Genomic DNA, 144,179 nt, shown 5'->3' with positions numbered 1-144,179 from the left:
TTTGCACCCCCACCAGAGTGTAAGAGGGTTCCTTCTTCTCTACATACTCACCAGCACTTGTTGTTTCTGGTTTTTTTTAATTTGTGCCACTTTCATTGTGGTTTTGATTTACATTTCCCTCATAATAAGTGATGCTGAACATTTTTTCCTATGCCTATTGGCCATTTGGATTTCTTCTTTGGAAAAGTGTCTTTTTAGCCCACAAAAAAAAAAAAAAAAACAACCTAAATCTCAAAAGGGGAAAGAGAGGGATCTCACTGACTCTTCAGGGGGAGTAGAAACTGGGTTGGTGGAAAAGTCAGAAATAGGGGAGAGAGCTGAGATTTGAGGGAAATGAGAAAAAGTTCATTTAGTATGTTAGTAAGGATATGTCTAAGAGCAATTTAATAAAATTCAGCAAGGCTTACTAACCTGGGGATCAGCCTCAGGTCGGTGTTACTAGGTCAACCTTCTTTTTTTTGAGTCTTCTTTGCTTAAAAGCAAAAAAAAAAACCAAACAAACAAACAAACACACACAAGCCTAGGCTACTGTGGATGGGTCTGAAAATCCTCTTCACTGGAGAGATTACAGAATCATGGCAAGCAGACAGCAAGTTCAGTAAGTCTGCAAATGGACCTGATTGAGGTTTTTCAAACTTTAGTCATTCATAAACTCCTGTTAATGAATATAAATGAGACTGTGATAGACTTTTCAGCAATTAACCAAGGTTTTGTCCCTGGAAGATTAAGAGAGAATTGAAAGGGAGTAACCCTGTGTTAGCTAAATGCCGCCTATGTTGGGTCTGTGAGCCATCAAAAAAAAAAAAAAAAGAATCTACTGGACTGTGTGTGTCTCCTGCCTCGGGAAACAACACATACCTGCTTACAGGAGTCAAGCACAAAAAAGTCACTACGCTAAAAGCTTTATGCTCAAAACAACTCTATTAGATAGAAATTAGCATCTCTAGTGTAGACCATCTCCAGACAAGCAAAATGACACACAAAGAAGTTAAGACCTTTCTCTTGGCTGGGCTGGGTTTCAAATCCAGTCGACCAAACTCCAGAGGCCATCCTATGATGGTGATGGAAACAGAATGATCAGCATTCTCCATGCCTCCCCCAGGCCCTCTGCGTCAGGACAACCGAGGGACCCTCCTGGCAGACATCAAGCATTCACTCTGCAAACATTGTGCCAGACTGTTCCAGGCACTTTGACAAGGGCCCTAGTAATCCTTAGACACACTGAAGTCTGAGCACCTCTGGACTGTGGCAAAGGGGATCTGCCTACAAAGAAGAGAAAAGACCCCAAAGCAAAATGGATCCTACATGAAAATCAATTTTATATTTTCACGCCCCTTAAAAGTGCTGTGTTACTTGCATAGTTTCAAGTCACACTAAAGTTTTGGATCATGAAAGCAACCTCTAAACCTCACAAAAAATAAAACCCAACTCTTTCACCTGAAAAGTAAGGAAAGTGAAGCACAGGATGGTTAAGAATTTTACTTAAGGTGAAATAGTTTCAATAAGAAAATTTCATAAACCAAAAGAAATAATTGAAAACCAAACTAATCAGCTTTGACCTCAGAAAACAAGTCTACTCACCAGCCATGAGTATTACCCGTGAGAAAACACACCCTAAGAAACCTTTAACCCTGATGGTACAATTGATAGCCCTAAAGCTACAGATGTGGTTTTATTTTATTATACACTATATAGTCTTTTATTATTGTATATACATACATGTACACACACGATATATTCTTTTAACATTTGAGTTCACTAGAATTTAGGGGATTTCACATGAAAATTCATATATTTGTTTTCTCCTTAAAAATTAGAAGAGCTAACTGTTTGGAGTCCATATTCCCAGCTGAGAACTGGCTCCTCTGAGAAGCAGTTGCCAAGCCCCTGGCCCTGCCCTACCTCCCACGGTAGGCTCTGCAGTTTACTACAATCCCCACCACTCCTTACTGTCTCCTAGAATTTCAGACTCACAGTCAATGATGATTTATCACCATACTTGAAATAGTCTTTCTTACTAGAAAGAAAGATTTCTCATAACTACATGTCAATCAAAAGTAAAGAAACAAATATAGTCCAATGAAGCTATGTGAGTTCTCAGACCTTCCCATTTCATTCATTTTTATTGCCTGCCTGGCCCCGGGGGACGTTCTGCCACTCTCACCTTAAGAGGAGGATCCAGCAGCCTTTCAGTCCTAACAGGCTTGCAGCACATGGCCTGTCTCCAGTTGAAGGGCGCCCCCACCTGGTCACCTACACAACAGCACCCTGGAGTGCTCGCTATTTGTACAGCCTGGCAAGCACTGCCGGTTCCAGGGCTTCTCTGTACAGGATACCACGGCGCTGTGTGTTTGAGGTAATTAGTTTGGCTCTAAAATTAGCAGTTAAATAAATGCTAATGAACAGCTGTTCCCAATAAACAGGATAAATTGAAATTAATAATTGCCATATTCATTTAACAAATGAATTACCCACTTTTTAAATACACTGACATAACACATGTGTGATCTCCTGCCAAGGCGGGCCAGCCTAAGAAAATTTATTTAGTGACAAAATAGGGCAAGCTGGGAGCTGGGCAGGGCAGATGCTGAGCCACCCACTCAGATGATACCAAGAAATCGTGTAATTGCTTCCCTCGCTTCCACTTTAAAGGATAAAAACAGCTGATTGGCTACACCCCAAACCCCAGGGAAAAGGGAGTGCAGAAATTTCATTTTATTGAGGGTGGGGTAAAGTTGGGCCTAGTGTTTCCTGAAAGGATTTGGCCTGATGACACCCTCACCGACCCCACCCCATTCTCTTCATATAGGTACCTGCCATGCATTCCTGGATTTAAAGTTTGAAACTGTGTGGCATCCAAGGGGGGAGGAAACTGCTGCAGAAGTTGAGTTCCAGGACCATGGAAAGGGCATGAACTTTGGAGGGACAGACCCAAGTCCTGACTATGCCAATGACCTCGGTTTCCCCATCTGTACAAAGGAACAGTTCTGCATGGGATTATGGCAAGATTCACATGAGATCAGGTAGGTCAAGTTCACAATCTTTGCCACATTAACAGCTGCCTATTACATAATACATGATCATGCACAAGTCAAAAAGGAAAAAGCAGGTCCCAAGGAAGCAGCTTAGAAGTAAACAAGCCGTGAGGCCTCCCTGGTGGCACAAGGGGTTAAGCACAGCACTGTGAAGCTGTCTGCAACCACTGAAACATGAGTTTGATCTCCGACCAGGGAGCTACCCACATGGCACAGCAGACCACTCCTGTCTCGAGTGCTTTTCCCAACAGCAGTGTATTTCAGTCAGTCTGCCTGTTCTGCTCCCCACTCTGTCTCTGGTGAGTCTTCTCACCCCCCTCTGGCCTGTACCCCAGTTCTTGTATGCGTAAATAAATAAATCTTAAAAAAAGAAAAGGAAACAAGTCTGGACCCACCAGAGTCCCCTCCTCCATCATTCATTCTGCAAACACTGTGCCAGACTGTTCCAGGCAACGTGGACAGACAAGGGGTCTGCTTGGTGGAGCCCACGCTCGGTGTCCTTGTGGGGAAGACATAACAGATACATTTGTGATGTGAGAACTTCCAGGTGACTGCAAGGGAGACTGCAGGACAACAGGGGAGTGGCCGGGGAACCAGAAGGGGAACATTGAGGGACACCTCCCTGAGGACTTGGAGCCGCCACCAAGAGTACATGAAACCTGCCATGAGCACAGCATTCTCGAGAAAGAGTGAATGTGAACACATTAAAGGGAGAACAGGTTCTGGTATGTTCCAACAAGAAAATCAGTATACTCAGAGGATAGTACTTCATCTGATTTTCATTTTTAAAAGATCATTCTGTGTCCTGAGCGGGACAAAGGCAGGAGGAGGGGGATAAGATAGGAGGCACTTGCAGATGGCAGCTTCAGCTAGAGTTCTCCATAAATCGCCCCAACCCACCTCTCCCCCCAGAGGGGTCCCCTACTGCACACTGTGTTCATTACGAAACACACAGCATCCTTGCCAGGGGTATTGTGGCTGGTACCAGGGCCACACATACTCTCTCTCCAGCTCAGAGTTGGGCCTTGAAAACAATGACTGGGTTGTACATGAGATCTTATTAGCCTCTGTGTTTGCTCTTCTATTCCTCTCTCTACACCCACAGCTAATATACATCTCACTATACAAGTCTCTGTCTTTGTAAAGTCTCTGTCTTTGTAATGCTTTGTGTCTATAACATTAACTACCACTGGCACATGCTGTACTGCATCATGAACAGAGACTTGAATCAGCCTGATCCCAGTCCCAGCTCTACCAATTCCTGTGTGTGCAACCCTGGCCGAGTTAACTGCCATCAGTCTCCCCACCTGTGGAAGTGGGGTGGCTCACACCTAGCTATTGAGGTCAACGCTAGTAATGGGAAGATCTTTGGACATAGTGTGTCCAGCATGAAATAGGTGCTCAGAAATGATCAATGCTTAGTAGCTGACATGAGCTACAGGTCCTCGGTTTCCAAAGATCTCTGACACAGACCCTGCTCTGCTCATGACCCCAATGTGGCGCTAGAGCAGTAGACATCTAAAGTAGATGCATTGAAAGTAGACATCTAAAGTGGAAAATTACTGGGCCTCCCCGGTGAGCACTGGGTTGCGAAGCTGCCCGCAGCCTCTGCAGCGCAGGTTTGCAGCACCAGTTTGATCCCCGGCTGCCGCATAAGGATCCCACACAGCGCACAGACCTCTCCTGCCGCCCGCTGCTCCCCTCAGCAGTGTACTTCAGTCCTTCTGCCTGCTCTGCTCCCTGCTCTGGCTCTGGTGAATTCTCTCACCCTCCCGCGCTTCTGACTGTACCCAGTGCATGTATAAACAAACAAAACAAAAACAAACAAACAAACAAATAAACAAATAATACATGCCTCTTAAAAAAAAAAACTAACTTCTGGCAGCAAGCTCTTGAGTCTCAGCAAGCATTTCTCAGCAAGCCATAAGGTGTTGGGAACTTCACAGGAGCATAACATGAAGTTCAGGCAAAGTTAGGTGAGACAGAACTCTCTTGTACACTGATGATGGGGGCTAAAACAGCATCACCAGATTTGAGTCAAATTTGGACAGATCTGATACATTTGAATATGAATAAGCTTCAATTACCAATTTCACTTCTTAGTACCTGTTCTGGATGTGATACCTCTATGGACTGAATGCGTGTGTCCCCCCAAATTCACACCACAGAATCCTAATGCCTGCTGTGATGGTGTCAGGTGGTGGAGCCTTAGGGAAGTAATAAAGTCACCAGGGTGGAGCCCATTAGGATCAGTGCTCTTGTAAGAGATCCCATAGCACTCCCCAGCCCCTTCTTCTGGGAGGAGACAGTAGGAAGTCAGCAGCCTACAAGCTGGGACGGAGCCCTCTTCAATCAGAACCTGAATGCGCTGGTACCCTGATCAGACTTTCAGTTTCCAGAACTGTGAGAAAACAATGTCTGTTGTTTATAAGCCACCCAGTCTATGATACTTTGCTATAACAGCCCAAATAGAGTAAGTCAACACCCAAGTGTGCCCAAGGATTTGCTGAGCAAGGGTGTTTATTACAATACCATTTGTAATAGTGAAAAGGTAGAAGTAACCTAAATGACTACTCATGGAGAAATAGCTAAACAAATTACAATATTTGCACAGTGTGAAATACTATGCAACCATGAGTGAAATGTGGCAGAATTATATATACTAGCCCACTAAAATGGAAAAATAACATTGCAAAATTACATGTGTGGTGTAATACATAAAAACAATGCTATGTAATTTTATACAGAGAATGGTAGGTTCCTTCTCTCCTGCTATTTAATAATGGAACCATGATTTTATTTGTTTCAACAATGAATTCAGCTGAAAGACTACAGCTCCCAGCATCTCTTGCAGCTAGCCATAGCATTCTGACTACATCCTGGGCAATGATACATAATAATAAGTGAATGCAAACAATACCTTCCTTTCTTCTATGACTGGCCTGAAGTGATAACACATGGCAGAATTTTGGCCACCATACTGGATCAGGAGGTGACCTGGAAGATAAAAACGATGACAAAGAAAGGCAGGCTAGTACCTGGATCCCTGACAACATCAAAGGGCCACCAAGCCAGCCCTAGACCTCTGCGTCCAGACTTTCCTATGTGGAAAGAAACTTCTGACTTACTTAAATTATTTTCACTTGAGGTTTGACTATCACATGCATGCAAGTCTAATCCCAAGTGAAAGACTGAATAGCCAACAGTCTGCAAAGACACAAAACTAATTTCAGTTTGTGTCTCTGGGGAAATGAAGTGAGGTGTGCCATTACAGAGAGCAGGCCAAGGAAAACACCAGCTCTCACTTTCGTATTTAATTTTTAGAAGAACCCATGCATATATTTGTATATCTAAAAATTGACATTCAAATTAAGGAGAGATTTTCAATTATCTCCTTGTAGATATTTTCATTGGAATAGTAATAACTGAATGTAAGGGTTTTAAAGAAAGCATTATACTTATAACAATTATTACGAATGATGTTCATGAAGTTGTAACTTAAGGTTTAGACAAAAAGTCCAAAATTCCAACTATGTTTCATGAGGTAGTGACTTTATGACGCAGGGCTAAGAATGTGTCATTCTTTACTTAGCTTAAAATTTTTATCTGGAAAAAAAAGGGGGGGGGCATTGCATACTTTCTACAAAATCACAAGATGAAGAGGAGAAGAGCCATGTTAGAGAGTGTCATGCAGCTGTGGGCAGGGATCCTGCCTCAGCCACCTCAAAACTGCTCTTGACTACGTTGGCTGCTGCAACCACATGACAGCTGGCCTTTTCATGGGCCACACCCTCAGGAAACTGTCCCCTGGACTGTCACTGGGTGCTGCCATCAGAGAGGCTAAGCCCTGGACTTCCTGGCCAGGACACGGCCGCAGGCAGTAAGCAAGGTGCCTCCAGACAAAAAGATCCCCAGCTGAGATATTTACAGGACTTTGTGGTCATTGAGTCATTAGTTCGCAAAGGTGAAAGGGCCTATTACTTTCCCTGTCAGAGAACTCTTTTCTCTTTTGACCATCACTGTTTCTACATCAGGAGGGAGGCGTGCAGACATGACTGAGATGACGCTGCGTCATATTCTCTTGTGTGGTGAGTGACGTCATAGAGTTCCACTCAGCGTCCACCCAGGGCACAGACGAAAGCCTGGCTCTCGCTGATGCTGGTCTTCGGGAATCTTCCCAGACAACAGAGGCATGGGAAGCTCGTTAGCCAGTTGGAGGAAGATATGGAGTGTTGCAATTAAGATTTGAAGCCCACATTCCACTCATTCACCAGCTTCAGATTAGCAAGACCAGCAAGAAGCCCCAGATGTATTGACATTGGGGCCAAAATGGAGGGCAGCCTTTCCTGATTTCATGATGCCTGCTCCCAGATTTGGCAAAACCCCAACTCTGAATAGCCCCATCATCAACTTCCTCTATGCTGCACCTGTAACATCTGGCCTGGGCAGGATGACATCATTATAAATCAACACCCTCAACCCCAAATAAGCATCCAGCCAGACCCAGAATTTCTGCTGCATCAGAAGAACATCTTCCTTTGTGCTCTCTCCTCAAACCTTCCACCCTCGACCCCCTGCTACATGATGGCTTCACTCAGTTAACAGGAGCCAGACAGGAGCTCCCACATCTTGTACCTCCAAAAGGGGAACAAATGGGTGTCTGCACCTGCCTGCCCTTTCTGCCCTCTTACCACAGCCAATCTCCCATCCGGGATCACACCCTTAGACTCCTCACCTGTTAAAGTGCTTGCCACCCGTTGGGCGACCACTTCATCTCTGGCAGAATCAAGCTTTCCTTTGCCTCTGACCACCCTCCAACACACAGCTGCTCTTAGGAAGATGGACATGCCTATTAATAGGACATTTGATCTCCTCACGAATACCAGGGAAGGTTTCCCAGGGCAACAGTGCCTGAACAAGTAGTACCTGAGGAATGTGTTAGCTTGGGAAAGAATAACATTCCATGGAGTGGGCTGGGACCCTCTGCGTTCATGGGTCATATGGAAAACCAGTGGTACCTAGAAAGTCTGTCTGTTAGGCTCACTCATATATTTTTACTTGCAAAAGCAAATTCCATAGGAGGAAAATCTTTCAAATACTTTTTTTTTAGATTTATTTTATTTATTTATACAAGCACTGGGTACAGTCAGAAGCACGGGAGAGTGAGAGAATTCACCAGAGCAGAGCAGGGAGCACAGCGGGCAGAAGGACCGAAGTACACTGCTGAGGGGAGCAGCGGGCGGCAGGAGAGGTCTGCGCGCCATGTGGGACCCTCCTCCGGTGGCCGGGGAGCAGCCGGGGATAGAACCGGCGCTGCAGGGGCTGCGGGCAGCTTCGCAACCCAGCGCTCAACCGCTGCACCACTGGGGAGGCCCCAGATACTTTCTTAACCAAGAAATCCACATCTGGTTGTTGCTTAGTCCATTCAGAATGCTATGGCAAAACACTGCAGATGGGAAGCTTTTAACAATAGAAATGGATTTCTCAAAGGTGTGGAAGTCTGAGAGCAGGGTACAAGCAAGGCCAGGCAAAGGTCCTTCTTCAGGGTGACAAACTTCTTGTTTTTTCTTCACATGTTAAAGGGGCGAGGGAGCTCTGTGCGGTCTCCTTTATTTGGGCACTAATTATAAGGGCACTAATTCCACTCATGAGGGCCTAGCCCTCCCCAAAAGTTCCACTTCCTAATACCATCACCTTGGGGGTTAGAATTTCAATACATAAATGTGGAGGTGACACAAACATTTGGATCATAGCAGTAGCCAAGAGCCACATGTGGCTATTTTAATTAAAATTAAATAAAATGAACTATTCAGTTCATCAAATGCACTAGCCACATTGCATATCTGACAGCCCAAATACAGAACATTTCCATTCTCATAAAAAGTGCTATTGGATATTACCGAGCTAAATCACTGGGAGCAGGAGGGTGGATGAGATTCACAATAATTTGGTGCTTGATTTTATTTTGAAATATTTTGTTGGATTAATTACAAATCAATCTGTAAGCTAATGATCTTGGGGTTAATCTCTCAAATTTGGTGATCAATGTCCTTCAACAGCATGTTAAATTCTATTTTCTGTACAAATAGCTCCACAATCTTGAAAGGTAACTCCTTAAATGTGACCACTGAATATTACTGGAAAGATCTTTGCTCTTATGAAATGAACACTTAGCAATTCAGCTTTATATTGATAAGTGGTTCCAATGTAACTCAAATTTTAGTTTCTAGTTTGTCAACAGTCTATCATTTTCCCTTATGTTTCTAAGTAAAGGATAAAGAATAAGTTTAGCTCAAAAATCTGTGTCAACATCACTTTTACTCAACATTTCCCATCACATGTTGCCTGTGGTTTCTACTGTCACTTTAACCAAGGCTCTGGGGTTTTAAACTGTTTTATTTCAAAGCTCTGAGATAAAGAAACCAGAGTAAATACATGGCCATGCAGCTGGAGTAAGGGGGGGGGGGAGATAGTTAAAGTAAATCAAATGAGACAGGCATAAGCCAAGCTATAGAGAATTCTAGCTTTAACCTAATGAGCAAGAAGCAGCCATGGAAGGATTTTAACAGAAAAGAGCAAAGAAGACATATAGATGGCCAAGAAGCACATGAAAATATGCTCACATAACTAATCATCAGGGAAGTGAAGCCAAAGCCACAGTGAGATACTACCTTATACCTATTAAGATGGTTACTATCAAAAAGATGAGAAATAACAAGTGTTGGAGAAGATAGAAAAAGACACTGTTGGGGCCTCCCTGGTGGCACAGGCAGTTGAGCACCATGCTGTGAAGCTGTCCACAGCCTCTGCAGTGCCGGTTCCATCCCCGCCGGCCTTGGAGCAACCCACATGGCGCAGCAGACCTCTCCTGTCTCCCCTGCAGCTCCCCTCAGTAGCGCATTTCGTCAGTCTGCCTGTTCTGTTCCCCACTCTGTCTCTGGTGAATCCTCTCACCCTCCCATGCATCTGGCCTGTACCCCAGTTCTTGTATAAATAAAATAAATCTTTAAAAAAAGAAAAAGAAAAAGACACTGTTGTTGGGTATGTAAATTGGTGCAGCCACTATGAAAAAACAGTATGGATTTTCCTCATCAAAAGTAGAAGAAAACAAAACAGTAGAAGAAAACAAAATATTTTCCTGAAGAAAACAAAAACAGTAACTCAAAAAAGTATCTGCACCCTGTATTCATTGCAGTATCACTTACAATAGGCAGGATATGGAAACAACCTAAGTGTCCACTGATGGTTAAAAAAAAAAATGTGTCCTATGTATATATAATGGGATATTATTCAGCCATTAAAAAAGAAAAAGTGAAATCCAGCCATTTGCAATATCATGGATGGAACTCCGGGGCATTTGCTAAATGAAATAAGTCAGACAGAAAGACAAAAACCACATGATCTCATGTCTATATGAAATCTTAAACAAAAGACAGAAAAACCCTCAAAGATGTAGAGAAGAGGGCCTCCCCGGTGGCGCAGCGGTTGAGCCCTGGGCTGCGAAGCTGCCCACAGCCTCTGCAGCGCCGGTTCGATCCTCAGCCAGCGGTGAGGGTCCCACATGGCGCGCAGACCTCTCCTGCCGCCCGCTGCACCCCTCAGCAGTGTCCTTCGGTCCTTCTGCCTGCTCTGCTCCCCGCTCTGGCTCTGGTGAATTCTCTCACCCTCCCGTGTTCCTGACTGTAACCAGTGCTTGTATAAATAAATCAATCTTTAAAAAAAAAAAAAAATGTAGAGATGATATTTGGTTGTTGCATGGGGGTAGGAAAAATGGGTCAAAGAGGTCAAAAGGTATAAAATAATTTATAGGGTGATAATTTATATACTCCCACATGTAAAATACATAACTCCCAGTTACAAAATAAATAAGTCCTGTATTGTATATTTGAAAGTTGCTAAGAGTAGAGTTTAAAAGTGCTTATCACAAGAAAAAAACTTACAGCTATATATTGATAAGTGTTAACTATACTTACCGTAATCATTTCACTATACAAATAGCAAATCATTATGCAGCAGACCTAAAACTAATGTTATGTGGATTATACCCAAATATTTTTTTAATGGAAAAATAAGTAAAGGGCATCTGGGGAAAGTTGATTAAATTTGAGTTTGGAAAGGACTCTGCTGTGCAGGAAAATAAAAACAAAGAACAGTCTGAAAAGAAGCCAGAGGCCAGAGGGAAGGCAGACAGAACTCTTCTGAGGCTGCTTCTGTATGTGAGGGCAGCTCAGGGTCACCACCAGAGGTCGCTACATTTCCCAAATCAAAGTCAATAAACCCTACCGACTGACCAGCACGGAAGTAGTTACAAGGAATGTATGACGTTCCGAAGTCAAACAATCTCACAAAACCGGGAGTATGTGGTCATTCCCATAACAGTAGGCGCAGGGATGGACTTTTAATAAATACTCAAAAAGTAACTTGTTGGGGCCTCCCCGGTGGCGCAAGGGGTAAGTCTTCAGCACTATGAAGCTATCCACAGCTTCTGCAAGATGAGTTCGATCCCTGGCCAGGGAGCTACACACATGGTGTAACAGACCTTTCCTGTCTGGCCTGCTGCTCCCCTCAGCAGTGTATTTCAGTAGATCTGCCTGTTCTGTGCCCCAATCTGTCTCTGGTGAATCCTCTCACCCCCCTACACCTCTGGCCTACACCCCAGCTCTTGTATGCATAAATAAATCTTTAAAAAAAAAAAGTAACTTCTCAAAATCACAATGAGATACCACCTTACACACATGAGAACAGCCCGCATCAAAAAAGCCAGAAAAACAAATATTAGTGAAGGTGTGAGGAGAAAGCAGCCCTTGTGCACTGTTGATGGGAAGGAAGGCCAGCCGAGCCTCTGTGGAAAGCAATATCGAGGCTCCTTTTAAAATATTAAAAGTAAAATACAAAACACAACAAAACAAAAACAGACAATTATAAATCAGAGACATCCTGCAGGGAAGGAGGAGGGAGAGGGACCAGTGGGAGGGAGAGAGGAGCACAGGGGCCTGAGGTGATGGTGCACGGGTGCATTGGGGAAGGAAACTCTATGGGGACTGCACCTGAGCAGGGAGGGGGGAAACAAACATTGTTTAAAAGTGAACAATGACCTGGAGAGACTGGTTTGCTTTCCAATGGGACCCTGAGAAAAATTTTCATCTGAGAATGTACCCCAACATCCACACATTTGATCTTCATCACCATGGAAATGGTGGCAAAAAGTGAAAGGGGGGGAATTGTTAGGGGAAAAGGATGTCCTGAGCTAATTCCATACAGGCTTTGTGGATGCCACCCCCACTCCATCAAGACACCGGGAACTACAAATCCCAGGATCCCCAAAGGCGGAGTTAAGCAGCTATTTTCTCTGTTTGTAAATAAAAACCGGCCATGTTAGTGGGGTCAGGCAAAAAAAAAAATAAAAATAAAAATGAACAATGATGTAAAAAAATAAATAAAACAAGAAGCAAACATTTACGAAAGCAAACATTTAGGAAGGAATAAAAAATATATTAAAAGTAGATGTATAATCCCAAAATTGGACTCCTGGGTATTTATCCAAAGAATGCAATAAATCTCATTCAAAAATAAATGCACTCCTATGTTCAGTGCAGCACCATCACAGCCAAGTTCTGGAAACAACCCAAGTGCCCAACAACAGCTGCATGGATAAAGAAGATGTAGATATACACCATGGAATACAACTGAGCTGTAAAAAGAAATGAATTCTTTCCATTTGCAACAACATGCAGGAACTGGAGGGGGTTATGCTAAGTAAAATGTCAGGAGAAAGGAAATACCAGATGATTTCACTCACCTGTGGAATATAGAGAAACAAAGTAATAGACAAAAACCCTAGAATTACAACAGCAGAACTGAGGAGACTAGAGGGGCCGGGTAGCAGTGGGAACAAAAGGTCAAGGGACCCAGTGCTTTATGGTAAAGGATTACAGGTAATTTGTTGGTGGGCGTGGTGTGGTAACTTAGATCTGAAGAGGTAGGAGCCTATTCCCCTAAATCACATTCAGGCTTGTAAACCAGTAATATCTGAATAATTAAAGTTATGTGTTTCTTGAAGGAAAGTTCTTAACAGGCAGGTCAACTCCTACTTCAGGATTCCAAAGCAACATGTATAATTATCTTGAAATTTCAATCTCAACAGAGACTGCCTGACTTTCCTCTGAAATGTGAAAGCATCTCTATCTTTGTTTCTACTCTCCTTTCTTTAAAAAAGAATACTACGGAAATATCCTATTGTATTAAGGACAGGTCTCATTATGTAATAAGCCATTCATAATTTATAATTCTAGGATTCTATAGGTCTTACCAGATCACAGGTCAAATTTAACTCACTAATGAGGCTCCTATTATTTTGATCTGAATGATGCTTTAAAACAAATTAAACAATATCTTAGAAAATTGTTTAAATTCACAGAGATGAGTTTACAGAGAAATCTAAAAGGGTCTCTTGAAAAATCAGAAGACCTGGCAATATTGGGGCTTTCCTCCCATAATGCTACCATCAGCCAGAGCCAAGCGCAAGAGGGCCTTTCAGACCTGGAAGCCACCTCCAATTCCAGAAGTTCACACCCTCAGGCATCTGAATTCACCCAGGTTACCCAAGCCTGGGTGTTTTCTTCAGCGAGATGCTGTACTCTCTCGCCCTCTGCTGGCAAATCTAAGCAACTGCAGAATACTACCAAGTTATTTCCTCCTGTTGATCATCACCTATAAATTGGTCAGTCTCTCAAAAACCAAATTTGCTTTACCTATATTCCTGACCTATTAACATTATCAGACAATATGTATTCAAGAAACGCAAACTGATGATGACTTTAACAGACCACCATTTGAAAATGAACAGGAAATCCACACTGAACACAAATTTCTCCTATTGTAACTTTATTTTTGATTTATTTGAAAATAGAATTCAGAATTTCTTGATTTACATAAAAAACTCTTAACTTTCCTCCAAAATATAATTTCCCACCTATACCCCTAAACATGATGAAAACAGGTCATGCCTTAATTATTAAAGTAATTCAACCCTGAGCATAGTCATCCCAAAGATTGTGAGTCAGAAATTTTTGTCGCAACACAGCGCCAACAGCAGCCACCACAGGGACCAAAACAAGAGGTTTTCTATCACCAAGCTAAGAAAATGGCAGTCCTCCAAGCAGAGGGAACCCACAACCTTACAGGGCATTCCAATCTGCATGAAAAGATTTTATATCCCACTCCCACTTAACAGTTTGACAGCTGTATTTTGAAAGCTATATATTCAATTAGAGAGATTTCTGCTCTGCTTTTCACCACCATTCTCCTCTCTCCAGAAGATAAAATATGACATGAAAGCCAAACAGTGTTCTGATCGCAGCCTGCAAGTTAATCACCACATTCCCAAGAAGCAGCAGGAATGGCCACAGAGAGCAAAATGCCAAATTTTTTCCACTGAGCTGGAATTCTAAAGGTTAATTGCTAGGTATGCCTCATCAAAGCCTCCTATGGAAGTAAAATAGAATCCAGTCCAAATCCGCAAAAACTGAGAAATTGTTTCATTCATTTCAACAACTTGGGTTCCCAGCGAGCACTGCGCCATTCAGCAATTAATGTAAAGGAATAATGTGTCTTTTACTATATTTTTTTTCTCACAATGAACGAGCTTTCACCTTTTAAACCAGATTTCTGGGATCCCCGAGATCCTTTCAGGGGGTTTACAGAATCAAAACTGCTTTCTACTAGTATTAAGTTGTTATTTGCCTTTTGCATTCTCATGCTCTTAAAAGTGAACCATGGAATTTTCTAGATACTACATGACAAGCTCTAGTTCAAAGATTGAATGCAGAAATAGAATAATCCTACACTGTCTGTGGAGCCAGGCATGAAAGTGACTTCAAAAACATAAAACCACACACCACTCTTCTCACAAAATTTTTGTTTTAGAAAATGTTTGTTTAGAAAATATTTGTTTTAGAAAATGTTTTAGAAAATTTCTCATAAGCATATTAATCATGTTAATGATAATGGGTTGATTGCTGTTATTTTTTAATAAATTAGTATTTTAAATCTCAGTTTTAGATTCTAACAAGGTGAATTATAACCCATGCAAACAAATGCTCTTTGGTAGCCTCAAAAATTTTCAGAGTGTAAATGGGTCCAAAGACCAAAAAGTTAGAGAACCACCATTTTAAGCAGTTTTCCTGCTGTTTAGTAGGGTAAGCAAGCTCTCTGAAAGTGAGTTTTAGTTTAAATAACTTTATTTGCATTACAAGTGAATAGAGCAGATCAAGGTTCAGAACCCAGCCCTCAAGGATCCCAGCAGGCCTCAAATACCCCACCTCCACCTGCCAAGCCTCAGGCTTCCTTCTCCAGGGAGGCACCCACTCCATCCTATTTGCCATGCTGAACAGGGATCATAATAACCACAGGCATCATTTTTTCCATTGATATGCATTTGCCAGTTGCCAGCATGATGTTTCATTGCCCCATTCATCAATTAATAAAGTGCTTGGGACAGTGCCTGGAATGTGGGATGTGTTCATTAAATATTAGTGGTGAATGAGAATTAGTATTCATTAAATACTAGAGGTGATGATTATCCTGTGTTTTTAGTGATATACTGGTATTATTGTTTGCAAATGAGGAAACTGAGGCACAGAGGTGCTACTTGCTCCAATCACACAGCCAGTAAGTGGCAGAGCCAGGAGCCCAACCCAATCCCAAGTCTCCAGTCCTGAGCCCCAGACTCTCCCCTACTCTACACCACGAGTCTCACACTCTGCTGACATATGAACCACGTGAAGTTCTTGTTAAATGCAGATTCTGATTCCGGGGTCTGGGGTGGGGCCTGGGTTCTGCATTTCTAGCCAGTTCCCAAGTCGGGCTGATGCTTTCAGTCTTCAATCCATACTGAAAATTGTACACCTGCCCTCGCGAACATTTTAAACTATTTTCAATCCTTGCATTCATTTTCCTCTGTCTATACTCAAACATCCTAACCTTAAAGTATTTTTCACCCCTGTCCCACCCAAAGCTTGTCCCCAACCTCCACTCACTCTGGTGGTTACATGTCAGGGACTGACCCTCACACTCCCTGTGACCACCACATCCCTTCTCTCGCGTCATCTGAACCGGCGTCTTGAACAGTCACACGGGGGCGCTGCCTGCTCAGCAACGGTTTAGGCCCAGACGCCGGGTCCTCTTAGCAGAGCAGTGCAATTGGCTATTGCTTTGAACAGTGTTAAAGTGGGTGAGACTGGAAAATAAAATGACTGGCGGTGACAGGGGTATAGGCCTCAGCACATCACACTTGAAATGACAACAGACGTGACTCAGCTGTCCCCAGTGAAAATCATTTGTCCTTAGTGGAGGCTTTCTGGCAGGGAGCTGGGTTTATGAATGACAAAAAAACAGATTCCAAGAAATAGATCAAATATTCAGTCTACAAACAAGTGATTACTGGGTATTTTAGGATTTTTTTTAAAGATTTATTTATTTATACATACAAGAGCTGGGGTACAGGCCAGAGACACAGAGCAGGGAGTACAACAGGCAGACTGATCGGAAACACTGCTGAGGGGAGCAGAGGGCGAGACAGGAGAGGTCCGTCACTCCTGTGGGTCTCTCCCTGACCAGCTGGGAATCAAACCCGCACTGTAGAGTCTGTGGACAGCTTCACAGCGCTGCGCTCAACCCGCTACGCCACCAGGGAGGCCCGTTTTTAGGATACTTTCTAATTGTACTTTGAAAGGATTCTCCCTCATCTTCCGTACAGGTCACTGTGTTACATACACTGCAACAACAGGAAAGTTGAGTTAAAAGTTAAAAGTTGAGGGGGCCTCCCCTGGTGGCACAAGCGGTTGAGCACTGCGCTTTGAAGCTGTCCGCAGCCTCTGAAGCGCTGGTTCAATCCCGGCCAGCAGCGAGGGTCCCACATGGCGCGGCAGACCTCTCCTGTCTCGCCCGCTGCTCCCCTCAGCAGTGTCTTCGGTCCGTCTGCCTTCTCTGCTCCTCGCTGTCTCTGGTGAATCCTCTCACCCTCCCGCACCTCTGACCTGTACCCCAGTTCTTGTGTAAATAAATAAATCTTTAAAAAAAAAAAAGGCAAAGCAGCACAATGTCTAGCACACAAGTCCCTCCCACTCATCAGGGGCGGGCCCATACCTGCTTTTAATAACTCATTACTTAGCTCTACAGTTGATGGAAAGAAAACCTTTTTGGGAGACAGCTTAATAGTCGAGTCCGCAAGGCCAGACACTGGGGTTCCAATTTCAAGCCCCTTATTTACTAACCACGTGACCTTGAAATAGCTGCTTTGTGTGATGGACGACTCAAGACTGGGTGGGGAAAGACCTTGGAGCTGATGGGAGCAACTCAAGGGCTCTGTCTATCTATCCAGTAATCCCTGTGCCCACATAGCAGGAGTACGGGAGGCTGGAACCAGATGTGCAGCTACTTCAAAGATTTCCACTGTCACCCGCGTTTGTGAAGAATGGCACTTCCTGAAAAATCATTGCCAGTTTTGAGAATACGGAATACCTTTGAGAAAAGAATGTAGCCAGGGCCTCCCTAGTGGCACAAGGGGTTAAGACACAACCTATGAAGCTGTCAGCAGCCTGGCCAGTTAGATCCCTGGCCAGGGAGCTACGAGCAGACCTCTCCTGTCTCGCCCGCTGCTCCCCTCAGCAGTGTACTTCGGTCAGTCTGCCTGTTCTGTTCCCCACTCTGTCTCTGCTGAGTCCTTTCACCACCACCCCCGCCACACACACCTCTGGCCTGTACCCCAGTTCTTGTCTGCATAAATAAATCTTTAAAAAAAAAAAAAAAGAATACAGCCAAGGTTGACAGGCAGGCATTATTAATGTGCAAAAATGAAATAAAAAGTTAAGTGACATGAGAGAACCCAGAGTCCCCAACCCAGACCCTGCCCCACAGAACGTAAAAAAAAAAAATTCAACTGCCATTTTAAAGCTGTAGATCTAACGACAAGTTACTTGTGTCATAATATGAAGAAATAAATCTACAGTGGTATCTGGCAGGATCCTTTCAGCTGATACAACACAACTACCTCCTTAAGTTCTCACCCTCCTGTTACTTTTCAAAGGGTCATCACACTTAGGGCCAAAATTTACCCTCCATGACGTCAAAATAGAAGCTGTTAACTCAGGGGAAACTCCGGTTTTCCAGGTGCACTGGAGGAAACAGCAAGACAGGGCGAAGAGCAAAAAGCCACCAACCTGGCAACAGATTCCCGGATCCCGGCTCATGACCTGCCCCCAAGGAGCCCGTGACCAGGCGGAAGTCCCACTTTCTGTGCCTGTCTTCACATCTGGAAAATGAAGGTTTGACCCAGGTGATCCAAAAGGGCCCTTTTGAGATCTAACAGACTCCTTCTCAAGGGGCAGGGTTTAGTGCTGCCCACTCCCGGTCTTGGTGGGGGTGAAAATCTACAGGCTGCCTGTGAAGTCTGGAGACAGATGCAAATACAGAACCAGAGGCCTGACATTATTAGCTACCAGGACAAAAATGATGAGCTGTGGCAGCAGACTTGCTGACCACCTTCTAAGGATGGGCTTCCTCTATGACTTCCCTAGCGGGGCGGGGTGGGGGGCTTAGGAACCACCTAACCAACAGCAGAAGCAGGGTAGGGGTGACTGGTGGAGTGGGTAATGGGGGTGGGGGAGAGGCTGCCTGGCACGGGTGCCCACTAAATGAGGAAGCTAGGAAACGGGTACAGGTAGTCGGTGAGGCACAGGGTGCCCAAAGCCCATTTATCAATTTAAGCAATGAGTGGGAACCAGGAGGGCACCCCCCCCACTCAGTTGAAAATGGAATGTTCAGAACACCCACAAAATAGCACACTAGCAATGGGCCAATGATGGTTCCAGAAGGCAGGCCAGGTAACTCGGGAGGAGCCGATGGGCCTCTGGAGACCCCCTGGGCCCAGCCGGTCAGCAGAGACACCAAACGGCCAAACCCCCACTCCTTATCCACTGTACCCATAAAGCACCTACTTCTTCCCCCTCAGTGGCTACCCACTGGGGACCCCACTCCACTCAGAAAGCTTTTCTGTCCTTCCCCTTACAATAAACCTCTTGCATTTCTGTAAGGTTGGTCTCAAGGTTGAATGCTTTCCTTTCTGAAGACAAGAACAGAGAAAGAGCCTGCCTGGGGTCCTCAGACTCCCGGCTACCTCCCCAAAACCCCAACTCACCACCTGCCCAACACTTACGGAAGAGATGGCGTGTCACTCAGCTGACACTGCAGCCTGGAGCCACACTCCAAGATGCCAGACGCTCAGCAATGGCGCACGCCACTCAGGAGAGCCCCCCGCCGAACACGGCACAGAAAACAAGGGGGCTGTTCCAGGCGGGGGCTGGAGACAAGGCGTGAGCAAAGGAAGCACCAGCCCTACTTCTAGATTCTCCGTCAACAGCAGGGTGGGAGCAGGGTAAAGACGTGAGGACACCACACCCCCAGGCTGGCTCCTGCGGTGGCCACGCACAGGGCACATGCTCAACAGGCTGAACACCTGCAGCTGGTTCGAGTCCTCCAGGGGCTTCACCTGCAAAGCCCAAAGCCTGATGCCCTGTAGGCTGGGGTGCTTGATTCTCAAGAGGCATTGCTAACTACTCTGATAAAAAGCAGCTGTTGCTGGTGCATTTAATTCAGGGGACTGAATGAGCTCCAGTGGTAGGTGAGTGCATAACAGAGGGTCTAGCTGAGATTCCTCTTCTGCAGGAAAAGCCTCTCTTTCCCCCACCAACTCATGGTTTGCCCCAGGTGCACCTTCTCCAGGCATCCACGTGGTCAGAACCTGTGACTCTGTTGTTGAAATCCCCAGTCTGTCCATGTCTGCATGCAGCTTGTAGCTCCTCAAGACAAGGGATGCTTCTGCCAAGCTGGCTTCCAGGGATTAAATCTCTAGCTTCATGCTTAGCACAGAGGAGAAAGTGGTTGGCGCATTTTCACTGCAAGTTCTATATTCCCATGGTGTAGTGGCAGGAATGGGCACAGAGCAGGATCTCTATGACCCGAGCAGACAGGGGTAAAAGAGGAGAGAGTCCTAGAGCCCTCCGTGGCTTTTCAGGCTTTTATTGGGACTTACCAGGTACGTGGCTGGCAAGGGGTGCCGGGGGGCCGGGAAGCTGGCAGGCCCCTCAGCCCCCAGCAAGTCTTCACTCTTTCTGGGCTCTCCCACATTCTCTGGTGGTCTCTGCTGCTCTGCTCTCTGCTCCTCGTGGTTCTGCTGGCGTCCCCATGACGCCACCCTTATAAGCCCAGTCTCAGCCCAGGTGAATCCCATCTACCTATGCCCACACCCTACTCCAGGTGCCCCCCAGGACTGGAGGGTTCCGTCATCTATCCTAATGGCGGGAGGACAGAAAAGCCTGATACTTTTTACCTACCCTACACATGGCCAAAGCGTTCACTAATAGCTGCTGAACTGAACGAAGCCAATTTCACAGTTGCGTTGGTTAAGCACTGTAAGTATTCCACGATACTTTTGTGGGGCAAGAGAGCTTATTGCTACAAACACCCACCTGGGAACCCCAGCTCTGGGGCAGACCCGAGGTACTCCTTACCCTAACTCTATCAGTCATGTGGACCCTCTCTGCCTCAGCTCCATCACCTGCTGTGAGCACAGGGGTTTCCACTTAGGGATCATTCAGTAAGTGACCATTCATTGTTAGTCCTTCTGGAACTGAGCAAGAGGATAAACATTGCCCAATCCTGGTAAGAATCACATTTAGCTGCGCTTTTATCAGAAGCCACTTAAAATTTGGCCACCCATTTGCTTTATCAGGGTTCTTTTGAAGTTTAAACCAACTGAGATCTCTCACAGCTTAGCTATCAAGCAAAACTTAAAAAAATATCTACTGCTTGGCTTTTCCTGTTGTGTGGCTGCTTCCGAATGTCCAGGGCATATCACTATGGCAGTGTCCCTACCACGAGAAGCAACGCAGGGCCCCGCTGAAGCATCTGGGGGTGCACCATTGCTGGGGTCTGAGCATGGGTAGAGGGAGAAGGCTATGCTGGAGGGCTTCCCTGGTGGCGCAAGGGGGTAAGCACTGTACTGTGAAGCTCTCTGCAGCCTCTACAGCACGAGTTCGATCCCTAGCCGGCCAGGGAGCTACCCACATGGCACAGCAGACCTCTCTTGACTCACCCGCTGCTCCCCTCAGCAATGCACTTCGGTCAATCTGCCTGTTCTGTTCCCCACTCTATCTGTAGTGAATCCTCTCACTGCCCCCCGCACCTACAGCCTGTGTACCCCAGTTCTTATATGCACCCCAGTTCTTATATGCACCAATAAATAAATCTTAAAAAAGAAAAGGTGATGCTGGAGGCCCACTTCCAATGAGGGCAACCAGGCATCAGAGGCAGCAAATTCGGAGTCCTGCTTTCTGGGTGTCCCTTCCTCCCACTCCCCCATATCCTCATTTCCCACCCACGGCTGTTCTTTGGCTTGATCCTTCCAGGTCACAATCTCTCCCTTGCTCCATTAAAAACTTTTTTTTTTTTTTAAATCATAGTCTCAGAACAGAATCTCCCCTCTACCAGAAGCTACTCAGCTTTCAAAGAGCAGGGAAATCCACCTTTCCTCCACCCCAAATAGCTCTTTTTTTAAATAGCTTTATTGGGGTATAGTTCACATAACCTGAAATTCACTCATTTTAACTGTACAATTCAAGGTTTTTGGTGCAGTTACAGAGTTGTCTAACCACCCCCACAACCCAAGTTCAGAACATTTCTATCACCCCAAAGCATTCTTGGTGCCCAGCTCAGTTGCTCTCCTTTCCCTCCCCCAGTGCCAGGATAGGGCTATTCTACCTCCCACCTCTATAGAGAAGTCTTTTCTGATCATTTTATTAAAAAGGAGTCTTACAATACGAGGTCTTTGTGTGTGCTTGCTTTCACTTAGCAGAGTATTTTTAAGGTTCAATTATGTTGTAGCATTTATCACCCCTTGACATTGCTGAATAGCATCCACAGTGAATAGAGTCACTTGTTCATCCATTTACCAATGAATGGACATTTAGAACTTGAGGGAAGTTTTCAGTTTTCCTCCCAAGTAGCTCTCAATCATGTTTCTGTACAGTTCTCTTCCACCTCACCCCATCACTTCTCCGCAGAGTCCCTTGTGTCAAGCAGGAAAGGGGATCAAATACTAAGTGACTCCCCCAAAATAAATAAAAGCAAGAAAACCTGACAAATGCCCACTGTGCAGTTTCATCTACATTTTAAATGAATATGCTAGACACAAAAATCAAAATAACAACTTATAACATAAATTTTAAAAATGCATATGATCTTATTCCTACAGATTTATCAGCTTTTATTTATTCTTTTTTTTTTCTTTCTTTCTTTCCTTTCTTTCCTCTCCAAAGATTTATCTATCTGTGCACACAAGAACTGGGGCACAGGCTAGATATACAGGGGGTGAGAAGACTCACCAGAGACAGAGCGGGGAACAGAACAGGCAGACTGACTGCAATACACTGCTGAGGGGAGCAGCGGGCAAGTCAGGAGAGGTCTGCTGCGCCATGTGGGTTGCTCCCTGGCCGGCTTGTGTCCGGAGCCGTCCGGAGTATGTGCCGTGTTGCATATGCGTGCCATGAGTTCGCTTTACCGTTTCGCCTTCGGAGAACCACAGGTTTTTCCTGTAAAGCACATGAGACTGGGAGGTCCGGGGGGAGGAGCTACGAGGGTATAAGAGGAGAACGAGAAGAAAAAGAGATTTAAGAGGAGAACCACGAGAGAGGAGAGTACCGCGAGAGGAGCAGAGAGAAGGCCAGGGAAGTAAGAAAGACAGGGAAAAGAAAGACATGGAAAAGTAAAAGAAAAGGATAAAGGAAAAATAAAGAAGCAAACGCTAGCGGCAAGTTGTCAAGCCCCTCATTTCAATCCTCAGCCCTTCTCTTTTCGTGCCTCCGAATCCCGCGGGTCGGGACAGGCTGGGAACCAAACTCGCGCTGCAGAGGCCTCGGACTGCTCCACAGCGCGAAGCTCAACCCCCTGTGCCACCTGGGAGGCCCTTGTTTATTCTTTAAATCAAACTGTTTGATTGAATCAAAAGTGGGTAAAAGCTACGTTATAGTTGTCAAATACCTAAAGGTACATGTGCAAATACCTAGATGTACAAAAGGCAAACTGAAATGTGATTTGAGTGATGAGGCTTGTCAAAGGAGAAAGTTCCTTTGGGAACATGTACATAATAATCCTTTTGATTATTATAGCTAATGATGACCCAGGAAGAAAACTCAAACTCATTTGCACTTCTCAAGTGGTTCCATAAATAATGCATGTATGTGTAAATGTGTGTGTGTGTGTGTGTGTGTGTGTGTGTGTGTGTGGAGAGAACACAAATATGGCCGATGTTAATAACTGGTGAATCGGCATGAAGTGCTAAAGCGCGTAGGTAACTCTCTACTATAATTGCAAGTTTTCCGTAAGTTTGCAATTCTTTCCAAATAAAGTTAAAATACATTTCCTTTAAGAGTACAGAAAATTCCGTCTTCCAGTCCTTCAGGTCAAACACTCTTGCTAGGGCAAGAGTGGAGCGCCAGGCACTCTTGCTCACATATCAGTCAGTGTGGGGGGAACCACACAAAAGTCTTTCATTTCCCCCAATCGCTCCTTACGAGTCAGACTTCCAGACTGTTAAAGCTTTCTTGACCTCATGTAGCCATCTGTCTTAGTACCTTCAAAAGGCCTGAGCGTCATAAGCTTATAAGCCACGACATAAGGTGTCATTGTTTTCTGGTCCTTGACTGATCTCTTCCATAGACATCAGGTAGAACTTTCTGCAAAACCTTCATTTGCTCTAAGTAGCATGCAAGGGATTTCTCTACACACACACACACACACACACACACACACACTGTCCTCCCCAGAGGACACTCTTCACCCCCAAATGTGGCACTCTTTACCCCCAAATGCGGTGCTGGCAAGGCTTACAGGTAAGTCACCGTCCACAGCACCAGTGGGGGGGCTGCTGTGCACTGCCGGGACAAGTTTCTGTTTCATAGACTCAGCTCTTCTCTCGGGGGAAGCAAACAGAACCTACAAAAACAACTATCCCAATATTCAGTACCTGCTGGTTGAGTTGGTTGTTAGTGCCCCTTAGTTTCCAGAGAAGACCTGGTGAAAGCATAGTTAGCACCAGCAGCCACGGGTTAGACTCCAGACCAGCACACCCTCCACAGTGCGAATATTCCAGATTCAAGACTACTGAGAGGACACACCCTCGTGACAAACTTACAATTCAGTTTCTCTCATCTCCAGAATACCAAGACCCGTTCTAGTCATTTTATCCAAGCATTTTTTCTTTCCCAACTTTAAAAGGTCATCTTTACAATCTCTTTAATGCTTTCCACATAGAAAGTGTTTTATTTCCCTAGTCTCAGTAAATCCTAGTGAAAGAAACCTGATTCATCATCTGGCTGCCTAAGCCACCATCACCGGCTGAAAAGTCCTTTTAGTACTAAGCCCGTTCTAATTCAGAGCTCTAAAATCATCTCTGAAAAATTCACGGTAGTTACACTAAGCCTAGTTATCTGGAATTACATGTTTTATTAAACAGGACTTCTTTGCATCCTGCTCTCATTTTCCAGCTCTGTGATCTCAGCCAGCTGCGGATGGGGCTGAAGTGCAGACGAAGAAGGGGGAAAGGAAGAGGGAAAGGCAGCATTGCTTTTGTTTTAAAAACGTAGTTCCCCAAACTGTGGTAGCAGCTTTCCCTGAGAACTCTTGGGTTTACGCCAGACCTACCGGATCAAGCCAACCAAGTGATTCTGGCGCACACGACTCGGATGTCGTGTTCATGGAATTACTGGTCGAAAGTCAAGATTTCAGAACCAGCTTGGTTGAAAATAATTGTCATCACTGGCTTCAGAGACCCCCCAGGAATAGGGTCCACTTACATGTGTGTCCTCATTCATCATTTATGGGCATACTGGCTTTTTTACTCCACAGGCTGCCATCTGAGATTATACTTGCTAATGAGCAGCGACCTTGTGCTCTTCCTGCGGTTCTGCGCCATCACGGTCCATCGCGTGCAGCAGAGAAGCGCTTAGCCGCGAACCTCCTTCCAGTCTGCTCTCAGGAAATAAGCAAGGGGAGGGTCCAGGGGTGTCACTTGACACTGACGACAGCCTACTCATCTGCGCAAGAGAGCTGGGAGAGACAAAAAGCAGCCAGCTTCTGGCGGGGATGGAAGAGGTGATGCCGACGGCCACCTTTGCAGACTCCAACTCCAGCACCATGAACGAGTCCCTCGCTCACCTCCACTTCGCCGGAGGGTACCTGCCCTCTGATTCCAAGGACTGGAGGACCTTAGTGCCAGCTCTCTTGGTGGTGGTCTGCCTGGTGGGCTTCGTGGGCAACCTGTGTGTGATTGGTATCCTCCTCCACGGTGCCCGGAAAGGAAAGCCATCCATGATCCACTCCCTGATTCTGAACGTCAGCCTGACCGACCTCTCTCTCCTCCTGTTCTCTGCACCCATCCGGGCCACGGCGTACTCGAAAGGTGCTTGGGACCTAGGCTGGTTTGTCTGCAAGTCCTCCGACTGGTTCGTCCATACGTGCATGGCAGCCAAGAGTCTGACAATCGTGGCAGTGGCCAAAGTGTGCTTCATGTATGCAAGTGACCCTGCGAAGCCTGTAAGTATCCACGACTGCACTGCCTGGTTAGTGCTGGGGGGCATCTGGGCTCTGGCGAGCCTGCTCCCCCTCCCGGAATGGTTCTTCAGTACCACCAGGCACCACGCCGGTGTGGAAATGTGCCTCATGGATGTACCAGTTGTGGCTAAAGAGTTCATGTCGATGTTTGGGAAGCTCTACCCTCTCCTGGTGTTCTGCCTTCCGTTACTCTTGGCCGGCTTTTACTTGTGGAGAGCTTATGGCCAGTGTAAAAAACAAGGGACTAAAACTCAGCACCTTAGAAACCAGAGGCGCTCAAAGCAACTCACAGTGATGCTGCTGAGCATGGCCATGACCTCTGCTGCTCTGGGGCTCCCCGAAAGGATAGCATGGTTGTGGATGTGGCATCTGAAGGCTGGGGGCCCGGCCCCACCACAGGGTTTCATTGCCCTGTCTCAAGTCCTCATGTTTTCCGCCTCTTCAGCAAACGCTCTCATTTTCCTAGTGATGTCAGAGGAGTTCAAGGCAGGTGTGAAAGGCGTATGGAAATGGATGATCATCAAAAGACATCCGACTGCCTCGGAATCTCTGGAAACACCAGCTGGCAACTCAGTGGTCCTTCCAGACAATGTCCCATCTCCAGGATCCCCAACATCCATACCAGAGAGAGAGGAAACTGGCTCGCCCTCCTCCGGCAAAGAGAAAGCTGACAAGGCAGAGATCCCCATCCTTCCCATCCTCCCTGACGTAGAGCAGTTCTGGCACGAGAGGGACACGGTTCCTTGCGTACAAGACAATGACCCTACCCCCTGGGAACGTGAGGATCAAGAGACAGGAGACTGTGCTAAGTAGGTTAAGTTTCAAAGCAAAACTAATTAAGATTGTTGCCTTTACTTGTACCACTGCTTATCAGTATTGCTGACTTTACCATATAAATCTAAAATTGCTACCATTAGAAATTACAAAACTGCTTCGGTCTGCATTGTCTGAATGTGCATTTTGGTAAGTAAAACACCAAGCTAGGATTAATAATTGTTTCAGAATTATCACTTGGCTGTTCAAAGAACTGTGTTGTATGAAGATGTCCTAAGTGGTTAGAAAACACAGATAATTGTTATTTGTTCACAGTGGCTGTGTTGGTGGAGAATCCTTAGGGCCAGCCCTGTGCAAATTGATGCCAAAGGCTGAACTTGTCTCCCTTCAGTTCCTTCCTGCTAGCTCTCAGTGAACCTATCAAGCTTTATTTCACATAACCAGAGCTCAAAATCAGCGTCCACCTGAGATTTCTAACACATTTTAACGCACTATCTTCCTGGCTTAAGTTAAACTACTTGATGAAAACCCATAAGGAATTTTCATGAGGGAAGGCTGCAGTGAGGAACATGACCTGCTTCCCCTGCAACTGGACTGATTTTAAACCATGGCTATGTGGGAGCTAAATCGAAGAAAATTCACACTACACCTTATAACCGGCATTGATGTTTTTAAAACCACCTCAGTTGAGCTGGTTTCTAAGTCTGAGGATTTTATCAGCTTATCATGACATTGTATGTTCTGAAAACAAAGAACGTCACAACTACCCTTCCTTTTCATGTACTCATGCAAAATGCAGAGGACAGTTCTCTTCCGTAAAGCCAAAATCAATGTTTTCCCTTATATCTCCTTTCTAGCAACATAAACTATAGGTTTTAACTCACTACAGAAGGCAACCCTCCAACATGAAAGGGGAATAGAGACGTAATCTTTCTTATTAAATAGTATTAAACTTGAACTCTGGCCACCTTTTAAAAAACCTCAGGGTTTTTAAAAGTTAAAAAGATGATCAAGAGTAACAAGAGAAAGAAAAGATTAGTAACCAAAGAGGAAATTCAATAGACACAAGACAAAGAATTTGGCTGATAATATAAAGCAAAAAGCACAAAGGCAAAGCAAAAGGAAAACCACGATTTTGTTTCCTAAGTGTCACTTGACGAGGCACTAACTGTCCCCTTAACAGCAAGGTAAAGCATACCCAATAAAACAGAACAATGATGTGACATTTCTTCTCTAATAATAAGGACATTTACCCATGATCCGATTACTCTGCAGTGGAACTCAGGGATATTTTCACTGAGGGGTTAGGTTGCTTCAGAACAAAATGCATTTTAGGGCAAGTAATGGAGAATTTCAAACATGTAAAAAAAAAAAAAAAGTGCTCTGGAAAGATTTTGTTTTTTAAATAATGTTCAGTCTGTGGGGTTTTTTTGCTTTTTCTGTTTTTACCAGTGATCATGGTTTGCTTTTTTGCCACAGAAGTTAAAATGTTTTCACTTGATTTATTACAAATTTTATTTTAAAGCTCACAAGATCACATAGTACAACTTAATCCAAGTATCCAAAATACTGTTTTGTGAAATGACTGGTATACAAAGTAATTACCTTTAAAATTGTCTCTGTGAACTATTTGAATTAAAGTTTTCATGTTCATTATATAATAAATGTAAACTGTAAATCTCCAGTGTTTGACATTTTAACTTGTAAGCAAATAAAAACAATTATGTTTACTTCAGATAGGTTGGAAACTTAATGCTTTGTCTTGAATGCTCCTTTCAAAATCATCACTTGGATGCTGAGGGCTTGCTTTATGAGAAAGTCAGCCCTTCATACCAGCACAGACTTCAGGGCAAGAGAACTCTATTTTTAAGAATTTGCTGACAATCACTAAATCGAGACCCTTTCTTAAGTACCCAACACACAAAGTCCTGATATGATCTCTTGAAGAAATCTGCATAGGGAAGCTTGATTTGCCCTCATATGAAAAACCTTAAATAATTTACGACGCAAGTCAGAAATGAGAACTATCACCAAACCATTGTCTTCATACTTTTCCACCGTGAGGAACAAAAATAAACAAACAATACTATGCGGAATTCAGTTTAATAAAATAAAGCATTCTAGAAATTTCAACTAAGTAGCACAGTCATATTTCTGTAATAGTTGTATTTCTTTTGGTAAACACTTCAGTTTCATTCCTCATGGGCCTTAAACATCACTCAATGAATGTATAAAAATAAACTTCAACAAGACAAAAAAAGGGAGAGGAAAGAAGAAAAATCCTGCTGCTAGTTATCAATTTTACAGGTTAAGACCTTAGTCAAGTCCAGGTTTCTACAGAGTTCACACAGCCTGGCACTCGATGTGTTTCAGCTGAGTTCTAAGTGCCACAGGTAAAGAAGTTGGACTGTGTGACTGTGTGCACCACACAAACACAGCTCTGTTAGCATTCCCTCTTTTTAGGGCTTGCTGCAATCACAGTAGGTGTGAATAATAGGGAAAATAAATTATCCTATTAACACAAAGTAGCTTAAATATTTTATTTATGTGGTAGTCTGAAACTACATCTATGAAGGAACGAAACAGAGAGGCCTCCTTCAACTGGAGAGGTAAAGAGCAATGGGAATCAAGGATAAGTTTCCTGTGTCTTGCACACTGAAGGGCTCCCAAAAGGGAATGAACCATCAATATGTTAGTATAAGACAAAACAAGGAAACAAAAAATAAGCATCTTCTTCTATGAAGCATTAAGATATTGCTAAGAGACTGAGCACCAAAATGGTTCTTTATAAATTCCCTCTCTTTTATACTGCAAGTTATTGTAATATTCAAGCCTTTAAAAACTATGTAATATTCAAGATCTAAAGTCAACTTTCTTTGAGCCAAATTACATAGGCTGCTGCTTTTAAGAACAGGCTTAAAAGAAGCTTTTATAAATTATGTAACAATAATCATATACAATCCACATATATAAAAAGGGTTGGTTTATTGTAGTTCAAATACATAAACTGAACATTCAAACATCTTAAAATTAAACTTTAGAAACAAATGTTTCCCATTCAAACAGCAATATAGTTTACAGAGAATACCCAGAAAGGTAATTTGTTGTCTAATCCAGAATATTGATAAAGATCATTTGATGGAGGATAATCGTGTTTTTACCAGCCGTCCTATTTGAGCCAACATGTTAGTTATGACCGTGGTTCCATACCTGAGAAGAAATTACTAAATAAATCTTCTCTTAGGCTAAACAAGACTTGGCCTGTAATTCAGAGGGGATAATCAAAGCACGTAAGTGAACAAATAAAACTAAAGTGTTCTTTAGAGACAAAGGTAAAAAGTATGTCCATTATAATAATCTCAGCCTCTGGAAGATATGAATTCAATTTTCAGTGTTTTCTCTTTTACCCGCTTTAAAAAACAAAATCAAAACAAAACAAACCCCAATTTAGGTTTTCTTGGAGTCTGTGGTATCTGCATCTTGCAAGTTCAAACCACAAATGCTCTTACGTCTTGCATGTGTAACACTGCTAGAAAAACTTCACCAAAGTCACTGACTTCCACACCTCATAAAAGGATGATTTTTAGCTTCAAGATTTTAGATTTACTAGACAGCCTATATTTGAGTATGTATGTCAGTCATGCCACACAAAGAAAAGCATAAATATTTCCAAAATGTTCTCTGTTCAAAAACTGTTCACAAATGTGTCTCCTTCTGCTCGTCAGATGGTTTTGCAATAGTTTGACTAATGCACGTACATGTAAAAACCTGAAAATTGGCTCATGCAAGCGTTTTGAATTAAGATACCCCATGGAAGAGTATTCAGAATTATTTTGTCGATCGTCTTGTGGGCTCTGAAGCTGTGGGGGGTGGGGGTGGACCCCGGCGATCCAGGTCATCCACATATGCCACGATCAATTTACGCCTCTCCTCTGGCACACAGTCTAGTACTAAATACCGTTTGTCGTTCTGCAAGATTTTTTCTACGTCTTTGAGGTGCTGATCAGATTCCTGGATTAGCTTTTTGGATCTGAAATAAGAAAAGAAGTCCAAGAATTACTGACTGCTGTTCATAGGTCTTTCAGAAATGAGCTGGAAATGTCCATCTAGTTCCTAATTGTGTTTCCATTTTTATTTTTATTTTTTTTTTAAGAAAAATTTCCCTGCAGTGGTCACCTTTGTAAGTCGCCTCAGCAAAGACTCCAAGGAGTGAAAGGGCCTCAGAAGCTGAATTACCCTCCCACCCCTACTGGTGGTCCCTCCAGATCAGGGCTGAGGGTGGGTGGGTAAATCTTGCCCGTGCTGTACCTGTTCTGTGGATGAACAGAGGACTTCAGTCTGCGGGGCTGCCAATCCCAGCATCTTTCACAAGCTTTCACTTTCACATCTTTCACTAAATTAACTATAAAAATGTAGAAAGAAGTCTTACTTCACATCTAATTTAAAAGCCCAAGCTGATGCAAAACATTACGGATCCTGACCAAAAATCCAATGACAAAATACCTAAAAACCACACCCTCAGCACTATCTATCCTCCCGTGCACATACCCTTCATTAATTGTTTCAAATTTCTCTCTTAAAGGAAGAAAAGCTGGAGCATGAAACAAAAATGGTTTCCTGCATACTGATTTGCTAAGCAATGTAAAATTATTTTCCTGATGATAAACTGTTGGTGGGTATGTTACATAGCAATCTTTTGCTATTGATCATTTAAAAATTAAAAGTATCTGGCAAACTGCTCTCCCCTGGGGGAAAAAATGTTTTTGCTGAGCTTAAGATGATTTCAAACTTTAGACTGGTGCAACAAGATACAGTCATCAGAGGAGGCAAAAATATTCGATAGCAAGGGATTATTTTTAGTAGTCTCTTCATGAAACACAATTCTTATATAATTGGGAATAAGCCTAAAAAAAGCAGTGAAGTAAAAACAAAAGTATGTTTAAAAATCTGGATGGGTGGGTAACACAAAATAAGAATTGACATCTGGGCCCTTTCTTTAAAAAAAAAAAAAAAGGTAGATATGGGATATGGGCTGTATTGGCCTTTGATAAGTTGGCTCTTCTTATTCCTAAAAATTAATAATGTCAACATGTGTGTGAATGGAAGTATGCTTTGGCCATTAGAGTAAGGACTAGTAGAACAATGACTGTCAATATAAAACATTTCATTGCACGTACCTATATGTTATAAATTTGGTCTCTTTCAAAAGCGTCCTGAAGTCAGCTTTGGCTGTGATGTATTTATCTCTGATGTATTCTTCAAACTCTCTTTGTTTTTTCTGCAAAAAGACAGTAGGATCAGAAAAATAAAACCACTAATCCCCAAATTACTATCAATTATTAAGTAAGCCAATAATTTGTAAGTCACAATATAAAAACTTCAAATGAAAAAGGCAATGATAGGGTATCATTTTAGGGTATCATAAAATTCATTGAAACAAAATCTGCAATGCACATTTTCAAGATGAAAAGAAAAAATGAGAAACCATGTAACGATAGCTAAAAGTTGACTTCCTATGTGCCACACTATGTTAAGGTTTTCATGAGGCTATCTTCCTTAATCTTAACAATCTCAAGCCAGGACACGCTCTTAAAAATAAGGAAATTAAAGGGCCTCCCCTGGTGGCGCAGGCGGTTGAGCGCAGTGCTGTGAAGCTGTCTGCAGCCTCTGCAGTGCCAGTTCGATCCTGGCCGGCCAGTAAGGGTCCCACATGGCATGGCAGACTTCTCCTGTCCCACCTGCTGCTCCCCTCAGCAGTGTATTTCGGTTGTCTGCCTGTTCTGCTCCCTGCTCCGTCTCTGGAGAATCCTCTCACCCTCCCGCACATCTGGCCTATACCCCGGTTCTTGTATAAATAAATAAATAAAATCTTCGGGGGGGAAAAAAATAATGAAATTAAGACTTAATTGTGCATTTCCTGTGACTGTATTTATGCACAAAGACACAAAATGTGGTATAATAATTAAGGATACACCAACCATAAGATAACACTTAAAACTTAAGTAAGTCATACTCAGCATGTAGCTTTTCTAGTAAATGAATAGTAATGACAGGTATATATGCTTTGGGCTTAAAAAAAAAAAAAAAACTTATCAATGCTGTACAATCAGAAAAATCAGAAACTGAGACTGGATTTCTTAGCTATAAGTCTTCCATCCCTTCACAGTCAAGTATAGTTCGCAGTCCACATGTCCTGAACTCCAACTTAACAGAACAGAGGAAGAATATTAGATCTATGGGTTTTTGAACTTGAGAGCTACAAAAACCAACCAGGAAACGAGACTGATTGGAAGAGACAACAAATGAAAGTTTACAGGATAAATGGACTTTCCTTGACAACATTCACTTTTCAAAACCTATAGGACTGTTTCCTACAAAGGAGTCAGAGTGCACCAGAAGAGTAGTTTGCCTACTCCAAAGTGCCTGGAGCATATAAGAACGAGAGCAGGGCCTCCCTGGTGGTACAAGGGGTTAAGCACCACACTATGAAGCAATCCACAGCCCCTGCAATACGAGTTCGATCCCCGGCCGGCCAGGGAGCAACCCACATGGCAGAGCAGACCTCTCCTGTCTCACCCGCTGCTCCCCTCAACAGTGTATTTCGGTCAGTCTGCCTGGTCTGTTCCCCGCTCTGTCTCTGGTGAGTCCTCTCACCCCCTACTTCTCTGGCCTATACCCCAGCTCTTATATGCGTAAATACATACATTTTTATTGAAAAAAAAAAAAAGAAGAAGAAGAAAAAAGAACAAGAGCAAACATGGCCTAACTGCCAGGCGCTTTGACAGCCTGGTACTGAATCTAACTGCCAGCCTGAATATATCTATCTAGTGGAATCTGATTACACAATAAATTAAAAACTACAGCACCATTAAATTTCTAGGATCCCAAAACACAGGCTTACCCCCAAGGATTATATTTTTAATATTTCTATTGTGCTGTCTTAATATGTCATGCAAAAAAGAAACTGTGAACTTAAAAAGTTTGAAATTCAGATTTAATTACTCACATTCTTAAAAAAAAGGGTCCTTCACTAAAACCGTCCTCTTCATTTTGGTTAAGGTACTAGTGCTACTGATCACACACCCAATTAAAATTTATGAACTGACAGTAAGTCTCAGAAAAAATCCTCTTACCCTGTCACTGGAGGAGAACTTAATGCACCGAGGATCTTCCTTAATGATTTTTTTTACTTCTTTCCACGTGGATGTTAAGGTAATCTTTGAAAAGACAAGTGAATAAAAATCATAAATATGAATCACTTTTATCACAAGGGTCAAACTGCAGCACACACAATATATAATTTCAGTATTTACACATTGACCTTCAATCTCTTGTAATGCCCGAGAACAACTGGACTAGGTGAGCACAGGGATGCAGCTTTAATGCAATTTTTGGTGGCCTGCCTCAAGTTATTTTCATGGCCATGCTTTCAAGGTGGCTCATGATAATCACTTGCAAATGCTGTACTTTCCACAGGTAACATTATAAATGCTGAAGAAGCCACCACTGAAACCAAAGCAGATAAGCAGGAGCAAAACCTGAACAGCACAGCGTACAAACTGCCAAACACAGGGATCATGGCACCAAATTGAAAATGGAGCAAATGAAAGACTATTAAGTCTATCCTGAGCAGGGATCAATGACGCACAGCCAAGGATATTTTGAAATGCCAAAGAAGCAGATTTAAATTGGGTAACTGCAAAAGAAAGTAATTTCTAAACAGTAAGAATACCATCATGTTCAACTTTAAAAAAAAAAAATTTAGAAGTGTCATAAAACTCATGATTCTAGCAAGCTATCTGGAAAGCAGGACACTGAAAATCCTACTGATGGTTTACCTTTTGGAATTAATGAAGATTTATCTAGCTTAATATAGGAAATATACAAGACTTACTGCAGAAGTTTCATCCAAAAGCTGCCTAAAGTGCTCCCTCTTCTTTTTGGTAAGTGCTTCAATGTGTTCATTAAAAAGCTTCTCTTTCTCCTCTCTTTCCAACAAGGATCCAGATTCCCAACGGTGGTCTTTCCGGAGAGTCCTCCGAGTATCAGACCATGACACATCTGAAGACCGCACCTAGAAGCAGAGCGCCATATCACCAAATAGGCATTTCTTTTCATATCTCAAAAAGGGCTTACACAGTTTTCGAAAGATACATTTAACAAAAGACGTTTCTCCTGACTCTACTTTAGTTAAGCAGTCTCTGAAAATCTGTTTCTTGAAGCCAGAAACCTTACCTTCCAGAGTTCACTTAAGCTATCAGGTATGAGTGGAAAAGTGGAGAAGGACGAAGAGACCTTTTACCACAATTAATATTTAAAAACTTAAATAGTACTTAAGCACTCTAACATTTTAACCAACTTCTAGCAGGAGAAATGGGTATGGACAAAAAAGGAAATTATATGTATAATGCACACTAAAAAGCTCCCATTTGCACTTATCAACTACATACAAGAAGTGACACTTCCAAGATAAGCAAGAATTAACAGAGCTAAGCAGACAAGGTAAGAGAAGACATGACACGTATGCTGGTTCACCAACCAGCAGAAAAGTATGCCTCACTGCTGGTAATGGCATCACAAGTTAAGTCACACTGCATCAATGGTAGGAAATAAGGAATGCTGAAAAGACAGGTAAGAAATAAGAAAAACATAAAAACACTTATTTAAGCAAGCACTTAGGTACATGTCAGGGAAACAATGCATGGCACGGGGAATACAAAGTTCTTCCTTCAAAGAACTCACTTTTTTAAGTGGAGATAGGTGTGTAAGCAAGTAACTGTGGACCATGAAGCAAGCGCTGCAGAGTGTGTGCTCAGCACAGGGCGATGAAAGGAACAGCGAGAAGCAATCTGCCTAGATGGGCCGGGCTCCGCCTCACAGAAGAGACATTTAAGTGTGCTGGTAAAGAATGACCAAGTATGCTGCTGCAACAGGCAGTTTAAAAGCAATCTAGGTGGAGGGGCTGGAATGAGTGATCAAAGGATTCATTAAATTTAAGTATGCTTCATTATAGTTAAATTCAGCAAGGCTAGAGAAATCAAAGGGAGATTAAGGTAATAGGAAAGTGGGGGAGTGAAGGAATGAACCATCTATCTTTTATGCTTAGGAAACTGAATTTGAAATGTGAGGAGAACCTTCACTGTGCTCTGTAAACAACAGGAAGAGTGACAAATTCACATTTCCTTTTATAAAGATTTCTGTGATTGCAGGAAGAAGGATAAATTAGGGGAAGTAGAGACAAGGAGGAAAATAAGAAAACAACCATAATTGTCTACAGGACAAAAAGAAGAAATCAAAAACAAGGCAACAGAAGGAAGAAACCAGAAGCAGTGACAGGAGTAATGAGGACAGCATTACTGAAAGAACAGAAATGGCAGGAAAGATGGTGAGAAAGAGAAGGGATAAAGACAGTGCGACAAAGCCGTTTGTAGGGACACAAACCCTACATACTTTAACAACCCTGGGTAATGCAAAACGCTTTTCAAGAAAGTTCCAGGGTTTCTCCTGGGGTAAATGCATCTCCAGTACAACATCTCTTACCACCTACATGTACAATGAGTGACCACCACAATGATCACCCTAAATCATCAAGAAAAGGTTAAATAGTGTTCTGCACTTTATTACTATGGCATGTAAATGTGCAATAACATGATTTCCATCAAGAACACTAAAAAAGTTTTTGAGGCGAAAAGATCATATATTCTCATATACATAAAACATCAAACTTCTTGAAACGTTTTTAAAAACTAGGAGTTTTTCCTATTTGGACAGTTCCAATATCAAGGCAATTTTAAAATGCCTTATAAACAACTTACCAAATTATCTATCTCAGAGTCAATTTAAATATTAAAATGTTGACTACTAAATGAGGAGGCAGTATAATGGATTTCTACTATTCTGTACCTCAGAGGAAAATCACAAAAGAGTAATAATGTATACCATGTCAGACAGAAGAGCCTTGAAATTCTGGATAGCTTCTTCTCGTTTATGTTGTTCTCTCTCTCGATCTATTTCTTTTGTTTGTTCTGAACGAGCCTTTTGAACCTCTCTTTCTCGTTCTCGAAGACTTGCCTCAATGCGGGCTTGCCTTTCAAGCTCCTTTTCTTTCTCTGAATCTAAATTCTATAAAAGTAAACATACATTATTCTTCCACAAAATACCTAGTCTGCCAAATACAGAATTTCAAAGCTAGTTTTTACCAAGAACATACCTACACACCATTTCCAAATCAAGTACTAGAGATTCTTATATTAAAAGTATCAATAAGAGGGCCTCCCTGGTGGCATAAGGATTAAAGTCTCAGTGCTATCAAACTACAATAAGAAAAAATATATTAATTCTAAGTGACTTATATGAAGATTATCTACAGCAAATCTCATTTTAAAACTTTAGTTGACAGTATTACACAGGAATACAGCCCTCGGGCCTCCTGGGTGGCACAGGGATTAAAGACACAGCACTACAAGCTATCACCAGCCACTGCAGCATGAATTCTATCCCCAGCTGGCCAGGGAACAACTCACAAGGCGCAGCAGACTCCTTTCTGTCTCTCCCGCTGTTCCCCTCGCCAGTGTATTTCAGTAGGTCTGCCTGTTCTGCTCTCCACTCTGTCTCTGGTGAATCTTCTCACTTCCCACACCTCTGGCCTACACCCCAGTTCTTATATACATAAATCAATAAAAGTAAATCTTAAAAAAAAAAAAAAACACAACTCAATAAGAAAAATTACAAACCCCAAACAGCAACAAACTGCTTTAGAATGCAATGAAGGATTTTATTATTCCACTGTTACAAGTATGAGCAAACATGATAATTACCTTGGCTATTTTTTCAATGTACTGTTTGAAGAGATCTTCTCTCATGGAAGAACTATCCACTGCTTTATAGCGAGGATCACTTTCTACTTTGTCTTTTACTTTGCTCCATCGAGACTGACTGTCCAAGTGATGATTAGATAATAGTTCAAAGAAATCTGATTTAATCTGTATTTCAAAAAAGGTAGTGAGACAGGGAAAAACAATGTGCCATCAGAAATTCTTCTTATCTAAATGCTTAAAACTAGAAAAGAATATATTCACTTGTGTTAAAAATGAGAAAAATTTTTAATTAATAAAAGAGACTATCAGAATTGTTCTTGTATGGAAAACATAAAAATTAAAACACATACAGGTCCTCATCTAAAACCGACCAAAAAACAAATCATATTCCCCAAAGAAATTACTCAAATTTAGAGAAAACATGTTTAGGTTCCTTGTAAATTTGGATCTCCGAATTGTCATGTTTTCATAAGGAATATGTATTTGCACTAAGTTGCATCTATTTTCTATGCTTATGAACTGACAGTAAAATAAACTTCAGGATGGTAAGAATGATTTTACAAAGCAGCTGGATAAAAATGTTTAAATAGAGGGATTTAGAAAAAGTTGAGCACAAACAACGTATCTTGTTTCCCTACAAACCTGAAACTATATTGGCAAAAGTCTATAAAACAGGTAAATCTGTGGATCTTCATTTAAAAAAAGAGCATATATAAGGGTATAAACATTGTTCTTTTTTTAAAGGGTGTATATATAATTATAGCCTTGAATATATATATATATATCTCTAAGAAGATCTAAGAAAATTACAAAATTTCGATATTGGTAATAATTATTACCCCCCCCAAAAAAAATTTGCATAGGTTTTCTGTGCTTTTTAGCCACGAAGCACATTGGCCTTTACTGTTCTATAACTTGAATAGATTAATGTAATAACATATTTAGCAACCAAAGCACCTAATGACATTACACCAAAGGCATTTAATACCACTAATCCTTTCAAGCCAACATACACAAAGTTTTGTGATCGTACTAAGTCAAACTGAAAGAATTCATAATTTCCAGCCTTAAATTACCCCATTTCCCAGACCGTTTCACTTTCTTAATGGGGGAAGGAAGGAGTAACCGAGGCATTTATTTTTATGCACATGTGCAAACCTAATTTCAAATTTCGTATTATTTAAATTATGTAGTACTCCTATCCGGGAAGACACTCAAGGTAACCAAAGTCATTTCAACAGAGGATTCAGATCATGTCAAGAACCTCTCCCCGCTACAGGGATTAAAACATGCTGCCCTCCCACATGCCCACATGCCCAGCAGAAATTACGAGTGGAATCATAATTTTCAATGTGTGAACACAAAAGCAATGAATCATGCCTTCTACCTATTCGATGCCTCTTATTTCCCCCTATAACCTCATTTCTCCTACAAGAGAATTAAAAGGGAGGTTGATATCCTTATAAATTTTAAGAAAGTTCCCACATTTGAAAAAATTTTTAGAAAAGAAAATTTAAAAACTGTTAGAACTGTGGATTTTCCCTCTATTGAACTTGGCCCTTGCCTCTGTCTGCAATATGAGAAATTCCCATAACCCCGCAATTCCCAGAGAGTGATAAAGAAACTACTTGATGTATTGATGACAAAATTTTTCTGTTCATCATCTACTTTGTAGCTGACATGTACGCCAAATTCCTAGATGCATGTAATAGCTAGAAGGCAAAATTTACAAATTTTGTGCTAATTAAAACACATAAGCTCTCTCAAGTAGGGATCTTTCCAAGACACAGGAATTCCTACTAACTTCAAACAAAGTTCAATGTTAGACACAAAGCCCACAAATTATTATCATAGGGTTTTTTAATGCATGATATATAAACAAATTGAATTCTAATACAATTTAATCTCCTTTCACTGTTGATACTACCATGACTACCAGGCCATCAAGGGCTTACTGAAACTGCTATTCGTGTGAATTATTTACCAACTACATACATGTCAAAAAATGTCAGTTTCCCTTAGCAGGCTCTGTTTTCCATATTTTCTTCGATCCAAAAAAGTACCTACCAGCTACATCATTTAATTATTTAATAGGGGAAAAACAGCTTCCTCAGCCTAGCATACTGTAACAAAACTACTTAAGCTATAGGATATTCAGAGAGTGAAACTTGAAAAGGGCTTATTTCATATGAGGATCTCCATTACGTATAAGCTCATATGTTATCCCAAAGAGTAAATTTGAAACACAATTTCATACAAATAAATTACAATACACAAAAGCTTCAGATTAGCTATTCTAGCAAACAAAACAGTCTAGTAAAAATAAGCAGAGTTTTAAAGGTAAATTTTTATAAAATGGAAAATTGTGGAAACTATGTGAAAATGATGTAAGGACATCCTTTAGCTTTAAAATGCCTACCGAAGGGTTTTTTAAAAAGGATTTCGCCAAAAGTCAACAACCTTCACAGGTTTTTGATTAAGCAATTAATTACCTTTAAACCTTCACTGTTTGGTTATTGATCAATTATGTCATGCTACAAAGAACAGAGAATCATAAAAACAAGCAAAGAAACTCCAACAGACCAGTATGCTACTAATCTAACTATTCAGTTATACACAGTTAAGATGCTGCGATTTAAAAAACAGTACAGACAATATATTTTGTAAGAATACACATAGTGAAAGTCATACTTCTCAGAATGTGAATAGAAAATATACCATACTTAAACCCTCTTCTGCTTGCATGACCTACTTAGTAATTGATTTTGCATTTTCAAATTGTCTGAGAAAGTTTAATTTCCTGCCCTCTTCTAATTTTGTAATGGCACAAAGTCAAATTTAGAGAATTAATACTTTACAGATATAAAATTTAACAATGAAAAGAAAATAAAGCTGACTATATTTGGCTTACTTAGATGTAATATCTATTTCGTATTTTAATTAAGACATTCTGAATACAGTCGTTATCACTTCATAAGAAACAAAGACTAAAAAATGTGAAGTACCGGAACTGGCTAAAGTCACCACAAAAAGACACACCAATTCTTTTCTCATCAGCGAATCCCACAATACTTTGTGGATCATGACTGACAGCTGTCAGACTGAACTGCATTGACAGGTCACACAGCACAAAACTGTCAAGTCTATCCACTTGTTGTAATACAAAACACATAAAATAATTAACCAAAGTGTTTAGAAAAAGAATATTAGTCACAAAATGCAAACAAAGAAACATTCAATTTGTAGAAAAGCAAACCTACATTATCCCTTATTTACTTAGCTTTCTTTCATTAAACAGGTTATTATTAAAAGTTCAATTTATCAAACAATTCACTACCACGATCCTCATTTAACACATAAAACATTTGTGCAGAGCTCAATTTTGCACATTTCCACTGAGAAGCATAAATCAGTTACCAAAAATAAATAATAAAATAATTCTGGACCTCTACTTTGACATCCAATACATCAGATAATCAGGAAATTTCAAGTATTTCTGTCATTATTTTACTTAACATTGTTTACTTAATCCTTCAAAGAAGGTTCTTCTCAACAGGAGTTATTATTTCCCCAACATTTCTTAATAAAATTTGTAATATTTTAACTCTCTGGAATAAGATGCACTTTAAATGTCAAGAACGACTGGGCTTCACAGGTTCTTTTTCAGTATTCACAAAGCACACGCGACACTAGAAGAGGGCTGCATGTTTTGATGGTTCATGCACCACTGGTGCCATCTCCCTTCCGGTTTGCCTCCCCAGTGGTGAGGGCCTCTCCATTTCTGACACTGCTATCAAATGACATTTGGAACTCATTAATCTTTAACAACTGACCTTTAATTCTGATAAGCAATAATTCATATGTAAGAAATGTTCACAAAAAGATTAGAAAGTCACTAAAAAGCTATCTTTTAGATGGCAAAAAAGATAAAGCTTTTTGAAATTTAAATGCTACCATCTATAAATATTCTTAAAATCATGAACAGACATCTCTAGTGACCAGGACTGGGTCAACCAGGCATCTTACTATTAATAAAATTTAAAGCAAACCTATGCAGCTTAGTAACAGCACTAAAATAAACATTACAGAAGTAAAGCATCAGGATATCCCCACATAAACAACTGTAAGACTTACCATAACGGTTAAAAAGTACACATGGGTCCTGAAATTATGCCCATTAAGGAGATTAGAAAGAGCATCAGCTTGACCCACCCTATTCACACTCCCCTCACAATCACCAGGAGAACTAAAATCATCTTACCTTCTCACCTCTGGTCTTCGAATCTTCTTTCTCTTTTTTCCTTGCAGCTGCCACAAATTCATTAAACAAGGCTTCTCGATCTTTCATCTTCTCAATTGCTTTGAATCTTGAATCTTTAGCATGCTTGGCTGCAAATTCACTAAAAGTAGCTCTGTAACAAAAGAGCATACGAGCTAACTTTGGTAGAGTTATTTCTGCTTGTACAAAGGAATAGCAGATACCATTTTTCCAGCAGTTGTATGTGCCAAAGTTGTATGTGCCACCATACTATTATCAGTATGGTGTTAGGGGATACACATCACAAAAAGGTAAGAGAAATTAGAGAGTGAAGGACTTGTGAGCTTTAAAAGACAGGGATGACTCCGTCTACCCTAAAATGAGTCTGAGACTCTGCTTCCAGGATGGTGAATAACTTACTGAATTAGTTCTCCTTTTATAAGCAACTATAAAACAGGATAAAATACATGAGGCAACTGACTTCAAGTAGTGGACACCAGGTAGAGTAAGGCTTAGGTATGCCCACTACCTTCTGCCCCAGGGCAGTTTCCCAACATGCAGAGAGTCCAGCAAAGTGCAATGGTCCCAATGAGCTGTGGCAGCAAAGTTCAAAAGTACAGAAATAGCAGAAGGAGCGGCTACAGAGAGAGGTAACTCTGAAGACTATCACATAAAGATTACCCGTATGTTGATGGCAAAGGTCGGAGGTGTACAAGAGCAGGGGTACTTGCTTGGTACTCTTGGTACCAAGATGCTACATGATTACCAACAAAAGAGATACCAGCAACTGAATAATGCTGGGAAAAAACTGTACAAGGACAACAAATGTCCACAAAAGAAAGGAAGTTGAGAGGAATACATTCCAGTTTCTGAGATCCACACTAATAAAGCATAAAATCAAACCTAAAATTAAGGTGATCACCCAGGACCTGAACTGCCTGCTAAAACAAAGAACCCACATAATTCAAAGGAAGATAAGAAACTCCAGAGCATCTACCTATTACCTGTGATCTCCAATATTCACTTAAAATTCACTGAACATGCAAAGAAACAAGTGAACAATAGCAAAAAAAAAATTTAAAGTCAACAGAAATTGAACCCACAATGCCCAGGTTGTATCTAGGTAGACAAACACACGGTCTTAATGAATAAACCAATAAGAGTTTTCAGCAGAGTAATGAGATATATCCAAAAAAAGAACCTAAAACTCAAAGGAAAAATTCACTGGCTGCACTTAACATGAGTAGAGAGAGAGGAAGTCAATGATGAAAAATAAAATGAGTAACAATTATGTAAGAGAAACAGGACACAGAAAAACAGCTGGGGGCAAGGAGAGAATAATCTCAGGGCCATGTGAAATAATACCAAACATTTTAATGTTCATGTAATTAGGATCTAAGAGTAAATTTTAGCAGAAAAATAGGCCACAAACTTTCCAATTTTGATGAAAAACATCAATGTTGAGATACAAAATGCCCAGCAAACACCATGCCAGCAAAATAAAAAGATGACATTAGGAGGGCTAGTAAGGACAAGTATAAAAAAATAAGTTTCTCCACAAATAGAAGGCACTTATAAAGTCTTTTATCTACTCATATATATTTTGATATTTGAAGGTTTCATTTTACCTAGGAATTTACTCTTAAGCTCTTTATTTAGCATGTTTTTAGCTAAAGCTTATTTTCTCTTTAAACTATTTAGCAATTTTTCAGTGCAAAAAGAAAATAAATTCCCTTGTGTTAAAAAAAAATTATACTACAGCTTAAATTCTTAAATTATAAAGAAAAAACTGGTAGATTAGCTCCAGAATTTAGAATTTAAGACATTAACTGAAGATTAGCTAATATTTGTTATTTTTAAGCTTTGCTAATCAAACCCAGATTCTAATATCTTATATGCAACTGAAATTGCTCACAGTATCTAATTTCATTAAATCAACATTTTGAACATGATGTACTGCAAACCTAATGTGAATGGATATGGATATAGAACCATATGGATTAGAACTATAATAAAACTTTAAAGTAAAATACAAATATCTATCTCAAAAATTACACATAGTCAAACGTTTCTTTTCACAATAAATGAAGCAGTTTTAAACTTTAAGACAGAAAAAGCAGTTGTTACTATGATTAATGAATAACCTTTTCATAAATGTAAAATCAATGTACAAAAGTGAGACTATTTATAGTTTACGTAGAATAAAAGTTAATTTATCCATACTTCTTACCTGAAATGACTAAAATGAAGTGTTAGCATTAGATTCCATGGATATTTTTATGTAACTCATCTCTAAATTCCAAAAAGCACTACATTATAACTGCCATGGTATAAGAACTTTTTATTTGGGGTCGGGCGGGGGTGTGGGATAATGGGTGGTGCTGGGGGGAAAGGGAAGAGTATAGGGACCAGGAATTGATCGAGAGGTATGCCTAATTTCCATTAAAAAAAAAAAAAGACAAAGAATAGGTGCTAAAGTTATTTTCCCCATCATTCTTTTCCCTTTCCTTCCAACTGCTTTATTACAAAGTCTATTAAAAAGTTTTGTGTTAATCAAGTTTTTCCAATCCAAATAAAAATTTACGTTAATAGTATTTTCTCAACGTTAAGATTTTTCCTTGTTTTCGGTTTCTTAATAAAATTGGTTCTAATCGCTAGGCTAGCACTAAATATTGCTATCACTGTATAGCAATGCAGCATAATGCCCAGGACCTAGACTTCCAGTTAGGTGTCTGATGGCTTTCTTTATTCCCTAAAGTCAGCTGGCACAGCACAGATCACTCCCACAAGTCTATGTGCCTCAAAAGAACATTAGTTTTAAAAATGGAAATAATAGCAATTAAAAAATGGCAGTTGAAGTATATAATTCATAAATGAGATAAATAACATATAGGTAAAGATAGGTGAGCCAGACTGTCAGATATTGTAACTCTTTTAAAGGCAGCAGAAAATGAAGGGAAAATAATAAGAAAGACAGAAGAAACAAAATTTCCAATACCTAGAAAATTAGACTCCCAGAGACAGTGAAGGCAAGGGAAAGAAATATTTCAAGAAGCAATCATGACTGATTTTCCAGAAATGTATTTAAACAACTTCAGAATGATAGACCCCTCTAAACAAAAGTCATCAGAAAAAAAATCTCAACACAATGTAGTAGAATTTAGGAACACACAAAGTGGAAAAAAAAAAAAAAAAGAACATTAGTTTTAAAAAATATTGCTGTATCATTTGAAAATAAGCTGCAGACATCACAAGACTTCATCTATCAACATTTCAACATGAACTTCCTAAGAGTAAAATCCTTTTCACTACACAATAACCAAGAAAATTACTAATTCTCAAATATCATGTGATACCAATCTATGTTAAAATTTCCTTAACTGCCTCCCAAAATGTCTTATAATACAATTTACCCTGACCCATGAACTCATCCTTTACATTAAGAAAAAGCCCAAGAACCCGTTAAGTCTGAAACTCTATTACATCCTGAAGAGCAATATATATTCTTCATAGCCACAAATACTCTATTAGCTTTACTTTCTGATATTTATATTAATGTCACAGTGGGTTTCTCTTCATATTTCAAATTATAACATCAAATATACTTTCTCACACACCACTCTATGTCCACTGACAAAAAAATGTTTAAAGACAAATTTTTTCAAAAAGTGCCATGCAACTGTGATCCCAAGAGTCTTTCCTAGTTTTAAAAATTCTCCATTTTCTGAGGTGCTCACAATAGCCTGATACCACTACTGCCACAATTACGCCTTAAGAAAATCATTCTCCCTGCCAGAACTATTCAGCATAACACCAGAATCTACTCACTCACTCAGACAAGTTATCTAATTTATTTATGCCTTACTTTCCTTATCTGCAAAACAGGTATGAATACCTAAATCATACTGGCTGTTTTGAAGATTGAATGAGATGTGTGTGTACACACACTCACACACTTTAAGAACATATTCTAATACATGTTCCTAAATATATATATATATATTTAAATATAAAATACCTAGTAATTCATGATACTATAGTTATAATGCTAGGCACCTAGTTTAAAATGTCATTTTATCATATATATGCATTATATATTAGCAATCAATTGAAAGGTCACACAAAACCATAATCTGGGGCCTCCCCGGTGGCGCAGCGGTTGAGCGCTGGGTTGCGAAGCTGCCCGCAGCCTCTGTGGCACCAGTTCGATCCCCGGCTGCTCCCCGGCCACCGGAGGAGGGTCCCACATGGCGCGCAGACCTCTCCTGCCGCCCGATGCTCCCCTCAGCAGTGTACTTCGGTCCTTCCGCCTGCTCTGCTCCCCGCTCTGGTGAATTCTCTCACCCTCCCATGCCTCTGACTGTACCCAGTGCATGTATAAACAAAACAAACAAACAAACAAACAAATAAATAAATAAAACATGCCTCTATTTAAAAAAAAGAAAAACATAATCTGGACCCTTGGAAATTTTTGCATCGAAAGTTCCTTCACAACTTTAATTCAATCAAAATAATATTCTAACTTGTTACGTATAGAAGTTGAAGAACACAGGAACCCATTTTCTATCAGTTTCTCAGTTTCTAGAAACAAAAGCTGATCCCACAGGGAAGCCCTTAAACCAAGGTACCCTTCTTGAAAGCCAATGCATCTCACAAAGCGCCAGAGTTTCCTCTAACAAAAATATTAGGAATAAAGATTAGAAACGTGGAAATCTACCAAGTAAGCTTTTGATGTCCAATACTCAAAAGATAGTAACTGATCTTAGGAGAAAATATATATGCATTTTGATATTTTAAAGTAAGAAAGTACACACCTTGGGTTAAATTTTGCTTCTTCCATCATTTTTTTGAAATCTTCCTTGGCTTGCATTATTTTGTTTTTCTTTTCTCTACGTTCTTCTTCTGCCCTGGTCTTTACATACTGATCAAACACCTAAAACAAGAATAAACCAATTTGACAAGTGAGTCTTTCATACAGGTAATTTAATTACCAAATTATAGTAATCTAGCAAATTATGAAATCTATTTAAAAAAAAAAACAGTAAGCCCATTATCTTTGTCCAAATTACAAGGAAAAATATATTAATTCTAAGAAACTTATTATATGAAAATTATCTACAGCAAATCTCATTTTAAAACTTTAGTTGACAGTATTACACAGGAATATGGCCCTCGGGCCTCCCAGGTGGCACAGGGATTAAAGAGAGCGCTATCAAGCCATCGCCAGCCACTGCAGCACGAGTTCTATCCCCGTCTGGCCAGCAAGCAACCCACATGGCACAGCAGACCTCACCCGTCTCTCCCACTGCTCCCCTCAGCAGTATTTCAGTAGATCTGCCCATTCTGCTCCCCACTCTTTCTGGTGAATCCTCTCACCCATCATACCTCTGGTCTATACCCCAGTTCTTTTATGCATAATAAATTCTTTTTTTAAAAAAAGATTATAGTCCTCCACTTAGGAGTCCAGAAGCCAAAAATAGTTAAAAGCCCTTTCCCTGATTACAAATTTAATTGTTTCAAACAATTTAGAAATGTACAAGAGATCCTACAGTCCTTCCAATTCCCCTCTAGCAAAAACCATTAACAGTAAGGACTATAGTATTTCTGTGCTTCTCTGTAATTCTTTTCACCATAAACTAATCATGCTTTATATCTATTCTGCATTTTCCCACTTAATAATGTAGTCAAGTTGATGAACTGAACACGTATATCTATTTCCTGCCTTCTTCAAAGAGCAATAAAAATGAGAAGAATTTTAAGTCATGAACCATTAAGAACAGGAAACAAAGAGAAACAGAAACTCTGAAAGTTAAAAAAGCAGGTGGACAACTGGCAAAGGATTTGACAGACATGAGGAAGGTGATCCTCAATCAGCAGCAGTCAAAAGAACAAAGGAACCAATTTTTTTGATCAAGAATTGTTAGCACCAGATACCCATAGACGTTAGAGTAGGATACAGCTATGATAGGGCTGTTTCAAGAAGTAGCTGGATCACTCTATCTGCCTGAGGTAACAAACCCTCCTGAAGACCAGTAAAATACGAGCCAGCATTCTTTGGAACAAAGGTTGGCAAATGATGCTCTACTGGCCAATTCCAGCCTGCTGTCTGTTTTTATAAAACACAAGAATAGTTTTGACATTTTTAAACTGCTGGGGGAAGGAGGGACGGAGACATGACACATGAAAATTAAATAAATCCAAACTCCACATCCATGAATATAGCTCTATTTGAACAATCATGTTCATTCATTCACATATATCGCTGGGTGTTTTCACACAAGAGCAGAGCTATACAACTATAACTGAGGACATATGGCCCCCAGAGCCTAAAATATTTATTATCTGACTCTTCAAGCTTAAAATTTGCTGGCCCCTGCTTTAGAAGGTATAACAGTTGTCTCTGGACTACGGGAAGATAAATGAGGAATGAGGCATACCAGACTGAGAACACAGAGAATTAAGCAAACATTTACATACCAAATATCAAGACAGCCCTCTCAGAATCAAAGCAGCAAGAATTGTGCTTCCAGCCAGAAAACTAAAGGTCTTTAATTAGAATCCAACCAGTCTAAAAATGACTTGTAGGGGCCTCCCTGGTGGCGCAAGGGGTTAAACACTGTACTACAAAGCAGTCCGCAGCCTCTGCAGCACGAGTTTGATCCCGAGCCAGTCAGGGAACAACCCGCAGCAGACCTCTCCTGACTCACCCGCTGCTCCCCTTAGCAGTGTACTTCAGTCAATCTGCCTGTTCTGTTCCCCTCTCTGTCTCTGGTGGATCCCCTCAACCCCCGCATCTCTGGCCTGTACTCCAGCTCTTGTATGCATAAATAAATCTTTAAAATAAAATAAAAATGACTTGATCCAGGGGATCCTGACAAACCAGCCTACCTCACGCTAACAGCAAAATCTTTCAACCTTAGCATTTTTGACATTTTGGATGGGATAATGTATAGTAGATGCCAGCAGCACCCCCTCATTGTAACCACCAAAACTGCCCCCGCTTGAGAACCACTGCCCTACAGTACAGCCCACAACCTGAGCATTCACCCAGATGCTAAGGGATCCCAAATAGTGTTTTAGTGCCTCTTTCCTAATCCTGAGCAATTAGCATCTACAAGACATCTATGGCAACTCTCCCACCATGAATGAGACCAAATCAGAAAAAACTTAGTGGAAACAAAGACTATGATGGCAGATAAAGAACATCCTCAAAAGTCTCACAGGACTGGGAAAAGATACCACAACCATAAAACAAGAAAAACTCAAAGAACCAAAACAGAACACTTAGAAATTTAAAAAAATGACAGAAGCATTGAAAGATCTAACTGAGGGGTTAGACAATAAAGGTGAGAAACTCATCCAGAAAGCTAAAAAGAAAGACAGGTAGGAAACAGAAAAGATATGAAACTGAGGACCAGCACAGAAGGGCAAAGTCCCTATCACAAAAAGAAAAAAAAAAAGAAGGGAGAGAGGGGGGAGGGAGGGAGAGAGAAAGGGAGGGAGGGAGGAACTTTCTTTCCATACCCCCCTACCCCAAAGAACTCCCCAGTGTGAAGGCATCAGTGTTCCACATTGAAAGGGCAACCAAACATCCAGCATGATGGGTGCTTCTATTGGAGTTACATAAAAGCACCAAAAATTTCAAAATGCCAAAGATGTTCCTACACACTTACAGAGAAGTAAAATTAAGCAGACCCACATACAAAGAACAGGAAAACAGAATGGCTTCGAAAACAACACTGAAAACTAGAAATAGAATCCCTCAAAATCCTAAAGGAAAGACTTCTAATTTCAAATTCCTTAGCTAGTCAAATAATTCCAATTAAGGGCATTATCAAATATTTAGTCTCAAAATTTCAATTCCTAAAATTATCACATCACTGCCCAACTAATCATGTAACACATGTTTAATACCTTTATATAACTGCATGTTATATTTATTTGTCATTGCATTCAAGTAGCTGCATGCTGATGGAAGGGGAAGAGATGTTTCCAACCTCTTTCTCATCTTAGTATATACTTTCTTACTTATGATGGTATTAAATTATAAGTAAAATCCAAGTGAATTTATATTAATTTACACTTGTGTGTTTATATTCTTTATTCTAAGCAGCTATTTTCTTAAAACATCAACAAAATGCTGTAATAAATACTGCGAAAGTCAATGTTTTGAAAACAATTCCTAGTTAAGTTCACTTATATACGCATGATCAAAAAATGTATTTAAATACTATACTTTCTGGGGCCTCCCCAGTGGCGCAGCGGTTGAGCGCTGGGTTGCGAAACTGCCCGCAGCCTCTGCGGCGCCAGTTCGATCCCTGGCTGCTCCCCGGCCACCGGAGGAGGGTCCCACATGGCGCGCAGACCTCTCCTGCCGCCCGCTGCTCCCCTCAGCAGTGTACTTTGGTCCTTCTGCCTGCTCTGCTCCCCACTCTGGCTCTGGTGAATTCTCTCACCCTCCCGCGCTTCTGACTGTACCCAGTGCATGTATAGACAAAACAAACAAACAAATAAATAAAACATGCCTCTATTAAAAAAAAAAAAGTTCTAAAAAAAAATAAAATAAATACTATACTTTCTGAGCCTTCAAGGTGGTTTCTAGGGTGTTGTTGACAGTGCTATTTTTCTCCCTTTTGTACACCACTTATTTGAGGTATAACTGACATACAAAAAGCTGTACATACTTAATGTATACAATTTGATGAATCTGGAAATTTATATATGTGAAACCTTCACCACAATTGTGCCATAAACATATCTATTGCCTCCAAAAGATTCCTCTAGTCCTCTTATTATTACTACTTTGTATGCAATGAAAACTAACTTTGACCTACCCTCTTAGGAATTTTTTAGTACACAACATACTACAGGCACGACCTGCCCAGATCTCTAGGATTTAATCATCGCATATAATTGTTGCCATTCCTTGATTGGGGCAATTATATGGTATAACTGTGCGGGTGTGATACTTTCATATGAAAAATATGTGTATTTGGTCTTTGTCAGGCTCTTGGTCAGAGCTCATAAAACCTCTTAATTTCCTAAGGCTAAAAGTCCTAGGAGCATCTTTGATTCTTGCTGTTTTTTATTCTATTCCTAAACCCAAGGGGAAAAGACCAGTCTTCTGTTATTCATAGCAAAGCCCCTTCCAACCACATCTAAGGTTTCTGTCAAGGAGGTGATTTTTGGAAAGCCTGTAGATAACCACAGGAGGAGGACTGGCTGCCAGAAGAACCAACTATATAATCAGAGGGAGTGTTGAGCTTTCAGTTCAACTTCCCTACTCCCTGCTGCAACACACAGGGAGGGAGAGGGATGAGAGATGGTTCTCAATCACCAATTTAATCAATTGTGCCAATGTGACACTGCCTCCAGGGTAGCTAGAATGAATTCATGTGAGAAGAGAGCTCCAAGAAGTATGCAGGCATGAGGTATGCAGAATCTTAGCAGGACATGATAAAGAGTTTCAATTTTATCCTAAATGAAATGGGAAACACCTCACAGTTTTGTCACAAGGGAACACTGCCTCAATATGCCACTTAAATTCTTAAAATTAGTCTGGCTACTGCATGGAAAAAGAACTTGACTGAAGAGTACCAAGAACAGAAGGAAGCAAGAGCAACTAAGCGCTACAAAAATGATGAAAATGATCGTGGTGACTTGAACTAGTGTGTTAGTGGGGGAAATGGTGAATAAGAGAAGGGATTCAGATAAGTTGCAAAAGCAGCCTTTGCTGACAGACTGAAATGTGCACTGGAAAAGTAAAGACGGAAGACTGACTTACAGGTTTTGATAGGGCCATCAAAGGAGGTGAGAACGAGACCATCACACACACAAACTGAAGAAAGACTTCTGAAATGGAAATGACTTTCGCAGTCATGGCTTTCTATTTCAAGTACTAAAATACATGCCTACTGCAGTGTCATTTCTGCTCTTCAGAAAAAGTCTATTATTACACCTACATGTAAAATGACACAAGGTATACAGAGAATCAATCCAATCATTAAATTATGAAAATGGAAGATGGACACTACTGTTACCAAGAGTTCTTGTAGTTCCACGGCACTATAGCAAGTGGTTCAACTACTCACCATTTTACAAATATCAGTGTCAGGGTGAGTCCGTATAACTCAGAAATTACGTAAGTTGTACAATGCTTTGGAAGAAGTAATCACCATGAGATGCCATGTGTCACTGATTCATCATGGCAATAAATGGCAGCTCAGTAACAGGGCAACTTTACTTCAGTAACTGGTCCGGCAGAGACCTGAAGTGTCTATCACTTCTCTAAGTTTATGATGAAAAGGTATTTTAACAGATGCCACTTAGATGACTCTGTACGAGACATAAACACGTATTCGAGTGTTGACTACAAGATATACACACACACACCAATGTGTATATACAGGCGCATAATCATCAGGAAGGCTACAAGGAAAAATTTTCAATGGCTGTCCTACCTGTTGGATAAGATCTGTAGGTGTGTTTCCCCCCCTTTTTATTCACCAGCATTTTCTTATTTTTCTATTCTAAATTTGCATTATTTGTTCAATAAAAATCAAATAGTAAATGTACCTGAAATGAACTTTAAAACCTTCTTAGCTATAACCTCAGTATGTGTGAAGCATAAGGACAAAATGTTCATGAGACCACAAAAATATCCAAGTACTTGAAGTAGAAATATCCTCACGGGATGACTGTGTTCTAAAGATACAAGATTATGTTTTAAAAGTACCGCTAGTGGGGAAAAAAATACGGCACTTTACTCCATGTCAAAATTATGCTAGCAAGGGATATATTTATATTAGATAATGTTCTTTTTCTCTTACCTGTTTTCTCTCTTTAGGATTGAGAAGTAAGTACCGAGGATCAAAAACTATCTTGTGTAACTCCTTCTCCCATGTTGAAAAAGCAGACACCTTTAAAATAAAAAATATACTGCCTTATAATTAGTTTGCTGCAAAAACATAAAGGTCATATAACTTTGCTTGAAATCTACAGGACATCTGTTTAAAAGACAGACATTATAAAAACCATACTGAAGTTTCCATCATTAATAAATGACAAGCAGTGGGAGACTAGCAACAGCAAATTTCCACACTAATTGGCTCTGAACATTTCTATATTATATTGAAATAACACACACTTAATTACTCATTAAAATAACTACTACTGTGTGACATTTAAAAAATCAGTACATCAGAAAAAGCCTTGAAGATTTGCATTTTGATTTCCCATGCTTACTCCAATCTTGTGAACAATGCTGTGATTTAAAATTGAACAATTTTATTCATTCAAATGAATATGTGAATAACCAAAAGGTTTAAATCCCTTCTCCATTAAGCCTCATTAATAGTAATATCATCAAGTACCAGTTTTCCTTTAATCAAAAGTCATTCTGAAGATATTAAAGAAGAATTGTATATACCTTACCTATCCCGAGTAGTCCGCCATTCTGTAATGTTAATATTCGTCTTATATTACTCACCAAAATTTAATGACCCAATAAATGTTAAATGTTATTTGTACTTAAAAGGATAGTAAAATAGCATTTAGTTAAACATGATTAGCTGAGAAAAAGGCTGAAAGACTACAGTAGTTTGACAGGCTTCCCTTATCCCCCCCCACAACATGAGCACTAACCTTAGATTTGACCTTTTAGCAAGACATATTTATATTACTTATACAAAACAGAAATATCTCCCCCAAAGATTGTTTTCTGACCCCTCTCTCTAGCAGCATGTCCTTGAACTGCTTCATTCGGGCCTCCAGAGGGACAATGGCCCTTTCGCGGGCAGCTTTAATTTCAGCTTCCATGGCAGCTTCTTTCTCTGAATCAATGTCTTTATTATCGTCTCTCCTATAAAAAATAAAATAGCAGGCATCAACTGACAAAATAACAAGGAATATTACTAAAATCTTAAAATCAATGGAATATTCAAGACTCACTACTGAGCAGCATATTTTTGCAAAAACAAATTATACTGAGGGTTTTAATTGAATTCTAAGGGATAAGCGAATTTCATTATAATAATGACAATGATAGTAATAATAATAATAAAGTTACAATGAGCTTCAAATGTTACAATGGCTACATTGTTAGGAGAAAGTATACCTTTAATGTGCTCTCCCTGGCACTAGTTAATACAGAAAATGAACTACCTAGGTCTAAAAAAAACTTATCTAACATTGCAGTGAAAACTCTATGTGTTAGAATCAAACAGCACAGAACTTAATTTTTAGTTCTTCAAATGATAGCGGAAAATCAGCATTTCCAAAATGTTTTTACATTATAAAAGCGTAAGATAGTTTCAAAACTCTAATAAAAATTGGTATAAGTCTTATTAATCTCAAATAGTTATTTTGAAAACAAAATTAAAATATCTGCAAACTAGGCCAAGTGGATATGTGAGATATATACCTTACCTACCTGACATTTTTTTTACTCACTTTCTGGGTGATAAGTTGAGATTTAAGTTGAAGGACAGGTCCCAGAGAGCAACATAGGCCCAGGAGTGGTTAGGTGGAATTTTAACTGTTCATCAGTGACTAAGCTATTTCTTGTTCCTCCAAAAAATGCACCTCAGGGCTAAGGGCAACCCTGCTGCTTGCTGTATGGTACTTAAGTGAGACTGTAAACATGAAATCGAGTCATCTCTCAAACATAATGCGTTATGAAGAAGGCTCGTTCACGTGAAAAATAAAACAGTAAGCAATGCAATCGTATTTGAGCAGATCTTTGTTCTTAAATATGATCTGCTAAGTGTGAAAATGAAAATAAATTAATTGATATTCCCTACATAAACTTCAGGGAATTAGCAAACAGAGTATCAGAAAATTCAAAAGCATGCCATTAAAGGGAAATGAAGGTAGCCCAGGAATTTAAATGGAATTAAGGCTAACCCATAAGTATGGTATGAGAGAGGCAATTAGCAACTTAGGGATGAAACAAAAAAAAAACAGAAGACATAGTCGGTGACCTGCAGGAACTTAGCGAGATAGTCTGTGACCTAAGATATGCACAAAACAAACAGGTAAAAAGCAAATTGCCAAACAATATACCCTCTTAAAATAATTTATTTAAGAACTATTTAAATAGTTAAAGAAACATCCAAGAAATACAACTAATGAAAACAAATAACCTTTATAGAATTATACTAAATGAAAATGTCACAATACAAACTATCACTATCTATCTCAATAAAAGAAATAAAGAAAAACTAAGCCAGAAAAAATAGGCTTTTAGCTTTGTACCTAAATAGAGAAGCTCGGGCAATCCACATAAAGGACTTCTTTGACATTCTCCTGATAAAAGCAGTTAAAAACCTTACAGAGTTGTCTATAAGAACAAACAATTAAAAACAACCTAAAAGTTTAACATTGTAGGAACATCCAAAATCATGGTACATAAACAGAATGAATACAGTCATTTATAATTACAAAAACAAATGTCTAGTTTCATATTTTTAAAGAACACAAAATCAGTTGATTATAATAAAAATACATTTCATCAAGAACTAAAAAGTCAACTGCAAAAATGAGAATAGCTATTGTTACTGTGGTCGATTATGAATGACTCTCTTTACTATCTTAATTTCTTTAATGTTGGCGCCAATAAAAAATTAAAAAAAAAAAAAAAAAAAAAAAAAACAAAACCACCCTGGCTCGGGGTGGTATTACTGGCTTCTCTGCCATAATTTGGCTGCATTCAATCTGTCCTTTTCAGATAAGGGCCATGATCAACCAGGCCCTAATAATTTCTTCAAACTTTCCTTTTTGCTGCTAAATAATGGTCCCATTCCTCCCCCACCCACACACAAACACCTTCTATCCCACCCTTTCACCCCCATCATTAGCAACATTTTAATTTTATCCAACTCTACTTCCACTTACAGCAGCCTCTTTCTCTCAGATCATCAGTTCCCTAGTTAATAACTACAGACTCCAGGACTAGCCAAGTTACACATATGTAAAATATAAGTGTGCATGACATTTCTAGAATGAGTTCTGCAGGGGTCTGTATTAAGGAGATCTATTTTTCATAAAATTCAGGTCTAATGAATGTCTAAAAATAATTTATCAACTAATTCATAAAATGTCATTTGGCTTCATAATACATATATAAATAACCAAATCTCCTGCAAATCCAGCAACTTATAAGGGATATCATTTCCACATTCTCAAAGTTTTCTAGTATTGGGTCTAAGAGAGTAATCATGAGTTCTGCCTCCTAACAACATACACATTACCTGTCTTATTCACGAACTGAACGAGACCTAACCAATTTTTAAAAAGTAAAGTCTACCTGAACCACATAAACTATCAGTATCACTTACTTCCGTTTTTTGGCTTTAACAGGTTCATCTTCATTAAGTTCTTCCATTAAATCGTGTTCTTCTTTAACTGTAAGATAAAACCTAATTAAATTTTGTCAGAATAAAAATAAGCAAGCAGTAATTGAAATATATAGGCATGAATCCTTCTGCTAATCACTACCACAATATTTGCTTTTATTGTATTAAAAAGAAATTGCAATTTAGTTAGTGACTCACTTGCATTCATAGAGAATTGCCACTTTTGGATGGACAGCATTGTCGGGGTCGGGTGCCCTGGCAAAAACATTTAAAATATTATTACTGATAGTTATATGCATACATTATACAACATTTTCTTTTAAAAAATTACTGGCTATATAAAATATCTCATAACAGTCCTTTTAAAACACTAAGGAGAGGAGGATAATTCCAAACCTCCTCTATTAATCCAGCATTTACATTAAATTTTCAAATCATTTTGAAATATTTATAATACATTTGCAGTTGTGAAATCATGTAATTTCTTCGTATAATTCAAAACTATGGTGATAAAATACTACCAATATTATCACTATAAATCAGATATTGCTGATCTTTAGCACTAGGATAGGAAAAGTTTCACTGATTTGGAAATTATTTATAAGTAGAAAATGTTAGCACATGATATATGCAATCTACAGATATCTCAATTATTTTAAAAGAAGTATTAGGACCTGCTTCATTTTAAATGTTAAATGATTCATTTCGCATGCTTCTATGGAGAGATTTTATAAAAACACAATCATATCAACACAAAGACAGATTACCAATAACATGCAATAAAAATTGTGCACAAACATTTGTGCTTACTATATATATACTGTAAAACTGTATAAACATGAGGTAAACTAAAAGTTAATCTTTAAGTGTCTCTATAGTCTCAGGATTAAGGCTTATCTTCTTTAATTTCATCTTATTTTTCATTCTTAGAAAATTTTGCTTTTTTTGTATTTAATAAAACTTTCATAAGCCATAAAAATATTAAGATAGTCTGTACAGTTTTGATTAGTTCAAAAACTGTATTACTGGTTACAAAGGTGTCACAGTGTTCACCGAGGAGTGTCTTATTATTAATAATCATGGAGCAAGCATCCAACATGTCTTATACTAGAAATCTTGAGACAAGAATCTTCATATATATAATTTAGGAAAAAAAAGTTTTACCCAAATTCTCTATTTCCTATATTCTATTACTTAACTTAAACTAGCATAACAGTCTATTTTCCACTTCTCAAATTTCTTACGTTCCTTGAAAATAAAAAGGTTTTCTAGGAGACTTCACATTTTCTATTAAAAAATTAAAAGAATATTAAAATTAGAGGATAACTGCTAATTTAAAACTTACTTAGTTTCTTCACTTCTTCCATTCCTTTTTTATGAGGGGGCTCCTGAATAATTTTGTCAACATCTGCCCTTCCAATCAGATCATCAGGTCGGTCCCACATAGAGAGACGAGTGGTAGGATTATAAAAGAAGACCCGCTCATCACCAGTCCAAACAACACACCTAAGAATAGATTTCATTATCATTTTCTTATGTTATGGAACATAAATTAGTCAGTTCTTTCCCTGTCACAGTGAAGATGATGGTAGGGAAGGACACTTTATATTAGTAATAGCTATTTATAGAGAAGTAAACATGGTTTTTAGCATGGAAAAGACCAGCGAAGGTTAAACAGCAATTCAACATATTATGTGAGAAAACCAGGAAAAATAAAGCAATTTGTGATCAGTTTAGAATATTGAAGTATTTGATCTGGCATACTCAATTTGAAAGTGTTATATTTTAACCTTTTTTTTTTTGCTTTAAAGATTTACTTATTTATACAAGCACTGGGTGCAGTTAGAAGCATGGGAGGGTGAGAGGATTCACCAAAGCCAGAGCGGGGAGCAGAACAGGCAGACTGACGAAATACACTGCTGAGGGGAGCAGAGAGCGGCAGGAGAGGTCTGAGTGCCATGTGGGATCCTCGCCTAGCGGCCGGGGATCGAACCTACGCTGCAGAGGCTGCGGGCAGCTTCGCAACCCTTAACCTCTTACAAATGAGTTTAATGGCAACAAAAATGCTGTTAAACAGATTTAAAGCTAATTATCAAACCACAGCATCATACCTCTACTACATAGTATTAAACAAACCAAAATTACACACTCAACTGCAAACTTGTATGAAGTCTTTAATATCTGATTGTATCCAATATAAAACAAAGATAGAAGTACCAATTGGGCTATGGCAATGTAGTCCACCACAGCCCACTGTTCCTGGTAATTACAACCAGTTCAGAAAAATAGAAAAAAGAAGTATATGAGGACTCTGTAAAGTTCTTAAAAAAATAAACAGAAATATGGAAAAGTGCCAAAATTTAGAGAAACTGTAAGAGTACAAATTTCCCATTTTCCTCCCTTAAACCTCTGCCTTAACAGTGGCCGACAGCCATTGAATGGCATGGTGGCGGCAGCAGGGCAGTTAAAACTCCAATACAAGTCAGGTCTTTGTGGCCAGATAATCAAAAGTCAACCACCAACTGCCAAGTCCAAGGTAACCTAGATGTTGAAATTATCAAAGACATCACAGCAGCAATTATAACTTAAATTAAAAAATAAAACTTGAAGTGAATGAAAAGACAGTTGTTCTCCAGTAGAAAAATAGCAAATGTAAAACACTGAAATTTTAAAAAGACAAGTTTTAGAAATGAAAAATACAGTTAAATTAAATTTCATGGATTGGCCTGAGAGCAGAATGTACATGACAGAGGAAACAATGAACCAGAAGAGAGAACAACAGAGATCCCAGCTGAAAAAGAGAGGGGGGAATAAAGAATGAATAGTCTCAGGAACTTATGAAATTAAAGTGCACTGAACCCCAAACAGGATAAACTTCAAGGAAATTAATTATGCTTAGATAGAACATAATCAAGAAAAAAAAATCAAAAGTAAAGAAAATTTCTTGATAGCAGCTAAGAAAAAAAAATGGCACAAACAGGACAACAAAGTCTAATGCTCAGATATCTTACCAGAAACCACAGAGGAAAGGGTATAGTAGAACATCATTAAAGTTCTGGAAAAAAGAATTGCAAATCCATACCTCTACAGCTAGCAAAAATATCTTTCAGGAATCAGGGTAAGAAAATAGTCTCATATGAAGGAAAACTAAAGGGTTTTTGTTATCTCCAACAGACTTACACTATAAGAAAAATTTTCAGGCTGAAAGGAAACGATACTAAAGGAAAATAAGCGCCTTAAGGAATGAAGGGAAAACAACAAAAATGCAAAATGCAAGATTTTTTTCCTCTTTAAGTTTTTTAAAATGTATATGAAAATACAATATTGCCTAATATGTGTATGTATATATACATCAGTACATATGACAGCTATAATGTAAACATCACTGGGCTGGGGTCTGAAAAGCACCTATTTGGTAGCACAGGTTCCACATTTTATGTGAAGTGTACATTGACTCTACATAGTCTATGACAGTAGGTGTGTCTACTATGATCTCTAGACCAACAACTCTAAAGAATGAAAAGAGGTATCACCAAAAAAGCTAACAGATAAATTAAAAGGAATAGCAAAAACATTTTAAAAATTCAACTAAAGATAGTAAAGGAGAAACAGGTAAGACACATAAAACAAATAATACTCTAAATTCAACCACATGAAAAATTTCACTAGAGTTACTAGTCTAGACTTAAACTGAAAAACAAAAATTGACAGAGTGAATTAAAATGTAAGACTACTATAAGCTTTATAAGACACAACATTTACACCTGAAGCCATAGAAAGTTTGATTAAAGTAAATGGGCAGAAAATGGTAAACCATGAAAACATAAAGCTTAAAGGTAGGAATGGTTTTTTAATAACAGATGAAGCGAACTTTCAAGATAAAGAATATTGTAAGAGATAAAGAGGGCCACTTCACAATGATAACAAAGGCAGGAGCACAGAACAATGGCAAAATGTGTATAAGCCTATCAATAGACCCTCAAATCAGATGAGTGTACCAAATCACAGAAATTGGCAATTGCACAATTATAGCATATCACCACCACGCTAAGCAATCGAGAGACCAACCAGAACCCCCAAAACACAATACTAAGATGGACCATATTGTTGAACAATAAAACAAATCTAATGAAGCTGAAAGTATTAAGATCATAGAAAGTATTATATGACCACATAGCAATTTGGCAATTAAATTAGTAATGGTGTATCTAGAAAAAACCCCAAATCTGGACATGAAACAACAGACTCCTAAACATTTGTTAATCATAGACACAATCAAAAAGTAAATAATATGAGCTGAGTGACAAGGGAAACAAAACAACAAAATTTGTAGGATGCTACCTACTAACAGTTCTTAAAAAAGACTAGCGCTTTAAAAGCTTTTATTAGAAAAGAACTAATATTAATGGGCTGAGTGAATTATAAGAAACTAGAAAAAGCAGCATAAAATAATAAACCCAAAGTAAGTGACAGAAAATAACAAAAGGGGAAGCAGAGGGGAGACAACCAGGCAAATGTTGGTTTTTTGAGAAGACCAACAAAATAGGTGAAATTCCAGTTACAATGATGAAGAGAGACCATCACCACCATTCTCTGGAGAGAAAAATGGGTTATCATCGCATATACAGAAATTAAAGGACATTAGAGAATACTATGAACAAAGTAAAAAACTCAGACTATAAAGTAGGCAATGTTCTTGAAAAATACAACTTACCAAACCTGACAGAAGAAAATCTGAAAACTCCTTTTGTTACTAAAAACCTCTCCCTTCCCAAGAAAATCCTGGTCACAGATGGTATTGTTAATCCCACAAGATCTTATGGAAAAAGTGATACTGTCTTACAAACTTTTCCATAAAACCAGAGGAGCAGAAATCACCAGTCACCACAGTGCTGTAAGCAACATTACAGCAATTAAAAACAAGGTATCTCAGTGTACAAGAAAAACACAATCACTGTCCATGTCATTTTATGAAACTAGCAGAACCTTTACATAAAACATTACAAAGAAATTAGATGTCAACAGCCAGCATAAATATGGATGCAGGAAATCCTTAATAAAGTATTAGCAAATCAAATCAAATATATAAAAAAGTTAATCTACCTATCACAAAGTTAATCACAGAAATGCAAAGCTTGATGGCATGCAAAAAAAAAAATCAATGTAATTCACCATATTAAAAAAATGAAGGAGAAAAACTTTTCACAAATGCAGATTTTATGCTAAAAAAATTAGCAAACATGGAATAGTAGGGAATTTCTTCAAATAAATGGAGGCTATCTATGAAAAGCCTACAGCTAATATTGTACCTGATAATAAACAATCAAACTGTCTCCATCTGCTATCAGGAACAAGGAAAGGATGCTCCCTTTCAACCCTTCTATTTAGCACTGCACTGACAATACCAGCAATAAGGAGAGAAAAAGTAATAAAAGGCATTAAAAACCAAAGTATCAGAAATAAAAGCACTGTAACTGCAGAATATTTACAAAGACCCAAATGCCCAAAAATAGATGATTGGATCAAGAAGATGTGGTATATATACACAACGGAATATTATTCAGCAATCAAAAAAGATAAACTCATGCCATTTACAGCAACGTGGATGGAGCTAGAAGGAATTACGCTCAGTGAAATAAGCCAGAAGGAAAAAGAAAAATACTGGATGGGGCCTCCCCGGTGGCGCAGCGGTTGAGCACTGGGTTGTGAAGCTTCCCCCAGCCTCCTAGGAGCCGGTTCGATCCCAGGCTGCTCCGGGGCCACCGGAGGAGGGTCCCACATGGCGCGCAGACCTCTCCTGCCACCTGCTGCTCCCCTCAGCAGTGTACTTCGGTCCTTCTGCCTGCTCTGCTCCCCGCTCTGGCTCTGGTGAATTCTCTCACCCTCCCGTGCTTCTGACTGTACCCAGTGCTTGTATAAATAAATAAATAAATCTTTTAAAAAAAAAAGGGAAAAGAAAAATATTGGATGGTTTCACTTATAGCAGGAATATAGGGGAACCAAATAAGACATCAGTGTAAAAAGCAGTAAGAATACAAAACACAACAAAGCAAAAATGCACAATTATAAATCAGAGACATCCTGCAGGGGAGGAGGAGGGAGAGGGATCAGAGGAAGGGGGGGAGGAGCACAGAGGACTAAGGTGATGGTGCACAGGTGAAGGTAACTCTATGGGGACTGCACCTGAGGGGTTGGGGGGAAGCAAATATTGTTTAAAAATGAAAAATGATGTAAAAAATTAAAAAAAAAAAGAAAAAGAAAATCCCAGAGAATCTACAAAATTACAATACATTTAGCAAGGTTCTAGGATATAAAGTTAATACACAAAAATAATTCTATTTTCCTAAAAAGCAACCAACTAGAAAATACAATTTAAAAATAAATCTGCTTTAGCACCAAAAAAACATAATATCTAGGACTAAATCTAGCAATACATGGCCACTGATGAGATATTTAAGACCTAAATAAATGGAAAGATAAAGCATGTTAATAAATTGAAAGACACTTGTTAAGATGTGATATTTCCTTAATTATCTACAGATTCAATGTAATGTCAATCAAATTTCCAGGCCTTTTTTTTTTAAAGTGACAGAATGATTCCAAAATTTACATGTAAATACACACACTGTAAATTAATCATGTTAATTTTTTAATAATTAACCTTACCTGATTTCAAATCTTATTAAATTTCAGTAATCAAGACAATGTGGGATTGGCAAACAGACAAATAAATCAAGAGGAAAAAAATAGGGTCCAGAAGAAGACTCGCACAAGGGATTTTTGCAAAAAGTACTAATGGAATTACTGGAAAAAGGAAAGTCTTCTCAAAACAACCCACATGGGGAACACATGAACGTGGATCTTATTTCATACCATCTACAAAAATCAACTCAAAATTGATCATCGACCTACCTGCAAGAAAGTCAATAAAACTGGAAGAAAACATGAAAGAAAACCTTTACAGCCTTTACTTGGGAAGTTTCTTTGTCATCCATAAAATTGAACTCAACAAATGTTAATGTGAGCTGTGAACAAAACTTTTTTTTAAGGTTTTTAAGCTGATCACTTTATTGTATAAGATTATTCTGTATTAGAATAAAACTGCTATTTATAAAATGCAAAAGAATTTAGAAAAAGAAAAAATTGACAAATTGAACCTAAATTAAAAATTTTTGCTCTTTGAAAGAATGTTAAACATGAGAAAGCAAGTCACAGACCAATGGAAAAATATTCACAGAAATAAATGAGAAAAAGGACTTCTGCATTCAGAATATTTAAAAGAACTCTTATACCTCAATACATGAAAAACAACCCAACATAATGTAGGCAAAATATATGAACACAGACTTTTACAATGTATGAACAACAACTATACATCAGAGAAACATAAAGTAAAACATCCACTAGAATGGCTAAAATTCTCCAAAACTAAGCATGTTAGTAAGAATGGTGAGCAACTGGGATTCTCATACACTGCAAATGGGGATTTCAAAATGCTAGGACTGCTTTGGAAAACTTTTGAGCATATATACTAAATAATTAATCCATTCAGCTTCCAGTTATTTACCCAAGTTAAACAAAAACATGCCCACACAAAGAACTGGACAAAGATGTTCATAGCAGTTGTACTTACAAAAACAGAAACAAAAAAAAGGGACCAAAATAACAATATATTGGTATACATTAAATATATTAGTATACTGATATATTGATATGAATTTATCAGTATATTCAACCAGTGTCACTAAGTGAAAGAAATTACCAAGTCAATTACAAAAGGCCATATTATTATACAACTCCATCTATATTGACTATCTAAAACAAATAAATATAGACAGAAAGTAGACCAGCAGTTGACTAAGACCAAGGGAGTTGATGGGAAATGACTGGAAGTATGGGGTTTCTTTGGGAGATAATGAAAATGTTCTAAAAATGACTATAGTGAGGGCCTCCCTGGAGGCGCAAGGGGTTAAGACGCAACCTATGAAGCTGTCTGCAGCCACTGCAGCACAAATTAGATCCCTGGCCAGGGAGCTACCCACATGGCACAGACCTCTCCCCACTCGCCCCCTGCTGCTCTCAGCAGTGTGTTTCCAGTCAAGCTGCCTGTTCTGTTCCCCACTCTATCTATGGTGAATCCTCACCCCCTACACTTCTGGCCTGTACCCCAGTTCTTGTATGCATAAATAAATAAATCTTTATATAGCGAATGTTGCACAACTCTGTGACTATATAAAAATCATTACATTGTATACTTCAAATGAATGAACTACAGTATGTGTTTTATCTCAATAAAGTTATATTTTTAAAAAGCAGCTCAACCAAAAAAAGCACATAATTCATGATTCTTAATATAAAATTCTATGAAATGCTAAGTAATCTATAAAAACAGAAAGCAGGGAGATCATTGTAGAAGGGGACAGAGGGAGACAGACTACAAAGAGATTCAAAGTTGGGGGGTACTAGATATGCTTATTTGAATGTGGTAATAAACTTCTAATATATGCAGCTGTATGGCAAATGTACCTCAAAAACAATAAAAAATGAGAGACTATATTATATAGTGTTAAACCAAAATCTTTTGAGGAAATGAACCAAACACCTTTTCTTATGGAATAAGAGAACTAAGGCTTAACGATCCTAGAGAACACAAAATGCTTCTGTTTTGACGTCTCTTTACATTAATTTTAAAAGCAGAAGTTGGGGGAGGAAAGTATTACACATTTTCATTCAACTATACAGTGCACAATTCTCTTCAAGAATTTCCATTAGAACCATCCTAAGACACGTATGCCATCTTGTTAGATGTTTACAGGGCAAAAAACTAAGCCTATATCTAAAAGATTGTATGAGTTATAGTAAACAATAGCAACCATTTTAAAATGGAGGTGCTATTATTCTGGCTTCAAAATACAAGTTTGCTTAAATAATGCTAACAGTACTAGTGGTAAATGCAGAGTTAGAAGTTGTCAAGACACTTAAGAATTAACTAAAAGAACTTTGGACAAAGGGCCTCCCGGTGGCGCAGCGGTTGAGCGCTGGGTTGTGAAGCTGCCCACAGCCTCTGCAGCGCCAGTTCGATACCCGGCTCCCGGGCGAGGGTCCCACATGGTGCGCAGACCTCTCCTGCCGCCCGCTCCCCTCAGCAGTGTACTTCGATCCTTCTGCCTGTTCTGTTCCCCGCTTTGGCTCTGGTGAATTCTCTCACCCTCCCGCGCTTCTGACTGTACTCAGTGCTTGTATAAATAAATAAATCTTTAAAAAAAAAAAAAAAAACAACTTTGGACAAAGAAATTTTTGTAACAAAACTACCCTATGCTAATAACATGTATGGTAGAGTAACTTAAGGGAGAGGCATAGTGATACCTGCAACTTTCAATGCATCAAAAAGACTGACTGACAGATGCATTTAGGGATGGGCAGATAAGTGAAATAACAAACATGATAAAATAACTACAGATGGTCAATCTAGGTGTTTCTATAAAGAATTTTTCAAGGTTTCCATTTTTAACATAAAATATTCAGAGTAAAAAAATATGAAAAAATAAAGAACTATAAAAACATAGGGCTAAATAAGTAAATAAAAACGAAGACCCTGTGCCAGCCCAATAAACCATAAGCGTCTAAATGTTCATAGATAAATTGTCCTAAGTTAAAACCCAACAAAGACTATAAACATGACATGGCAAATACAGGCAACTCTCACACTGCACTTTGTACAAAACTAAAAATAACTGCTAACTAAAACTATATGGTGCAATCTTAGTAAGCAATGGAAAAAATTACAATTGATTGGTAGCCTTTTAAAATCTGTCAAAACAATAAAAATTCTCTTAGACCCACAAACAAAACTTTACCTATCTTAGAGATGTGCAATGAACACAAAAATGTTTCTAACTTTGGCTTCTTTTTACGAATTTTTTAAAAACAATCAAACTAGTGCCATGAAAAACCAGGAAATGAGAGTCCCAACATAGGAGAAAATGCAACCGTATGCTTTATATTCACTTAAATCTAGTGAATACAGCAAACTTGGGCTTACTTGGGGTCCCAACAAAGAGAACAGGTGCAGGGTTTCTCTCTGGGCCAGGGGAGCAACAACAAAGCAACAGACCCAGGAAGAGAAAAGTACGCAACAATGTGTGTGCACCTAATCTCAGCTGCTCTGCAGAAGCACCAGCCCTGGTACCCCCTCACAATTACCTCTCCGCTCCAACAAGATGAAAGAATCCATCTCCAACCAGGAGAAACTTGCTAAACTGCAGGCCAAGCACGCCTTGATGGAAAAGGTACTGTTCACAGAAAGAAAGTAGCTCACAGAACAATTACAGCATATGATAAAAAACTTCAGTTCTCCTTAAAGAAGTTAGGGGTAAACAGTATCTCCGGAGTTGAGGAGGTGAATGTAGTCACCCATCAAGGAACAGTGATATACTTTAACAACCCGAAAGCTCAGGCATCTCTGGCAGCAAACACTTTCAAGTAGCATGTTGGTCATGCTGAAACAAAGCAGCTGCCAGAGTACTGTCCAGCATCTTAAGTCAGTTTGGTGCAGTCTTTAAAGAGACTGGCTGAAGTTCTGCCCAAACAATCTGTGGGTAGAAAAGCACCACTTGCTACCGGAGAGGGGAGAGGGTGGTGATGATGCCATCATCTTGTTAGATGTTTATAGGGGGAAAAAAACTAAGCCTATATCTAAAAGATTGTATGAGTTGCAGACCTTGTGGAGAATTCTGATGAGGCTTCCAAGAATAAAGCAAACTAAATTGAGTCGACTTCTGAAGAAGTTACTGGGAGCTGCTATTTATAGTATCACCATGTTTTATAAAATTTTGTTCATGGATCTGGTAATAGATCTCTAACAATTTTAAGCTTGAGTCCCTTTGGACACTGTAGCTCTTTACAGTTTTTGCTCACACACAAGTCATTCTTTGCAAGCTGAAGCAGCCTGGGAATACTGTTTGAAAGTTAATAAAATTCTTTGCCTAGTGAAAGAAAAGAACAGAACAGTCAAGGATACATGGCTGTTTTGAAGGAAAGACACAATGACCCTTCACGGGAGCATCAAGACTACAGCTGGATGGACACAGAAAAGCTTCATAAAGATACTGTGCCAGTAAAGTGGCAAACTAAGTTCACAAAACCAGAATCCAGTCCCAACGAGGCAACCGAGGAAAATAAGAGGGGGCTCAACAGCCAGAGAAGGGAATTAGGTAGAACTTGAAAGCATGATTTTTCAAACTAACGTTCTGAAGAGAACCGAGCACATGATAACTTCTACCAGTTTTAACTTAACAGTTTGAAGATCAATTAGAAAATGAGTCACAAAAGTATACAATACTGTGGATACAAATTCTAAAAGTTAAAGGTTTGGAGAATAATAAACCCAAGACATCTGACCTGTAAATTAAAGTATTCCAGAAAATGAAAAATAAGATGAAGAGAATTAAGCAAATTCCAAAAGAAAATTTCAATAATTTGAGGACACACCCAAGTCTGAAAATGAATGAGGTCCACAAAGCTCAGACTGGGGGAGTTCAGAGCTGGTGATGGATTTTCATGTACAATATTCAATCAGAGAAAACCACAATCTAAATGCAGTCTCTTCATACAGATGCGATTACATAAAGTTCTCAGAACTTTGACTCTAATCAATATTTTACATAATTGCTTTTTTAAATGAGCTTATGCATCAAGTCAGTGGAGTAACTATAGAAAACAGCTATTTCAAAGGCCAATAATTTGAATACATCCCTAGTACAATATAGCCTAAACATGAAAGTTAACTGGGAAAAAAAGTTTAAGCTATTTTTAGTAACCACACTTTAGAGACAGCATTGATATTATTACTCTACAACTTATATGTGAGAAAAGTAGTAACTGTTGCTACTACCAGGAAACAAGATTTTCAACAGGAAAGGACATAATGAATTTAGACAGATGAAGTTCGGTAAAAATCTTACAGACCTGAATTGCAAGTGAAATCATGACATATCTTTCTTTAAATGCATATATCTTCCATGTGTGTCTACCAAAGCGGTCTAAAATCATGACTAATTCACAGTAGTAACAACTAAACCTAGATCCCACGCAGTGGCCTAAAAATGCCACTTCCTACAAGAAGAAATTAGGGCTGTTGGAGAAATGCCTGAATCTAGGTCTGAGATCCAAAATATACAAGATAAACTAGAACATCGTCATAGAAAAAAGTGAAAACTGAACATCAATAAGGATAGTAAGTGAAAGAAACAAAAAAATTTAAATCTGTGAATCTGTAATACTCAAGCCAACTCATTCTAAAAATAATAAATTCTTCTTTTCCTATATAATAATCAGTATTGGAAGGCAAAAAATCTCTATTCCAGTTAATACATGAAAAATGATAGGAATACATTTTCACCACTTTCAACCTTTAATAATTTATGAATCAGCACCAGGTTTTAGAACCTCAGCACTATTGACATTTTGGTCCAGAAAATTAATTCTTGTAGGGAGCTGACCTATGAATGGTAGGACACTGTGAGCATTCCTGGCCGCTTCCAATAGATGCTATTAACATCTCTCAAGTTAACCAAAAACATCTCTAGATATTGCCAAACATCTTCTGCGGGTGGAGGAGTGAGGGCAAAACAACTGCTGGTTGAAAACCACTGATCTGGGCCATAATAATCAGCAAAGAATGCTAATGTCACGAAAACAGACAAGTGCACGCATCCTAAGAGAAAGGCATGCCATCACTTATGAACTCATCTTGCCAAAAAGGTCAAATCTGAATTTGATCATATCTATCTACATGCTAATTTATAGGAAATTTAGGAATGGAGGACACTATTTAACGTACCTCAATGATGTAGTAATAAAATCTAGACCGTGGGGCCTCCCTGGTGGCGCAGGCAGTTGAGCACAGCACAGTGAAGCTGTTGGCAGCCTCTGCAGTGCAGGTTTGATCCTGGCCAGCCCCAGGAGATACCCACATGGTGTGGCAGACCTCTCTTGTATCACCTGCTGCTCCCCTCAGCAGTGTATTTCAGTCTGCCTGTTCTGTTCCCCGTTTTGTCTCTGGTAAATCCTCTCACCCTCCTGCACATCTGGCCTGTACCCCAGCTCTTGCATAAATAAATCTTTAAAAAATAAAATAAAATCTAGACTGTGGGAATCAAGCATTTTTTCATGAACAAGAGCAAGGAAAACAATCTGGAGGGGAATCTACAGATTATAAGACTTAAAAAACAAGCCAACTCATTGCAACGTGTAGAGTGCACATATTTTTCTTTGAATGAGTCGAAACTGCTACAGGAGAGGAAGCACTGATGTGAGGAAAGGAAAGGGAAACCCCCCAAAAAAACAAAAGAGAAAAAGTGGGCTATTCAACACTTAGATGAACAAGTATGATCTTACAGAGTTCTATAAACATAACCACTTATGTGGATATAGGCACATCTAGATACAAAAGTAAGTCTTAAAAATATTACAAAATAAAAAGTAGATTCAGGATCTCACATAATTATGAGCAACAAACATTAATGAAGAGTCCCAAGAAGGGAGGAAGAAACTGTAACAACTGAGTTTTGGGTCTGAATGCTCCCATTACAATGAGTAAGAACCAAAGTATTCAGTAAAAAAGACATGTATTTGATGTATACTTCTTTAAATCTAAAGATAAATCCTGAAATAATCAGGTATGGCTAAATCAGTCAATCAAGAAACCCAGTAAGGCCAAGTACATACCATGGAGTACCAGGAATAGGTGTAGTGGCTACTGGCTTTGCCTTCTGGGCAGCCTTTTCTTCTTCAGTCATCTCCTCTTCTTTGGGTTCCTATGGGAAATATTACTACTGTTTTAATTAATATCACAAACTATACCTGAATATTCCAAAAACTCAAATACCTCAAAGTACGACTGAAACAAGGTCCAGCCCTAGCACAGGAGGAAGATATTCCTGAATAGGAATTTCAAAGAAAGTTTTAAATCCTTGCCCCCTTGCCAGAGCCAAATTCTCCCATAACAGAAGCCAGTAGCAGCAGATGGTATCAGACTCACTAACCATCTGGTTAGGAAAAGAAATGGGGAACTACTACAACACAGAAAATTTGAGACCTCTCCATTTAAGGTTTTTTTGCTTTCTTAATAATACAAAAATGAATACCATCAGCCCTCAGTGAATAAAGTAGGCTGCCAAAAAGCAAGGTTCTTTTAATGTTTTACAAAAATCAATCCACGCCAGGACACAACAGGAGAGAACAGATTACATATAATGAACATTGCCCAAATATGAAGTTGTACTTATAATTTTAACATATACCACTATGCAAGTCAAGAGGATGGAGATCAGGTCTAAGCTCTGGTGTAAGGCCCTCTCTTTCAAGGCCCCCTCAGTTTAGCATAAGAAGTACTCTAGGGCCTCTCCTGGTGGCGCAGCAGTTGAGCGCTGGGCTGTGAGGCTGCCCGCAGCCTCTGCAGCGCCGGTTCATGCCCTGGCCACCGGCGAGGGTCCCACCAAAAAAAAAAAAAAAAAAAAAGGAATCTAATGACACTGTCAAAGAAAAAACATAATTGGAAACTTCAAAGGCTCCTAAAATCTCAGATTCGTAGCACTTAACTAAAATCTTATCAAATGTATGTTCCATTACAAGTAACCTATACCCAACAATCAATACTGGTTTCCAGGTAAGCGGGATGTAGCCTTTTACCTCCTTTATTTCCTTTATTGGTTCTTCTTTAGGATCCTCCTCTTCTGTCTCCATTGGCAGAGGCTCTTCAGAAGGTTCTTTAATTGGCTCTTTAATCTTCTCCTCTAATTTTTCTATTAAAAAGTTAAAATACTATCACTCAATGATTTTGATGCCATTTTCCAAGAACTTTCAGAGACTGTGAGTTAAGGATATTCCATTTCTGATTATTAAACACAAAGATAAAATGTTCTCCTCTGTAATATCATTACTCTGAATATAATGAATACTTCAAATACCTTGCTATACCAATTGGGAAACTGTCACTAAAGAATTCCTGACTTGAGAGGAACATCAAGTCTCTCAGTTTATTCATACATCATTTGTAATAATCATTCACTTTTGCTGAAATATACAGATGCCAAGATACTTAATAACAGAAAAGACCTTATATTACAGAAAAATTAAGAGTCTGCTTTATCCAAGACTCCAAGGGCCTAATTTTTTTCTCCAGAAGACAGACAACATAAACATTCCTTGCTGATCAGCACCACAGATGCAAGGATAACAATAATCAGATAAAGAATAATAATACAATTCCTGACAATATTTGTAATAAATATTTAAATATACATGTATAATTTAATTTCTCCAGATGAAAAAAATGAACATGTAAATAAAGAACTGACTTTTAAAACAAATAATTTTAACATTTTCAATTTATTAATACAGTAGAAATAAATAATCCAATAACTGTGTAATTAGAAAATCCCTCAAACATGTTAAAAGGGCATTAACTCTAAATTTCAAATAGCATTCCATGTATAATGTCATAGTTCATCCATGTCCCACCAAGTCATTAAAATAACTATACCTTTTTCCTTTAGCTCTTGGGGTTTTTCCCAGGTTGATTCTAATGTTCTGTTATTATAGTAATAAGTCTTCCCATCTGCTGTTTTATATTCAGTCCACTCAGAAACTGCTGTTGCTCCAGCTAAGGTAGCAGGTGAAGCTGTAATAGCAACCTGGGGATGTATCATAGGTACGATAGGAGGGGCCATTCCTGGCAATACACCTAAAAGAAGAATAATAAAAAGTCAGAGCAAAGTATCAAATTGTGATACAAATAAAACTTTAAAATATTAGCTAAATCTTTCTGTTAAATATTAATAAATGAGTCAGTTGGAATAAAAAAAATTCATAAAATGTGATTTAATTACTTAAATCTATTTCCCCGTTTTAGATCTAGTGACTAAATTCAATCAGATTCAAAAATTCAACCCAAGAAGTACCTTAAGAATAATTAGAAATTTGGGCCATTCCTAAATGGAACATTAACATAAAAATTATTTAAAATATTATGTTCTCTACTTAAATATTTTCATTTAAGATAATTTCTCAAATCTAATGAAATCTGGTAAGCGTATTTCTTGAGGAAAAAATTATTTTCTAGTTCTAAAAGAATATGAATACAACTCTCAGTTTTTAAGTAATAACTGAGTTTATCAAATCTACTAACATTAAGTGATTAAAAATCCCTGTATCCCCTCCTTCTCAGTTGAATCTTTTCCTAAAAGAAAGCAAAGTTTCTATTTTTTTAAAAGACAATCCAGTATTTCTATTTTATGCAAGATAGATAAGCTGATATTATGTAATTAGGGATACATAAATCAAAATTGGGAGGAAAAAAAAGGATCCTCGAATTCTGTACTACAATTTAAGTGTGGGGTAATTATCTACCAAAACTTTAAAAAGTAAATTTATACTATACACACAAATATTCACACACATATATTCACTAGCATGCAAGCATAATCACATCACTTTACACATGGAAATGATTTTTTTATATTTAACTTAAAAACACATCAAAAAATAAAATTAAATGTTATGAATATGAGAATGAAGTTGTTTACACTTATTACAAAAATTAAGATATAAAGTGATCTGACCTTATTTGCTTTTGTGAACCAAAGAAGCTAATACTACAGGCAATTGGGAAAATTAAGTGTTGGCCAAATATGACAACTGCATTTATACTGCTCATTGAAAAGAAAAATATAAAAAAATCCACTCACTTGGGCAAAAATAAATAAATAAAAGGATAAACAACAACATTCACTACCATGCCAACTTACAGACAAAACAAACTAAGATGGTTTTAAAAATTACCGGTCTTGGTGGTAGCGACTGTCTTTACATACGGGCAGCTGACTATTTGCATCATTGCTACACCTGTAAAATGGATAAGCAAGCATACGTTGGAAAGCTGCCATTGTATGTCAGCTACCACTGGGATTCAGGGGAGTAATTTACCACTACAATATAGAGTGCTATTTCCAATGAAAAAGACCAAGAATGGAGTAAAATTTCTCTTCGACATTTTGTGGGAAGTAATGCCAATCCAAACATAACTAATTCTAAATTACAGCATCAATTACCTTTTTATCAATCCAGTTCTGACAATAGATGAAGGAGTCTCAAGAGTTTAAATTCAACAAAGGCAAGCCCCTTCATTACATATACATAAGTTCTCATGTGGGACATTTTCCCACAGGACAGCAAACCCATGCTGCTGTTGCCTGGATACCACTGAAAGGCAGATGCAGCATGCCACTGACAAGACACTTTCTGTCTGCTGCTGCTAAGAGGGAAAGATATACAGGAGCTGAAGCATGGAGCAGAACAACACTAAAGTAGAAAAAGAGTAAGATAGGACAAAAAAGATTGGAAAGAAAGAAAATAAAGTATACCATAGATTCAAATCTTCCCTGCAAGTAGTTATTTTTATTAAAAGAAAGGGCAAAGATGAAGAGAAGGTTAGCATTCAAATAATTACAAAATATCCATATTTAGTGTGGTCTAGAGAATTCCCTGGGCTTCCAACGTTAGAGGAAAATAGCTCCTTGAATATCGTGAATAACCACAGGGGCTGATCATTTCAGAAACCTCTTTCTCTTAAGCCAGCTAAAGGAACAGCACTTTTTATTAAAGAATGAAAATTACATACATTCCGCAGAAGAATGAAGACTCATCTTGATGCATTTTAGTGATGACAAAAAAGAGATGAAAAGACAAGCTGGGAAATGAAGGCTGAATGAGGAGACCAAAATTAATTAAGAGAAATTTAAATGTTTTAAAGGAGAAGGCTGAAGGCCGAAGAAAAGGGTAGGAGAATTGAATTTTATTTTCTGATTCCTGTTGAAAAGACAAAAACTAGTTCGGTGCCAATGAAAATGTTGAATTATGAAACTATTTTTCCCAGTAAAATTAGGAAAAGAAACTTCTATCAGGCATAAAAATTAAAATTAAACTCCTGGGTTTGTAAATAACGTACCTATATGTTCACACGCACACACACAAAAATACTCCAATTTTTAAAAAAGCACTGGGTCATAGAACTATATCAAATAGTTACATGTACAGTTTTATTTTCTCTAGTGTTTAAATTAAGTCATAGAAAAATGCATTTGGTTAAGAAAGTTGCAGGATGCATTAGGTTTAAATTAGTATAAACACTGCCATCTGCAGGACCACTGAATTAAGTCTGCACCAGAAATTCAATGCTCAAGACTATATGAACTTTATTCTCAAAGACTGCTCTCCACAACCATTATCCAATAAGTAACTTAAGTATACAACTTAAACAGAAGAAAATAAAACTTATATTTAGGCTTAAACGCCATTGTTAAATATCAACTGGACCAACTAACAGAGAATTCTTACATTGGACTGTCAATGTATAGACCATACTGAAAGACTGTGTTTCTTTCTGTGCTAAAAAGATAAAACTCTTAAGATATTCTGAGGGTGATAACATGTTTATTATGAAGACTCAAATCATCACACATCAAAAATTTTAAACTTGTTAAAGAGCAATGTTCAATTTTCCTACAACGCTATCCTCAAAATATATCCTATTAGGAAAATAGAAAATTCCATTTTGCATTTTGGATAAATCTGATGTCACCGACAATGGGTTTCTTAGAATTCCAAATATGATTATATACTCTTAGAAGTAGACATGCCATTATCCTAACCTAATTTACTATCCTCAATTCTACCTCTTACTCTTATCTTTTGCCTAATTATTCCACTCCTTTCCTTCATCTTGCTTGACCAAACCCCTTCCTAAATCATCCTCACTAGAGAACCATACATAACTTAAGACTCCAAGAAAAATTACATCTTCCTTTGTGTTCCCCTTACCACCAAGTTGAAATAAAGGAGAAAGAGAGAGAGAGAGAGAGAGAGGGAGGGAGGGAGGAAGGGGGGGAAAGAGAGAGAGAGAGAGAGAGAGAGAGAGAGAGAGAGAGAGAGAGAGAGAGAGAGAGAGAACTCCTTGTACATAAACCAAAGATTGTGGGGGAAAGTAACGAGTCATCTTTTTCTTTCTTTTTCACTAAAGTACTTTGGAGGACTGAATTAAAAGGAGAAATGAGTGAACACAAATATAAAAGATGCCCTACTACATAAACAAATGTTGCCATTCATTACTTTCTATAAAACCAGTTCCCACTCCAAAGAATCTTGTTATCAAGGACAAAATTTTAGAGATTATGTAATTCAAGTTCTCTTTTGATTTACCTATAAAATGTCATTAGCAGCTGCCATTTATTAAGTGCCTTTTATTGTCAAGCTTTGGAAGTCCCACCTCATATAGTAACTGAAATGGTAACTATCATCTGTTCTAAAATTTTTAATGATGGGGTCTGAATCAGAGGAGACCATGACATCAAAATATAGCTGTAACTGAAGGGATTTTATTGCACAGAATTCCACTTTCTATAGAAATGCATTTTGCTACTCAGTACCTTTTACTCCATGGTCTAATTAAGAACTTTTAGAGCAAAACAAAAGTTCCTTTAGATGATAGCTTTTCAAATATCAATACTATAATATTATCATGCTCTCTCAATCGTCTCTCTACAGAATTAACTCCAACTCCTCTGGAACACTCAGAATCCAGGGTCTGGGCTATAAAGCAACCAAGATGGCAAGAAAGTCAACTATTCTCCATTTATCACTTAGTTACCTAAAAAAGTATATCCAAAGAGAAAAGTACCCAGCTGCCTGCCTTAAGAAAAAGAGTAACCTTAGACGAGAGAAAACAGTTTGGATTTTCTTACTTTTAATTGATTTGAGTTTTTTAAACATCATATAATGGGCATTTAATTAGCCAACACATATCAACAACATGTAAAAGGTATTTCTAACCAATTCTTGAAATTTTTTATTTCTTTCTTGCTAAGGTGTAATATTTGAAAGTGTTCTTTTCAAAGTAGCATGAGGAAAAAGACAATGAAAGCGATAGTGATAATTATAAGGTATGCAAATCTAAGAAACAGCTGCATTATGATCCTATTCTTACAGAAAAACTAGTAAAGTGGCAATAACAGCACAAGGGATGTGAAATGGAGATACGAGGCCTGCAATCTAGTCATCTCTGCTATAAACCGACCCTGTGAACATGACCACAATACTAGAACAGACCATGGTAAGAATTAAATGTGTTATCACAGCAGCAAGTCATTCCAATTAGGATGCCCAACACTATCATGATTAATCCCTACATTAAATAATAAATTACTTCGTAATTATTTAAGAATCCTGTTCCACAATCTTTTACTTCTTTCGCTAGCTGTAATGGCTCCCCCCCATGAACAGAACACATGAATCCACCATAATATTCAAGCTTTTAAATGGTGTACATTATACTTATTTCCCAATTGTTACAGGGAAATCTCTGGTTTGTGGTGTAGGTGAATTTCTTACAGTTAAGTGACTCAAATTTTCGTTCCAGTATAACAGGGTTATTGAAAGTATGGTACTTGAATCGGGAGGCTCAAATTCCCATACTATGCTTAGCTATGTGACCATGGCAAGTCATTTAACCTGTCTATGTACCTACCTCATAAGATGATTGTGAAAATTAAATGAGTTATTACATGTAGAGTGCTTAGAACAGTGTATTGTATATAAATCATTCAACTTGTATTAAGTAATACGGCCTGTGATTCTTGATTTCATACTCAATCCCTTAAAAATACTGCATTTAGAACATATTCATGAAAAGATCATCATTTTTAATTCATTGAGGCCGTTATCCAAAATGAGTGTAACTTTAAATGTGGGGCTAATTTTAAGACATGTAAACAACAACAACAAAAAGGACATTTACCAAAACTGAAGAGAAAATACTGCAGTTAGCCATGAATCTTTCAAAAAACACTCCAAACAGGTGAGATTCAAGGCAAATTTCAAATGCAACAGACACATGAAAACAAACTAACTGACAATATGAAAACATAGCTGGAAAGAGTATTTTAATTTATTGATTTACCTGGAAGTGGAATTGGCATGCCAGGAAGGGGAACACGAAACGGAGGTACCATTACTGGTGGAAAAGCAGGTATAGCTGCTGCAGGCTGAGGTACTGAATGAGGAACAGCAGGAGGTAACGTCTGGGGGTGCGGCTGGGGACCAGTCTGCACAGGCGTAGCTGTGGGAGCAGGAGCTGAAACACTAACTGTAGGCGTGGCAACTGAAACAGCAGAACTTGGGGTCTGATCTTGTGTTGTGGGTGCTGAGAAAAGATAAAACAAAAACATGTATCACTCCTTCATAAAACGGTTTAATCATTCATCATTCACTCACAAGAATTTAGGGGCCCCTTCCATGCACTGCAAGAAATTTGTAAAAATCTTGAAAATAAAGTCAGTTGTTGAATGATATATAAAAAAATAACAAAACTACAAAGTGAAATGGGATAAAAGTACAGGAGTATAAATCAAGACCCAAGACCATTTCTAACCATGAACGGATACAGAAAATTTTATGGCAGAGACCTGTGATGACAGACCTTGAAAGATCAGAATTTCAACAAGTACAAGTGAGAAAATGGGTGATAAACAGGTGGTAGGAAAAGTGAGTATAAGCAAAGAGTAGTGAACAAGGAATTGTTTAGATAACAGAAGGCAAGCAATCAACTAATAAAACATCAGGCATATCAGCAGTGAGTTGTGGCTGGAAAGACAGACAACAAGCATAGGATAGAAGCTAAGGAGTCTGTACTTTTCTAGGTGGGGAAAGGGTGAAACTTATGTAAATGCAAAGAAATGGTCTGGAAAATGAAAATGGACTGGAAACTTGTTATATTTTGTGTATACCTTTGACTTTTTACTATATATGCTTCACTAGAGTTTGAATTTTCTGTAAGACAGCATTCACGTATTTATTTGCAGGCCTTTGTGAATGAAAAAAAAGAGTATGGAGGAGGCAAATGATGGATTCTGTATGGATGAGTAATAATCAGTGCTAAATTCATTAATTTACCTGGCAGATGCATAAAAAAAGAACAGAGGTAGGAAAATCAGTATCAACATATCTGGAATTGCCCAAGCAAAGAATAGAGAGAAAAAAACGCAAATAACTAATGACTGACTGGATATGAACAAATGGGAGTCAAAAACAACCTGAATGTCTCCACTTCAAAATTAAAAAGTCAGAAGAGGATACTCAGGTATCCAGTGTGAGAGACCAGGAGAATGTGAAATTTGGTTTCTGCTAATACATTAATTTTAAGTATTGAAAAAAAAAACATTTCAACTCTATTAATCACATTTAAAATCAAATTGTGACCTAAAAACTGAGTAAAATTCAGATTTCATACTTTTGCAAAAGCTTCATTTCTCAAACATAAAACATTTTTGTTACATATTCATCATCTCTAGTTTCATAACAAACCTGATTTTGGTAATTCATTGGCAACAAATACTTCATCTTTTTTTCGATGTAAAGAAAAAAGTTAAAACTCTAGCTTTACTGGACTTCAGAATGAATTTAATAATTAAAATAAAATTGCTTTCCCAGTCTTTATTCATATTTTATCATATGGAAAGCACACCCTTTACTACAAACCATCCAAAAATCCAGCTGACAATAAAAATTGCCAGTTATCTTCTTTCAGCTCCTAACAATAAAACTCCCTTAGGCTGGGAAGATGTGAGCAATTTCATACTTGTTAATGAGGGACTCACCTTGGCTAAATAGACAGCAGGGCCAAACAAGAATCTTCAGGGGCCCAGGAATGAATTGTTGGTCTAGCATAGACCTAGCCTTAGGGTACAGTATCACATTAATATAATTTTATAACAGTGTGAAAAATACAAATTACATGCAACATTTGCCCAGTCCCATACACATACCATTTAGCATTTGTAATCTACTATGAAGGCCATAAATATACCTAGCTATTCTTCCCAACTTCCCTGAGAAGTAGGAGTTCATCATTTTTCATAAACTTGCACAGGATAAAATGAACTTATGCTCAACTGGGATTAAAATATGGCTTTCTTAAATTCTGGTCCCATATACCCACAAGTCTATACTGTAGTTCAGCTGCATTTTTAAAAATATTATGGTAACAGTATTTAGATATTAATTACTAAACTTAAGATACAAAGTACTATAATCAAGAGATAAAAGTTACAAAGGCATCCCATTTCAAACAGAAAAGATGGCAAAAACTATTCACTCATTTCATTCCTCTAAACGCTGACAGGAATCTGACCAGGGTGCATGAGTCATGAGGGGGAAGGGATAAAGACAATGAAAGAATTAAATGGCTAACTAGGAGAATGACAGCTAGGACTTTAAAGTGAGTAGACTCCTACTAACCTCACTTACTAAAATAACTAGTGAAACACTAGGCCTCAACATACACTAATCCAGTCTCAGACCCTAACCACAAAAGAAAGATTCTAACGGAGAGATATTACAACTATAGTATGACAACACTTCATGACAATGAATCCAGTAAAATAAAAACAGATCAGGAATATTCATAAAAAACATCAAAACTGATGCTTAAAGGCAGTAAGACTATGATTTTGTTATTCTGTTGATAGAATAAAGGCTTCTCAAGAACTAAAGGACAGGCTTCTCAAAAACTGACAAAATTTCTAAATACAGTAGTTGATAATCACAAGACCATTACGGGCCTACTAACAAACTAATATAACCAGAAACAAAATACATATAAAATAAAGTATTTAGCTACCCCACTTTCTTTAAAACAAAACAAAGCACTACTCTTTTTCTCTCTTAAACAAGCATGGAATAAAAATAGCATGAGAGAGCCTCCACACAGAACTGCACTGCTGTCATTAACCCCCTTCTCCCATTACTATCAAAGGTAGCCCATAAAAATTGGCATTTTCTGCCTAAGAAGCACTAACCTATAAAAAGGCAAAGGAACCCCTCCCCCAACCAAGTAGCTAATAACACTATCAGACTTCCATATCAGAATTCACCTTTTAACTACAAAAGAAAACAGACTTATAAACATCATTTCCATCTTCCTATTAAGTACATCTTCCCAAAGATGTCTAAAAAATGACAAGCAGGGCCTTTAAAAAACTGTTTCCATTACATGCCTTACTTCAGTTATTTCTTTTATCAATAAAATAAAATTTGAATCTACTACAATTCCTCATTCCTCACAGGGTAGTACAGTAATATACAAAAATACTCCCAAGTCCCTGAAGCTCAGGCAGAAGCCGCCATTTTTCCTTACTCTCATCTATTATATAGATAAATAAAATAATCCAAAGTATAATCACCCTGTAGGAGTAACTATGAATCTTTATACTAGTATCATAACAAATAATCAAGAAAATCATTATCCAAATGTTTAGGGGCTCAATCTCAGACTGCAGAATAAGTAGCAACATACACTTATCAAAAAAATAAAAAAAAGAGCATTATAAATATTAATAACCATTTTTAAAGTGCATTAATAGATTCTACTCTCCTCATCCCTGAAATCTATTACTAATCACCTCACCGTTTTAGAAAAGATCTAATCTTTGGGACTGTGTGGCTTTATAACTGAAAATTCTTACCTTTCTAACTGCTGCTATCTCAATTCAGTTTATCTGCCTGAATCTCATTCTAGAACCTACCCACCTCTAAACAAGGTTAACTGAAATGAAAAGTTCCGAATAAGTTTCCCCAATTTCAATACTATCCAAAAAATTAGCACCAGAAAATCTTCCATAATACTGCATTTATATAGTTGCCAAGAGTCTACCCCATCCATCTGCATGCTTCTAAAGCTCCTCATACCTGGTCAGGTTCTTATTCAATCTATGAACCAATATAAACCCTCTCTCCTCAGGTTGCTAACAATCCTATATACTACATTTATTATCATTTCTGAACATGCTGTTTCCCCTACCTGAAAGGCCTATCCTTACGATTCAAACCCTACCTCAGATGGGCTGACAACCTCAATACCACAACCCCCCACCTATCTGTTTCTTGAATTCTTTTATCTTCTATTTTCACAATATAATTTTGCATTCTATGCTGTTATTGTTTCACACACATTATTCTTTCTTCCTAAATCAGAAAAACTGGAAGCTCTGTAAGTAGGGGCCAAGATTTACATTTATTTTGCAAAACCCTAGCACGCACAGCATCACTGATGGCCAAGATGAATAGCTGACTCTGCACTTCCCCAGTTTAGCTTCATTTATTTCAAGTGGGCAAGCAATTTCTCTACTAATGTAAATTTCTGTTCTTCTCTAACTTAAAAGTCTTAATGACAAAAAAGTATTTTAAATGACATCTAGGGTAATGCCAGAAACAGCAGAAGTGTAGTCCCTACTTGTCCATTTCCATAGCCCCTAAATGGAAATATATGCTGGCTAGTACTCACTTGATACTGTCTGTGCAACCGAAGAAGCAGTTGTTGTGGTAGAAGTGGTAGAAGATGGGGTGGATGACGATGTCGAAGTGGATACTGCAGGTGCTGGGCTACTGGTCGTCGGGGTGGAAGCTCCTACTCCTTGTGCTTGCACCTGCGCTTGTGCCTGGGCCTGGGCCTGCGCCTGTGCTTGCGCCTGGGCCTGGGCCTGGGCTTGAGCCTGGGCCTGGGCTTGAGCCTGGGCCTGGGCCTGGGCCTGCGCTTGTGCTTGTGCCTGCGCCTGAGCCTGAACCTGCGCCTGGGCTGCAAGCATAGGTGTCAGTTCTGACTGCTGAATAACCTTAACTCCATCTGGCTTGGTCCATGCAGATTCACGTGTTCGAGCATTATAATAATAAACCTGCAGAGCAAGCAAAATCGTCAGTATCACAGAATCTTTCAACTATCATTAAAAATGCTAATGCAACTATAGTTTGTCTTAAATGGTACCTAAAAAAAAATTTAGAAAAAGTACATCAAAATTAGTTGTTCATACATTAAATCAAAAGGACACCTGCATCTATATATTTATTGCAGCACTATTTACAATAGCTAAGCTATGGAAACAACACAAACGCCAAAAAAATAGATAACTGGATCAAGATGTGGTATACATAATACACAATGGAATATTACTCAGCAATCAAAAAAAGATAAACGTATGCCTTTTGCAGCAACATGGATGGGGCTGAAAGGGATCATGCTCAGTGAAATAAGGCAGAAAGAAAAAATATCAGATGGTCTCACTTATAGCAGGAATGTAGAGGATCCAAATAAGGGATAAGGGAAAAAAACTAATAATAAAGTAAAAATCAAAATCAACAGGCAACTATAAACCAGAGACATACTGCAGCGGGGGAGAAGGGACTAGGGTCAAAACAAGGGTGGGAAGAGCACAAGGGACCATGGTGATAGTTCACAGGTGAATGGGTGGTGGGAATTTTACGGGAACTATTAACAAGAGGAAAATACATACATTGTACATAAAATGAAAAATGATGTAAAAAAATATATAAAATAAAAAAAAATTTTGAAGTTACATAGCAAAAAAATTAGTTGTTCATATATTATAGGACAATAGGTAATTTCCTCGCTCCTGCAGCCCACCCCCCACCAATTTTCTATGAAAAGCACACTATTATTTCTTACACACACACACAGGAATACCGAGGTTACATTTTGTGCAGACAGTTAACAGAGCAGGCCTAAGACTACTATGTTATGTTACACCTTAGTAATTCCTACTTCCATGTACACCCCTGGCCCAGGTCTGAGAACTTGGGATTTCGAGAGGGTTATCATCATTCCCTAACTGCAAATAATGCAGTTTATGCTGAACAGCTACTTTCCTCTTGGCAGCCTGGAATTTTGGCAATGTTATGAAGAAGGTGCCAAGTATGTGCTAGTTCCCTCAACTACCAGGTTCAGGTGAGTTTCCTGGTAGACAACACTTCACATGTGTTGTCACAATTTCATGCTGAAGGAGTTAAACAAGTTCTATGCATCTCCATAGAGAGGACACTTGGAAGTTTGTAGGTGGTTTCCTCCAGACTTTGCCCCAGGTGTTTTTTTTCCCTCTGCTGGTTTTGCTGCACATCCCTTCAGAGTTATTAGTCTTATACATGAATACAACTACATACTGAGTTCAGTGAGTCCTTCCAGCAAACGCTAAACCTGGGAGTGCTTTGGGGAACCTGGAACACAACTGTCTAAAATACAAGCTTCTAGAATCACCCTTCAACATAAGCAAACACTCCCAGGAACCTTGTATCCATGCAGAGTTCAATCCAATGAGCCTTTCCTGGAGGCCTACCCAGCCTGCTTACCCAACACTCATTCTTTTTGGCCAGGATGCTCTCATGATCTCAATCTGCCAGAACTCTTCATTTTACTCTTGTGTCATCAGGAAAACGACAACCTAAATATAGCTTATCATTTACCTTTCCATCTGGAGTTTTATTTTCCACCCAGATCTCCTCAGTAGGAGGCAGTGCTGGAGTACCAGGAGCAGTCACAGGAGGCATTCCAGGGGGAAACATCATACCAGGTGGAGGAGGCATGGTTCCCATGGGTGGAGGCATAAAAGGTGGTCTCTGTTAATTCAAAAGCACAGTAAAGGTCTCTTGTATTTATCAGTTTCCCTTCAGATGACTACTACATTCCTAAAACCAAGAGAAACTAATTTTATAATCCACTCAAAGTCATCTAGGTTGCATAAGCAAAATTTCTCTGTAACAAAAATGTTTAGAAATACTTCATAATACTAACAGTGATCATGTTTGGGTTACAGGATTATGGTGAATTTTGCTTCATTCTTTATACTTTACATTTTCATACATTAAACACTGCATTACTTTTAAAAGAAAGTAATTTTTATATTTTATTCAACAGCAAACACCAAGGTCTCCCACCACTCTCCTGCAATAGGAAACAACAGTAAGATAAACAGTATTTTATAAATAATGAAAAGAAACAAACTGAATATACCTAACCCTTCATTCTGTACCTATGAGAAAAAAAATGTTAACTAGGAAAACATTCATTTCCTAGTTTACAAATAATAACATAGCTTATCCAAGAAGTGATTATCACTAAGTAAATGATACAAGTAAAATAATTACCTACTTTAAGTTCAACAAGCATATGTTGCAATTTTTTAAATATTTTCCTGGAGTCATTATGGATTCACTCCTATCTCTGATGTGTTCTTCACTGTCATTCTTAAATGACTGCAAACACAACACCAGATCCCCAACCAAACAATTCAACTCTTATATCTTATTTACTAAAGCAAAAAGTGATCTGACATTTCTAAAACAGATTTTGAACAGGATTTATAAAAATTCTTCTGTAATCTACAAGTCATTAGAATTCAATTATCCATAACACCTTAATCTAGATAATAGGAATATGGAACTATTTTATATTCCTAAAACTACTCTTTTCCATACCCCCTTTTTTTAGATTTGGTGGTAGACACCATCAAATCAACAGACCCACATTCTATAAAATATCTACCCCAATAGGTCTTATGCACCATTAGCTGGAACTCACTTGAACTTAATGTAAAACCACACAATTATCCATCTGGACCAAGAAAAGTATCACAACATTAGAAAGCATCCCATTACAACATCTGATATATTTCCATTAGTGGGTTACATTAGTCCATTACAGTGTATGATATTATGCAAGTAGGTTTAACTCTTAAAGGCACAAATTAGAGTAAGTTAACAAGCCTCTTCTATAAACGCAACCATCTATAAAGAGAATTAGCATCACTTAAATAGTTCATCATTATCTTTTTCTATTTTTACTAAGTTCTTTCTTGATTATCTATGCTAATGGAAGGCAGATAACATTATCTTCATTTGATTTCAGAACCATATAGGCAGGATAAACTAAGAAAACAGATACAGACTCAAACAAAAAGAATACAATTCCAAAGGGAGACATTAAGAGTTGACATCTTCATGATTTCATTTCAGACAGTAAAATCTGTACCTACTAGGGAAATACCAGAAAAGTTTTTACTTAAAGTAATTCCACTTAAAGTAATGATTCTATAGCTAAAATTGCAAGCTAACTCTTTTTTCGTCATGGGGAGAGAACATGCAAATATTAAGCTTACAAAATGTGTTTGTTGTCACTTTCTAGATTCTATCCTACAAGTATTTTTGCGAATTACTAAGGAATGTGTGTGTATTTATTTATTTTTATCACCACCATGTATCACCAAAAATAAATTTCCCCTACTCATGTATTAAGATTTCAAACTTTGTTTCCCATAAAGAAGATGGACTGCTAAAGACAATTCTCAGAAATAAAGACAAGTAAGAACCAGGCTACTCAACCCTAGTTTTATATGTACACTTTTCTATCACCATTTAAATCTGCTTTCCGAATTTCCATACTAATTACTGCTCCCACTGCTTTTGGACCAATACATTAATATATGGATGTTCTCTTCATTTCCATTTTTCTACAAAATGAAACTAAGAACACAAATTTTTAAAACAAAAATCACACATAATACTGAAAATGATGCCAACAAAGAAACGGCAGCCTCTGCATTCCTCACCTGAAGATGTGGTGGGCCCATTGGTGGTGGAATTCCTCCCGGAGGAGGCATTGGCGGCATATTAGGGTCAAAAGGAGGACGTCCAAACGGGGGCCGAGGTGGTGGCGGAGGGCCTCGCATCATACCAAAAGGTGGGGGAGGTCGCATGAGAGGTGGCGGGCCTCGCATCACCGCATTGGGTGGGGGAGCCGGGCCTCGGAACCTCAAGGCCTGCTGCTGAGCCATCCTGTGTGGGAAAGCAATGAATACATTTTTCTTTCTCAAAATTACAAAAACGTAGCTACAGAAATGTAGATCTCGAATTACATCCAATTTAAGAACAAATAGAGCTGGGAAGTGATCACAGTAAAAACTGCAACAGGAAGAATGGTCAACGCCCACTAAGTGCAGGAGGGAATGTGGATAAGGGGGTATCTGCATGGTCTTAATGAGGTGCCCTACATGCGGACAGTTGCAAGGAAGGATGAGAAAATACACTACCTATATAACAGGGTAACTAGGCAATACCTTGACTAGGTGTTAGTACCATCTACACATCACATGACTGAGGGACACAGTATCATCTATTCCAGGTAAGAATGAGTAACCTCGATGTAATAAGGACATATGAGACAAACACAAAATAAGGGAAGTTCTATAGAAGGGAGTGCTGGAGCTGCATACTTCAGAAATGTCCATGTTACACATAAATGACAAAGGAAGGCTGTGAAATATTCTAGATTACAGAAGACTAAGACATAACAAAATACAACAGGGCCCCCTCATCTGTGGTTTTGCTTTCCAGTCTCAGTTACCCATAGTTAGATGCTGTCCAAACATATTTCGCACAATAAATATTTTGAGAACACATTCACATTAACTTTTATTATAACATTGTCATAATTGCTCTACTTTATTATTATCTATTACTGTTAATCTCCTACTGTGACTCATTTATGAAAGAGACATTATCATAGATATGCATACAAAAAAACATAGCATGCATATACACATATGTAGGGGTTGGTACTAACCACGGCATCTACTGGGGGTCTTGGACCATATTCCCTACAGATAAGGGGGGATATTACTGTACTAACTCTAGTTTAGATCCTGTAGTAGAGGGAAGAAATGCTTTAAAAGACAGGTTGGATTGATTGACAACACTGGAAATATGGGTAATAAAGTCTCATCGCATTGTAAATTTCTGAAGTTGATAATTGTGCTCTCGTTAAACAAGAGAGTATCTCTATTCTTAGAAAACACACACCTAAATGTCTAGTGATGGTGTCTGTATCTTACCTCAGATGGTTCAGAGTAACAGGCACTAAGTGGTACACAAGTGGACTATCATTATTTTTGCATTTTTGCCCCAAGTTTGGAATTACCTGCAAAGTTTTTACAGCTTAAGAGATCACCTAAAGAAAAAGTCCTTCTCTACATTGCACCCTACCTCATCCTTCACTCTCTAGGAAACAGCCTCGTTTATTTTCTCCATGGCATCAAGCAGGTAAATAATATCATGTAAGATGGTACTATTAATCTCCTCGCACAAGGGCTTAAAAAAAAAAGGTATTCCTTATGTGCCAGGCAGTGCTCTGAGCCCTTTTAAAATGATTTAACCATCATACCAACCCTGAGTCAGATATTGTTACCAACCTCATTTTACAGATGAGGACTCTAAGGCACATAGAGTGAAATAACTTGCCTGACCTCACACATCTAGTTCAGTGGTAAAGCCAGGTTTTAAACAGGCAAATGGCTATTAAACACCATACTCTGGGGCCTCCCCGGTGGCGCAGCGGTTGAGCTCTGGGTTGCGAAACTGCGCGCGGCCTCTGCGGCGCCGGTTCGATCCCCGGCTGCTCCCCGGCCACCAGAGGAGGGTCCCACATGGCGTGCAGACCTCTCCTGCCGCCCGCTGCTCCCCTCAGCAGTGTACTTCGGTCCTTCTGCCTGCTCTGCTCCCTGCTCTGGCTCTGGTGAATTCTCTCACCCTCCCGCGCTTCTGACTGTACCCAGTGCATGTATAAACAAAAACAAACAAACCAGCAAACAAATAAATAAAGCATGCCTCTATAAAAAAAAAAAATAAATAAAAAATAAAATAAACACCATACTCTGCTGTCCCTGTAAGCCCTTCTAGAGTAGTTCTGTTTGTGCTATTCGCCCTTTATATTCCTAGCAGACAGTAGGTCTGCACACAGTAGGGCTAACAAATAACTGTTGAATGTACCAGTGAATACATAGGTGACACTGGATCTAAGTTGACTTACAAGCAGGGCATAGAGAATCCTTTATTTTTATTAAAATGTGCCACAGTCAATTTACTGAGCACCTAACAGTTTCCAGTAACTACCATAAATCTCACCATTACTCATGCAATTTACATTTCTGTGCTGAGAAGAATAATTATATCCTTATGTTATTTGAAGATAATCACTATTTTATTCTCTCCTCACCAAGCTCTTCCCACTTTGCTTCATGTTCAACCCTCTACTTAGGATTACCCTTCAAACTTTCTCTAATTTTCTACATCATAGTTCAATTCTAACACAAAAAGAAATTCTAATATAAAAAACCAATTTGCCTTCTAAAACACTAAGACTATAAACTCCAGAAATACTTTATCAAACGTAGTAGTTTTGCAAATGATCCTACACACAAGATTAGAAAGTATGAGTTAAAAATAGTATTATAAAAAGGACTACTAGTTTTATCAGAATACTCTTTTTTCAAATTATATGCACCCCCAGAACACACATGGCCACCGATACTTAAAGAATGTCTTAACCTTTAGTACAAAAAAAAAGCTAACTGCCCAGGAAAGCTACTATTTCAGTCTTGAGTTAATTAGGTACCTTTATGTTAGATTACCTTTGAATCTGCCTCCTCTTTCTCAAAAAATCTACAGTATTTCTTTCTTTAGATTTTCATACTAAGCACAGCTTGAAGTTAAGCAATTACGCTCCAGAATCACGAAAAAGTCAAATCAGGGCTCTGCCTTTTGTTGTCAGACAAGTTACATAATTTCTAAGCCTGCCTTTCCTCTGATGTAAATGAACAGGAGAACAGAAATAAAACCTTTCTCATCTCTCTGTTCACTATAATACAAAAAAAATTAGTATATAGTATCAGCTATATAGCAAATGACTTTAATTATAATTACTTTCATTCCCCCACAAAACCTAGCACAGTGCTCTACCTATAAAAGGAACTTCCCTGTCAATGATTAGATGGCTTTCAAAAACATGCCACTAAATTAGTGACGAAATCCACGTAATTTCCTCCCACAACAGCCTAAAAGTTGCCATTTATTGAATCAGCTAGGTGGAGCACAGGTGCAGAATTCTTTATACTGCTTCATCTCAACAACTGACCAACACCTGCACCGAGGATCGGGTAAGCTAATAAAGCACTCGGAAAAGCTCTAAGTATAAAAATGCTATACATTAGCTATTACTGCTGTTGCTGTGCTAGCACAGTATTAGCATGTGTTAAATGGCAAATGAGTAATAGTGTTGCTACTATTATTATTGCTGTAATTACTATCAGAGTATAACCTGACTCTTGGTAATCTCTCCAGCCTCTAGTTTTCCTTTTGATCACAAGTTCGTTACCTTGGAGCCTCTGCATCTGTTGTCACCTCTGCCAATCATGCTCTTGCCCCATCTTTAAATGATTGGCTCCTTCTCATTATTCACTCTCAGCTCAAATGTAACCGCAAACTCCTTCCCTACCCCCCAGCTTCTACAGGCCCCTCTCTGGCTCATTACCCAATCTGAGTTTTCAATTATGGTAAATGCTGTGACGAAATCCCTCATTTTGCTCCTTCTGTTTTATCTCTACCCACTAACACGAAGTTTCCCCTTAGTATACTGCAGTATCCCAGTACCCAGGATGCTAAGGATTCAAATATTATAGTTTTAATACTGATAATGAACACCAGGTACTTCCTACATACAGTTATGCAGACATCATTTGCACTATCTCTTTTAGTCCTCACAAACCAGTGAACTTTGACACCATGAGGAAACTATGGCACAGAAAAATAACTTATTTAAGGCAGTTAGTCAGTTGTAACACCAGCAAGATCTTATTCCAATTTAAAGTTGAAGAAATTTAGACTGCAAATACCTTGCCATAAATCATAAAGCACTAATCAGTGAAAAAAAGGCCCTGGGTAAAGAATCTATGCAAACACGACTCTTAAATGTTATGGCTGATGTCCCTGAACTATAAAAGGACTGACTGGTGGCATGTAGATCTCCAGATAAATTCTCTCCATTGAAGATTATTTGTATTCTTATCACTTAAAACCTTTTGTAACAACAAAAGCCTACTTGCATGAAGAGAAACACAAATTTTCTTTTACAAGAGCAAATATATTCCATTGCATTCAGATATGCAATCTCCCCAATGGTACAGGTTGCAAATACTTCCACAGGAGGGGCAGAGATGGAAAGATGCTATTGACTTATGGCAGACAAATAACTGACGTAGTGAACCACAAGTGAAGAAGACATGGATTTTAACCCATACTCTGCCACATACCCCAGTAGCTAAGTCACTTCACACTCACAGACATCCTCATTTGATGCAATTTGATGCAGTTAGTTTAGAAACTTGATCAATCCTAACTAGCATAGAAATTTCTCAAGGACAATGCTTTTGTGGCTCTACTGCCAACACCTAAGCCAATGACTGTACACGCTTAACAAATGAGGATCCAAGAAGTAAACGAACCATCCCTAAATCTCCTACATTCACTTACTTACTGTTTTATCTACAAACACCATTTCCTAGGGGCTATGACAGACATACCATGAAAATCTCCTCAGGATACAAATACCAAAAAAAAAAAAAAAAAAAAAGCTCAGCTTTCAACCTTTAAAGAGGTCACATAAACAGCCAATTTCTCATTAACCACAAGAGAAATGGTAAAATAAAGTGCCGTACAACATGCTCTGGAAGCAACTTCCAACCCAAGAGGCCAAGTATAGAATATTTACAACTAAACACCTAATTCAAAGCCTTATTCAAATCAGTTCTGTAAAATGTCTAAACTACTATTAATACAAAGATACTCTCTAAAATACAAAGCAGTGTTCCCCCAAAAATCCATAAGACAAGTAAATAACCCCCCCTTGAGATCAGAATCAGTAATAAATCCTCCATCACTAATATTGAACAACCCTGACAATGCACTTTGATTCCTCATTACTGAAGTGTACAAGTTTAAATAAGACTTCATTTCTGCCAAACCAAGGATTTTTGTGTGACAATTCAGACTCTTAACACCTTTTTTCCTACAAGCGTGAAAAGCAATACCATTTCCTTATACAACTGCATCTTGACCTGTAGACTACACCACAGTCCTCATAACCTAAACTGCTCCTTTTCATTTTCAAATGCTGACAATGGCACAATTCAGAATGGGGGAACTCAACATCTGAAATGACATTTTCCTCTCCCTCACACACACACACACACACACACACACACACAAAACCTGCATCAAATATGCATAAAGCTCTTTTTCCTCAAAAAAACACTGACTACAGAGTTTTCCAGGACACTTTTATTTTATCAAATCTTCATTCCAATTCCACAGGCAATGAGATACCAGAGGCAGCAAGAAAGGTCACTGCACTCTACAGGGCAAGCGCGAGGATGGACGAATAACGCTGGAGACCGCAGGCTCCGGAGCCTGCCCCAGGGGGGTTCACGGCACTTCCTGGAGCCACAATTTCACCCCTGCGACCTTGGTCCACCTCGACCTCAGCGAGGCTCAGTTTCCTCACCTCTAAGATGGGCGAGCGACTTAAAGGAAGATGGCTCTGGCCTGTGGCCTGCAAAAGGAGAACAGCAACTACTCCGAAGGGTGGCTGCGAGCCCTAAACGAGCTAAATCTCCGCGCAGGGCTTCCTGGCACCTGTGAGTAACAGGCGGCGGCGGCTGCTGCTCACAAATGCGGGTTAAGGAATAAAAGCAGAGAAAGAAAGAAAATGCACCCGAAGTTAAGAAAAGCCAGTGAGATGAGGAAGCAGCTACAGGGCCAACGCGGAGCCCCCGAACGACCACGGAGGGCCCGGAGAAGGCCGAGCCGGGGGAGGCGAGGGCTCCGGGGCGCCGCCGCGGCGTGGAGGGGGGTGGAAGGGAGAACCGGGCCCGCCGAGGCGCGCCGCCGGGAGGAGAGCTGGGGCGGCCCTGGCGGAGGCGGCACGCGGCCCAGGCGGGGTCCCAGGGCGGGAACGCCGGGCGCGGCCCCAGGGCTCAGGCCGCGAGGGGCGCCGAGGCCCCGTGGGAACAGCAGGGAGCGCCCCCAGAACGCGCAGGAGGCCGAGGCCCGGCCCCGGCCCGGCTCTCATTCAAGCCACCTTCCCCTTCCCCCTTCCCCAGCCCCATGCGGTCCTGGCCCCGAGAAGCCGCGGCTCCTCGGCCCATCCTCCACCCCGGGCCGCTGCGCGGCAAGCCGACGCGCCCGGGACCCCGGCGCGCCGAGATGTAAGGCCGGGCTGCGCCCCTTACCTGAGCTCCCCCGGGTTGAATCGCTCACCGTCCCCCCCGTCCCCGCCACGCTCCGCCATTACAGAGGGCCGCGTTCATCTACCCGCCGACTCGGCGTCCCCTATTGGTCAGACGTATCGTCAATTCCGTGCGAGGAAGGCGGAGATAGCCGATATCTAAGATATTATTGGCGAGAGTTTCCATCAATCTTTGGGCTGGGGGAGGTACCTGCCTTACTATTGGTCAAAGGACCCGCCGACTTTGAAAGCGGTATGGAGACAGCCAGTTGATTGGTCTCTCGGAGGCTTTATGGGAAATGAGGCTGTGGCTACGAGGAACCACCGGCGCCCTCTCGCGGTGGGCAAAGCTAGGTCCTCCCACGTCCTGCCCCGCCCGCGGTAGCCACGTGTCTGCCGGCTTCCAGGAAAGCCAATTGTGCAGCCATATTGGCCACGTACTGGCCATATTGGCTCAGCCCGAGACCATTTCCACTGCACGAGCCAATCAAAACTCGACCATGGCTGCCCCTAAGCCAATCACAGAATTGCTATGGAAAAGAGCTATTTCCAGCTTTTCGGAAACAGGAGCCTTACGTCATCACCCAGTTCTAGCCATGTGATTAAATATATTATTAACTACTAGAATACCTCGTAAAGTGTATGAAGTAATCTGTTGAAGGATAATGAGTGTTATAAGTTGCTGTGATAAAACAAATAAATTGGGGAAGGAACTACTGGCAGAACTATCTGAAATGCAGATGTAGTTTGAAACATTTCAAGAAATCTCAGAAATGGAGAGCATCTGCCCAGCTCGACTCAGTGGCTACCTCGCTGACGGTATGGATAGCAGCTGCTAACAGGTTTTGGAATAAAGGAGATGAGGATTCTAGTCCTGGTTCTGCTAACTGCTGGCTGCGTCATTTCGGGCAAGCTACTTGATTTTTCATAACTACAGCTTCTTTATTTGGAAAATAAAGAGTTGCTATGAGATTTTATAAGTAATGACTTGCAAGGGCCAAGGCAACAATGAACAAGCTTCAATAAATAATATGGGGCATTTTGCTACTAAGTTTCCAGCTTTTTGCACACAAATATATGAAGACAATGAGCTGTCAGCCAAGAAGCTAAAATTAGATAAACAATATTACTCTGTAAATAATAAAGGTTAGTCTAAGTCAATGTACATGATCAGAGAAGAAAGTAATAGTAGCTTATGTTTGTTTAGTCCCTAGTTGCCAAGTGTGTTATGTAACTCTCTCACTTAATAACTAACATTTATTGATCATTTTCTATGTGCTAGGCATTGATTTAGGTACTTAAAATGAATGAACCATTGGACCTTTATCAGAAAAAACACTATGAAGTAAACATTAGTATTTCTAGTTTACAGATCACAAAGATGCCAAGTGAGTAAGTCGAGTACAGAGTCACACAGCAGCTAGTGAGTGGCAAAACTGAAATGCAAATGGAGGCAGTCAGGCTACAGAATTCATATTTCTATGCTCTACTCCCAATCAGCAATTTGAGCACAAAGTCTCCCCAGGCTACGGTCATCCTTTACAAACACATCAGGGCAGCAGTCAACACTTTGCCACATGGCATCTCAATTGCATCTGCCTTCTAACTGTCATTGTATCATCCTGAGTTGTCATTATGAAATTTAGAACAAAAGTTTCTCACCTCTCATCCCCTAATATCCATTCAATCTCTAGGTATGAGAGGCTCAGAAACCGTTGTACATTCCCCCATTATGTCTAGTATGAGCCTTTGGTCTGCCTGAAAGGGCCTGAGAGTGCCTGGACTGAAATAAAGGCATTCTTATGAATATACTGAGTCCAAAGTTATGTCCTCAGCAAATGCTGAGAATAGCAGAAGACAGAGCATTTGCATTCTATCTCCTCACATACATTTTTCTTAATTTATAGATACCAAATAACCTATTCAGTCCTAATAAAAAACTCAATTCTAGTCAGGACATTTTGGGGGTATAAGGAAAAGAATCCTACTAATCTACAGATGAGCAGGCCAGCTGCCCTAATCTTTTCCAAGAGTGGGAAGCTTCACAGACCTGGGGAGTTCCCTCCCTTCTCAGAGGCTGCATGGCTTCTCCTCTCTAATTTTCTTTGCCCGTTTGCTTTAGTCTGTTCTTAATGCACACCCCTGCCTCCTCTCTAATTCTATTTAACATGGCTATAAAGTCAACACCCTAGCTCAACTCACTGCTTACTGCCCCAACATCACTGCCAAATCTCTGGCTATCTATCGGTTCAATTTCTTCAAAGACAAAATATGATTAGTCACTGGCTGGCCAGCATATTAGCTGGTATGAATTCATATGCCCATCCCTGGGCCAGTTTTGGGTGACCAGAGGAAGGTCACAGAGTACTGCTGACCTTTGCAGAACTGAGCTGAGAAAAAGCAATGGCCTCTTTTCTGTAACCACACCTGGATGATTCAGCTCTTCCCCCAGATGAGCATCTGTCTTTGCCCTCTCAATTCTGTTCTCTGAAGCATCCAACTAAAACTTATAAAATGTCCTTCTCTCAAAATTCTTTCAGTGGCTTCTCATCACCCTCGGGATAAAGAACTGACATTTGACATAGCCTTTATAGCCCTCAGAATCAACATCATGCCCTTCTCTATGGCTCCATCTTTCCCCTTTGCTCACTAAATTCCAATTATACTAGTTTCTTTCAGTCACTCTTCTCACCTCAGGTCATTACTTCATTGCTTTCTCTCTGCCCAAACCCTCAGCTTGCCTCTTTCATCCAAATAACTCTTTCCTATATATGTTAGTTATCTATGGCTGTAAAACGTACTACCCCAAAACTTAGCAACTTAAGGCAACAAAAGGTATTATTTCACAATTTTCCTGGGTCAGCACCTCAGGCTAACTGGCATCTCAGGCTTGAGGTCTCTCATGAGATGACGAGCAGACTGTCAGCCCGGATTGAAGACTCATCTGAGCTTGAAAGGTCTGCTTCCAAGTTCACTTACCTGGTTGTTCGCATGTGTCACTTCCTTGTGGTCTGGTGGACTGAGGACACATCACATGGGGCTCTTCATGGGGTTAGCTTCTCCCAACATGAGCAATGACAGATGAGGGGGGGAGGGGAATGAGCACAAAATGGAAGGCACAGACTTTTTGTGACCTATTACTGGCAGTAAGTTTCCATGACTCCTGGCCACCTTCTGCTCATTAGAAGCACCTCAGTGGCCTAGGTCACACACAAGAACTGAATAGCTGACAGTAGGCATCACTGCAGACACCTTTCCTATGCACTGTCAGGCCTCAATTTATATATTATGTTTTTCAGGAAGTATTGTTCAGAGAACATCTGACCCCAGTCACCCCCTTCTAGGCAATTTCTCCTATTGTGTTCCTTTCCACTACTACCCCAGACGTCCTTGTAATATTCTGAGCCCTTATTGCTACCTATTGTAAGATTGAACATTCTGTGTTTTTATATGTTTTCTTTTCTTTGCTCATCAACTCACTTTGTTTTTAATGCTAAAGTGCTTTAAATTATAAACATTATAACATCCCAACCCTAAGTACTTCAGTTTGTCTCTCCTTAAAAAAGAAAACACTGGGCCTCCCCTGGTGGCGCAGCGGTTGAGCGCTGGGTTGCAAAGCTGCCCGCAGCCTCTGCAGTGCTGGTTCGATCCCTGGCCACCGGCGAGGGTCCCACATGGCACGCAGACCTCTCCTGCCACGGCCACTGCTCCCCTCAGCAGTGTATTTTGTCAAGCCTGCCTGTTCTGTTCCCCGCTGTGGCTCTGGTGAATTCTCTCACGTCCCGCGTTTCTGACTGTACCCAGTGCTTGTATAAATAAATAAATAAATAAATAAATAAATAAATAAATAAATAAATCTTAAAAAGAAAACACTAGTTTTCTGCTTATCAGAAATAACATTTTCTTACCTAACAAAATTAACAGTAATACCAAGTTCACATTTAAATTCTCCCAAGTTGGGCCTCCCTGGTGGCGCAAGGGTGTAAGACGCAACCTATGAAGCTATCCGCAGCCACTGTAGCACGGGTTCGATCCCCCGCCAGGAAGCTACCCACATGGCGCAGCAGACCTCTCCTGACTCGCCCACTGCTCCCCTCAGCAGTGTATTTCTGTCAATCCGCCTGTTCTGTTCTCCACTCTGTCTCTGGTGAATCCTCTCATGCCCTCACACCTCTGGCCTGTACCCCAGCTCTTGTATGTATAAATAAATCTTTAAAAATGAATAAATAGGGCCTCCCTGGTGGCACAAGGGGTTAAGACACAACCTATGAAGCTGTCCGCAGCCACTGCAACATGAGTTTGATCCCCAGCCGGCCAGGGAGCATCCCACATGGCGCAGCAGACCTCTACTGGCTTGCCCTCTCCTCCCTCAGCAGTGTATTTCAGTTGATCTGCCTGTTCTGTTCCCCACTCTGTCTCTGCTGGATTCTCTCACCCCCCACACCTCGGGCCTGTACACCAGTTCTTGTATGCATAAATAAATAAAAAATAAATAAATAAATAATAAATAAATAAGTTCTCCCAAGGGCCTCCCTGGTGGCACAGGGTTTAAGTCTCAGCACTATCAAGCTATTGGCAGCCACTGCAGCACGAGTTCAATCCCCCAGCCAGAGAGCTAACCCACATGGCACAGCAGACCTCCTGTCTTGCCTGCTGCTCCCTCAGCAGTGTATTTCAGTCCATCTGCCTGTTCTCCCCCCCACTATGTCTCTGGTGAATCCTCCACCCCCACATCTCTGACTTACACCCCAGTTCTTGTATGCATAAATAAATAAATCTTTAAAAAATAAAAATAAATAAATTCTCCCAACTGTGCTAAGATGTGCAAACCACAGAGTTGGCCAAATAAAGATCCATTTAAGAACTGTGCAATGCCTGTGGTTGCCATGTCACTTGTCACTTGTGACCTAGAAAAGTCCTTTTTATCATAATAGGGATGTGCTGAAGACACCAGCACCAGTCTACCTTCTGGCTCTGTCTGATTGCTTTCTCTAAGCCATGACTTTCCTATGAGCCAGAAGTAAGACCTGAAGACTTGATCAAGTTTAAATTGAGCATTTGGGTCAAGGGAACTTCACAGTTAGTGGTATGTATTTTATCACATCCAGAGACACATGAATGCCTGCTGTTTTACCTTAGTGATGCTAAGGTTGCCACTGGATTAAGGTGATGACAGCTCAGCTGTTCTACTGTAACCAGAATATTTTCTGCACTGTTGGGCAACAGTCATAAACCTGGACCATCTCCGCCAGACTGGGATGGATGATCACCCTACCTATTAGCTGTTAACCTAATGGTGTAATGCTTTTATCCTTTTCTAAGTCAATACTTTCCTTAGGGGTGGCACATCAATGATTTTCTCATTATATGTTACCTTAAGCATTTACCTATTGACCTTCTCCTGTAAATTAGAGATTTCCTTAACAACACATTGTTTAATTACACTAAAATATGTTTCTTTTATATTTCTATCTTGAGTGGATAAATTCTTGACCTTTATTAGCTTTCAAAAGTAAAAAGATGGTTTCATTGCCATCTGAACTGAGGACAAATTAGTTTTTCTGGCTCCCTCTTTAAGTATTATTAGGGACACAAGGGTTTCCATTATAATTAATCTATTCCAATTAGTTACAATTAATTATTGTTTTTTGATGCCCAAATTTCCAAAAGTTATGCAGTTACTCTTCACAACAGTCATGGAAGTAAGGTGTCATTCTTATCCCCTTTCACACATCAAGAAACTGGGACAGGGCCTCCCCGGTGGTGCAGCGGTTGAGCGCTGGGTTGCGAGGCTGCCCGCAGCGTCTGCGGCGCCGGTTCGATCCCCGGCTGCTCCCCGGCCACCGGAGGAGGGTCCCACATGGTGCGCAGACCTCTCCTGCCGCCCGCTGCTCCCCTCAGCAGTGTACTTCGGTCCTTCTGCCTGCTCTGCTCCCTGCTCTGGCTCTGGTGAATTCTCTCACCCTCCCGCGCTTCTGACTGTACCCAGTGCATGTATAAACAAAAACAAACAAAGAAATAAATAAATAAATAAGTAAAAACATGCCTCTATAAAAAAAAAAAAAAAAAGAAACTGGGACAAAAAGGAGGAAGAAGTAGCTTCTTAGTGTAGTAACCAGAGTGAATCAGATAGTGACATCAACATCCACTTACGTATATACATCCATGCAGTAGTGTATTTATGTTTTTTATGCTTTTTTGTTTGTTTGTTTTTTTAAAGATTTATTTATTTATTTATACAAGCACTGGGTACAGTCAGAAGCGCGGGAGGGTGAGAGAATTTACCAGAGCCAGAGCGGGGAACAGAACCGGCAGACCGATGAAATACACTGCTGAGGAGAGCAGCGGGAGTGGCAGGAGAGGTCTGCGGGCCATGTGGGACCCTCGCCGGCAGCCGGGGAACGAACCAGCGCTGCAGAGGCTGCGGGCAGCTTCGCAGCCCAGCGCTCAACTGCTGTGCCACCAGGGGAGGCCCTGTTTTTTTATGTTTTTTGATCAGTTTTTCCTGAATATGGCTCAGTGCTGACCAATAAATAAGTGAGCAAATTAATAAATGAATTCTTTCCATTTGATGCCAAAAAAAAACAGTCTGATACCTACAAAAGACTTTAAGGTAAAATAATGTAATAGCTTGGATTCACTTCAAATAAACAAGGGGGTGTTGAGAGAGGAAACAAAATTGACTACACCTTGATAACTTGAAGCTGGGTGATATTTGGTGGATGCCAGGGGCAGGGATTGGGGTCTCGGCAAAATGGGTGAAGGAGGTCAAAAGGTACAAACTTCCAGTGACAAGATAAATAAGTTCTGGGAGGATAATATACTGCATGACAACCTATAGTGAACAATCCTGTATTGTATATTTTTAAAGTTTTTTCTAATAGATCTTAAAAGATTTCATGAAAGGAAAACAATTTAAGTATGTGGTGATGGATGTTAACTTTATTGTAGTAATCATTTTACTACAAATACACAGCTCAAATCATTTTGTTATACACCTAAAATGAATCCAATGTTATATATCAATTTTATTTCAATAAAAGTAAAGAAAATATTCTCAGCCCTTGAAACATTAAAATGTAGGGAGTTGCATAAAAATATTTAAACTGATGTACAGAAAAATGTATCTACTTCTATTATTAACCTGTATTCTTACAGCAGACAAGAAAGCAAAGGTGATCTCATGATAACAGTTTTCCCAACATAAGCTAAAGCAGATACATAAAGAATAAGCGCATCCTCATACAGAGAACCAAGAGAAATCTCATGTTGGACTTTGTGTTGGAGAGACTAACGATGATAATATATGTGATTTTTTTAAGATTTATTTATTTATGCATATAAGAACTGGGGTGTAAGCCAGAGGTGTGGGGGGGGATTAACCAGAGAGAGTGGGGAGCAGAACTGGCAGATATACTGAAATACACTGCTGAGGGTGTCAGTGGGTGAGACAGGAGAGGTCTGCTGCACCATGTGGGTTGCTCCCTGGCTTGCCGGGGATAGACCTCTTGCTGTAGTGGCCAGTGACAGCCTGACAGTGCTCTCTTTAACCCCTGTGCCACCAGGGAGGCCCTATATGTGATTTTTGTAATGCCAAAACTTATCAAAAATCTGATGATTTTCAAGGAGGGTAAGAAAAATCTATAAATCTGTTTTTCAAAAGAAAAGATGATCTCAAGAGTAGGACTTACCCAAGTTGAAGAGCCCAAAGAAAAGAAACCAAGTCACAAAGCACACTGGGATAAAACTAGGTATCCATTAAAAATACTGTTTCAGGCTGACAACAGAATGGCAGTTACCTAAGAGAAGGGAAAAGGGAGTAAATGTGGAGAGGGAGTCCATTGGGGGGAGTAGATGGTGGCTGGGCTTTTGGTGGTGGGCGTAGTAAGATATCTACAATTGCTGAGATGAGAAAATGTAATCTTGGACCCTATACAGTGTGGTCTATATTTATACATATATACATATGCATTCCCAAATTTACAGTGCCCCCCAAGAGATATTATTGGCAAAATAAAACTGCAACTGTGTGTATATGTTTATGTATGTATATATAATATATAACATATATAATAGAAATTTTCTAAGAAATATAGAAGGAATAAGGAAAGCAGAAAACCACCATTACTATACCACAGTAATAACTGCTGCAGGCACACTCCACTTCGCATGCGAACATGAGTGGGTGCAGCTTTAAGGAGAAACTGGATTTTGCAGAGGCTCAACATATCTCCACCCAAAATTTATAAAACATTGCTTTGGTTATAATGCATGTCCATAAATTCCTTGATCACCCTCCCTGCAGAAGGTGGAGCTTAATCCCCATTTCCTTGAGCGTGGGGTGGACTTAGTGACTGCCCACTAGAGAGTGCCCATTGTGAGGAGCCTGGCAGATGCTGTCCTACCCAAGTGGTCCAGGTCACAGTCCCCAGGACTGCATGCTCCCTGATGGAATGGCTCCTCGCCTCCGCGGCCGGCTTCAGTCTAAACTCAAGGATGCGTTAACCCCAAATTAAAGGACAGTCTGCAAATTACCTCAATAGACTTCAAAATAAAAGTTTTAAGTGTCTATTGTGACTGACAGGGAAAGACTGAGAAACTGTCACAGGTTGAAGACAACAAAGGAAACGTGACAGCCAAACGAGGTGTGGCTGCTTGGACGGCAGCCTGGAACAGAGAAAGGACACTCGTGGGAAGAAACGCACACGTCCCCAGGAGTTTGTAGTATGGTTAGCATTGTTCCTCCTAGTTCTGATAAATGCAGCATGGTTTTGTAACATGTTAATATTAAGGAGGCTTGGTGCTGAGTATCTCTGTGCTAACTTGGCAAGTCTTCTGTGAACCCAAATTATTTAAAAAAAAAAAAAAAGTGTTAAGCTTCCTGGGCCTTCCTGGTGACACAAGGGGTTAAGCACAGCACTACGAATCAATCCGCAGCCTCTGCAGCATGAGTTCGATCCCTGGTCGTCCGGGGAGCTACCCACATGGCGCAGCAGACCTCTTCTGACTTGCCCGCTGCTCCCCTAAGCAGTGTATTTCGGTCAATCTGCCTGTCCTGGTGAATCTTCTCACCCCACCGTCACCCCCCACACCCCTACCCCGCATCTCTGGCCTATACCCCAGCTCTGTATGCATAAATACATAAATCTTTAAAAAAAAAAGTGTTATGCTTCCAGATAGGTAGGTCTCAGTGATGCTAATGCAGAGGGTGGAAATCACAGCCATATTGTGATGTATGCCTCAGTCTGTCCACTTACAAAATGAGAGGATATGTGATGCCCACCCAGGGATAAGGGCAATAGTACAGAGGTGTCACCAGAAAAGTTTCAGCTGCATGACAGCCAAGAAAGCTGCCAGGGTACTCTTGACCTTAGGAAAAACCTGTAGTTAAGAATTGCATTCCCAGGGCCTCCCTGGTGGTACAGGGGTTAAAGTCTCAGTGTTATCAAGCTATCACCAGCCACTGCACTACAACCTGAGTTCGATCCAGGCCAGGGAGCTAACCCACATGGCGCAGCAGACCTCTCTCTCACCCACTGCTCCCCTCAGCAGTGTATTTCAGCTGCCTGTTCTGTTCACCACTCTGTCTCTGATGAATCCTCTCCCCACACATACCTCTGGCCTACACCCCAGTTCTTGTATGCATAAATAAATCAATCTTAAAAAAATTGCATTCCTAAATTTAGAGCCCCCCCCCCCTCCAGTAGATTTCTTTGGCAAAATAAAACTGGAAACAAAGCTGAGAAAATTCACTTTATTTATTTATTTATTTATTTATTTATTTATTTATGGATGCTCCACAATTTGTTTATTCGTTTATCGGTTGATGGTTATTTGGACAATTTCCACATTTGGGCTCTTATGAATAAAACTGCTACAAACATTTACATAGAAAACATTTCAAAGACATGTATTTTCATTTCCCTTTAGTAAAACCTAAGACTGGAAAGTCTGGGTTTTATAGGGAGTATATGAAGGTGTAAGAAAAATTCACTTTAAACTGAACACTTAAAGACCCAACTCCATGAACCAGAATACCAAGTCATTAATTTATAGAAAGCCTTAACTTGTGATGGACCAGACATTGCTATCTTCTCTACGGGCAAACTGATAGAACAAATGATATTACCAGAAAGTAGCTCCATGAGACTGGAGGCAGAGCCAGGGCTATAAGCTATTTCATTTGAATTTTAAATAGCCTTGCTAGCCTGATAATCCACTGCTGCAAATAGAGATGTACCTTCCATTTAAACCATCTTGCCTGCCCTTGCTTGGGGAAAATTTATATGCTCAAAAAAACAAAACCGGGCCTCGCTGGTGGAGCAAAGTCTTAGCACAATGAAGCAATCCGCAGCCACTGCAACACAAATTCAATCCCTGGCCAGGGAACTAACCCACATGGCATAGCAGACCTCTTCCTGTCTCTCGCCCACTGCTCCCCTCAGCAGCTTATTTCAATGTGCCTGTTCTGCTCCCCACTCTGTCTCTGGTGAATCCTCTCACCCACCCACCACCCACCCCCCACATCTTTGGCCTACACCCCAGGTCTTGTTTGCATAAATAAATAAATCTTTTTTAAAAAATAATAAAATAAATTAAAACCTCCTCCAGTATACATAGCTTAGCCTACCTCTCTACGTAAAAGGGAATGAAGGGCCTCCCCTGGTGGCGCAGCGGTTGAACGCTGGCTGCGAAGCTGCCCACAGCCTCTGCAGCTCCGGTTCTGACCCCAGCGCCAGACGAGGGTCCCACATGGCGCGCAGACCTGTCCTGCCGCCCGCTGCTCCCCTCAGCAGTGTACTTCGGTTCTTCTGCCTGTTCTGCTCTCCGCTCTGGCTGTAGTGAATTCTCTCACCCTCCTGTGCTTCTGACTTTACCCAGTGCTTGTATAAATAAATAAATAAATCTTAAAAAAAAAGAAAAAGATGGAATGAAAAGAGAGACGTGTTTTCTTGTATTCTACTCTATAGAAAGCAAAGAGAAATGTAGTCATATTTATCATTGACACCATTCAGACAGTGAATGGCTGGTGAACTCTCAATTTACTCAACCTTACAGATCAAGTATCAACACATAGTTGTGATTACAGACATATTCAAAAAAGACTTGTTCTGGTTTTGGACTTTGGTTTACTCTGTGTCATATCCAAATTCCCTTGCTACTGAACTCTTATCACCAGATACTGTAGGATTTTACAGAACAAGTAAGAAAGGACTGTAGAAATTATGTAACTTACCCACATCCCACTCCTTGTATCAGAACATCAAAACTTTATGAGCTCTGATTTAGGAAGTTTCTAGAACTTCCATGAAAGGTCACAAATTCCTTTATACAGACTTGTTAGACCAGAGTTGTCATACTAAAAAGTAAATAATAAAGCAAATGACTACAAGACGAATTCACTATTAGTGAAATGATAACATACATGCAAGAATGTTCTTAGTCTTTCTAACTGGCCCCAGTCCTACCCTAGGAAATAGAAGCAGCGAAACACCCAACTCCTGCCCATAAAGAGCTTATGACCTAAAGAGGAAGACTAGGAACCAAAAATGCACAATCGCTGATAAGATTTCCAACAGGGAAGTGCTAGGAAGCCCAGTAGATGGCAGGAGACCCAGCCTCCAGGTCGGGGACAGTGGGTCAGGCCTCCAGGTCAGGGAACATTCCTCCAGTTTTCTTCTTTTCCTCAAGATTGCTTTGGCTATTCAGGTTCTTCAGTGGTTCCATATAAATTTTTAGCATTTTTGGTTCTATTTTTTGCAAAATATCTTTGCCATTTAAATGGGGATAGTGTAATTAATTCTGGTAATTAATTCTCCCCATCCACAAATGTGGGCTACCTTTCCATCTCTACTTGTTGTATATCATTTAACAGTGTCTGATAGTTGGGGCCTCTGTGGTGGCACAAGAGGTTAAGATGCAGCACTATGAAGCTATCCACAGCCACTGCAACACGAGTTCAATCCCTGGCCAGAGAGGTGACACACATGGCACAGCAGACCTCTCCTATCTCGCCCTCTGCTCCCCTCAGCAGTGTGTTTCAGTCAGTCTGCCTGTTCTGCTCCCCACTCTGTCTCTGGTGAATCTTCTCACCCTCCAGACCTCTGGCTTGTACCCCAGTTTTTGTATGCATAAATAAATAAATCTTTTAAAAAAGTGTCTGATAGTTTTCATGGCATAAATCCTTCACCTCTTTTATTATGTTTATTCTTAGGTATTTAATCTTTTCCGATACCAATGTAAATGGAATTGCTTTTTCAATTTCTTTTTCTTCTCATTATTTTCCAATGAGAAAGCAAGATTTGCTGTATTAATTTTATCGCCTGCCATTATACTGTACTCATTTGCTGTTTATAATAGTTTTTTATTAGAGTCTTCAGGGTTTCCTATATATAGTATATTCATTTCTTCTTTTCCCATCTTTATTTATTTATCCCAATATATATTCTTTTAATTTCTTGTTGTCTGATGGTTGTAGTTAAAACCTCTAAAATGGAAATTAAACAGAATTGGTGAAAGTATACTTTGTTGTCTTGCTCTTAATCTCAAAAGGACAAGCTCTAGTTTTTCACCATTAAGTATGATATACATGTAGGAAAATGTAGTATACTATATCAATATACATTCCTTCAATTTCATTCTGTTAACAGTTTTTATCATAAAGGCATATTTTCTCTGCATCTCATGATATACTATGATTTTTACTCTCCCCTGCGTTGATATGCTGTATTACATTAACTGGTTTGCATAAATCATTCTTGCGTCCCTGGAATAAATCCTCTTAGTTGTAGTATGTGATCCTTTTACTATATAATTGAATTCAATTTGCTAGTATTTTACTGAGAATTTTTGCATCAATTCATCAAAGATATTGACCTGTAGTTTTCTTTTTCCATAATGTCTTTGCACACACAGAACTGTATCGTTAATTAGGGAAAAGAAAAAACTTGGAGGTTATACAGAATATCCCCATGCTATTAGGAAATTCTTGTTATCTAACTGATGGACACAGGCAGCTTCGTGGTGAAAAAGGGATTCCCCCACTCACTAGCTACATCACCCTACAAAGGCCACCACTTCCCTGAGCCTCAGCTTCCTCATCTGAAAAGGAGAATGGCAAAAGTACTAGCCTCAAGAGGTTATCGTGGGGACCGCCTGAGACAATGGCCCTGTTAGGTGCCCAGCATGCAGCCAGCCCTCAATGTAGATGTTATCCACCATTATTGCTTATTTTCCTACTTTTTCCATGTGCATGTGCTTCCTGAAGCTACTCACCCAGCTGGCAGCTAGCTAGATGAGTAACTTCTTGAGTCTTCATATCATATTTCTTGGCCGCTTCATCCAGTTTCCAGAACCCCAGCACAATGCCTCGCCTATCCTATGCTCCCCGTGATGTTCAGCTGTATGGTGAAGCCCTATGAAAGAGAGAGAAATAAAAGGGGAGAAGAAAGGGAGTTGGGGGTCACGGCTGTTAGACATATGGGGTGCATCAAAGGATTACCAGACAGATGGTGGGCAGGGGAGCACACCTGGATGCTATGTACTAATTAGCTGACAGGTGGGTCAAGGATTCCACAAGGTGGGAAACAGTATGTTGCTTGTTCCCCAGAATCAGAGGTGCCTGAGGTGAGGCGCCCTATCACCCCAACTCCTCCTGGATGAGTAGTACGAGTTCATGTGTTCACCGTGAAGAAGCACTGGGCCAGGTGAAGGGAAGCTGAGCTGACAGCTTTGACAACTGGGCTTTCAAGAAAGACTCGGAGCCTCGTTGGCCTCAAGGGAGCACTCCATTTCCTCCGGTCCTATCTTCCCCGAAACCGAAACACAGCCTGGAAAGACACGGTGCCCTCGCAGGCGCTGTGGCTTCCTCAGGCCGTGACATGCTCTCTCTTTTATGAGCCTGTGGGGCTGTAATTCTCATCACCTGACATTTATGGGAGGATTCGTATTAGCAAAAGCCTTACAGCCATCTTTATGAGGGATGCTTCCCCGGGAGCTGTCAACTGTAATCACCCAGACTGAGCAGAAGGAAAGAGCAGAGGCGCCCGGACTGGACCTCGCCGGGGCCCCAGAATTAGCCAGGGGTGCGCTGGCTCGTGCCACTCGCCCCCAGCCGCATGTCAGAACTGATTTTCTTGCCTTTGCTGCCTTGGCAGCTGCCTCTCTATCACCTCGCTTGTCCTATGCTCCCAGAGAGTTTTAGCTGGATGTGAATGCATATTAAAGAGACAGAAATAAGAGAGGGGAGAAGCCCATGCAACTCCCTCAGACCCAAAAGTCCCTCCATCTTGTCCACCCTGCGGCCTGGCTCCGGCTCTACCTGCCTCTCTCCCAGGCCGCCTGGTTCTGTCTCCTCGTCTAGTCCCCACTTTCCCTTCCATCATCCACACAGACCACCTCTAGACGTTTACTTCTTTAACATATGAACATTTTAATCTTCCTGATCATTCTGGGCCATTTTTCATTAATATCCTATAGTAAATGCACCTCACTGAAAAGAAGACAAAAATCAAAATAAACCTTTGAGTCGCTTCCTGCTTTCAAGAAGATTTATCCAGAAATGAAATAAATAAAATCCAATCTTAAATTGCCCCGTCTGCCTCATTACCTGATTCATGACTTCCAACAGCCTTAGGATGGGCCTAATTTGTTGAACTTCACAAAGTCTGTCTCATTGGTTAGAATGTATGTCCCCAAAATCCAGACCTCATCCGTATCTTCCACCCATGTATTTAATGCCTAGCACCGAGCCAGCACACAATATAAGCTCCCTATATAAGTGTTGAAAAATGAAAGGAAGAGAGGAAGCCGACTCCTGGGAACTCCCTCTCCTGCCTCAAACCACCTGCTAGTCTTCACTGTAACCAGTAGAGGGCAGAAAAGACCCTGTATTATCTAACTTTGGGATTTATGCCAGAAAACTTTCTAAAATTTATTCCACATTGCCAAATGGCAGAATCAGGTTTATCAGGAATTTAAGGAAAATAGCTTGCTTTACAATTTCATTCTTTCCTCGTTCCTGAAGGCTTTTCTACTCTGAACTCTCTGAACTAGTTACAGATTTCCTTTTCTTTCTCTCTTATCTTTCTTTTCTTTCTTTTTTAACGCTTGCAGGCTGACAGTGTTCCTTAGAAAGTGAAAGCAGATGTTGTATTGACTAAGCCTAAAAGAAACCCAACGGCCTGGAGCCTGTACTTTCCTGCCTGACAAGTTAGTGTGGATGGGGAAAAAAATATGCTCCCACCACACAGCTCAGACAGCTGTTTGGTAGTGAAGGATTTACAGCTCTCCCTTATGGTGTGGGGAGGAGCAGGTAGCAGCCAGGCAGCTGCTGTTTCTGTTTTGAGCATTTGCAAGAACAAGTTGTGTGTGTGTATGTGTTTATAATTCTGTCTTCTGCTTGAGTGTTCCGCTTGTTCTATTTCTCTTTCTATTTAAGAATCCCCCCACCCAGAGCAAGACCCAGAAGGTCTCCTGCCTGGCTTTCACCATAGCTTCACCAAGATTACACTGAATCTAGGTAATCAGCAGTGGGATCAGCACTTACACAATCTTAGAACAGTGTTTTCAACCAAGCCCACCTCGCAAATTTTTGCCAAGCCTCCGACAACCAAGCCCGGGCCTGCACTTTTTGGGTACAGACACACCATTTGATTGAAAGAACAGTTATGGGAACAGAAGGGAGATGGGTGTCTCAGCCTCAACACTACTGATATGTCCAACTGGATAGTTCCATGTGGTGGGAGCACCCCACATGGTGGGGTGTTTGGCAACATCCCTGGCATCTATACAAGTAGCACTCCCCCCCTAAGTTGTGATAAACCAAAAATGTTTTCAAACATTGCTAAATGTTGCCAGGTTGGGATTCCATCCTTAATCTTGAAGACCACTCTTTTAAAGATCATGCCAGATACCTTTTGGAGTATTTTTCCAACCTCAAGTTGATGGCCCTTTTCTCCTAGCCCTGCTCCTCTCTATGCCATTCTGTCTGTCTGGCCTCGGTGTTTGGTAGAATGGACATCTAGCCCAACTCAGGACTCTCAGCTCTTCTCCTTTGGGAATTTGAAACTAGGACAGAGGAACTATCATCTGAGGCTTTTGGGTGGGGGGGTCAAGACTCTCCTGCAAATTTAGCAGGTGGGGGCATATGTATAGTAACATAGTAACAAGGGGACTGGGCTATCCTACTGCTGTGATAACAATGAAATAGAATAGAGGGATAGAGGAATAGGCAGAGTTGTAGCACCTTCCAGTTTTCTACTTCTTAAGGACAGATTAAATTTCCTGCCTGGGTAATTTAAGACATGCCTGTGCATTTATAACTAATTCTTCTTTTGTACTAAGGCAGTTTTTCTTTCTTTTCCTTTTTGGTTACTGGCAAGTAAGTCCTAACTAGTACATTCCATTCTTTGTGATAGGAACTGAAATCACAACCAGAAAACAGAGCACTAGACAGTGAGGGAAACATTTCTAATTCTCAAGGCAGCTTCAGCCTTGAAGCTGGAACATGTGTTCCATTCCCCTTCCTTTACCAAATGGCTTCCTCACCCTCTCTATAGTTTTTTTCTGTCTTAGCCTTGGCTTGTGAGTGGCCTAGTATGCCATGGCCTCAACTCAACTTCTTGTTGTCCAAGACTTGTTGTCCTGCTCACAGCAAACTCAGGCTGGGTTTCTTGGCTCAGATTCCTGAGCAAGTTAACCTGACTGGTTCATGTAGCAAACACTGATGGCTGACCACCCAACAACATCCCTCCCATTCCTGTCCAGGTGAACAATCCTGGTTGTGATTGGAAATTGGTTTGGAATGGTAATGAGATGTAAGAAGAACTTTCTGGGGCGGGGGGTTATGAGAAAATTTTTTATCCTTGACACAAGAGGACAAAGCCTGAAGGAGGCACAGCACTACCCTTGCTGTCCATTTCAGATATGTCATGTGAGGACATGATACATGAAGCCGTGGCAGCCATTTTGCAACCATAAAGTAGAGCCAAGAGAACTACAGAGGAACTGACAGAAGAGGGCTATAGCATTCTTGAAATAACAATTAACCAACCCTCGAGTCATTTACCCTTAGACGTCTTGTTACCTGAGATAATTAGGTGTCCTTACGGTTTAAGCTACTTTGACTTGGGTATCCTGTTACTTGAAGCCAAAAGTATCCTGACTGATATAGAATAGCTCATCTTTTCAGGCCAGGTCACTCGGGTCCTTGGTCATGAGCTGGTTACCCCGCAGAGTGAATGCCTTAGACTCACACACTTACTTGCTTTGCTCATTCCCCTTTATCCTTTAGTTGGGAAGGTTTGTAAGCCTGCAGAGAAGTTGAGAAAATAATGCAATGAACAATATATACACAATATACTTCACCTAGATTCACCAATTGTTAACATTTAGCTACATTTATTCATTATACACATTTCCGTATGTCACTAATGCATTTTTTGACTGAATCATTGAAAGTTAGAGACTTTATGAAGTTTTGTTTTGTTTTTTTTTAAGATTTATTTATTTATTTATTTATTTATACAAGCACTGGGTACAGTCAGAAGCGCGGGAGGGTGAGAGAATTCACCAGAGCCAGAGCGGGGAGCAGAGCAGGCAGAAGGACCGAAGTACACTGCTGAGGGGAGCAGCGGGCAGCAGGAGAGGTCTGCGCGCCATGTGGGACCCTCCTCCGGTGGCCAGGGAGCAGCCGGGGATCAAACTGGTGCCGCAGAGGCTGCAGGCAGCTTCTCAACCCAGCGCTCAACTGCTGCGCCACCCGGGAGGCCCGACTTTATGAAGTTTTCACCCTATAGCACTTCGGCATTTTTTCCTAAGAAATCCAAATTGTCATTCTAAAAGACTGAATACTGTTTATATTCCCTCTAACAAAGAATCATATGAAATGTCTTCAACTTTCCAGTAAGGTCCTTTGGATCTATTAGGGGGGGAGGGGTCTTATTTTTTCTGATCTTTATTATTTGTTTTCATTCTTATCCAGGATTCACCAAGAAGCTATTTTAATGGTCACATCTCTACCATCTCTTTTATTGTTTTTTTTTAAAGATTATTCATACAAGAACTGGGGTACAGGCCAGAGATGTCGGGGGTGAGAGTATTCACCAGAGACAGAGCAGGGTGCAGAACAGGCAGATTGAGTGAAATACACTGCTGAGAGGAGCAGCGGGCGAGTCAGGGAAGGTCTGCTGCACCATGTGGGTTTCTCCCCGACCGGGGATGGAACTTGTGCTGCAGTGGCTGCAGATAGCTTCATAGGTAGAGTCCCAATCCCATGCACCACCAGGGAGGCCCATCTCCTTTATTCTAAAACAATTTTTTTGGTCTTTCCTATCAGTAATTTTCAGTTCTTTTATAGAGTGGCTCACAATTTGGATTGTCTGTTTTTTTCTTCAGAATTAGGTTTAAAGATTTTTAGCAAATACTTCATTGAGGTGATATTAAATTCACCTCAACACATCATACCACAATAGGCACCTCATGCCACTGTATCCATTACTGATCAAACCAATTTTATTCAGTTGATAAAACTCAGTTGTCTGCTAGAATTCTCATTATAACAGCATCTTTCTAAACTCTTTTAATTAATAAGTAATCTTTGGCATGGTACTTTGTGAATGTGAAACTATCTTGTTCCCAGACAACTTTTACCCAATATTTTAGCACCCATTAATAAACCTTGAATCAACTTATTTTTTTTTAAGATTTATTTATTTATTTATACAAGCACTGGGTACAGTCAGAAGCATGGGAGGGTGAGAGAATTCACCAGAGCCAGAGCAGAGAGCAGAACAGGCAGACTGACGAAGTACACTGCTGAGGGGAGCTGAGGGGAGCTGAGGGGAGCAGCAGCGGGGGGGGGGGGCAGGAGAGGTCTGCACGTCATGTGGGACCCTGGCCGGCAGCCGGCCGGGCATAGAACAGGCGCTGCAGAGGCTGCGGGCAGCTTCGCAATCCAGCACTCAACCGCTGTACCACCGGGAGGCCCTACCTTGAATCAATTTTATATTAGTGAGTATAAAATTCACATTTTTTGCATCATTTCTTCTTTGACTAGCTGACATTCTACTGCTTAAGAAAAAGAGCTTTCTCTTCTCTCCCATTCCATTTTAATTTTCTTGAGTGTCTTTATGAACTCAGATTTCTCATTACCACCAATTCCCTTTTTGATTTGCAGTTTGTTCCAAATTAGACACCTTCAAGGAGGGAGCCCCTTTCTGCTAGTCTCTGTATCCTTCTGACATATCCCCATCCAATTCTGAGTACTTCTTTGCTCTATGGCAGAAGTTCCAAGCTTAACTGATCCTTCCTCAATCCAGACCTGGGATCAGCCATTTCTACAAGGACACCCAGTTTCTTTTACGGGGAACTAGTTTCTAGACACCAAGAACTGGAAGGTGAGCGTTCTTGTTGCCATCAGAGTATCATTGCTTCTAGGCCCTCTTAATGGACAGAGATAAATATACTGAAGGACAGTATATTTATTATATTATTTATTTTAAATCATGAATTGATATTGATCCACCAGCTCCCACCCAACTTCTCAGGATTCACCACCCACTTCCCCAACCTGAAGTGCCTATTTTTATCTTCCTTCTGCCACAGTAAGATCCCTGGTTTTCACCATCAGTATCTTTCCACCACTCTAAAAAGATCCCTTCTGCTACTCTAGGTCAAAACTGTCCTGTCACCCTGGCAACCATTTACTTGATTTCTGGTCCTATAATGTTCTCTTTTAGTGAATGTCATATAAGTAGAATCCTATACTTTGTAACTTCTTTCACTGAGCATGATGCTCTATAATTCAATCATGTCGCTTTTTTTTTTTTTCCTGAGGTGTGCCCCATTGTATGGATGTGCCTCAAATTGCTTTTTTTTAAATAATAAATTTTATTTTTATATTCCCCATACAACTGCAACCCCCCCATTCTGACCCCAATCCCTCCCCTCCCGCCCCCCACCCCAAAAAAGTGTCTCTGGTTCATAGTTTTTTGTTGATTTTGATTTTCACTTTCTTATAGTTATTCATTTTCCTGGTCCCTTATTTAAGTTTTCTAGATTCCTGCTATGAGTGAGACCATCCGGTATTTTTCTTTTTCTTTTTGGCTTATTTCGCTGAGCATGATCCCTTCCAGCGCCATCCATGTTGCTGCAAATTGCATGTGTTTATCTTTTTTGAATGCTGAGTAATATTCCATGGTATATATGTACCACATCTTCTTGATCCAGTCATCTATTTTTGGGCATTTGGGCTGTTTCCAAAGCTTAGCTATTGTAAACAGTGCTGCTATAAACATAGGGGTGCAGGTGTTCTTTGGAATTGATGTTTCTGTGTCCTTTGGGTAAATACCTAGGAGTGGAATTGCTGGATCATATGGAAGCTCTATGTTTAGTAGGTCCAGAAATCTCCACACAGCTCTCCATAGTGGTTGGACCAGTTTGCACTCCCACAGTTTGCACTCCCACCAGTTTGCACTCCCACTCTTCTGCAACAGTGCAGAAGAGTTCCTTTTTCTCCACACCCTCGCCAACATTTGTTGTTTCTAGTTTTTTTTAATATGTGCCATTCTCACTGGTGTAAGATGGTATCTCATTGTATTAAATTGTTTATTCACTCACCCACTGATGAACGCATGAATGATTTCCAGTTTTTAGTTATTATGAATAAAGTCATTGCACACACATTTGTGTGTAAATCTCTTTGTTGGGAATATGCCTTCGTTTTTCTTGAATAAATATCCAAAAATGATGATTGCTGGGATATATGGTAAGTCTAGACTTAATTTGAGGACAACTTCCAAACTGTTTTCAAAAGTGGCTGTATCATTTGGTATTCCTACCAGCAATGTAGAATGTTATTTTCCATTAATTTTTTACTTTGATAGGTGCTACATGAGCCCATTCTCATTTAAATAAGTCAGCCAATATAGAAATGTAAAAAACTCTATGTCTCTTCTCCTCAACACCTTCTACTCCTTAAAGGCGACCACTGTGACCAGTTTGGCATGTACAAAAATTATTATATTGAAAAGAACTAGATGCTTTTTAAGGCATCACCAGCACCAAATTCTAATACCTCCTAGAATGCATGGCATGCTGACAAGATTACTAGCACTGGTGCCAAACTTGGATTTTGGTCCTGGATGTGGCCATTTTCTTGCTCGAAACATAGCTTGGAAGTGGCAGCATGCATATACATATATAATTAGTATATAAGGAGAAAATATTTAAATGTGTATTAGATATGAATTTGTATGTATATACATGTACATACATTAGATATGTATTTTTAGTATCTACTTGAGTTTACATTTGTCATTCATATAGATTATTAATTTTTCTACCACATTAATATATCAGACTGCCTTGGAACCCAGACAAGGCACATTAGTGTAAAATAATTCATCTGGATCTTTGTTGTCCAGAAAAATGTTCAGTAAAGCCTTTAGAAGATGAAAAATAGGAGCAGGGACTAAGTGAGCATATAAGAAATATGTATAGCTGTCTAGGGTTTTTGGACCTGATTCTAACTTGAGAGTGTGTGGCAGCTTCTCCACACAGACAGGCATTTCTTAGATGCCAGCGGGGGGTCCCGGAATTCAACTCCATTCAGCTCAACCCAGACACTATCTACCCAGAGACAGCATCGGATTCCACAGGTAAAGAGCTCAGTTACCTGTTCTTCTAGCTTACTAGCTATGAATTAAAGGTGCCCAGGGCCTTCCCCATCTTCAGTTAATTTACTAGAGAAATCCAAAGAGCTCGGGAAACTGCTTCCTCACTTGATCACTCACTTATTACAAAGGAGACAACTCAACCGGCCAGACGGAAGAGGTGCACAGGGCAAGGTGTAGGAAAACAACGAGGTGTTTACAGGTCTTCTCAGGAGCAACATCCCCCAGATCTCCAGGTGTTCACCAACCCAGAAACTCCTCAAGGCCCCTTCCTTTGAGGAGTTTCACAGAGATGACATTACATAGGCATGATTGACTAACCCACTGGCCATTGACAACTGAACTCAATGCTAGTTCCTCTCTCCAGGAAATGAGGTGTAGAAAGAAACTGAAAGTCCCACCTTCTATGCATATTGGTTTCCCTGGCAACCAGTCCCACCCCCAGGTGCCTCTAGAAGTTACTTTCATTAACATAATAATGGACACCTTTTATACGCCTCAAATGTAGCAAATGCCAGTGCTTTTGGGAGCTGTGAGCAAGTAACTGTGGCTGAACACCAAATATGCATGAGAAATATATTTTGGTCATCTGATGGCAAGATATTTGTATCTTATAAATCTTATAACCTTACTAACCCATTTCTAACATCTATGTATTAGTTGAAATGGACCAAATGCAGCCATAAATTTAAAGGTAATAAAAAACTAGAAAGGTGGGTGCCTGGAGAGCAAGGAGAAGTGGGGGAGTTGCTGCTTAAAGAGTTGAAAGTGTCAGTTACGGTGGATAATGTTCTAGACAATTGTTGTACAACATTGTGTTTATAGTTAACACTAATGAACACTTAAGAAGTTTTCTTAAGAGGGTAGATCTCATGTTATATGTTCTTACTGTGGACCAAAAAAAGAAAATTCTACTTTTTGGCCTAGTGGAAAAAGTCTACCTCAGCCCAGAGGGCGTCCTCAAAAGGGCAGAGTCAGTATGTCACAAGGAGTGGGCAGTGGGGCACCCCGGGACTCCCAAGCCTGTCCACTCTAAATGGGTTCTGCCATCTGCCATATCAAGACAAAACATACCCTAGACCTTCTATGGAAAATAACTTTAATACAATTAGTGTGCAATAAAGTGAAGGGAAGGGAAAGAATAGTTTCCACATGAAACACCTAAAGTTACCCATCCCCTCGTTAACAATGAATTTTGTATAAAAACACGGAAAGTAGTGCATAATGAAGTGTTAAGTAGAAAAGGCATACCAGAGTTTTATGTTTATATACAATACATAACTAATTATATATTTGTGTATTTCTTAGTATAAAGGATGTCTAGAAAAGTAAACTCTAAACTATTTGCACGGTAATTTATTCTGGTATGGGTAGGGAGAAGCTATTTCCGTTTTATACATATGTGTTATACATATAAGTGAAACAGTAACAGGGCGGTCCCCAGGAAAAGGAGAAGTTCTAGGTTCCCTGCCCCACCCAAGGGAGGGTAGAGCAGAGCAGGGAAGAGGAAAAACTGGAGAGGAGACTGAAGAAGAAAGTAAGGAGGCAGATGGAGCAGAAGGAGACCTAGAGGAGGAACATGGAGCAGAGAGACAAGTGAAGAAGCTGCATTTACCTCTTGATTCTGGACTGGTTGAAATAGATGTGGGTGGGACTCATGAGAGGTTAACAATGGCAGCTTTTATCTTGATTTTGATGTTGCTCCTTCTGTCCCAGAAGTACAAGGCCCCTTCTGTCTCTTTCCTATGGGTCCCCACCAGAAGGTGCCTTAGAATTGTGGCAGGGTTTTGGGCCTCAGTGGTCTTGCTTGGGACCAACCCTGTTTGGCTGGGCATTTACCCAAGAGGGGATGGGGAACTTTGGGTGTCTGGTTTGGTAACTAGTTTATCTATTCTTTCTCTTCCCCTTCTCTTTACTGCACACTCACAGTATTAAAGTTTCTTTCCATTAAAAGTCTTATGCACTAGAGCATGTTTTGTCTTAATGTGGCGGATAGTAGAACCTAATAGAATGGGCAGATGTGGGGGTCCTGAGGTGTCCTTCTTGCCCGGTAACAAAACAGCGGCTGATTCACGAGCAGCAGGAACATTTGGGTTTGGTTAAGTATCTTTTGAGCTTGTCGTCACAGAAGCAATGGAGCAGGACACTTGCCAATGGGTCATACAGTCCACTCAGGAATTAACTGACCCTAAACTAAACTCCCTGAACCAGAGAGACTGGAAAGAGGAGCCACCTAGATCACGTTCAGAAGCTAGGGGTCTATCCACCAGGAAGGCCCCAAGGATCTTTGAAAAAGACCTCTCCCCATATGGGACCAGCATCCAGTGGCCTTCAGCCATGGCCATGTTTTTTTCTCATTTGCCCACTCCTTAGTCAATAAAATTGAACTCCTTTGTTCTTGACTCTGGCCCCCAAAACTCAATATAAATCCTTTCTCTTTCTGGAGTGGGGAGACAGATTTGAGTTTGGGTTCTGCCTCCTTGCCAGTCAACTAGAAGTAAACCCTTTTCTTCTCAAAATGCCACGCTCATAATATTAGCTCTTAAGCAACTCGAGACGCAAGTGCTTTGATTCAGTATCACGAGAAGTGCTGGATTTTTTTTTTACTGATCTCAGGGTAGTCCTTAGACCTAGTTAAGAGAGTCTCCTTCCTTGGACGTCATTCATTAGAGAGTTTGAACATCACAAACACACAAAGAAAAGGTAAATCTATTAAAGGACGAAAGGGATCTGGTGCCCATTGGTAACCCAGAACAGGTCTAACCGAGAACACACAGGAAAGTCTTCTTTACTTCCCCCGCCCTCTTTCCTGGAAACAGAAGGGGACTTTATCCAAATGTCATTAAGAATAAAGGGTTACTCTGTTGCCAACTTCATGGAAGGACATTGCTTAGAACAGTGAGGAGAATTGAGCTGTGGAAGTATTTAGGTAAGGAAAAAGACAAATTAATTAACTTGTCAAATCTTCCTCTCAGATGTCATGAACGCTATAGATTCATGCATAATAAAGTATCATTTCCCAGGAGTGCTGAGCATTTATTTTCTTGCTTTCTTTAAATTTCAGTTTGTGGACCTCTAAGTACTCACAAATTACTACAGTATTAACAATAGTTACATGAGGCTGCCCAAGCACATTTTGCTATACTAAACAATTTTATTTTTAAGTCTTTTTTACACATAGTTGAAATAGAGAAATCTTAGAGTATGAAGTATAATACCAGTATTTTGCATTAGCAATTGAACACAAGAATTGCAAATAATTTTATGCTTATAAAGTATTTTAGATGTTATAATTAAAATTTAAAACCAAAAAACTAAACTTTGTTGGAATTTTAATATTTATTTTTTTATTTTACCATTTTAATAGATAATTTTGGAAATTTAGGTGAACTATTTCCTTCTGAAGCCACATGTGAAAAATTATTTTAATTTTTCAATATATTAATATTTACTGTAATTACATTTTTGATAGAGTATATTCAAATTTGGAACCTCTTGAAAATGATTACATTTTATCTTTTAATTCTATACATCACTGAGAAAGAAAACAAACTGAGGTTGGAATAGAACAACAAAATATGAAAGTGGAGTTCAACAAAGTAAAGGTTAATAAGAAAAATGCAGAACATATTCAAAAAGGTCATTTGGTTCAATTTTTAAATTGCAGACAATGGGGGAAAAAACAGATTTATCCCAAGCATGAGCCACATAAAATACACAGACAGAATTATAATTCTTTATTTAATGAATATTTAGTTACTGAGCAAAACAATGAAAATAAGCAAGGAAAATATTCCTAGAAAATCCACAACTTGAATAGTTCAAATGAAACAACTCTAACTTCATGTTTGTTACCAATGAAATTTTTTCCTCATCAAATTAAGACCAAACAAGATAAATTTTTATCTAAAATTCAGAATTCAGAAGAAATAAATGTAATGCTGTTCTGTCCATTAGAAGACAAAGAAATTGCAAGAAAATGGGCAAATTGGACGAGAAAGGCAAAAACACTGAATCTTTATGGGTGCTGGAAAATGATCCTGAAAGATGAGTGTCATGTCTGAAATCATGAGACTATTTCCAGATAAGCAGAAGTCTACTCAAATTATTGGCTATGAATTTATGGATAAACATGACAGGAATTTAATATTTCCTATTACAGCAAAAAACTTTTTCAAATGGAAAATCTATAAAAAAAATTTATATTCTAAGTTGAAAGACAAAGTATTCTGCTTCTATTACTATATATTTCACAGTCAACTTTTTTTTATTTTTTTAATTTTAATTTTATTTTTATATTCCCCATACAATTGCAACCCCCTTATTTTGACCCCAATCCCTCCTTTCCCCGCCCCCCACCCCCCATAGAGTGTCTCTGGTTCATGGTTGTTTGTTGATTTTTACTTTCTTATAGTTATTCTTTTTCCTGGTCTCTTATTTAAGTTTTCTAGATTCCTGCTATGAGTGAGACCATCCGGTATTTTTCTTTTTCTTTTTGGCTTATTTCGCTGAGCATGATCCCTTCCAGCGCCATCCATGTTGCTGCAAATCTCATGTGTTTATCTTTTTTGAATGCTGAGTAATATTCCATGGTGTATATGTACCACATCTTCTTGATCCAGTCATCTATTTTTGGGCATTTGGGTTGTTTCCAAAGCTTAGCTATTGTAAATAGGGCTGCTATAAACATAGGGGTGCAGGTGCTCTTTGGAATTGATGTTTCTGTGTCCTTTGGGTAAATACCTAGGAGTGGAATTGCTGGATCATATGGAAGCTCTATCTTTAGTAGGTTAAGGAATCTCCACACAGCCCTCCATAGTGGTTGGACCAGTTTGCACTCCCACCAACAGTGCAGGAGAGTTCTTTTTTTCTCCACAACCTCACCAACATTTGTTGTTGCTAGTTTTTTTAATATGTGCCATTCTCACTCCCAGTCAACTTTTGACAAAAGAAACTGCTAGGAATACTCAGGTCTCAATAAAAGGATACAAAATGTTGCTTGCACCAAAAACAAAAGAAAAGAAAAAACACACCAGTATATGCAAATACTTGAACTAAAAAGATTGCCACAACAGCAAATGATCATATTAATCAACAAAGCCAGAAAACAAGTAAATATTGATATAAAATATTGCTGTGATTTTCCTAAGAGAATAGTAATAGATGTTCTCTATTTAGCCAGTGCCTTATATACCCTCTCATACTATCTGAACGTTGTATATAAAATCCATTGTCAGTTTCTGAATGCAAATGTTACCATAGTCCCTTTATTAACAATTTCAGTTACTACGAACAGCAAGATTTTTCCATTTTAAAATTAATTTTAAAATATGAGCACAATGACAATAAAGGTGGCTAAGACAGCATTACTATCATTAGGTGACAAATTATGTAAAAATCCAGATTACAAAACATAATTAGCAATTTTGCTAAAACAAAGAAAAACAAATTTTGCATACTAAATGTAATTATGAATTTTGTATGCTTTAGTTATTAACTTATCCAAATATCAATCAAACAACAGAGCTCCAAGCTGTATGGAAAAAATTAATCAGACAACTTTAACATTTGCTGATAGGCAGCCATATAAAAATTTGTTTTCTAGCACTCACATTGTGTTCCTACCACAATAAAACAAAACAAAACAAATTCAGGCACAACAACAGACATGTGTTTAATTTTGTTTTGAAGGTAGAAGGAAAGAACATATTTTACTGTTTTATTATATTTGACAGTTTGCTAACTTGTTTGTAACTTTTACATATTTGAACAAAGGGCTCTCTATTTTTTGTTGTTGTTTATTATTTATTTCATAATCATAAACTTAAGTCTGCAATCCAGCCAGACTTGGAAGGGAATAAGGAAAACATGGAGCCCAAAGAACTGTAGAGAGCATGAAGATTATAGGGTATTTGAGCAGAGTGGGGTGAAGGGGTGCATCCTGAGGTATGGAAGTAATGGTTTGGTGGTTAAGATAAAACACGAGTCAAATCTACTAGATTTGTCCACAGTCAGCAATGGTGACTGTTGTTGATCTTGCCACTCCCAGATCCAAAGTGATTCAAGCTTACACAACATTCATGCCCTCCCACCACCTCGCCAAAGACCCATGCTTGCCATCCAATCATCAGTTTGGCAGTGCAGATGAGAACCAGGGAATCATTTGTTGGGTCAAGCTTTTGCCTGTGGACAAGAAACCAAAACCTGTATGTTTTAGGATGCAATTCTCATCATTGGGTTTCTCTCCATAGGTGGACTTGCCGCCAGGGCAAATCCAGTGTGTAAAGTCAGCCCTGGCACAGAAATCCTGGAATAATCCTGTGGAGGCAGGAAACTTGCTAACCAGATCCTGTCTCCCCAGTGCTCAGAGCACAAACATTTTTTATTTGTTTGTTTGCTTGTTTTTTAGAAAGCTTGCTCTGTACCATTGACTTTTTTTTTAATTTATTTTTTATGCGTACAAGAACAGGGGAACAGGCCAGAGGTGTGGGGGAAGGGGCGGTGGGAGGTTTCACCAGAGACAGAGGGGAGCAGAACAGGGGGATCTATTGAAATACACTGCTGAAGGGAGCAGTAGGCAAGTCAGGAGAGGTCTGCTGCACCATGTGGGTAGCTCCCAGGCCAGGGATCCAACTCGTGCTGCAGTGGCTGTGGATAGCTTCATAGTTCTGTGTCTTAACCCCTTGCACCACCAGGAAGGCCCCAGAGCACAAATATTTTCTGCTGTCTTTGGAACTTTGTCTACCAGCAGCTCCAAGGAGATATGGCCCATGGGCTCCCAGTGGGCAGTGATGCAGACACCATGGGCTTCACTGTGGCTGCGCGGCACAGCGTGGTGGTGGGGGGAAGGGTCTGGCAGCATTGGCCACAGCAAGACCTCCATTTATATTTTTGCACCAGTCACAAGTTTAGAAGTGGGTCTGGTTGAGTATATGCTGATGTTATGATGAATGCCAACAAAAACTACCATTTATTAAATGTTTATTATGTGTTTGGCACTGAGCTAGGTACTTTACATACTCAAAAGCCCTCTACGAGGTAAATATTCTCATTTCACTTTCCAGTTAGAGAAACTGAGCTTAGGCGGTTTAGTTTAGAAACTTCAAACTGAACGAAATGGACATTTCCTATTTCCTGTAATTGCACGGAGACTAGCTGCAAAGGGCTGAGAGAATTCAAAGGAATGGGCTTGATAAATGCAGGGCCTCTTCTGGGAATTAACTGTCCCTCTACTCCAATTCAGGCTGCCTGAAATTCCACCATAATGCATTATGGCTTTTGGTTGTAAAGCCTTTCAGTCTCTAAAAGAAACCAAGAGAAATGACAGTCCCACAAGGGGGTATAAGATGATAGCACCGAAAACCAGTAGGGTTTCTCACTCTTAAAGCAACTCATCAGAACAAGAGTGAATTCTTGGAGTCAGAGGGCTCTCTCAGCCCAGAAGATTCTGATCAAATCTCTTTCCAGGGCCTCCCCGGTGGCGCAGCGGTTGAGCGCTGGGTTGCGAAGCTGCCCGCGGCCGGTTCGATCCCCGGCTGCTCCCCGGCCACCGGAGGAGGGTCCAGTATGGCGCGCAGACCTCTCCTGCCGCCCGCTGCTCCCCTCAGCAGTGTACTTCGGTCCTTCTGCCTGCTCTGCTCCCCGCTCTGGCTCTGGTGAATTCTCTCACCCTCCCGCGCTTCTGACTGTACCCAGTGCAGGTATAAACAAAACAAAACAAACAAACAAACCAGCAAACAAATAAATAAAGCATGCCTCTATAAAAAAAAAAAAAATCTCTTTCCAGTTTTGTGCTGTCTTTTAGAAATCAAGCATCTGGGGCCTCCCTGGTGGCGCAAGGGGTTAAGATGCAACCTATGAAGCTATCCACAGCCACTGTAGCACGAGTTCAATCCCTGGCCAAGGAGCTACCCACATGGTGTAGCAGACCTCTCCTGACTCGCCCGCTGCTCCCCTCAGCAGTGTATTTCAGTCAATCTGCCTGTTCTGCTCCCCACTCTGTCTCTGGTGAATCCTCTCACCCCGGACATCTCTGGCCTGTACCCCAGCTCTTGTATGCATAAATAAATAAATCTTAAAAAAAAAAAAGCAATCACACATCTATCTTTCTCCTATGCTGTACATATATTTATAGCAATACTACATGTAAGTGTATATATTCACTATTTTACCATAAATATATATTTTAATATGAAAATGTTTTTCCCTAAAATCTTCAAGTAAAAATGATGTTTCAAAGAGATTCCACGCTCCTCTTGGAGGGCTGTCTGGTCCTTTGGTTTGAACTGCTTTTAAACTGCTCTCAGCAGCTACCACAGTGGGGTTTACAGGCCTCTCAGCTGAAAGTAAGGCCCTACAGAAAAAAAGGGAAGAGCGTAAGGCCCTCAAGATACAGGAAACAATGAGAAGAATAAGGAACTACAAGTGACAAGGCTGGATTAATTTCTCTATTTAGTTCAGACTCACCCTATTGATCTTTATGCTCTTTCTTAGTCATCCCAAAGCCTCCCTCTGTTAAAAGCACTGCCAGAACAAGCGTGCAAGCCACCAGGCAACGGCTTGCTTGGAAAGATACAGCTCATTGAGCTGTGAATGAAAAAGACTTTCAAACTGGATGCCATGTGATTCTTCAATTTTCTAAGTCCTTTGCTGCAGTAATGTTACAGGGCCCTGACGCAAAAGAGTGGGTCCTTTGCCCTTTGGAAAGAATTCACCAGAGAGCTCTGGATGTAGTTGAACCAAACAAGGCTTATTAGAGACTCATGCCTGAGGAAGCCAGTGTGGGAAAGGAGAATATAGCCTTGCTCTAGAAAGGGAGATAGGAGGAGATGGCTAAAGGGTAGGTTCTGGGCATGCACAGAAGGATTACATTCCAACTACCCCTGTGGGCTTTCAGCTTTCTCCCTCCAGGAAATTATGAGATAATTGTTAGTCAGGATCTAATGCCTTTTTTCCATCACGGCACCTCATGGTCTGTGTTGTGGGCTGAATTGCTTGAACAGGGCTCACCAGTCCATGATTTAGTCCACCTGTTCAAATAGGACTTGGGGCAACTCATTCTACCAGTTCGACATTTCTTAGACCTATGCTAATGCAGTAATTTCAAGAAAAGTGCACTCAATTCAATATTTATTTAGCACTTTTTTTTAAGATTTATTTATTTATTTATACAAGCACTGGGCACAGTCAGAAGCCGGAGGGTGAGAGAATTCACCAGAGCCAGGGCAGGGAACAGAACAGGCAGACCGTCGAAGTACACTGCTGAGGGGAGCAGTGGGCGGCAGAAGAGGTCTGTGCGCCACGTGGGACCATCATCGTCCAGTGGCCGGGAATCAAACCAGTGCTGCAGAGACTGTGGGAAGCCTCACAACCCAGCGCTCAACCGCTGCACCACGGGGGAGGCCCTAGCACTTTTTTTTAAAATATCTATTTCTTTACCCTCTTTAATTTTCATTGTATGCGCAACTAATTTTCTCCTCTCCAATGTAAGAATGCAAACATATTATATTAACATTAGTAATAAATAAGAATAAACAACAAATTTTATATAAATTTGTGAAACAGGAGCTTCATTTTCATTGTTCATCAAGTTATGCATGTTTTACATCTTTCAGCCTTTCACTATCTGAGCTTAAAATATTCAGCACATTTCTAAATGCTGGCTACTACAGGCAGTAGTGGACAACCGACCTTGAAATTCAGCTTGCTAGGGAGAGATACAAACAAGCCAGTCATAATACATTGTTTGGGCTTCTGTAGGAGAAAGCACTGAGTCAGGAAAGCTTACAGGAGGAGCGTCAAACCTGCAATAATGGAGAGAGATCCTGGTAGGCTTCTAGGAAGAGGTGATATCCACACTGAGGAGATATGAATAGGAGTCTACTCAGGTCCTTCTGAAGTCCCTACAGTTGGGGTTAATTTCATCTAGCTTCTCTTCTCTGCCCCCACTGGGTTTTGTTCACCCATTTCACTTGTTAATTCAGGATATTTAGGGCAGAAGTGCTGACTTTTAATTATCAATTGTAATCTTGGAGGTGTAGGGAGAATAAGAGGTCCATCCCATTTGTACAAAACTGTATAAGACAGGAAGAAAAGGCTTCAGGTTTTGGGCATCAAAATTACTGGACAGATCTAAAACTCAGTTCCAATATTCACAACTGTTTAACTGAGGGGAGGGGAAGGGGGTTATTCACACTGCATTTGCCTCCTGGGCTATGAACACAAAGGAAAGAAAATATTGTTAAAGAAAGAAGCAGGCTCCTTCTTGCAGCAGTATGTTTCGGGGGCAGCATGCAGTAGACAGCAGGGCGAATAATCCAGTCTGCAAAACTGCCAGCTTAAAAAACCAAACCCTTTGAAGTGGCTAATGAATACACTCTTTTTAACTTACTCCGATCTCATTGCTGAGAGCTGTGCAGTTGCTCCTGGGCAGAAGTTTCACTAATGTAGGGATGTTGACTGGCCACTGCATCAAATATTTATCAAGTCACAGATGGGAATCTACAAAGAGTTTGCAGAGAGGTTTAGTGTCTCCCTTTGGTTCTAGGGGAAGCACGTCAGCACTACAAAATGCAAGCCCACAATTATACTCACCTTTAAGTTTATGCTTATGGTTGCTGACCCGTTTTAAGCAGGTTAAGTGGGGCACAATTTAAGGAAATTGCTTTTTTTTTTCTTAAAGTGAAAGTAGTATATTTTCAATGAATACATTTTTAGAAAATACTTTTCCACTAAAAGAAGAGAGCTCATCCACAATGTCACCACCCAGACATCCTGTACCATTTTTTAAAGTAAAAATTAAGCTATACTCTAGTGATTATTCTGCCCTGGTTTCATCTTTTACTTTTAAAGAATTTCTCATTTAACAATATTTTTACTCTCTTTATGCAATATTGAGTCTTTTTCTATAGCATATTTTTGTAAATTTATACAGTATTCTATTGGGTGAATATACCATGATTTAATTTACCCAAGCAATCGCTTGTGATTGGATATTTACATTGTAGCTAGCTTTTTCACTCTCACAATTGACGTTTTTGATGAACTTCCTTATAACTACTTGTGCCCAGTTCTATTTTCTCAGGCAAATTAGTGGAAAGGAATTGCCAGCCGAGTTAGTCTGATCTCCCAGCTTACATTTCCCTCATCAGAGTATGGGTTGTGGCTAGGCCGCATATTGGTTTGGAGTTTGGAGGTTGGTTGGTTTGCATATTTGTTCTTGTAACATCCTCCTTGAAACTCAAACTTTTTTCTTCTTTAATTTAACAGCTATCTTATTTCTCTAATCTTTATTTAGTTACACTGGAGAGAAAGAAGGATCTCTTCAATGATAAACAGCAGTGCCTGGGCTCAATAAGGATTTATGGCTTCAGCTTTGCATTGCTAGAAACCACATTTATAATGCTGGGTTTATCAATACCTTTCCCCTCTAACAATAGAAGGCAAGCTGTTTCCTGCAATTGAAGTCTCCTAGAACAGAGTAGAAAAAAAACAGAGGAGGGGGGTTGTGAAAATGAGATTGCCAGCTTTTTGTTTTGCCAAGTGAAGCTCCTGGAACAACCACAATCAGCAATGGCCATCTTACATCATCAAGTAATCACTGCAGGATGAGCATTTTCACACACATGCACTCACACCAAAAGAACCTAATACCAGAATCAAGTGCATTCTTACCTAAGAAAGAGCAATCAGCATTCTTGCACTGATAGGTAGCTTGTCCTTATTTTTTCTCCCCACAAAGGACTTGGAAACATTCAATTTGGCATCAGTCTGTAAATCCTGGCTTGAGCACCTCGTGGGGGTGTCTTCTGCATGGAGAGGGATCTGACCCCTCATCTTCCCTGAACAAGAGAGAACGGAGAGGACCTACCCTATGTCCTCCAAGAGAACCTTCCTGCTTGCTTGATCTCTGAGGTGTTTCCACATTACAGCATTCGGGAACTGTCCTCATGACTTGCATATCTCCCACAAACCACCTATATTATTATTTATGTCCTTTCTATTGAATCAACACAGTTTTACCTTGAAAAATAAATTTATTTTATTTTTTTTTTTTTGGGGGGGGAGGGAAAGTTTATTGCTCCCGGGCGGACCTCACAGACCCAAGGCGGGGGTCAGTGGAGTCACCAAAATAAATTTATTTTAAATGAAACTTAATTATCTCAATCATAAATGGAAAAACCAACATCATTTGTCATTAATAAAGCAAAGTGATGTTATTAATTTCTAGATATAATTTACATGCCAAAGTTTCTGAGACTGAATCCTACACTTTCTTGGTCTCAGAAGAAGGATTGGCAAGTAAAATGTAAAAGGGACCAAAGGAGGATTGAAGTGGAAACTCCCACGAGGTGAGACCATATATTTCAACACCCTATCTGGGTGCTGCTGGTTGGGCTCCCACAGTTTGGGAAGGACTTGTTTCAAGTCCTCACCAGGCTACTTGCTGATAATAAATCCTCTGGCAAATCATTTTCCTCTGCTTAAAACCTCAGCTTCCCCCACTGAAAAATAAATGATAATAATCTCTGTCTAAAGGGGACATTTACTCTCTAAATGCCACACACATCATAGAAATTATTTTCACTTGTCGGAGTGATTTTATTTACAAGTATCAGAAATTTTCTTCAGTGGCTCCAGAATATAGTTCCAGGCCAAACGTCTCACTATAAACTAAAATAAATAAGTGGATTAAAGCTTTTCAATTTAGATTACTGGGTCCCACATTGTGAAGGACAGTTAGTTCCTAGTAGAACTGAATTAAGCTTTCTTAAAATTCTGATTATTTGATCAACAGCTCTGGTTATAGGAGGACAGGAACCATATCCGGTTTTGTTCATGTGTGTCCCTTGCACTTAGATCAGCATGTGGAACATACAGACGATCAAGAAATGTTGAGTGAATTAACGAATGGCTAAATGAACGAGGTTACTTGATCACTGCAGTAAAGATCTGTCGGGTGTTGCTATTTTTTGATTGTTTGTTTGTTTTGCCATCCAGGACGGTATTAATCATGTTTTTTATTTTATGATGCTTTGACATCTTGGGGCCTTTGTGGAACTCAAGAGGGAATGAATGCCCCTCCCAGAAGTAATTAAATACTGGAGAGCAAATAATTTGCCTAGCTCACACGCTTTTAAGATACAAACCAATCAAGGCCAGTCCAACTTCCCCACCCCCACGCACATCCTTTTACCAGGCTCCTGGAGTCCCAACAGTATCCCCCTGTCAGGAATCACTGCAGGACCATGTCTCGGACAACTGGGGACCAGTCCTTATAACCCAGAACCCACTGAAATTTTTCAAACTAATGGAGGCTAAGAATAGAAAATCTGGGATGGAGGTTCCACAGACCTGAAACTGAAGGTGGGAGAAGAAATGATGAACATGGTTGTTAGACCAGTTACAGAAATGAAAAATCCTTAGGCACAGACTGCCATTCAAAGTATCTGGAGGCACAGACCAGAGGTGGAGTTATGGAGGTTGAGGGCCACTGACAAATCAACCTAACCACACCCTAAAAGTGATTAATTTAACAATAGATAATTCCACAAAGGAGCTAGAACAGGGGAATCTCCACGGAAAAGGGAGGTTCCAGGTTCCCTGCCCCACCCTTAGAGTGGAACTGGTCAGGGAGGAGAAGCTAGGGAGGGTTGGAGAAGGAAGGAAGGGGATCAAGAAGAAAACCTGGAGGAGACACATGGAACAGAGAGACGTGAAGAAGCTGCACTTATACTTCTTGGCCCTGGACTTGTGCCAGGAACATGGGGACATGGAAGGAGACACCTAAAGAGACAGAAATGTGGGTGAGAAACCGGTGGGGAGGTGGGCAATGACAGCCTTTTGGATTTTGATTTTGCTCTTTGTCTGGCCCCTTTTCTTTCCCCCCTTTCCTATGGGTCCCCACCTGAAGGTGCCTTAGACTTGTGGCAAACTTTTGGGTCTCAGTCATCCTGCTTTGGGCCAGCTCGGTTTGCCTGGGCATTTACCCATGAGGGGATGGGTAATTCTAAGAGCTGCACAGGGAAACTATTTTAGCTATATTCTTTTTCTTCTCTCTGTCGCACACTAATTGTATTAAAGTTCCTTTCCATTAAAGGTTTTACACACTAGAGTATGTTTTATCTTGATATGGTAGATGACAGAATTTATTTAGCTCAAGCTTGGGGGGCCCGGGGTTCCTCTCACCCTGCCCTGTAACAGAATGAACCCCTCCTCCAAGGAAGAACATGGTATCTGTATGATCTGTGCACTGGCAAAAGGCACCCATTCCTGCCCTCCTGTGTCTGCAAGCATCCTTTTCTTTCCTTTCCTTTCCTTGTTTATATAATAAACCTGCCCTTTTGGATATAACTTAATGTCTCTGCCTTGTGGACAAATTCACCAAGGGATGCTGAAAGGGGAGCTCTGCCGAAACTCTTCTCAGCAGTAACCCAAGGACCCTGCTAACCGAATCCAAAATCTCATCAAAACAAAATCACAAACTGTCCAACAGTAGTCGTGCTCAGCTGCCTGCCGTCTTACCCATTCGTTCCCTGGAAAACAGGATAAAACCTTTTGCCACCCTTTTCCCTCAGTTCTTCCTCCTGGTGCTTCTGCTACGTGGTCAGGTGACCACACCTGAATAAAAACAAAATCCCAGACAGGTACATACATACACATATATGTATATGTGTATATATATATATGTATACACACATCATTTCAGTTCTTAGGCCTCTTTCTTTTCATTTTATTTCAATGTTTGCCCTTTATTGAGGTATAGGTTTAGGTTAAACATGATTTAGGGGAATACATTCACAATTCAGATGTTTGTTACCACCCCACCCCCACATTCAAGCACCCATAATCCCATTGTGTCTTCTCCCTCTTTTCTTCCCACCCTCCTCCCCCTCACCCTCTAGTAGCCTCAATTTTGCAGTCCTAGGGTTTAATCCCAGATATATTTTAAAACAAGCACCAACCCTGAGAACCCACTCCCACTCCCATCTCAACTGATGATGAAAAAGCCGTTGTTCTCAGCTCCTGCAGGACCACACAGCTCAGGTCAGAGCTGGGCAACCTACCACCTGTGACTATCTCTGAGATGAATACATTCAAGTTGCAATGAGTCTTTTGCTGGGACAAAAGACTTGACTTTTGTCCTTGCTGGATTCAAGGGAAAGCATATCTGAAATGGAGCCAACCAAAGAAAGCAGTGCCAAGTGACAGAGCCAGAGAAATCAGTCCCCTGTGGCATCTTTTGCACCAGCCTTCCTGGATTGTCAGTTACCTGTGGTTAAGTCCATGTAGATTGTTGGGTTGTCTCTACTTACTGTACTTAAGAATGTAAGAATCCTAATCTACTAATCTTTTTCTTTTTCTTGATGTTTCAAACCATACTTGGAGATATTTAAAATGACTGCTAAAATTGATTCAGTTCCATACGTGGTGTATGTCAGGCACTGTGCTGGGAGTTCTCCCTCTTCCGTCCCATATTGGTCAAGGCCTTGGCTCAGCTGTAATCTGTGGGATGAGTCTCCCACTTCAAGCACCATCAACTAAATTGAGTGCAGCAAGATAATAGAAAATATAGGTGGATTTCTGCCCCAAGTTACTGACACAAAGCTCCCATAATTCTTGCAATTTCCTGAGTCACAGAAATGTCTTTTGTTCTAATGAGTTGGGTCTGGGTGGGCTAGAAACTCCTGGATGGGGCCTGGATGAGGAGTGGTCACCAGCCATAACCAGTACTTGAAACTTTTAAGTGGCACGCCACCCCACCCCACCCCCATCTCTTGAGAAGGACTGAAGTTGGAGTCAATGATCCATCATTCCACCTACTTAATGGGGCCTCCCTAAGAACCCAAAGTACAGGGTTGGGGGCACTTCCAGGTGGGTGAACAGATTCATGTCTCAACTCCACAGGGACAGAGCTCCCATGTCCACAGCCCTCCCTGACCTCACCCTATGTATCTCTTCTTCTGGTTGTTCATCTAGCAACTGAATTGAATGCATGGAGTGGATCGTGGGAACCTCTGATTTATAACCAATTGGTCAGAAGCAAGGGGACAACCTGCATTGGCAACTGGCACCTGAGGTGGGGTGGGAGGGTGTTGTGGGATTGAACCCTTAACCTGTGGGGTCAGATGCTATCTCCAGGTAGTGTCAGGATGAGCTCAGGTTTAGGACACCAGCTGATGTTACAGAAAATTATGGTTACCACCTGGTAACCAGAAGAGTCAGGATGGAAGTGTTCTGCGTAAGCAATGAAGGGGGGGCGGTGGGGGGCCCGCGGTTGATTTTTCCTAGTAGAAGTGCTAATGTGTCCCAATGGGGCTACGCTTGTCACTGGGCCTGGTCTCATTTTATTCTCTCAACTTTAGAAGGGCAGTACTATCCGCACTGCAGAGGTGAAGCTTCCCCTACTCAGAGGCTCATCCTGAAGAAACAGCCCTTCCCAACTCAGGGGCAGACCCTGAATTTGAAGGCAGGCTGTCTGACCCCAAGGCCATGCACTTATTGCTTAGGCGCTTGCCTGTATTTCCAGCGCTGCTTGTGTGCCAGACACCGCCCTATACCTGCTGAAGAGAGAGTCGTTTCCACACGCAGTCCTTATTCACATAAGAATTTTGTGTAGTTCACACCAGTTAATGTGAGGACCACGGCCAGCGAGCAAAGACAGTGCGCCTTTGCACGCACGCATCTTGCTCAAGATCCCAAACTCTCACCAGGGACGTCTCCCTCCACCAGGCGCTAGAGAGGGCTGGAGCGGCCAGATGCGGCACCCCGCCGAGCACCACCTCCCCGCCCGGCGATCCGGAGATCTAGAGCGCCCGAGGTCCGGAGGGGCTGGGCCAGAGCTCCGCCTGACGCGTCAGCCCATTGTGCCTTTGCTTCCAGCAGAGCCGGGGGCTTCTGAGACCTTCACGCCTGATGGAGGCACCGCAGGCTGCCGGAGCCCCAGGCACATCGGCCACCTTGGCAGATTTCCTTTTTAAGCCTCATGTTGGCTTGTCAACCTCATCATCCCAAACGAGTTAAGCAAACAATTTATTAGAGTGGCAGCCCCTCCGGACGCTGCAACTTTTATTTAAGGGACTGTTGGCTTCTCTATTTTCAACTATGCGTTAATGATTTTCTTTCCAGAGGAAAAAGGGTGCATCCGTTCAGCTTGGGTAAGAAGTGTATTATATGGATGTGGACATGTAATTCATATACTGGCTATGAATATTCATAGATCTTCTCAGACACATCACATGAAATCTGTGTGAGGGGAGAAGTATTACACTTTAAAATCAAAACTGAATAGGCTGCTTTTAAAACCATCACTAGGTTTTTATTATAAATGAATACATTTATATTAAATTTGGGTTCGAATTAGTGTAATTCACGCAAGACATAATTAGATTACTCACTTCCCTTCATGGTGTTTCTCAAAGACCTTTTTATGATCATTTAATTTTGAGTCTTTTGAAAAAGATGTGAATAGATACACAGGATTTCGTGACACATTATTGTCTCCTTTATTTCAAAGTTGCTATTTTAGTTTTTTTGACAACTAAGAATGACCTTTTTTTCTGACACTTTTTTTTCAGTGGTTGGTCAGGAAAATTGATATTTTTATCTTATTTATTCACAGACGAATTCAGTTTTTATCCTGAAAAATCCCCATTTTACTGTTCATTTGTCATTTAAAAAAAATGTACCAAGGTTAGGAATGACAGTAACTGCCTTTTGCAAGTGCCTGCTCTTTGCCATTCACTGTGCACGTCAGAGTTGTTCAAAAATGGTGACAAATCCTGGAAGTAGATACTGTTTGGTTCTCTTTATGGCCAAAGAAACTGAAGCTCAGAAAGTTCAAGTTATCTTGTCTAAGACCTCTTGTTCAAGTACTGTTTACAATAGCTAAGCTTTGGAAACAACCCAAATGCCCAAAAATAGATGACTGGATCAAGAAGATGTGGTCCATATACACCATGGAATATTACTCAGCATTCAAAAAAGATAAACACATGGCAATTTGCAGCAACATGGATGGCGCTGGAAGGGATCATGCTCAGCGAAATAAGCCAGAAAGAAAAAGAAAAATACCGGATGGTCTCACTCATAGCAGGAATCTAGAAAACTTAAATAAGGGACCAGGAAAATGAATAACTATAAGAAAGTGAAAATCAAAATCAACAAACAACTATGAACCAGAGACACTCTATGGGGGGGTAGCGGGCGGGAAGGGAGGGATTGGGGTCAAAATAAGGGGGTTGCAATTGTATGGGGAATATAAAAATAAAATTTATTAATTAAAAAAAGACCTCTTGCTCATAAAAAAAGGAACTAGATTATCAACTGAACCCAGTTAACAGACTTACCGTGCCCATTTATTTTTCCACTCCACAAACATCTACTGACTGTAAACTGGGGTGAATGTATAGACTATGGTATAACCCTAAAGTGTCTCAGGCAACCACTGATCTGTTATCTATTCTTATGATTTTTGTCTTTTCTAGAATATCTTAAATAGAGGCTGATTGTGTGGTCTTTCCAGTTACCTTTTTTCCACTTGGCATAACGCATGTAAGAGTCAACCACGCTGTGTGGGGATCGGTAGTTCTCCCCTTTTTATTGCTGAGTTATTTTCCCTTGCTTATAAGCACCAGTTGATACAGTCCCCTGTCCAAATATCCCTTTAAATGTGGTATAGCTGTAGGGCCTCCCTGGTAGCTCAAGGGATTAAGCACAGCACTATGAAGCAATCCGCAGCCTCTGCAGCACAAGTTCGATCCCTGACCAGCCAGGGAGCAACCCACATGGCAAAGCAGACCTCTCCTGTCTCCCCCTCTGCTCCCCTCAGCAGTGTATTTAAGTCAGTCTGCCTATTCTGTTCCCCACTCTGTCTCTGGTGAATCCTCTCATCCCCGCATCTCTGGCCTGTACCCCAGTTCTTGTATGCAAAAATAAATAAATCTTTAAAAAAAAAAAAGTGGTACAGTTGTAATTTTATCCTCAGTCTGAATTCACTCTCTTTCCTTTGCTTGCACATGCCTGGCATAACTCTGAGATGGGTCAGAAGGGACTGCCATCTCGCTTCTCACACAAGCATGGTTGTCCTTTCTGAAGACCAAGGCTAGTCTCCCTCCGGCAGGGTCCCTCCCCTTCTGAGGCTGCCACCTTCCTGACAGCCAGAGCCTGGCTGTCTCCCCACTCCTTCTGCCTCCAAAAAAACAGCAGGGGAGATGAAAAGAGGATTGATACCAGCTCAGTCCTTGCCATCAGTTTACAGCACCTGCCTCTTGATCAGCAAGAAGAGGGATGAAAAGGACCCATCAGCCCCACATGCCCTCCTGTCTTTGTCAGAGCTGCTTCTTCAGCCTATAAAGCATTTGCAGCTTTCTCACGGCAGGAAACTAAAATGCTTTTTTCCCAGACATGATAGCTCAGGTCCTCCCTGAGCAGTGAGACCTGTCTGTCTTCCATGGGAATCTTTCATCTTCGTTTGCACTCCCTCCTTTGGAGCTGCTTCAATAATTGATGGTGCTCTGAGTGGCACGTCCGTGGCATTCGCACGGCTGAATTGGGGCAGGAAGGATGGGGAAGAAGAAGGTGATACTGGCGCAGCCCCTACGTCAGTTCTAGCCGCTGCCTGCGTTCCTGTATCTCCTCGCCATCTCCCATGGCCAGCAAGAGTCATGAAAATGGCCAGTCTTAGGTCAGGTTCTCTAAGGGAATGAGACAGGAGCCCTGTACCAGTTATTTATTGAGGGAGCAGCCTCAGAAGAAACGGGGAGGGAGTGGGAAGAAGAAAAGTAGGGCGGGTCAAGTGAAAGAACTGGGGAAAGATTAGCTTTGGAAGAAATCTCGTCTAGACTTGCTCCCACTGGAGCGCCACATAAGTTGCAGCTCAGAGGTTATCCTGTGACTGGGATTGGGATGTTGTGCTCCTCCCACGAGTCACTAAATGCCATGCACTGCCCTTGGAGTGGGCTGTAACTTTCCAAACCTCTCCCACCTAGAGGCTCTCTGCAGTCCAGAATAGCCCTGTTGAGAAAAATACAGGTATGGGAGATAGTAGCAGCTAACATCTGCAGCAGCTGTGGAAGGGGTACGCTGACCTGTAGGGATTCAGGTGGGGTACCAAGGGCATCTGCTACAGAGCTCAAGAAATACTTGGTGAGAATATGAGAACCACTAAGCCCTTGCATTTGCTGGAGTTAATCTGTTAATGAAATTTGCTCCCTCCTTCCCTTCCTTCCATAGATATTTTATTAGTAAAACAATCCTCAGGGAGCTTAGAATCTAAGTGAGGAGTCATGCAGTGAATGAGTAAATGAATAACACAAAATAATTCCAAATTGCTCTAAAGAAAATAGAGTACCAGGACAGAGGATAACATACTAGGGAGAGAGAGACCTACTTTAGGTTAGGTAGTCAAGGAAGACTTCGCTGAGTAGTTGGTGTTTAAGTTGAGACCTGCAGAGATGGGAAAATCTAATTGTGAGAATGTGGGGAGAAGAGGACCCCAGGGAGAGCAGATGGCCAATGCAAGCCCCCAGGGAAAAGGTTCACAAGCTCCAAGAACTGATTCAAGAGATGAGTTGGGGGAGTTTGACTTGGCCTAGATGCTGTTGAGTTGTGCAGGCCACGGTAAGTAGCTCAGATTTATTTTACCTGCAATCGGAAGCCTTACTCAGCTGCATTCACGTGTGTAAAGAAAATGTAGTCTCTTTCCTTCCTTTTGGTCTTAAACTTTTCCTAATTTGAGCAGAACTTGACTTTTCAATATTCTTCTCTCACTCTCAGAGAATTCTATAAGGCCTTTTTCTCCCCATGCTGGCCCCTGGGGGATGGGGAGCTTGTACACAAATCCTTATGGTGGGGAGTGAGCCTTGGACTGACATTGGGTCTTTGTGGGGGTCTTGGGTCCTTCTCTGCTCCTGCAGCAGGAAAGGGCCTTGCTCTCCTTTTGCTTCCACACTGCAAGTAAGCACGGAGACTTCCTAGTAGAGTTTCCCATCCACAGTACCCCAGCCCAGTTTATTGACCCCTATTTAAACTTGCAGGTGCTGTAGAACTGAGCTGACTGTGACTCTCATTACACCTGGGTGTGAGCTTTCCAAACAGCTCTACCCTGCCACAGAGCAGGTGGGAAACTCCAGACACCTCCCAGGCTGTAAGGGGCCGAGGCTAGATTTTCTGGATTTAGCTCTTCTCCTGCCATGCCGCCAGTTTTACCCTGATCTGACTGTTCCACATTAGCTGGATGGCACCCTGCCAGGTGGTCCCCTCCTGCGGTCCAAATCAGAATCAGGAAGCAAGGTAAAAGTCTCTTCCTCATCTACCTGCCAGGGGAGATCAGGCACTTATATTTCACTATCACTTTCCCTATTCCTCCCTCAACCCATACAGAGGAAGGGGTTGACGTCCCTCTTCCTCTTCCTCTGGTGTGGACTCCCCACATCCCTTTCCTTCCCCCCAAGAGTGGCATCATCATTCACTCTTTCCAGAGCCTACAGTAGCAGATTACCTGTTTGAGATGCTTTATGGGAAAAAGAATGAAACACTGGTTTAATTATTTTCAAAATATTATTCATGATACAAAAAGATCGCTGCAGTTGTACTGTGGACCTTGAAGGGGCCAAGGATAGAAGCAGAGACACTGAGAAGTTGATGTATAGATCTCCAGGGGAGAAGTGAGCAGCTGGAGTTGCAGCGGAGGGAACAGATTCAGCATTTAGTTTGGGTATAGATCTGGCACATGCTTTGAGCAAGACCCCAGAGAGACACAGAGATGAGGTGGTCATAGTCCCTGAATGCAGAATACTTTCACAGTAAATGTGTTAAAACAGAAAAAAGGCATGCCACTAATATCACACTAGGTTAGCACAAGAATTATAGATAAGGCTAATGATCCAAAGAGTGTGAAAAACAATTGAATTTGTCTCCCCTAAAAGTCCAATACTCGGGCCTCCCCGGTGGCGCAGCGGTTGAGCGCTGGGTTGCGAAGCTGCCCGCGGCCTCTGCGGCGCCGGTTCGATCCCCGGCTGCTCCCTGGCCACCGGAGGAGGGTCCCACATGGTGCGCAGACCTCTCCTGCCGCCCGCTGCTCCCCTCAGCAGTGTACTTCGGTCCTTCTGCCTGCTCTGCTCCCCGCTCTGGCTCTGGTGAATTCTCTCACCCTCCCGCGCTTCTGACTGTACCCAGTGCATGTATAAACAAAACAAACAAATAAAATAAATAAATAAATAAAAACATGCCTCTATATAAAAAAAAAAAAATAAAATAAAAAAAAAATAAAAAAAAAGTCCAATACTCATGTGTTAACGATTTGAAATAAATGTCTTTCAAATTCTAAAAAAAAACAAACAAACAAAAAAAAGAATTATAGATAAGGGAGACTGGCAGTAGGAATCACTGAGGGTAGGTTTTTTTAGGTCTATTTTTTGGTTTTAATGCCATCATTCCTGTAACAGTTGTGTGAACTTGGTTAAGTTATTTAACTTCTCGAGGCCTCAATTTCCTCAAGGCAAGAAAAAAAAACACACAACCCAACAGGATGCCATTAATAGAGATCACTTTATAGAGTTGTATGAGGACTTGATGAAATTACATATAAAGTAGGACATGGACTGGCTCATAACACATTTTTATCATCTGGCAACTGAAATGAACACCTGTAGTAGACAGGGATCCTTATTTCACTTCCCTAAAATGCATTTTTTCTGACTACATACTTCTCTCTGTTATAGGAAGGCGTCCAGACCACCCAGTCCTCCATGGAAAAGACAATTCAATCAGCCCAGCTCAGTCTGCCTAACACTTGTGTTGAGAGTTGGCCCACATTATGCAGGTTTTGATTGGATTGGAAAGATAAGGCTTTAAATGTGAGAATAAGGGGCAACATACGGCAGCATTCAACTAGTAATTCTGCCAACAAATAATTACTGAAGACATAGAGAATGATACCAGACTTACTCCACCATCCTAGCTGCCCTCCCAGGGAGGCATTATCAAGCCATTTCACAGATTAAGAAACTGAGGCTCAGAGAGCAGGTAATTTACCCAAGGTCATACAGCCAATCAATGGCACTTATCAGTTGACTCCAAAGACCACACTTGTTTGAAATGTTACCAGCCAGTCAATAGCCACCTTTTGAATGCCAGGTATGTACGGAGACACTGTGCTGAGCTCAGGGTGCTCGGTTTTGGGCTGGTTTCAGACTGTGATATAGATGTACACAGGTTAAGAAGGTGAAATGGGTGCCACTGTGGCTGGGAGGAGCATTGACAGGGCACAGAACAGCTTCACGATGCTAAAGCAAGGCCACGGCATAGCTTGGCAGCCAGGCCTTAGAGTCAAACAAACCTGGGGTGAATTCTAGCTCTATAACTTAACTAGCTGTGTGCCTATGGGCTGTTATTTTTACCTTTCTCATCCTCAGTTCCCTCATCTAGAAAATGGGAGGGGAATCTGCTTCATAGGGTAAGTGAAAGCATGCAATGAGATAATATGTATGTGAAGTTCTTTGTCAGTGCCTAAAAGGCAGTGCGTAAAAATGCTAGTGGCGGGGGGGGGGGGGGGGGGCCTCCCTGGTGGTGCAAGGGGTTAAGTCTCAGCACTATGAAGCAATCAGCAGAGTTTGATCCCTGGACAAAGACGTGGCCCACATGGCACAGCAGACCTCTCCTGACTTGCCCGATGCTCCTCTCAGCAGTGTATTTCAGTAGATCTGCCTATGCTGCTCCCCACTCTGTCTCTGGGGAATCCTCTCAACCCCCTCCCCCACCTCTGACCTGCACCCCAGTTCTTGTATGCATAAATAAATAAATCTCTTTAAAAAATGGTAGTGGCTATCGTCATATTGTAATGCAACTATGCATATCATATTGAGATCACACTGAATGCACATATATGTAAATGATGGTGAACATCATGAATTTGCAGCATTTCGGTGTCTGGGCACAGCCCCAACCCTGTGGAAGCTCACATAACCATGGTTCATAAGCGCATCTCGTGGAATGCAACCATTACATTAATTTGGCCCCTCATTGTAAATCTGTCCTGTGGGAAGAGTGAATGAAAATTTAAGCAGGTCCCATGACTTTTCTCTTCACTCTTCACTCTTTTCTCTTCACTTTAATTCACTTTAATTACTAAGACATGGTCTCAATTTAGTAATTAAGTGCCCAGTCAGTAAGTCTTATAATAATAAATCCAATATGACTTAAAGCTAAATGTTCACCCCTGCCCAGCCCCTGCTTTCCACCTGCAGTTGGGGATGGGCTGTGAAGGGCTTCTGTCAGTACCTCTATTTCACCACCCTTATCCCTAACTCCTGCAACTCCTGCATGGGAAACCAGGGGGGTGGGAGGCTGAGGAAGAAGAGGTAGCAGGAATGGAAAGTTCTTACTTGACACAGCTACCATTAGACTTGGCACACGTGTGAGTCTGACTCTGTTCTTGAGGGACTTTCTTGGGTTCTTTGGAGACACTCATCCATGTAGATTGCTGGCTTCAGTTTTCTTGGGGTGAACAATCGCATTCCTGTTTCAAGGGAGAGCTCATGGTTCCACCTTAGCCCCTTGCCACCTTGGCTTCCACTTCCAATTTCTTTCTACCAAAGCCCCTTGCATCTTCTGGTGATCCTAGATTCGGCACCAAAGGACTTTCCAGTCAACCTCATGTTCTTAAGTTTTCTCAGACACAGCTCCCACTGGTCCCCTGTGTACCAGCAACAGCAGAAGACTCAAAGACTGCAAGTTCTTTGAGTAGTTTCCCTAAAGTCCTTTTCTCTGGCTTGAAGCGAAGTGCCGCCCCACAGCACCCTCTCAGGTGAAGGAATCCTCTTCAAAAAACTCTGATCTCCAACTAATGGGCCTTTTATACTCTTGAGGTGAGTGAGGGGTTTCTCAATCACCTACTTGAAAAACATTTGTAACTTGTTCCAGCACCTCAATTTAGAATGTACCTCAGCCAAAATTTCCTTTTAATGTCCCATTATACTTACAACTCAGTGAATGAGCTAATGACTCATTCTCCCTGTGGCGGGTGGGAAGGCGCCCTTAAACAGCCATTACGAGCCCTTGGTTCTTCTCCTAACCTCAACCCAGTTTCTCAGGTGACCTTGCAGCAGCCCTTTCGTTGCTCTGGATCTTAGCTTCTCCTCTCAGTGAAATGGAAATCAAAGCTCTGTTCTTGTCCTCTCTCCAGGGAGGTATTGTGAGGAATAATAAGGCAATGCCTATAAAGTGCTTTAAGTACTTCGGGGAAAGACGTTGGCTAAATACCAAATGATAATAATAACACCGTCATCATCATCCACATTATTATTCATGGGTTGAGAGGAGAAAGCGGTTGCTGATGGTGTCTTTGCTCTGTGGGAAGGAGGACTTGAGGCCCCAGGATGTTCTATCAATAAGTCAAGGCCAATAAATACCGAGCACTGGAAGTGGAAGTCATCTAGCCATAAAGGCTGAATGTACATGGCCATTTGTATTTGAAACGCCAACAACCAACTCCAGTTCTCATTTTTTATTTTTATAGTGAGTGCTCAGAGCAGCTAGAATTGAGAGGAAATTGCATTCCTTTTCTGGGACGTAGAGGAGCAAAAGAATTAATTTTTTTTTTTTACACCTTGGATTTTATTACCTACCTGTCTTCCTCACATGCCTTTTCCCTGTGCTCTCCACATTTCCCTCCCCTTGACTCTCCATTTCACTCATTTCTGAATCCAAGTTCTAATCAGCACTGCCCACACAGGAGTGAGCAATGGGAGCACCAGACTCAGAGCTTGGATGAGGGAGGAAGGCTCTCCTTCCCCCCAAAGCTCTGATCCACATTCGCTCATTCTTTGATTCATCAACAAAGGGTGTCTCATTAATACTAGGCACTACAGCTAACCCCACATCAAGAGATAGCCCCCCACCAACTCCCTGGTGGTGCAAGGGGTTAAATCGCAGCACTATGAAGCTATCTGCAGCCACTGCAGCACCAGTCCAATCCCCAGCCAGGGAGCTGACCCACATGGCGTGGCAGACCTCTCCTGTCTCGCCTGCTGCTCCCCTCAGCAGTATATTTCAGAAGATCTGCCTGTTCTGTTCCCCACTCTGTCTCTGGTGAATCCTCTCACCCTCTGCACCTTTGGCCTACACCCCAGTTCTTCTATGTATAAATAAATAAATCTTTAAAAAGACAGCGAGAAATAACCCCTGCTGGAATTCTGGTCCCTTAACAACTGGCAAAATCCTCAATGGAGGCCAGTCAGGACAACCATCAGACATTATTCGGCAGTGTAGCTGTGGGGGGGTTGGTAATGCCCTTCCTCCAGAAGAACGTGCCCCCAGATGATTTCCCCGTTTACACTTTTGCTTCTAGAGAAATGTTTTTTCATCATCACCTCAACTGAGCAATCTATGGTCAGGCATCCACAAGATTGTTCCTGAAATCACACTTAAAGCATGCGCAGTAAAAGGCATGGACTTCAAGTCTCAAGACACGGTTTCAGTCCCAGTCTACTACTTACCTCTGAAATTTCTCTGCACCTTGCTTTCTTGATATACAAGTTGAGAATAACTGTGACAGCTCCGTGTACTTCCCTGAGATGCAGAGGGATCGGATGAGATGGTGACAGCCATGCTGAACGGTGAAGTTCTGTCCGGGTGAGCTCTAACTGCACTCCTGCTCACATGGGCCCAGCACAGTGCAGGGTCAACAAACCCGCTGTGACCACTAAGCCAAGCTGCCTGGGCACTGAAGGGCTTGGTGTTTTCTGTTCCAGGTGCTGGTGGGCACTGAGGGAGCAGAGACCCACCTTTGTTATTTTTTTCATTCGCAGGTTTTATGTAGGTAGCATTTTTGTGGTTGTCAAGGTCTTTGCAAAAAATGAAAGACAGACAATAGAGAAAGATATAAAGAAGAAATTAAAACTTTATACAATCGTAGCTCCATGAATGTCCATGGTGCAGCCTTCCAAACTTTTCACTGCACATTCAAGCACATTTTCTTTCCAAAGATGGGTCTTCAATATACACTGTTTTGCAAACTGCCCTTTCGACTTAAAAAAATCTATCCTGCATGGCTTTACACCTGCCTTTGCTTGAAAGGCTCTCTGACCAGATCTGAAGTGCTCTCCTTGAGACACACATCTCCCCCAGTATCCCTGAGGGTCCCTTTGATGGGGTACAGTCACTTTCAGTGGGCACAAAGCAATCCAGATTGGGTACATTACAAGCCCTCCTTGCTAGGTTCTGAGACATTGACATCTTGTCATTTTCCCCTTTTTTTCAAATTCCAACTTGAAGCTTGATGTTGAATTAAAAATGTTGCCAGGGGCTGCCTGCAGGGCCCTCAGGCTAAAACAGTGGCAGCATCTGCCAGGGGAGACCCACAGGTCCTTCTTCGGACCATGGCAACGTACAGCTGGCACCTGAGTACAGCCGAGGGGCGAAACATGCTGTGAAGGGGAATTCAAGGATCACTACTTTTTAAAAATTCCAACCTAGGCAAGGGCTCCTCCATTTTGTTCATTTCTTACAACTAAATACTTGTGTGACATTTGTAGTCACATTTTTTCCAGAGGGAGAAAAGATGTTCAGTGTTTCAGGAGCCTGGATGAGTGCTGTAAAGGCAGCAAATAAGGTGGTGACCGACTCACTTCTTTTCTGCAGTTAAGCTATTTGCTGAGTGAACCGGAAGAGAGAAAATGCAGGTGAATGTGCTCTGCAAACAGAAAACCCTCTCCAGACAGAGCCCTGGGTTCACCCACATGCCTGTTTATGCAGAGACCTGGGAGGACTCACCCAGAACTGCAGAGAGGGGTTACCTCTAGAAAATGGTATTAGCTAACTTTTCACTCTAGATCTTCTTGGGTTGTTTATAGTTTGTGCTATGTGTAGAGTTTATTTTTCAACATAATAAATACATACATGCATACACACATACGTATCCATGAGCAAGCAAGCTTGAAGGACTCTTGGCTATTGGAACACATACTTTAGGAGAAATATTCTTTGGTGAGGCAAGTCTTTTCTTATGCCTCCAAGCACACTACAGCCCACTGAGTCTTCGCACTGAACAGAACTGTTGGCCTCCTTCTTCCCTGTAGAAGGTGGGAAGACAATCAAAAAGAACTTTTAAATCAAAGAACCAGGGGAAAGTCTTAAATTATTGTTATTTTTCTGATTGGTGTATTACATATTTTCTGACTACAAAAAAGAAATAACAGCCTCAGCTGTCATTTCATGAGATTGACTTTTCACCTGGATCTTGTGATTGTACTGTATTTCTTGCTGTGCCTATTACTTACAAGTAATGTTATATATAACATACTTAAATTAATATACTTCTTGTATCATTCCAGCTCATTCTCCATCTTGGACATTTACCAGCTGTACTGCCTTAGCAAAGTTACTCAACCTTTCTGAGCTTCACTTTCTTCATGTATAAAATATTAGCACCTATCTTTAAAGATTGCCATGAATCATATGATAATGCATAGGATCTAGCACGTAAGTGCCAGTAAACATTATTCTTATACTTAACATGATTTTTATGACTAGTACCTTTGGAGAGAGCCAAACGTTGAAACCTCAAACTGATCCACAGGCATACCGAGAGGAAAGATGATTATAAAGGGGAGGGAAGCAGTGTGAGAACAAGCCCAATGCCCCATGGTCTATCAGTCCTACTGAGCAAGTCCATGTAACTCTCATAAGCAACACCTTCCTCAGCAGCAAGCCTCTGGAATGCCTCTATTCTGAGGACTCATTTTATTTTGCTTTCCTTAACACCACCAACTCCTTCCCCAACAATCATCTTGCACAAAAGCAATAACCCCCCATTTTATCCTCTAAGGGCCTAAAATTTAGATTTTACTGCTTTGGGATGAAGGCTGTCCTGGTGATGACGATAGTATATTATGATTGCTGGGATAATCCAGGAGGACCAGATGGACCTAAAACTGCTCATCCTGTTTTCTTTCAACACATAATTATTAGATGTTTGATAATGGCAGTAACTCTTCTAGAACTGTCAACTAGGAACTATTTTGCACCCGAGGAGACATTTTCCAACCCCCCGCACCACTGTAAAACTTCAAAAGGGTGCTACTGGTAAACAGTGGCTACAGGCCAGAGATGCTGCTAACCCTCCTAAAATTCACAGGCCAACACTTCATTGCAAAGAATTATGTATATAATCTAAAAGTCCTCTAGTGCTGAGGATGCAAAACCTGTTTTAGAGGCTGAAGAAAGTTATAGTTCCAAACAAAACCCCTGCTCTTGTAGTTCTACAAATGCAATGCAAAAATATCAAGTTAGAAAGCAAAAGGTACAATAAAAAAAAGTTACAGTTGAGCAAGGTAAGAAGAATCAAGAGTACTATATAGGATGCTCAGAAAGTGAGTTGGTGTGGGCCTCCCTGGTGGCGCAGCGGTTGAGCGCTGGGTTGCAAAGTTGCCCACAGCCTCTGCAGCGCCGGTTCGATCCCTGGCTGCCGGGTGAGGGTTCCATATGGTGTGTAGACCTCTCCTGCCGCCCGCTGCTCCCCTCAGTAGTGTGCTTCGGTCCTTCTGCCTGTTCTGCTCCCCGCTCTGGCTCTGGTGAATTCTCTCACCCTCCCGCGCTTCTGACTGTACCCAGTGCATGTATAAATAAATAAATAAATCTTTAAAAAAGAAAGAAAGAAAGTGAGTTGGTGAAATTTGAATAAGTGTTTCAGAGAGGGAAGGAACATAGATATCTGTGGGAAGAGCTTTTCAACAAAGGGAACAGCCACAGCGAAGCCCTAAGGCAGTGAGCTGGCTCATTCAGGTAACAGCACGGAGGCGGGAGCATGGAACAGTGACCCAGGAGAGGACAGTACAGAGTGAGGTCTGAGGGGAGCAGGAGTCCACACCGCGCAAAGCCAGGGCCACTGTAAACAATTTGCTCTTTTGTTATTACCCTGAGGGGATAATTTTGAACATGTATTTGAAACTTGGAGAGGAAATGTGCAAAGTAGCTGTCTAGGATATAAGAAGATGAATGAACTGAGGACAAGTAATGTGATTGCCTGGTAGCAGGAGAGGTCACTGATTTCAAAGCCATACTTTAAAGGCAAGACCAGTCAATGAAGTTAAGGAATCTTTCCCAACACCTGCAGTTGTGTGGAAGGTGTCAGGTTAGGGAGCTGTTGGACTGAAACAAACCTGTGGTTTTCATTGAGTGTGATGAGGTGAAAGCTGGGCAAATGAGAGAGAATATATGAAATGGAATAATTATAATTCCCTTCAGAATTCAAGCTATTTGACTTTTAATTATGTACATTTTCATAACATAGGTATAATCTTGTAATATGCACTTCATTGAGTCAGCCAGATCCCAAATGTGGTAAACATTTCATGACTCCCCGGTGGTGCAAGGGGTTAAGTCTCAGCTCTATGAAGCTAACAGCAGCCACTGCAGCACAAGTTCCATCCCCAACCAGGGAGGTGACCCACATGGCGCAGCAGACCTCTCCTGTCTCACCTGCTGCTCCCCTCAGCAGTGTGTTTCAGGGAATCTGCCTGTTCTTCTCCCCACTGTCTCTGATGAGACACACCCCTGTACCTCTGGCCTACACTCCAGCTCTTGTATGCATAAATAA

General features: G+C 40.5%; 2 protein-coding genes and 1 pseudogene across 13 annotated transcripts; 2 read left to right on the top strand and 1 right to left on the bottom strand.

Moving 5' to 3' along the window:
- Positions 1-25,232: 25,232 nt before the first annotated feature.
- On the top strand, positions 25,233-26,513 carry GPR151 (G protein-coupled receptor 151; the record flags this gene model as incomplete). The annotated part of the gene is made up of 1 exon (XM_084251792.1): positions 25,233-26,513. One exon carries the CDS (start codon positions 25,233-25,235, stop codon positions 26,511-26,513), a length of 1,281 nt encoding a protein of 426 aa, XP_084107918.1.
- Positions 26,514-30,302: 3,789 nt separating this feature from the next.
- On the bottom strand, positions 30,303-91,973 carry TCERG1 (transcription elongation regulator 1; the record flags this gene model as incomplete). Of its 11 annotated transcripts, XM_084252726.1 has the most annotated exons (23): positions 30,303-30,504; positions 31,652-31,752; positions 33,608-33,691; positions 34,369-34,548; positions 36,414-36,596; positions 37,292-37,456; positions 41,553-41,703; positions 46,364-46,482; positions 52,379-52,468; positions 53,274-53,409; positions 54,804-54,854; positions 55,886-55,952; positions 56,102-56,158; positions 57,249-57,409; positions 69,632-69,720; positions 70,595-70,707; positions 71,448-71,648; positions 72,746-72,808; positions 76,917-77,159; positions 81,297-81,684; positions 83,264-83,416; positions 85,405-85,630; positions 91,915-91,973. In XM_084252726.1, 23 exons carry the CDS (start codon positions 91,971-91,973, stop codon positions 30,303-30,305), a joined length of 3,282 nt encoding a protein of 1,093 aa, XP_084108852.1. The 11 variants fall into 11 exon arrangements, with proteins under 11 accessions (XP_084108852.1, XP_084108855.1, XP_084108856.1 ...); XM_084252729.1 differs by lacking the exon at positions 54,804-54,854; XM_084252730.1 differs by lacking the exon at positions 72,746-72,808.
- Positions 66,124-66,668, top strand: LOC311183390 (transcription factor BTF3-like; annotated as a pseudogene). The gene is made up of 2 exons: positions 66,124-66,501; positions 66,622-66,668. The product of its transcript is annotated as a transcription factor BTF3-like (transcript).
- Positions 91,974-144,179: the final 52,206 nt, after the last annotated feature.

The sequence above is a fragment of the Talpa europaea genome (genome assembly GCF_964194135.1).
Source record: "Talpa europaea genome assembly, chromosome: 13".
Classification (NCBI taxonomy): Eukaryota; Metazoa; Chordata; class Mammalia; order Eulipotyphla; family Talpidae; genus Talpa; species Talpa europaea.
Note: the sequence above shows the minus strand (reverse complement) of the source record. Positions and strands in the feature narration are given on the sequence as shown.